This window comes from Bos taurus, chromosome 11 (genome assembly GCF_002263795.3).
Source record: "Bos taurus isolate L1 Dominette 01449 registration number 42190680 breed Hereford chromosome 11, ARS-UCD2.0, whole genome shotgun sequence".
Lineage (NCBI taxonomy): Eukaryota > Metazoa > Chordata > Mammalia > Artiodactyla > Bovidae > Bos > Bos taurus.
Window position 1 is genome coordinate 8,621,654 of NC_037338.1, and position 121,896 is coordinate 8,743,549.

The following is a 121,896-nucleotide window of genomic DNA, read 5'->3' on the forward strand; positions in this document are numbered from 1 at the left end:
CTGACCAGCTCCCTTACCAGACCAGCCATCTCACAGGCAGGGCCACCCTCTTACGTCAATACTTCCTTGCTTTTGTTTGTCTCTAATTAAGGGCTTGGTGAAGTTGCTCAGTTGTGTCCGACTCTTTGCTACCCTGTGGAGTATAGCTCACCAGGCTCCTCTCCGTGGGATTTTCCAGGCAAGAATACTGGAGTAGGTTGCCATTTCCTTCATCCAGGGGATCTTCCCAACCCAGGGGAAGAAGTCTTAACCACTGGACTGCATTGCAGGCAGATGCTTTAACCTCTGAGCTACCAGGGAAGCCCATATATTAGACAGGGCTTTCCAGGTAGCTCAGTGGTAAAGAATCCACCTGCCAATGCAGGAGATGCCAGAGATGCAGGTTTGATCCCTGGGTCGGAAAGATCCCCTGGAGAAGGAAATGGCACACTACTCCAGTATTCTTGCCTGGGAAATCCCAAGGACAGAGAAGCCTGGCAGCTACAGTCCATGGGGTCTCAAATAGTCGGACATGACTGAGAGATTCAGTGCATGAGTGAACTGAATTAAATATTAAATATTAGACATTTAATACATGTTCTTATCCTCAGTGCATAAGAGTTCTAGGTGGTCCACATTTTTACCAGATCTTAGTATTTTAAGGCACTCTAAATTTCAACCATATTAATAGATTTACCATAGTATTTCATTGTTATTTTAATTTGCATTTCCTTGGAAATGAATGGTGTAATATCTTTTCACATACCTATTAACCACTTACATATTTTCTTTTATTGGGTTTCCCAGATGGCAGTGGTAAAGAACCCACCTGCCAATGCAGGAGCCACAGGAGATGCAGATTCAATCCCTGGGTTGGGAAGATGCCCTAGAGTAAGAAATAGCAACCCACTCCAGTATTCTTGCCAGAATAATCCTATGTACAGAGGAGCCTGGTGGGCTACAGTCCATGGGGTCACAAAAAGTTGGACACGAGTAAGCAACTGAGCACACGCTCATTTTCTTTTATCAAGGATTCAGTCAGGTCTTTTGCCCATTTTAATTTATTTTTAAATTTTTGTTATTGATTTGTAAGAGTGTAACACTTTTGATAATTTGAGAAATATAATTCATAGGTTGGCATTCCATTAAATTTGATAGAGCTTCATCAGGACTTTCATCACTATGACTCTGAAATTCATTGATTTTAAACTTTTAAGTGAGATGTGCCAGTATTTTGAGTTATGTAAATCTCCGACTTGAAAATAATCCTACATTTTACAGAAAGGGGAAGGGCTTCCCAGACGGTCCAGTGGTTAAGACTTCACCTTCTAATGCAGCAGATGCAGGTTTGATCCCTGTTGGCTGAGCTAAGAGTCCACAATGCCTGGCACCCAAAATGTCAAAACAGAAAACAGAAAATGTAACAAAATTCAGTAACGACTTTAAAAAAATGATCCACATCCAAAAAAATCTTCAAAAAGGGGGAAATTCCAAATAATGTTTCATTACAAATTACTCTTACATTTAACATACATTTTACCTATACACCTGACAAAATTTGGGGGCTTTTCTAGGAAGGCTCAAAACAGAAGTGATAAGCACAGAATATTGCACTTCTTCATAAAACAGAATCATAAAACAGCTTCATAAAACAGCTTTAACTAGCAATGTTCCTCTCACATTTCAGCAACATGTACAGTGGGAAAACATGAGACTGACCGTTTTCATTTGTTATAGTAAACACATACATCTATGAAAGGAATCTGGATCTAAATTATTTTTTATAAGGAATGGCTATGTTTATCACAGATTCTGAATGCACCACACAGATAACAGAATCAGTTCTTAATGTTTTGATCATTGCCAGAGCAAGCATATTTCCGGATTTATTTATTTTTTTTCCCCCAAAGGTTGAGTAAGACATAACAAACACTTCCTGCCACAGGCACAGCGTGGCGGTAGGTCGGATACCTGGGTTATATAAATCTTTATGCTGAGCATTTATGACATTTCAACCTAGAAGTTCATTCAGTTTGATGACTGAGGCAGCAGGCAATTATGACATTAAACAGTTCACAGACCTTTACCCCAGCCCCGAATGGTTTAATTTTTTTAATGGCTGACTTTGCCTCTCCCGGTGTGCACAGACCAACGTAGGGTGTAGAACCCTTACCCATCTTAATTGCCCCTGCTTTGTTGCAAGCACCACTGACTGCCTTCTGGTTCCAAATGTCTTCCATTATTAAAACCTATCAATAGAAAGTAATAGAAAGTCATCCAGACTTACACTGGCGATACAATTGGCCACATATGCCCTAGTGGAGCATAAAATAAGAAAGATCGTTACTATTACTACCCAAGTGTCATGGTGAAGAACATTCTTTAAAAGGGAATTACATTATGCCTGTTCAGTCAATTATTTCTACTTGCAAAGGCAAGGCTCCTTCCTGAAGATGACTTTCCTTTCTCAAGGAAAGACACGGTCTTAGATTCGAATACATATTTGAGTCTGAAGATGCTACTCAATGAAATAACCAGATTGGGGGAAAATATTGCATTTAAATAAAAATCACATAAAATTTTATTGTCATAAATATATTTGCACCCAATGTTTCCTTTGCTCCTGAGCTCACTGCAATTAATAATTCGGTGTCAGGCTGTGTATGTGTTAGTGACTCAGTCTTGTCTGACTGTTTGTGACCACATGGACTGTAGCCTGCCAGGCTCCTCTGTCCTTGGAATTCTCCAGGGAAGAATACTGGAGTGGTTTGCCATTTCCTATTCCAAAGGATCTTCCTGACCCAGGGATCAAACCCAGATCTCCTGCATTGCAAGCAGATTCTTTACCATCTGAGCCACCAGGGAAGTCCCTGGTGTCATGCTCAACTTCTACAATTTTCTAATATGGAGTTGATTTTTCAGAACTGGTTAGTAAATAAGATCATTGCTGTTTGTGAAATCTAAGCAACAGCCATAGGCTTCTAGAAAGAAGGTTGAAGAATTAGAGAAATGCTTATTGAGGTAGGTAGGACTAGAAAGTATTTAACATCTTAAGAAATGTCTCTTACAACTATGAAAAACCCCTGAGTGGAAATGCTCACACTGAATTGCCACATTTGATTCTCAGTCAGCGTCAGACTATTTTGATGCTCCTCTCAAAACTGAGGCATCTGAATTCCAAAAGGTTCAGAGTCACACATCCTATGCATTCTCCTGGAGTGACCTTGGTGGCTTTTCCTACAGGAAGCCTCTCTGACCTGGCAGACTCAGGTAGGCTGCCCTCCTGCCTTTGGTAGGTTACACATGTCACTATTTGTCATCTATGTGACTCAGGACTCTGACTCAACATTCCACATTCCTGAGGATGAGACCATGTTTTCTGAATGCTTGTAGCCCTGGGGCTGCTAACTGTATCTGATACTTGGCAGGGGATCAGTAATTGTTTGTTTTCATTTGATTTGGGGTTTGATTAATGTTGTTGTTGTTTAGTCTCTAAGTTGTGTCCTACTCTTTGGACTACTCATGGACTGCAGCACACCAGGCTTCACTATCCTTCACTATCTCCCAGAGTTTGCTCAAACTCACGTCCAGTGAGTCAGTGATGCCATCCAGCCATCTCATCCTCTGTCATCCCCTTCTCCTGCCTTCAACCTTTGCCAGCATCAGGGTCTTTTCCAATGAGTCGGCTCTTTGCACCAAGTGGCCAAAGTTTGGGAGCTTCAGCTTCAGCATCAGTCCTTCCAATGAATATTCAGGACTGATTTCTTTTAGAACTGACTCGTTTGATCTCCTTGCAGTCCAAGCAACTCTCAAGAGTCTTCTCTGGCACCACAGTTTGAAAGCATCAATTCTTCCGTGCTCAGCCTTCTTTATGGTCCAACTCTCAAATCTGTACATGACTACTAGAAAAACCATAGCTTTGACTATAGGGACCTTTGTCAGCAGAGTGATATCTCTGCTTTTTAGTACACTGTCTAGGTTTTTCATAGCTTGATTGTTTAAATGACAACTAACTCTTGGCTTTTGACTCATGATCTTCCTCTACACTCTACATCTTTTGAACCAGTCATTTAACACTAATATCTCACCCAAGAAGCTCATCACCTTTGCTCACACCATCAATCCATTTGCCTTTTCTCCTTGTACTACTAGATGGCAAATGGTGCTAAAGAAACACCTTACTCATGTCCCTTTCTAGTCCAGACCCATACACAGACAGACACATGGCAGACCCTACAGCCACGTGGCATGAGTTCATATTCCAGCCTTGCTACTTACAGGTCAGTGATGCTAGGTCACTCAGCACCTCTAAGAGGGAAGGTGATGAAGGATGCTTAGTACATATTTTTTCAGTGAATAAATTAAATGTAAAAACTAGACAATAAAATAAAACATTCCCTGAATCTTAGGGAAAAAAACACCTGTGTTTAAAAGCTGTGACCTTTGGGGGAAAAAATACAAGCAGGGAAAACGTAAGCAAAAGCAAGTGTTCTAAAGTAAAACAGTGTTTGAGTGAATTAGGTATTAAGTTGCTATGGGGAAAAAATTAATTCATTTGAGGAAAGATGAGAAGGGTATAACAGAGATTAATTAAAATTTAGTTTATCAGATTTTTCTCAGGAGATTGGCAATTTAGTCAGAGGAAAATCTTATTTAAGTGCATAAGTATATTTCAACGTCTAAGTGCGTTGCATGAGAAAATGAAAACAGAGAATGGTAGTGAATGTTCAGTAATTACTGCTTTGGAAATTTGATACTCCCTAAAATTCTAAATCTAGAGAAATCCCATGGACAGAGGAGCCTGGAGGGCTATAGTCCATGGGTTCACAAACAGTTAGACATGACTGAGTGAGGGAACACTCAATAAAAGACAGAAAGATAGATATATATATATGCAAAAAAGAGGAGTTTCTCTATGAAGAGCAGCAACTACAGTGAATGAGCTCTAGGTCCTCTCCATTTTTTTTGGTTGAATTCCTTGGTCACCCTAGAGGTTTTCCCTTGGCTAGTCATCTTCTCTTTCTGAGGAATTTTTTTTTTAACTGGAAATTCAAGTTCTTGAAAGCTGTGATTACCCAGTTTCACCCTCCTCAGCAATGGGAAGTTTTTCTAACTCCTACAAATCACCTAGACAATTAGATGAATAGACACACCGCCTTGCAACATTCCCTTCATCAATCTGTCAGTCAGAAAGCCTTCACTGAACACAAAACTGCATATATTACATCAACAACCTCCAACACACCCAAGCCCTGGAAGATGTGAGAGGACATGTATATTCAATGGGGAACTACTTTCTGCAGCTTGAAGCTGAAAAGGAGGTGGCAATTTGAATTTTATAGTTCAGATATTTTCCTTAGCCTCTCTAAAATGTACCCCAAAATGGTATTTTTAGCACTTCACAGAAAGGATGCCAAGTACATGAATGCAGTGGGGAAGAATATTATTTCCTCATTAACTAAACCTGGAGAACACATTACAAAGATGCCCAACTATCTCATGATCACTACGCAAATCTTGAAAACTGATAACAACAATGGACTCTTCATGTTAATTAAGGGCTAAATTGCGATGATTTGTGTTTGATTCTGGGTTACCTTTTTAAATGTCTTCCATTGTACTCAGTTTTAAGGGAAAGATAAGATATCTGTTTACATTCCTACATTAATAAACTCCACAAATATTTATGGAGCACTGGTTACATGAGGGACCCTGAGTTGAGCATGGAATGAGCTGTAAGACTGTGTCTCACATGCGCCCCTCTCCCTGATACGATTCAGAAATAGTCACTTGTTTAACCATCTCATCTCTTTATTTCTCAAGAAGATGGTTCTACACAGTAACTCTTAATGCAATGTGTGTCAGGATAAAAAGCAGCGTGCGATTATCCAATTTTCATCTACTTAAATTTTAATGACTGTCCTTCCTTGCCCATTCCATTTTGCAACTTTTAGCCCATGGGCACTTAAGTAGCAGTTTGAGACCTGAGATTCTCCCAGATTTAGTTCTACGGGGTCAGGACTCATCAGACCCTAATTATTGTGTTGTAAGTAGTTTTTACTCAAAGCCACCTTCCATTGAAACTGCCAGTATTCAGAATATTTCACAAGTATGTGATTCACAATTTTACATCTAGAGTGTAACACCCATGTTAAAAAATCTAGAAAGTTTTACTGCATGTTTCCTCTTAGGAGTTTGACAAAATGAAAGAGTGGATGGTTTCCACCAGACATTTGGCTCAACTCTCAGGTAAGTTGAGCAATACTCTTAGACCTTAGGTATGAACCGCCTGACCTGGTGCCCATCAAACCCCATAGACCCTACCTGAGAGTGTAGAACACAGGTGAGCAGAGTACACCTTCGTTCTCTCCAGTGGGCTTTGAAAGATATAGCCATGCAATGGTTTTCATCACTTTTTAAAGGGGAGGAGATTGTGACTTAAGGCAATTCCCCACATAAGCGACCAGAGCTCTACTGATTGCCCCACATATGAACCTTCAAGTCACAAACTTCCAGAGATGAGAATGTGTGTTCACATGTCTGATCACGTAAGTTAGTTCACATGTCTGGTGTACACTGTCACATGTGTGCTTATATACATGCTTATATAAGTATATACATGCTTATATACAGGTGGTTATATAACCTGGCTGAAATTGGCAGAGAAAATGTCAGAGCTGGTATCTACAACTGGTCTGGTAGTTTTGGGATGGGAGGGGACGGGAGAGGACTGTTGGGGGAGCCTGTAGCAGCAAAGTAGACCTGACATAAATACTTCCCCAGCTCCCTGGCCTCTCACATTGTAGGCAGACGCTTTACCATCTGAGCCACCAGGGAAGCCCCCCTTGGCCCCCAGAGGAAGGAAAAGAGGACATGGATCCCTAGAAGGCACTCAGAGATGAAGAGGGGACTCCCTTCCCAGAGATAGAGCTGGGGCCGTGGACCACTGGAGGGACCGCCGGGACTGACTATCTTTGGAGGAGTCCTCAGCTGAGTGCAGACTTCACATCATCTATGCAGGGGGCTCAGCAGTAAAGGATCTGCTTGCCACGGCAGAAGACACAAGAGATGTGGGTTCGGTTCCTGAGTTGGGAAGACAACCTGGAGGAGAAAAGGGCAAGCCACTCCGGTACTCTTTCCTGGGAAATCCCATGGACTGAGGAGTCTGACAGATTACAGTCCATGGGGTCAGAAAGGAGTCAGATTCGACTGAGAAAGCACACATGCACAGCATCTATTCAGGGGCCAGCACATGGGCAGAAGAAACCATTAACATCAGAAATAACACCAAGTGTGGAAGACCAAGCTAACTCCTCAAGCCTAGTGGACAGCATGTATATAGGAATACACTCTCATTCCCTGTTATTGTTGTTAGTTACCAGGTCATGTTCAACTCCTTGCAACCCCATGCACTGTAGCCCACCAGGCTCCTCTGTCTATGATATTCTCCAGGCAAGAATACTAGAGTAGGTTGTCATTTCCTTCTCTAGGGGATCTTCCTGACCCAGGGATCGAACATTGCATTCGTCTCCAATCGAACATCCAATCGTCTCCTGCATTGGCAAACGGACTGTTTACCACTAAGTCACCCGGGAAGCCCTCTCATTCCCTGACTCCATCCCAAATTTATATGGTCCAACCAAACCAGAGAAGTGAGGGAGGGGAGCATGGATAGCAGATCAGCAACCACTCCAAGAACTGCAATGCTGGGGAGTGAAAAAACAACGGGTTTCTCTAAACTACTTACCCCTTTTATTTTTTCACAATTCTTAATAAAATGTGATCATTCTGGGAGTATCAAATGTTACAGTAAAACACCCAGTCACATCCACTTATCTTTCACATCTACTAAGAGGCAAGATCTTTCTAGTTCAAAACCATTCCCTTGGCAAGTCTTTCAGCACCAGCCCTGGCACTAAGAAGCCTGTGAATGTGTTCTGCTTTTGTGGACTATGCATGCTTTAATTTTGTTTTAATCAAATTAACTCCTATCACATTACGTGAGCTCAAAATTATAGAGACAGCCTTCAACTGATTGTAAATGCAGATTTTGATTAATCTTTAAAAGGGCAAGTTCAACAGCGTTGCACAGAGCAAAGAGGTGAAGCAGAAAAATAATTGTAGCATTTCTGTTTATCACACACACAAAAAATGCTTCACCAGAATTTCATATTCCTAGGAAGTAAAGACAAACGTTAATGTTTATTTACAGTATAGAGTAAGTGGTGGATATTTCTACGTTTTCTCCACTTTAAAATTTGGAAAGACTGTGGAATTCTGGCTCACAAATACAGACTGAATTTTTAAATTGTGAGTCATACAATCACACATATGCTATTCAATTATTCCTCCATGAATTTTCAGTAGACGAACCAATACTAAAACGGTGCAACATTTTCAGTAAATGTCCAGGTGGTATCATCCTACTTGGTACACTTTGCAATTTGTCTTTTACACTGAAGATTTCTTGATGTGTCAGAAGCAAAAAATACATCCAGATGTAAATCTTTAACCTGGTTACAGGCTTTAAAAATATTTCAAAGTAACAATCGTCTTCTCTTAATGAATGAAATTGTGTTCGCAACATTTGTTTTCCAAGTGTCTTACATATTCCATCCTTGTTAGCTCTGCTTTATCCCATTTAGTAGAGAAAATATATATATATTTTAAAATATGTATTGTTGTTTTTCAGTCATTAAGTCATTTCTGACTCTTTGCAACCCCATGAACTGCAGCATGCCAGGCTTCCCTATTCTTCACTATCTCCTAGAGTTTGCTCAGACTCATGTTCTTTGAGTTAGTGATGCCATCCAACCATCTCATCTTCTCTCTACCCCCGTCTCCTCTTGCTCTCAATCTTTTCTAGCATCAGGATCTTTCCCAGAGTCAGCTCTTTGCATCAGGTGGCCAAAGTATTGGAGATTCAGCCTCAGCCTCAGTCCTTCCAATGATTATTCAGAGTTGGGTTCTTTTAGTATTGACCGGCTTGATCACTTTGCAGTCCAAAGGACTCTCAGGAGTCTTCTCCAGCACCACAGTTCGAAAGCATCAAATCCTCAGTGCTCAACCTTCTTTATGGTCCAATTCTCACATCCATGCATGACTACTGGAGAAATCATAGCTTTGACTACACAGACCTTTGTTAGCAAATTGATGTCTCTGCTTTTTAATATGCTGTCTGGGTTTGTCATAGCTTTTCTTCCAAGGAGCAAGCATCTTTTAATTCCGTGGCTGCAGTCACTGTCCACAGTGATTTTGGAGACCAAGAAAATAAAGTCTCTCCCTGCTTCCATTATTTTCCCATCTATTTGCCATGAAGTGATGGAACCAGATGCATGATCTTCATTTTTTGAATGTTGAGTTTTAGGACAGCTTTTACTCTCTCCTCTTTCACCCTCTTTATATATGTATATTTAAAGTATATCGTGCAGGACAAAACCTCCCAGAACACAGAGATAAAGGATGGGAGGACTGGAACAAAAAAGGAAAGGGTTTAGCTGAGTTGCATTTCCTTTTAGGCTTTTATTGGGTTGACCAAAAATTTCATTCAGGTTTTCCCATAACAATCAAAACACATTTTTTGTCCAATCCAATAACTTGGATCCCTAGAGAAGCTCTGTCTGATATTAACATAATACTAGCACAGATGGGAGCCACCACTAAAATTTTCAATTTTCTGGCAACTACGTTCAAAATGAGTCAAAAAACACAGGTAAAAATAATCTTAATCATATATTTTATTGTTAGATGTTTTCAAATTATTATCATTTCAACTTGTAATGATACAAACATTTAATCCATGAGGTGCTTTAAATCCTCATTTTCATACTAAGTCTTCAAAATCTAGTGTGTATTGTACAGCCACAGCACGTCACATTTGTAGGGCTCAGTGGTCACCTGAGGTTACTGACCAGCACAGCTTTAAAGAGTTCAAGAAACTTTCCTAAGACCCTGATCAATAAGCCTGCATACCTGTGCTGGTGCGGTGCTAGTGCTCATAATGATGACTCTAATGAGGGTGCTACTGGAGGACCTCTAAGAAAATAATCCCTGCCATGACTGAAGCTCTATGACAGCTTGTTACAACCCTGTTAACCAAGTAACTCTTATCCACAGTTTACAGAAGAGGAAACAAGTTTGGAACCCACCCCACCCAAGGGTGCTTGAACCCAGATCTGGCCCCACAGTGATGTTCATCTCAACACCCAAGCCTGGTGCTCATCCCACAATGGGGTCCAAACCATGACCAGGAGGTGGCCAGGCTGGGCGGCCAGGCTGGGCATCCAGGCATTTGAAGCTCCCAGTGCTCAGTTGCTCAGGACTCTTTGCAACCCCACAAACTGTAGCCCACCAGGATTCTCCGTCCATGGAAATCTCCAGGCAAGAATCCTGGAGTGGGTTGCCATTTCCTTCTCCAGGGGATCTTCCCAACCCAAGGATCAAACCCAAGTTCCCTGTGTCTCCTGCATTGACAGCCAGAATCTTTACCACTAGCGCCACCTGGGACATTTCCAGTGAGCCTGAGTTTAGTTTTTGCACTGTGTACCCGGGGATTTCTCATGATGATTGCAAAATAAGTGATGGCTACGGCCTCTCTCAGGAATGTAATCATTTCTGTAGAAGTGCTGAAAGTTTGGATCAAATCAAGAATGTCTTTTTTCCCCCAAAACTCTCAGAAATAACTAGAGATCCCTACCCGTTGGGAGACCTGTAGGGCATTCAGTGATTTAACTTGTCCGATGTCACCCTGATGATAACTGATAGACGAGAGCTGGATGTGGGATTTCTAGGTGGCGCTCATGGTAGAGAACTTGCTTGCCAGTGCAGAAGACATAAGAGTTGCCAGTTTGATCCCTGGTTCAGAATTGAAGAATTCCCAAAGACAGAAGAGCCGGGCGGGCTACAGTCCACAGGGTTGCAAAGAGTCAGACTCAACTGAGCGCATGTGCACTTTTTGAATGAATTAATAAGTGCTCAGTAAGTGGAAGATATAATTATTTTAGAAAGTGTTCTTGTTTTAAAATATCAAACATAATCAATAATGCCATATTGAATTTCTGTGAGACCATGTTAATCATCTTTGAATCTTGGTAATTTTTTTAAAATAAAACTGGGAACATTTTTTTAAAGATAAGTTTAGATCGTACAAGCTCTTATACTGTATACTTTAACATTTTTAGAAAACCTATCAAATAACTTAGAAATAAAGGAGATGGCATGTCTATTTTTAATATTAAAATAAAAATATATCACTGAAGTGTATAAACAAAAAAATTATTGTAATATTTAAAAGAAAGTCATACAATGCAAATACTAAACTGTAGAAAACACTTTTTTAGCATTTTTAAAGCACACCAACTGCTCACTAAATTCTAGACACATCTATAGTGCGTTAGTGTTCAGACAAGTTCAGTTACTGATATAATCATTTATAAATTAGACCAAAACATAAGTCACCCCTGGTGTCTGAGAACACACACACAAAGAAATACAAACGACACATACATAGACAAATGCACTTTTTTTTTTAAGCCGCAGAGAATCGCAGGATTTGAAAGGGAGAAGATGTGCCACTGTTTGACAGCAACACTTGGCAATAGCTCTGACAGTTTGAGGAGAAGCCAATCTCAGTGGTAAAACCCTTTTATGGGTCCTTGGCTGGGACATTCAGATAGGAATGTGCCGTGAGAGAGAACAGGCTTGGCGAGATCGCAAGCAGGCTTCACTCTGTTTATTTCTGCCATCGCTGTAAACTGTGCTTGGGGTTGCAGATACACCGTCCCAGGCTTGCCTTGCAGCCTAGACCATGGCCCCAGGTATGAGCTGAGGAAGATGGGCGAGAGGAGCTTGGAAGCTGGTCCTCTCCTCTCCTTTCAGCTCTCGGTACACTTTGAATTCATCACATGGCTTCAATGTCACCATTAAGCCCCCACCATACATCAAGAGCCATGTCAACCACTTGACCTTACTCATGTGTAAAATGGGAATAATAGCTGTATCTGTTTCCTAGGGGTGCCATGGCAATGCTGATGAAGTGCTTGTCACCGTGGCTGGCACAGAGTAAACATTCAGTAACTGTTGAGCCTAAAACTGGAAAATTTAGAGTGTTATAATTATTGAGCAGTTAGTCTGTACAGAGCCAGGATTCAAACCAAGCATCCTGGCTCCAGAGCCAGCCCTCTTAATCACTATCTTGGGCTATGGCCACTCAGTATCTATTAATTTTCACAGAACGTTTGAAAATGGATCCTTGTGGTTTGTTCTTAATATTGATCAAGTGGGGCACAGAGAATGGTCAATGCCTGGCCAAGGTTTCCACGAAATGGAAGCTTCAGCTAACAACTACTTTTCCTCACAGTCATTCAGTAAATAAACCTGTTTGTTGTTGTTCAGTCATTCAGTCGTGTCCAACTCTTTGCGTGTCAAAATAAACCTTAATAAATGCTTTTAGCTCACGAAGTATGAGAAAAAGTATGGTAGAAGAAAGAAATGAAGAATTGGAAGATACGGTTCCCACACTGGGAGGGCTTCTATTCTGATCAAGAAGATAAAGCAGACACCAAGGCCTCAAAAAGAAATGGAGGCGTCAAAATAGATGCCACATGGACACACTGATGTAAGCTGTGCGTGCAAAGTACGGAATGGAGACATCGGAAGGGAGTCGTCCCAGAGGATTCCAGGAGAAGAGAGCTTTGGGGCCAAGTCTAGAAAGAAGAGCAGGCTCCAGGTTGGCAGGGTCTTCCCTTTCCAGCCATCTTGCCAATCAACAAACCCTCTGCATCCAAGGGCTGTTCTGAAGGAAATCGTTCCAGCCTGTGAGCAGCGCCCCAGCCTGAGGCCAGGTCAGCAAGGACAGCCTGACAGGTCAGTGCCACTTGGGAAAGGGCCATTGACAAGCAGCCAAAGAGATGCCCCAGGATGGGGAAGGTGGCCTACGTAAGGGGAAGCGAGAAAAAAAAAAAAAATTATGAAGACCAAGTCCTGTAAATAAATCTCAAACTTTTTTTTTTTTTTTGCCATTTTGAATTTGTTCCTTGCTAGTCTGAGAACCACACTGGCTTTTCCTCCTTCAGTGTCTGGATTAACACACAAGGCACAGTGGTCCTCATTTCATATCCTCCCCCATCTCTGCTCTTATTTCCACCCTCTCTTCATCCCACCACCACTAAAGACAAACTAAAATAAAACAAACAAACAAATATGTGAAACTTACTTGGAATGATGCTAGAGTCTCAGCACTATTAAGACACTGAGTAATGATTGGCTGCTCTCCAGGTAGCTCTGCAGTCTGTTAAATAGCTCAATTAGTGAGCAGGGCTCTCTCTCTCTCTCTCTCTTCCTCTTTCCCTCTCTCTCTCTCCGCTCCTCATTGAATTTGGCCAAATGCAAGTTGCATTCTTGCAAAAGGCTGTGCCAAATGAACCCCAGCAGCATCCTCTTGTAGCCCCCATGCCTGGGACCACGGAGAGCAGAAGAGAAGTCAGCATCTCAGGGCCTTGGGGACCGCGAGGCAGCAGAGAGCATTGTGGCAGGATGGTTTTTCCTTCTGAAGGGGGGCTAATGAGCAATGTAGGTGAAGCCCCTTGGGAGGCACCTGGGCACCCTGCCCACCCAAACAGAAGAAAGAGCAAGGTGCCAGCCACAGCCAGAGACGGGGGTGGGAGGGAGTGGGTGAGGAGAGGAGATGAGGGGGAAGGAGTGTGGGCCAGAAAGCAGACGCTCTGCTCAGTTGTTCACATTTGAATGATCCAAAGGGAGCCTGCATCCCTTAAGAAAATACAATTCTCAAAAACACGACATAAGCCCACAATGTTGGCGCCGTGTTCATCAGTGATGTACCTTTCCCATCATTCCTTTGAGCGCTGGACCACTGAGACGTTATTCCCTCTTCTTGGAAGGGATGTTTTAGGTACACACACTCTCCACCTGCCAGACACACACATAGAGTGAGCCCTCAAATCTACACTCGTTTTGTGGCTGTTCTGTGGCCCAGCCAGCCTTAAACAGCGATAGAAGGACAGACAAGAAGGCTATGCCTTATGTAGAGTCCACAAGCCCCATGTAACACACAATTCCTTATTGAAATCTGCTGCCCTGCCCTGCAAACTTGTACAGAAAGCAGGACATTCATGTTGTAAGGTAAATACATTTAGTCTGTTGTCTGTTTCTGTAACACTTTTGTTGGTCTGGGCTACGTGATCCCAATGTATCCATAACATCTTGGCATGTACAATATACAGTTTCTCAATTTGACTCATTACAGCCTTCATACTAATTAGGTGAAAGAAAATATTGTTTGCAAAAATACTTTTAGGGGGATTACATTTATCCTAGAATATTATGTATCACAATTTTAGAAACATTAGTTCCCAGCATTTACATATACTTATTACGGTTATACCCTAGAGAAGATATTTAAATGTCTTTACCCTATCTGTTGGGTATATGTTCCCTCAGAAAGAGTACCCTGTCAAACAATTAGAACGCTGAAATAAGAGAAAATATTCTTGGTTTCTAAATTGAAGAAAAAGTTGCCCCAAGATAAAAATTCTTAATGTAAAATTGTCCTCTGATTTGGGTGGTTTATTTTTGTTATGACATTATGGGAATATATATATTTTTTTAATTTTAAGTGTAAAATCATGCAACTCAATTATCAAGATATTTGCATCTGAGAAAATCAAGTAGTGAAATTAGACTCATAGATTTTTATGTGGACTTGAATCTGTTTCTTTGTCATTTCAGTGGGTACTTGGTAGTGCTTTGCCATGAATGTTAATAGGCTTTGTGTTATAGGTAGTGATTCTATACATGTTGAGACGGACAAATTTGAACTAGACACACAGACCAACCATTTTACGGAAAGCTGCCGAAGAGAATCGTAAAGGTCCTTCAAAAATGAGATCTCCAAATATACCCTTCTCCAAAACACAGTGTACCTATCAGTGTCTGCTTTCTTTTGGTTGGATGTATATCTTAATAAAGGGTGGGGGGAAAGTTAATTTTAATAGCAGATCCTCCCTACCTTATCACACACCTCTGTTTTTTTAAAGGACAGATCAAAGGTGATCACGGATATCTGTATAAGTCACATGTAAATTTCTTTATTAGGATAATCTGTCATCCATTTCCATTTTTTTCCCCTTGGGGGAGAAAAAAAAAGAAAACGAAAGAAAGAAAGCATAATCAAAAGCCTAAATGACAAAGAGTTGACAGTCAGATTCCGCGGTAAATGATTCCAGAGTTGCTGGCCTGTGGAGACGCAGAGGAAGTCCCCAGCAGATCTGATTAATTCCAGTCTCTCCAGCTGCCGGGGAGCAGAGGGTAAGCAGTTTCTCAGAGAGGAGCCTATTACCACTACTAGGCTGAAATAGATCTAATCAACTCACAGCCGCTCCAAAGAAAACTTTACAGGTTTAGCTCACTAAGGCAGTGCTTTAAAATGATGACTACAAAGGATCATGGGAGTCTGAAAGCATTTAGTCTTTATTGCAGCTCAAGGAAATTTTCTGCTGTGGTTAGGTCGTGCTAATTTACTGAACATGACAAAGCCCTCCCAGACTGGGTGACATCATTTGTTTAAAGGCCCCAGTGCTCATACGGGAATATTTTGAAGATGACTTTTTTTTTTCTTCGAAAACAGTTAATTTGTTGATATTTCTTCGGTGTTGGGGCTAATTACATGCACCATTATAAATGTCTGAACTAACCTACTTTAACGTTTAATTTAAACAACAATGCTCTGTAATTTGTCATGGTACTTACAAAGTGATGAACATTGCAACTTGGTTTCTAAGCAATCACTGTTTTATCTGTGCATCTTTAAAAAGAGGAAATTCCTGATGGGGAGGGAGAGTCTTTGAAACGAATGTGGGGTTCACACCACCAGCTTTGGAATGACATTCAGTGACACAGCAATTTGTGTGATAGAAAACACTCAGAGCTGAATGGATTGAAAAATGCTATGAAATAACATACTCTATCAAACAAAGTTCTGAGTTTTTATAAATACTCACACTGGATTGTATAACCACCTCCTCTTTAATGGAAAATAAACAGAGGGAAATTATTAAGTCCAGATAGATGCACATGTTAGATTGAAACCAAATAACCATTTGTTTTTTTTTTTTCTTTTGGTTGTTGGAAATCTTTGTAAAGATTTGCAGAGGTAAATCTGCTTTTGTTTAAATAATCAAGATTTGGAAACTCTGCAGGAGTTACATGATATGTTGTTTAGAATGCTGTGTGTGATAGCCAATAGGCACACCACACACTTATTAAATATATTGATTACTAATGAATTCCCTGATCATACCCCCAAAAGAAATTAAAGGAGTGTATTTGAATCTTTGAATTTAAGTTAATTACAGATGATAATCTGCAAACTGTTTCCTTCAGAAGATTTCTGTTGAAGGAAGATATGGAAGACCCAAAAGATGAAGACTGAGGAAGCAGAAAGACAAATGATGGATAGTTTAGGATTTTACTAAGCCCTGAATCTGTTAGTCATTATTTGGTTAAGCATGTGTGATCAGGGAAGGACTGGACACACCACAATTTCATAAAAAGCAAAATATAGTCATGGGTGATATTCTGAAGAAAATCTCCAAGATTTCACTGGAACTTGACTTCTAGTTTTGGGAAAAAAAGCAAAAAACAAAATCCTAGGCTGAAGGAAGTGACAACCCACTCCAGTACTCTTGCCTGGAGAATCCCATGGAGGGAGGAGCCTGGTAGGCTACAGTCCATGGGGTCGAAAAGAGTCAGACCTGACTGAGTGACTTCACTTCACTTCACTTCACTTCAGGCTGCAGAGCATTTAAAGAACTTATCATAACAATACCTAGTTGCTACTATAACCTGACATTCATTACTGTCTGAATTACAGTTAAGCCATTCATATATTCAGAGCTTGTGCTGATCAAATTTCTTCCTTGAAATAGAGTTTTGCATTATTTGTCACTTATCCAGAGCTTAAAACAGCGCCTGTGCTTTCCTTCACATCAAGGATCCCAGATGTACCTTGAGAATCCATATCTGAATAGGATTTGTAAATTTCTGACTTTCATCAGAATATAATTTTTGGTTACATTATAATGGACTTGATCTACATTCCTGGAGTTCAAGCAGGATTTGTATTTAGATCAAAGAAAAATGTTCCTTTCTGAGGTTTTTCAATCTTGTTTCATTCAGGTAATATTAAGCTACTTAAATTTTTAACACTGAGAATCCAGCATTCCCCCTAAAGTAGATATAAACGTCTCTGGAACTGTAAGATTGAAGAGGTCCATCCTCATCAGCTACAAGTTCATGGCAGCCACAGGACACCAAAGGTCTACTTCTGTCTCTTTAAGTGACAGTTCCTAGTGGCCTCAAAGGTGCAAGCCATTAGGTAGATATATTTTAATTGGTTTGACATGACTGTTCTGTTCCTCCACACTGAGAAACTACCTTCAAAAATTTCACGGATAGATTTTGGACCACACAGATAACTTTTAAACATATGATGTTGCATAATTCTGCAGTGTCTAATAGGGAGCCAAATGAAATTAAAAATACTTCTGGAGAGTACCAGAAGCACACGGCTTCTGTGCTTGGCTTGATGTTTGAACAGAGCACTGGACAGTGGAGGCCCAAGACATGAATATTTTTATCAAACTATGTCTGTGAGGGGCTTCCCAGGTGTCTCGGTGGGTAAAGAATCTCCTGCAATGCAGGAGACATGGGTTCAATCCCTGGGTAGGGAAGATCCCCAGGAGGAGGACATGGCAACCCACTCTAGTATTTTTGCCTAGAGAATACCCTGGACAGAAGAGCCTGATTGGCTACAGTTCATGGGGTCGCAAAGAGTGGACACTACTGAAGTAACTGAGCACACACACAGGTCTGTAAGTTTCAGACTGTTACAAAGACTAATGACAACACAATATATGCCCATTGTTCTTGGAAAAAAGCAATAGTGGAGGAGAAGAAATGGAGGACCAGGGAAAAGAAAAATGAAACTATCGGTATAAATCCATCTGGAAAAACACCTCAAAGCCTACTAATATCCAATGGTGGCATCATTTTCACCTACAAAGCTGGAGCTCTTAGAAACTCCTCTTGATTATGTGACAAAGACAACCAAAATCACTGATCATCAAAATCTGAAAGCTGGATAGCTTTAAGAGTTGTCACATCATAGTAACACATTCATAAAGTTAGAATATTGAAAAAACAGAAATGAGATGAATGATGATAGACAGAAAACACCCTGAATGTAGCAAACTTTTACTGGGTACGTGAGCATATAATTTTAGGAAAGATTGAGCTACTGGCCATCTTACCTATGGATATGTTATTGGTGTGTTCTCAGTTGCTCAGTCATGTGCAACTCTTTGTGACCCCATGGACTATAGCCCTGCCAAGTGACTCTGTCCATGGAGTTTTCAAGGCAAGAATCCTGGAGTGGGTTGCCGTATCCTTCTCCAGGGGATCTTCCCAACCCAGAGATCAAACCCATGTCTCCTGCATGGGCAGGTGGATTCTTCTACCACTAAGCCATCTGGGAAGCCCTTAGGTTACTGGAGGATTTATCTCTTATAGATTTTACAGCTTGAATGCCATGCTGAAGTGAATGTAATGTGTGTCTAATCAACGTCATCCCAGAAAGTCCTGAAGATACAGCCGTGTCACTGGAGCCTTCAGGTCACAGGCAGTGGAGCAAGGGGAACCTGAGTGCATACGCATGGTGTCCTTTTGCAGGGAGTTCAAGTTTGGGGCCAGAGAACCCCGTCCCTGTCAGGAAATAGCACCAACAACCAAAGGAATACATTTTAAACTTGTTTTTGAGGGAAATCGGGATGGTTCTGAAATCACCTGGATTTGCTTTATTGTTTTATTTCTTCTGCAGAGATCACAGTGATGTCATATGGGATTTGGCAGTAGAGACAGAGCACTACGGCAGATTTTTAGACTCAGTTCCAGGGGCTGTACTTTTTGACTGGCTACCTCCATGTGGTTTGGCTTCTTAGTGGCATTCAATAGGCTTTGTGTTTCTTATTATTTATTTTTAAATCTCTGCGTACTAGTGTTTGTGCTACTGAATGCTGCTCTAGTTTTCTTTACATGCCAAATACTCAACACGGAATCATAAAGATGTGCTAATTAAACTCAAAGCATTTCACATCTATTAATTCAGACTGCGATCTCTCATCAGATTTCATATGTGAAGTAGGACTCCGGGCTGGTCAACAGATGTACACTGTTCACCAATGTGGTAAGCAACCAACTGCAATGACCATTCCCAAGGCAGAGTTTGTTTTTTTGTTTTTTCTTTTCCTTGTTCAGCTGTCAAAGGTTTACATTTCAGTTCAGATAGACGTTTGGCACCAGCAGAGAAAACTACATCTTATGGCTCCCCAGGGTGTATACCAGTTGTAGTTATTTTAATGATTTCCAACATGTAGCTTTTCTCTTGAATGGCTACTCTTTCTTTGATTCTGCCACTGAGGTAAGCCATGACCAGTAACCCACACTGGACAGACTGAGGCCAGCACAGGATGATCTGATATCCCTTCAGGGCACGCGGCATGTCCCTTCTTTCAAAAAAACTGCTTACCCCAAGCAAAACCACAAGTAAGGATCCATCATGAATGAAAAGAACAAAACCCTCTAAGGAGGACAGAAGGACAAAGAACTTGATGTTTTCAGAGACCAGATTCAGTGCAAAATGCTGTATAAAGTGGCACACATTGAAATTATTAATTCAATCATTTCTATCTGTGTTCTTGCAAAAGACACGGAGAGGAAATATATCTTGTGCCTCCAAAAACAAACCTACCAGAAGATGAAGACCACCCAACAGAGCACCAACACTTCCATCAATCTCTTTAGTGCAAAGAAAGATAGTTTGTACCCAAAGTGAAGCTCAGAGCGTAACACTGAAGGATGGGGTTTCTTAGAGATGCCTCTGTGGATCCATCCCCAGTGAGTGATATCTGACAGTGAAAAGGCTATGCAAATTGCCACTGCTCAAAAATCAAAGTTGTTGTAAAACAATTATCCTTCAATCAAAAAATAAATTAAAAAAAAAAAAAAAAACCAAAGTTGAAGTCCAAGACCTCTGTCCAATCAAAGGGTTCCTTTCTGCCCCCTGGTAGATGGAGACACATTTCTACAGGCCCATTGGAAGTGAAAGTGAAAGTCACTCAGTCGAGTCCCTCTCTTTGAGACCCCATGGACTACACAGTTCATGGAATTCTCCAGGCCAGAATACTGGAGTGGGTAGCCTTTCCCTTCTCCAGGGGGTCTTCCCAACCCAGGGATCGAACCCAGGTCTCCCGCATTGCAGGCAGACTCTTTACCAGCTCAGCCACATTATGTTCTTTGTAAAACTGGGCACTTCACTGAATTTCTGAAAGTAGATTTCTGAAAAACACAAACTATGAGGTGGTCAGGTTTAACCAATTTTCTTCCTAGTGAATGCTTTGTAACAAAGCAACCATTTAATATGGGCGATTCTGTGCTTCCTCTCTTTCAATATGTGAAGAGACATTTTGGGGGAACGTGGCTGTGTGCACTGTGGTCTTGGGGTCTTCTCCACCATGGCTTTCTCCCTCCCCATCGTTTTCTTTTTCCCTTCTCTTCTTCAGCTCATAGCCAAACCAGATGCTAAAAAGAGAAAATATATTTTGATTTCTGCTTCTTCCCTCCCTGAATTTGTTTCTGGCATCCCTCCTTGATGATTTTCCTCCTTTATCTCATCATTTCCTCTCCAATCCTGGGGTAGTATTGGCTACACTAGTACTATCAACAGATGAATCTATCAACTATCAACAGATGAATGACTTTGAAGAACTAGCGACTTAAAAGTGAAAGTTCAAGTTCTAGTCATTCAGTCACGTCCAACTCTGTGTAACCCCACGGACTGTAGCCCGACAGGCACCTCTGTCCATGGGATTTTCCAGGCAAGAATACTGGAGTGGGTTGCCATGCCCTCCTCCAGGGGATCTTCCCAACCCAGGGATCAAACCCGGATCTCTCTCATTGCAGGCAGATTCTTTACCATCTGAGCCAGGAAGGAAGCCCCAGCCTAAAGTGTTCATGTATTTTCCAAGCCAAATAAAAACAATATTAGAACAAATGAATAAATGGACGATGGTAGTGCACCCAGGGAGACTTCATTTCCATTTGGGTCACCCTTAGAGAAGCACGTTTGAGTGTGCTGTGCTCTCAAATGTTATAAAATTCTCGCCAAAGGTAAAAATAATATGTTGGGGTGATATTGCCTTGTCACAGAAGCACATCTTGTTGAACGTGGTGCCTAGCCACAGGATTTCACAATCTTTGGGGATTGGCAATTCACACAGTTCAAAATCCCATTTGCAACCCAGCTTTCCCCAATCCCATGAGATGCACTGTGAGAGCATTTTAATATAATAGTCTTCTCAGAGTTGAGAACTCTAGGTTGATATACCCTCATCTAAGACAGAGGGGCAGGAAGCAGGGTTGAGTTAATGAATTGATGGAGTAAAAAATGCTTTGTCTTTTATGTTTTCCGTCCTGCATGTGCTTTTTCTGCCTGCTTTTCACTACGATTTTACAACTGATTCTTTTTTCCTTACAATTGCTTCTATGAGAAGAACACAGGCACACAAACTTTGAATTGCTATCACCTTCACTTAGTTCTTTACAGAGACAATGCTGTTTCAAGAATACTCGTTTCAAGAATAAAATGCCAGTCCCCCCAACCCCCAGCCCCACCTCTGATCCCACATCCTAAAAAAACCACTTCATTTCCTCTGATCTGTGAGACAACAGTGCTTTATGAATAGTATTGTTTTCTCTGTACACGCCTTTTTTCCATGGAAAGTGTTGTTTGAAGACCGATCAATGTTCTATTTTAATCAAAACTTCCCCTGTGGGCTAGCTGGTAAAGAATCCGCCTACAATGAGGGAGACCTGGGTTCGATCCCTGGGTTAGAAAGATCCCCTGGAGCAGGGAAAGGCTACCCACTCCTGTATTCTGACCTGGAGAATCCCATGGACTGTATAGTCCGTGGGGTCACCAAGAGTTGAACACGACTGAGCGACTTTCACTTCACTTCACTTCCCCTCCACAGTATTTTTCGTTTGTATTTTCTGAAGTCTCAAGTTCACATGAAAATAATTCTCTCAAAAAAAAATGGCTCCTGGAATTTCCTGGGGTCCAGGGGTTAAGACTCAGAGCTTCTAACCAAGAGTTCGATCCCTGGTCAGGAAACTAAGATTCCACACGCCGAGTGGCATGGTCAAAAAAAAAAAAAAAAAAAGAAGAAGAAGAAGAATTTACTTTAAAAAATGGCTTCTAAGTTTCCGGAAACAAATGCCAGACGGAGTTCCTTATGTTTGCCTTCTCCAGAGAGTTCACATCCAGGGAACTTGGAAAATTGAGCAGGACAGGCAGCTTAATCGCTGGCTGAATACCGATGACTCTGCTAGGCAGTGTGATGCACACGTGTGAAAAGTAAGAAGCAAAAAAGGCGTGAGGATAATATGGAGCCCTGGTCAACGCAGAATTAGACTACTTTCCAACTGTTAACACTGGGCTGTGGAACCACATATCATTCTCAGTGTAAATCATCACTTTGAAAGTCAAGCTTCTGAGTCAAAGGGGGAAAATATCTCCACTCTGTGTGTTCGTGGTGATTCCCAGCTTAGATGGGAGCTCTTTCTAGGATCTCCCTTTCATAAGCCTCAAGATTTGTGGTCAGCCCAGACTCCTTCAAGGCTTATCATCACGACACATATGTCAGCATTTAGATCTCTCCCTAGCTGTCAATCATAAACAAAAACAACACAACCTTTTTCCCTGAAAAATATTTATACCTAAAAATGTGCATGTATGTCAAATGAAAGTAATGGATGGAAACGAAAAGATTTGGTTGAGATAGAAAAGATAAAAACCAACCAGGTGACATTTGTCTTGATCTATATCTTTGAGTAAACGGATAACTTGACCTTAAAACCTTTTATCTGAATGGTTTTAATTCAGCCATTGTCACTAGGATTAGAAAAAGAGGAGGAGGAGGAGGAGGAGGAGGAGGAGGAGGAAGAAGAGAAAGAAGAGAAGAGGAATAAACCAGAGCCCATTACAAATCAGGACAAAAAGTAACTCAATGTAGTAATTCCAAGAACAGTTCTAACTTTTTTGGAGCACGTGAATTGTCATCACAACATTTAAGAATGAAACTGAAATTAGCTCCTTAAAGTGGTCCTGTGACTTTAATTATTCAAAAAGTACACCAATTTAATGAGTTTTTAAATATTAAAACTCTTCCCTATTGTCACCACCTACACTATCTATTGTGAGCTCTTAATTTACAGAGCAATTAAGTCAGGACCCTCATTTATCAGGACATGTGCATTTGTTAGAAACGTAGTCAGTTTTTATTAATTGATGCTATAGAAATACAGAGGTGAAATTAATGTGTGCCTTCAGAGGTCGTGCCCGTGGTGGTGGGGGGCTCGCAAGGAGTAAGACGTGAGATAAATAAGTCACTGCTATTTCCTGATTACTCTAGAGATCACTGAAATATTAAGTGGCACAATGGGTACCGTTCTCAGCCAAAATGCTTGCAAGAAAATGCCCCCTGAGTTTTTCTCTGGCAAACATCTGTCATGGGTAGTAGCTGAGAAATAGGGAAACTTCAAAGCAGTACTTTCTGATTATTAGCAGAGTGTGGAGTGTAATGTTCTTACATTTTAATGCAAACCAAGTGTTGATGAGCTGAGAGGGTAGAATTAAAAAGTAGCCCAAATTTCCTTTGTTCTTCGGGATGGGGCTGACAAGAACATTCACAGCCAGCAGTGTTCCCCAGTCCTTAGCAAGTTGCAAAGCACAAGAAATTCCGGCTCAGAGGTAGATGGTGGAAGTAGAGCAGGACTAGGTAGGACTTGCCCTGCTGACCAATTACAGCCACCATGGCTCTGTCCAGTCACCTGGTGTCCACTGCTCAGCATACATGGTTCAGAGACAATCTTATTCAAAGCGGTCACAAAGGAGCATGAGTAAGTTTAAGTGGTGTGTCTTCTGCAAATGGACTTATCTATGAAACAGAAATTGACTCACAGACACAGAGAACAGACTTAGAGTTCCAAGAGGGATGGGGGCAGGGTGGGATGGATTTGGAGTCTGCAATTAGCAGGTGCAAACTATTATATGTAGGATGGATAAAGAGCAAGGTCCTACTGTAGAGCAGAGGGAACTATAGTCAATATCCCATGATAAACCACGATGAGGAAAAAAAAAAAAAAAACCGAAGCAGATTCACAGACATAGAAAACAAGCTTATGGTTACCAAAGGGGAAAGAGGGGCATGGATAAATTGGGAATATAGATTAACAGATACAAACTACCATACATAAAATAAACAAAGACCTACTGTATAGCACAGGGAAGTACATTCAATATATGTAATAACCTATAATAAAAATAATCTTTAAATGCATGTGTATATCACTGAATCACTTTACCATACATTTGAAACTAACACAATATTTTAAATCAACTATATTTCAATTACAAAGAGAGAAAAAGTGCTATGTCCTTGCGTCAGGAGGTTACTACCACCTCACAAAATTGTGCTGTAAAGGTTAAAGTAGGAAGACACTCTCTATTGTGAAATATAAACTCAGAGTATGAAAAATATCTGAGTAACTGTGTCAACATTTCTGCCAGTTGTTGGAAAGATTTGAACATAAAGGGACTGAGTATTTCCTTGGACAGATAGACCCACAGAGTGTTAGTATTTAGCTAATTTTTTTAAGAATTTAAAAAAGAATAGATATATATGTATAACTGCGAGACTTTGCTGTACACCTGGAAAGAGCACAATATTGTTAATCAACTATACTATACTCAATCACTAAGTCATGTCCGACTCTTTGTGGCCCCATGGACTGTAGCCCTCCAGGCTCTCCTGTCCATGGGATTTCCCAGGCAATAATACTGGAGTGGGTTGCCATTTCCTTCTTCAAGGGATCTTCCCCACCCAAGGATTAAAACCCGAGTTTCTTGCGTCTCCTGCATCGGCAGGCAAATTCTTTACCAGTGGCACCAATATACTCCAATACAAAAAGTTAAAAAAAAAAATAATAGATTGGATAGCGCAACAATCTCCAAGCATTTTTAATTCCTCAGAATTTCCACAGTCCACACTGGAAAAGAAAACTACACCAGGAAATCATACCACCCCCAGAAGATACATCCCAAGGTCTGCAAAATAAGTCACCTGCCTCCTCTGGGCACTTGTCATTCTACCAAATCCTAAGGTCAAGTGCACAAGCTATCAGGTCCAGCTCCCCACCCCTGGAATCTGAGGGTAAAGGGAGAAGACAGCATTTCACTCCTAATTCCTGGTGGCTTGGATCATGGTCTCTTGTTGTTCAGTGGCTGTCGTGGCCGACTCTTTACGACCCCATGGACTGCAGCACACCTGGCTTCCCTGTCCTTCACTCATGGTCTCTAGAGTACTAGAAAGTTTGATGGGACATGCCACATGGTCCCCTGTCACCAGGACTTGCTAAATATTCCTTCATTTCTCATCCAGACAGGCAGCCGAGGATAAAAAAAAAAAGAAAGAAAGCAAACAGCAGGGCAACCAACGCTGTCTTCCACAAATGCTCTGTAATAAATTGTTCTTTCAGCAGTGCAAAAGACAGATTTTTCTTTCCTCTGCTTCTTTCCTCCTTCACTGGGGAACCACCAATGGGAGGCTGGCTTTCCCACCTGGCCCTGGCTGCCTGTGCCCATAAATTTGCCTATGCGAAGCCTGTTTACGGGTCGCTGATGGAACACGGAGCCTGTGCATTTTGTAAGCACCGGGTAGATAATCATGGTAATTGATGTTTGGAGCTGCGAGCTCCTAGGAGCACGGGGTCTCTTTCTCCCAGTGAGGCCCTGCTCTCTGTTATCAGTCCGGCCCATAATTAAATATCACTCTTTTACAATATGTTTCAGGCTCCTTAATGAGTCTAAAGCAGAGAGAGTCACCTCTTTCCCCTCTGAGCTTTATTTGCTTGTTATTAAACAATGTTATTGAGCTTCCTTCGTTCCCTGCGTTGCCAAACCTGCATCATTTCCGTTTTATAATTGCACAATTAGAGCCGGGGCTCTGCTTTCATACATCAGCAGGCCCTGCGTGTGTGTGCGTGTGTGTGCGTGTGTGCTCGGGGAGAGAGAGAGAAGGAAAAATCAGGTGTTCACAGAGACTACTCAAATGCATCTTATTTTCATTAGCTGCCAGATTTTGCAAAATGGGAACCGATTTATCATGAGCCACTTTCTCCTATCAACCACCTCCACCAACAACACCGTGACTTTCCCTGTGACCTTGCGCTGTGTGGCGGAGGGCCCAATTTGCTCACTGTGACTCGCTTCATAATCCTGTGCCCCTCCCCCGCGGCCCTTTTTTTTTCTCCCTCCCCCAAGCAAAATCCGGTCATTTATATTCTGAGGCTAAACGGTCCTCTTTTTGCCCCCAAAGCTGGCGAGCTGTAGAACACTGGTAATTCCTTCTAACGAATTTCCAGAGAGCTCCTCCTCTTACACAGGCTTTCTCTCTCTCTCTCTCACACACACACACACACAGAGACACACACACACACACACACACACACACACACCCTTACAGGCACCCCCTTAAGCTGCTCTAAGCAGTGTATTAAGTAGCTGAAGAAAATCCATTCACATTCTGCTGCGTCGCTTTCTTCCCAAGTCATGAACCCATCACAGACTTTTTCGAGCTGTGGGTTGCCACGGTGAAGATTTACAATGCCAGTTATTCATACATCTGCCTTCTCTTTTCTCCCCCCCTTATTCTTAAATCCCTTGGGCTAGGGCAACCTTGATACTGAGACTCGTAAAATTCATGCAGGCTTATCATCCTTGGTGAAGGCTCCAGGCTGCACCCCGCACCCCTCAGCCTGCTCAGCTCCGTGACGGCTGGGCCCCCGGCTTTTCTTTCCATCATGGGGGTGGGGCGAAGGGGTTGGGGGGAGGGGGGACCGAGGTGTCACAGTGGGAGACATGATAGAAAACTTATATTTAAAAAAAATAAAAGCAGTATCGGTTTCACTGATCGTTTACTCATTTTTTTTAAAATGACTTTTGGGTCTCTCTCAGGAGGTCAGGACGTATTTGATGCTGTGATATTGTGAAATATACAGTGGCCTCAGTTTGAATAACCCGAAATGAGAAAGCTCACCCATTAGTGTACAAGAGCGAAGGGAGCTGCTGGAATATAGACCTCCTCATTTCTCATCAAAAATCCTGCAAGAGGACGCCTCAGTGCTTTCTTAAGAGATGCATTTGATGGCCGGTGTTTGCTTTGTGATTTTTTTCACTTAATTCTCCTTCTCCTAACTGTTATTAAATTCATTGTTCTTCAAGAACGTGGAAAAAAGAGAAAAATAAATATTTTCAAAAGCAAAAAAGTGAATATTTTAATGAAGCCATTGAAATTTTCACCAATCTGAAAATGAAATGAATACTGTGATAACATAATAGAGAACTATGGTCAAAGACTTGTAACCTCTTTGTAATATTTTGATGGGAAATGATGATAATTGTAGCAGGTGGTAATCTGGAACTCTTTCTAAAAAGTTGATCAAGTGATTTTTAGCCAAATTGAAATAGAATTCTGTCTCAGAACTGTTGTTTTTATAACCTTCTATTTTCATTCACTACTTTCATGAATACAAACTATATCTTCCCTGGCCTCCTTCATTCCCCTGGTTTGGGCTGTGGTTGGTATGTCCACAGGGGCACATTCCCCTTCATGGCACCTCCTCCCATTCTCTGACCTTGGCCATGAGCATCCCTGGAGGCGGGCAGGTGTGAGGTCCTTGAGCTGCATGGGCTCTGCTGGGGGCAGGGCTGCTCAGGGGCCACATTCTGACCCACTCTGAAGCATCAGTGAGTACTCCACAGGCTACCTTTCAGACACTGCTCAGCTCTGAGAGAGGCTGGAGATGTCTACCGTAATCCAGGAATCCAGGAAGGCATTTGAGAGGAAGTCATGCCAAGGAGGGGCCTTGATTGTCCTCACAGGTGTGTGTCTCGGACCTCAGCTTCCCCGACACAACAAGGAGACTGCTTGGTGTGACCCGCAGGTCCTATCTACTGTTCCATGACCTAGCTGCAATCCCATTCACTCTAAGCAAGAACTTGGTTAACCTGAAAGTTTTCTTCCAGTTCAAGGTTGCCTGCAGAGCCCAGCCTCCTCAGGGTAGCTCAGGCATGATTTGGGGTTTACCTTCTCTCTTGAGGTCATGACTGCACTGTTTAGGAAACAGCCTCAGAACATAACACGACATAGTGTGTTGATGCAAAATACCCAGAAATCCAAGGTGTTGATTTATTGTTGTTGTTCAGTCTCTAAGTCACGTCCAACTCTGCGACCCCATGGATTGCAGCTTGACAGGCTTCCCTGTCCTTCACTATCTCCTAGAGCTTGCTCAAACTCATGTCCATCAAGTCTATGATGCCATCCAATCATATCATCCTCTGTCGCCCCCTTCTCTTCCTGCCCTCAATCTTTTCCAGCATCAGGGTCTTTTCTAATGAGTCGGCTCTTCACATCAGGTGGCCAAAGTATTGGAGCTTCAGTTTCAGCATCAATCCTTCCAATGAATATTCAGGGTTGATTTTCTTTAGGATTGAGCCCACAGAAAAGTGGGGAAGAACCATGTGAAATAGCTGTGGCTATGTTTTCTGAGACTACATCCTTGAAGCAAGGATAAGACAAGAGCAACAAAAGGAAAGAAATTCTGTTGTATTATATTATATTATTTATTTGATTTTTAATTTAGTCTTTTTTCTTTCTGGCGTAACCCCTTTCCTTCTAGGTAGAACTTTGCTCTTCCAAACCATGCCCTAGCCCACTCCTGTCCCCATGGCTCCTGGGTACCACCAGGCTCTGTTTCAGAGATCTGAGCAGGTGGATCTGACCACCTTCATTGGCCCTGAATACACCTCTGAATAGTGTCATCTATAGCATCTCACTACCATGTGGCCTCACATCTTCTTAGGAAACCATCTGGCCTGTATATCCTGGGATTATTAAGTTGACATTCAGTTAAACTTTCAAAACAATCTATCAGTTCAGTTCAGCCACTCAGTTATGTCCAACTCTTTGCAACCCCGTGGATTGCAGCACGGTAGGCTTCCCTGTTCATCACCAACTCCTGGAGCTTGCTCAAACTCATGTCCATTGAGTCGGTGATGCCATCCAACCATCTCATCCTCTGTCGTCCCCTTCTCCTCCTGCCTTTAATCTTTCCCAGCTTCAGGGTCTTTTCCAATGAGTCAGTCTATGGCCACTCACAAATAGGGCTTCCCAGGTGGCTCAGTGGTAAAGAATCCACCTGCCAATGCACAATACACAGGAGATTCAGGTTTGATCCATGGGTGGGGAAGAGTCCCTGGAGAAGGAAATGGCAACCCACCCTAGTATTCTTGCCTGGAGAATCCCATGGACAGAGGAGCCTGGCAGTCTACAGTCCATGGGGTCACAAATGAGTCAGACAGGACTGAGCAACTAAACAACGGCAACATGAACAATATGGGCAGATAGAACAAAGTAACAAAGAATCAAGTGTTTTCCTGTTTCTTTCTACTATCTCTTCCTTCACAGCATACAAACACACACACACATATGTGTGTGCCTATGTATGCACCACACAGCAATTACCACTTTTAGAATTACTGTTGAATTTGAACAAGAAGAAGCATTTGTATGTACATAGTGTACTACAGTAATTCATTAGTCTCTTTTTCTCCTTTTTAATAGCTGTTTTTCCAGTTTTATTGAAATACAATTGACATAACATTGTATAAGTTTAAGTTTCACAACATAATGACTTGATATGTAAATAGGTCATGAAATGATTACCACAAGTGTAGAGAATGTTCTTCAACATACACAGTTACAATTTTTTCCTTTATGTTGAGGACTTTTAAGCCCTAATCTCTTAGCAACTTTCAAATATAGGAAACAGTATTGTTAAAACAGTCAGCATGCTGGACTCATCCCCCTAGAAATTGTTTATTATATAAGTGAAAGTTTATACCTTTTGACCTTGTGGCTTTTCATAGCTGCTTTTAAGTTTTAGAGCAAGTATTCTTCTCTAAAAACGGTGACTATTTTGAAACGTCTTACAATTTCAAGGAATTAGCAGGATCACTGCAATAATTTTTTTGTGTTCTTCACAAAAGATGCCTTTCTGTAGATGTGACTTGGTTCCATCACCAGCTGAAGATAATTATCAATAGCACAAGAGGCTTACTCTATGTTGGACATGCTCATACATGGGAATGGCACCCTCCTCTCTGACTTGTGTGGGGAAAACAATAGCCTCAATGCCACCAAATTATCTAAAGGAGAGGAAAGCTTCGGTCCTTGGAAAATCCATCTTATTATTTGCTTTACTTCTTTTGAGCTGTATTGTTACCTTAAAACCATTATGCTGTCAAAAACGTCTTTTCTGTCCTGTTCCAAATCTTTTAACACTCTTAAGACAGTAGGTGGTGTAGGAAGGAAGGAAGTGACTCCCTTATTCAGACAAAGCCTACCAACAGCACTTACTAAATTTGGGCCATCAAGGACCTTGGCCAATCAACAAAGAGCTGTGAGCTCTACTTAGCCTTATTAGATATTTACCTGTTCTTTTCAGATTTTTATGCAGAATAGTTTCTCAGGGCCAGAGTTTTCTCACAATCATTACTGGGTGGAAATAACCATCACTGTCTTCTTTCTCTGTCACACACAGCCATCTACACTGCCTCCCATGTTTGTCTGTATGCTTCTTATACAATCGCCAAGTCTATTAATCTTCAGAGAATCTTTCTTCCCTGTTTTCAGTGCTAATGGTAAAGAAGCCACTTCCCAATATAGGAGACACAAGAGTCTCAGGTTTGATCCCAGGGTTGGGAAGATCCCCTGCAGTAGGAAATGGCAACCTGCTCCAGTATTATTGCCTGGAAAATCCCATGGACAGAGGAGCCTGGTGGACTACAGCCCATAGAGTTGCAAAGAGTTGGACATGACTAAGCACACACACCACCATCCTTCATGAGCCTTTAGGGAGAGTACAGGTAGCAGATTTGATGGGCTCACAAAGGATATTGATCCATCTGTAAAGATGTGGATGGGTGGGTATCCAAATGTTAATATCAGAGAGGCTTCAAGAACTTAGGTCTGACTGTAGGGGTTTTCCTGGGCAATAATTCCACTTGCAGTGGGGTTGGAGAGGAGAGACCACCCAGTTCCTAGGAGTTACATCTGTGTTGAATTGAGACCCATGTGAGTCAGCATCATCCCTCTGGCCCAGGTTACTACCACCGCCCTAGAAGAAGGGGTTCTCTAGGTAGACAATTCCCATCAAACATGTTCAGACAGAGGCCCTAGCAGGAAGCTCCTAAAAGGATGGAACAGCTCAGGAAGTTCTCCAGTGCACGGTTACCAAGTTGCACGCTCTCATCCACCACCCAGTCTTCCCACTGAGATTTCATCTCCTTGCCTGGACCTTCCTGAGTTCATTTCTCTTCCTTTGATGCCAAAAATTTCCCTGAACCCAGCCCTTTTTGGATGCCAATTTCCTAACCAGATCATGATTTGCAGAGACATCCTAGACTTTGGGTGGCTTTCCTAGGTCTAAGATACCTGGCTCCTTCTCTCTTCGATGGCTAACCTCTCTGGACTTGACTTCGCTCCAGTTGCTGACTTTCCCCTGGCCCACCAGGACACCATCTTTTTCTGACTTCAGAGCTCACAACCCTTCTCTCTGTTCTTGAAACAACAGAGATATACCTTTATTTTGATTTTTATTGCATTATATTGTAAAGACTTGTTGGTGTCTGGCTCACAAGCCATGAGCAACAGGAAAAAAGGAAAAATTAGAAATGCCACTCTAGTCCCAGAAGTATACAAGAGGCTGTTAATTATAGATGTTCAGTATATGTTTGTTGAGCCTGCCTGACTTATGGACCTTATGTAACCAGCTCCCCTAAAATATTCATATTTCCATATCTCATTGGCCAAATTCATAGACAAAAATTTATTTAAGTTGGATCTATCATTTTGGCTAATTTTAGATAATATTGTTTAAATCAGACTTTTGAGGATATTACAAATATAAATTCTATAACGTCAGCTTACTATCAATGGATAGTCAACATGTACATTTTAAATATGTGGAAATCCTACTACTTATTTAACACTTGTGAGATGGTTATCCAGATACCACTTATATGTGGAATCTAAAAACATATACTGGTGAACTTATTTACAAAACAAAAGTAGGCTCATAGACATAGAAAACAAACTTATGGTTACCAAAGGGGAAAGAAGGGAAATAAATTGGGAGTTTGAGATTAACAGATACACTTTGCTATATACAAAATACGTGACCAACAAGGACCTACCGTATAACACAGGGACCTATACTCAGTGTTTTTATAATTACCTATAAGGGAAAGGAATCTGAAAAAGAATAAATTATGTATATATATACATGAGTGTATAACTGAATCACTGTGCTGGACACCTGAAATGAACACAATGTTATAAATTAGCTATGTTTCAATTTAAAAATATAATTATCTAGATGAGCTAATACATTAATGGAAGACATAAGCTTGATAATAAAATGCACAGATTTAAAATTTTCTATAATGGTTGATCTGCATAAGTTTCATTTTTCAAATAAGTGGACTCTTTCTAATGCTTGAGGGTGCTATTAATTTCCTAGGGAGGACCTGAGGAAACTTGTTTCACAGTTGAAGAAAGAACATTGAGATAAAACTTTGCACCAATTTTATGACCCCTTTGGTTTCAATAATTGAAAATGTTTACATGTCTTCATTCATCCCTGTTACCACCATAGTGGTGCCGTTGGCAGCTGACAGTCTTACTGTGGGCTCCCTACCACAAGGAATGTGCATTGAATTCTGGCTTTGAAGGATCCCAGTGTCTTCCTTGGAGAAGGAAATGGCAACCCACTCCAGTGTTCTTGCCTGGAGAATCCCAGGGACGGGAGAGCCTGGTGGGCTGCCGTCTATGGGGTCGCGCAGAGTCGGACACGACTGAAGCAACTTAGCAGCAGCAGTGTCTTCCTTGGTTGGGGAAGATTCCCTAGGGGAGGGAATGGCAACCTATTCCAGTGTTCTTCCCTGGGAAACCCCATGGACAGAGGAGTCTGGCAGGCTACAGTCCATGAGATTGCAAAGAATCAGATACAACTTGGCAACTAAACCACCACTGCCTCTACTAGGGTCTCCCTGGGTACTTTTCCCTGGTATCCCAAAGACCGATGCTAGTGGGACCAAGACTGTGGGGTCATAGCCATGGCCCCAAGTTTGCCAGGTTTGGTGTCTGGAAGAGGGTCCGAGGTGAAATTCTGCCTTTCTTACTTTGCACTGTGCCCAGAAGGCCTCCTCCGGCCACAAATTTGAAATGGATATTTCAAAGTACTCTTAGTAGACTCTGTAAGAATCACAGCTATTCTGTGTTTCTTGTACATTCCACATCCTTGATTTGGGCTACACAAATATTCTTCCTGTGGTCTTACTCAGAAAGGCTAAAACAATAATATTCTAACCAATTGAATTTGAGGGGAAAAAAGGCCATCATTTCTGCCTCTTTGTCACCTTAGGTTTGGCTTCTCACTGAAGCTCAGATACTATGAACATCTTTCCTGAAGCAGCATGTACAGTGGGGGAGTGGGCTTCCCAGAAGGGTAGTGCCCTTCCAAGGGCAAGGCCAGCTGGATGGTTTCAGAGCAGAAGACCTGGGCTTCTGTCAGCTCAGAATTCTGCCCCTAAATCATCTTGTGTCCACGTCATGTCCAATTCAAACCCTATATGTTCTCTTTCTTCTTCCTACCTCCCTCTCTCTTTCTCTCTCTCTCTTCCTTCTTTTATTTCTTTCTTTAATTCATGGATGGTCTGGGCAGAATCTCTAAGATGTTTAAATAAGCCCATTCAAAAGACAGATAAAATCCAGTTCTTTCTTTCCTTCTATGTAATTTTTTTCCCAATTCTTGTGTTCTAAAATACCAAGCTTTAGTAATACATATTATCTTTTTTCCAAGCCATATTACTATTTCATGAGTGTGAGCTTTAAAAACGGCCTTGCTAAGAAAGGTGGGTCACTTGTAAATGGAAAGACTGAGGCAGAGAGTGATGCGGCCCTTCTCTCAGGGCCCCTCGTGGCTAAGCCCAGGCTCCCGTGGACTTTGGAAGCTTAATTTATTCCAGAGAAGGGCCAAGTTCCAGACTATGCAACTTACACATGAAAAGGCAACCCAAACAAGACTACTTTCCTGAATTTTAAATAGAAGTCTCAAATTGCCTGCAAGTAAGCATAAAATTCCAAGTTTTACTGTGCAAAAATCCTATAGTATAGGCACACAGATGAACAAATAAGCTGGAAAATGATGAGAATGAGAATGAAAAACACCTTCTTTACAATATTTAAATATATTGTAAGATACATTGTGCTTGTTAGGAGATTAAAAAAAATTTTTTTACTTGTATGTAGGTTTCATGCCTTCACTACTAATATACACCCAAGACATCACTAAGTATCAATATTCACCTTGTACGTGTTTCATGTTCAGTTATCAACTTAAAACAATTTACAGAGCTCTTCTTTTTTTAGCTGTTTATTTTATACTGGAATATAACCAGTTAACAATGTTGTGATATTTTCAAATGCACAACAAAGGGACTCAGCCATACAGATACATGTATCCATTCCCCCTAAACTATTCTCCTGCCCAGGCTGCCACATAACATTGAGCAGTAGGACCTTGTTGGTTATACATTTTAAATATAGTAGTGTATACAGTACTCTTGCCTGGAAAATCCCATGGATGGAGGAGCCTGGTGGGCTGCAGTCCATGGGGTCACTAAGAGTCGGACACGACTGAGCGACTTCACTTTCACTTTTCACTTTCATGCATTGGAGAAGGAAATGGCAACCCACTCCAGTGTTCTTGCCTGGAGAATCCCAGGGACAGGGGAGCCTGGTGGGCTGCCGTCTATGGGGTCGCACAGAGTCGGACACGACTGAAGCGGCTTAGTAGCAGTAGCAGCAGCAGCAGTGTATACATGTCCATCTCAAACTCCCTATCCCTTCCCCTGGTAACCATAAATAAACTTTAAAATTTCAACAGAGTTCACCCTTACTCTTAGCAAAGTGTTACCTAAGTGACATACATCTGAACAAACCACCATAACAGGAGCTTGCGTTTGCATCTCACATTGCAGTTTTCCTAATGTTTTGCTGTACGGTATATTTGATCATGATGTCTACTCTAGAGTATATTTTACACTTCACCGTTCTGTCCCAGCCTAAAGATGGGGAACACTGTAGCAAGATAAGACACCTGGGTGAGACCCCAAGAAGTGGCCCCCCAGGTTAAAACCACAGTGATGACTACAAAGCTGATGCAGATAAGCATCAAGAAGTTCTGGTCAGAAACAACAGAAGCAGACAAAGTCACAGACCCGGTGAGGAGGAATGAAAGAGACACAGGAGGAAAGAGGAAGGCCTTTGACCCCAAACAATTCTGACCTTAGGTCAAATACTGTTTGCCTGTGGTCTCCTCATCTAGTCCCTGGTAGGGGAGGTTCCGGGGGATCGCGGTGGGATGTCCTAGTCCTGAAGGTTTGTACAGGGTTTGAAGTGCATTTAGACAGCATTCTAACTACAGCTGCGGGTGGAAGTAGACCCAGAGAAGTGACATTGTTAGTAAAACACTTACTGAATGCATGTTCAGTCTTGTCCTAGTCTTTGCGACCCTGCGAAATGTAGCCCACGAGCTCCTCTGTCTATGGGATTCTCCAGGCAAGAATACTGCAAAGGGTAGCCGTTTCCTTCTCCAGGAGATCTTCCCGATACAGGGATCAAATCCAAGTCCTTGTGCTTCCTGCATTGGCCAGCAGACTCTTTACCATTAGCACAAAGTGGGAAACCCAGTAAAACACTTACCTCCAGTAAATAGAATCAGTGATAATTAATTTCTCTTTCTAGTTTCCAATTGATATTGGTCATGGTTTCTTGATTTTTATGTTGAACTCTATGTATATGTAAGTATGCTTGTGTGTAAATATACATATATATATACATACATAAAGGTAAATATTCCTGTTTAATTATATCTTGATTGTATTCTGGTGAAGAAGGCCATGAAACATACACACAAGTAAAACTTTTGTCAATGTATTTTACAATATAATTTTAAATGTATATGTATATATACATATATATGTGTTACAAATGCAACTTTGAATGTTTTAAGTTTATACAGTAAAAAGGTGAAAATTTTCAAGGCAGATAAAATTAGCTCTAACTATTCAGTGTTGTTATTTACATTCAAAAATAATCTTTATATTTAAAATGCTAACCTTGCTAGGCTTGACCTTACACAAGCTTGCATTCTCAGCATTGATTTATAAAACTTATATACTCAGAGGAAAAAAAATTTTTGAAATAGAAAATAAGCAATGCTAAAAAAGAAATTATTCCACAAAGCATCATATAGATAGGAACATAACTTGAAACAGTATGAAAATTCTGAGTTTGTGTGTTTAGTTGGGGTTCTATTTATGCAGCCACTCTCAAAGTAAAGGAAGAAATACAAGATATTTTTAACAATAATCTATCCATACATTCAAAATAGTCTTGGAGTTTAACGGAATTTCATACTATGTTATGGCTTGGAATGCACTAAATAGATTTATAGGTAAATTTCCCAAAACAAATCAGTTGAGGCAGTATCATAAATGGAAAGATTCTGTACCAAGATTTTTTTCCCCCAGAAAGATATGGATGAATTAACACCATAAACTTGAAATGGTAATTTTATGTTAATCATCTTCTGTGTTTCAGAATGCATAGATACTTCTGTGTAATGCACTAGTGTGCTTGTGTGTGTGTGTGTGTGTGTGTGTGTGCGCGCGCGCATGCACATAGGCATAGGTGTGTGTCTGCAGCTCTAGATGTTAATGCTTTTCCTTAAACAGGCTGGGCTCATCATAGCAAATACCCAATGAAGAAATAAATGTCCTTGACGTTCCATTTACTAGACAGTGGGTGGCACCATCTTAAGAAGCAGATGATGCAAGTTCGTACTTGGCACTATTCTCTTTATTTGGGCTACAAACTCTATCCAAATTGTGAAGGACTTTCCACATTAGTAATTAATAGAGCCCCATTATGCTAACTATCACCCAACTTAGGACATCTTAGAGGAAAGATAAGAGATGAATAATTTGAAGTAATTTTCTTGTAATCATGCCAATCACTTGAGCAAAGTAGTTATTAAAGGAAACAGTATTACGATGAATTATAGGACTTCTTGCACTGAATACCTTTTCTTATCAGCTGCTTATAGTTTCTGATGCTTAAAAAAAAAAGACAAACAAGCAAAAGTCTATTCCGAAGAACACTCATCCGACTGTAAATACTAGTTTGTTTAGCAAACCCTGCATTTTAATGAGGCTTGAAAGACAGACTTTATCGTAGTTTCTGCTCATCTCCTTGAAAAGCGCTGAAGTTTGTCTGTCTCACCTTCCCTTAAAAGGTACATGTGACGAGCTTGAGTCACCTCTGATGACAAGGATTCTTCCAGTTCAGATTTGCTGAAGTGATTAGACATTATTTATCTAATTAAATGTTCCAAACACATCGTTATTGAAAGGAATAAATTTAATACATTTGTTGAGCAGTGTTAACTGAAATGTAACTGCACATCATTTGACTTTTTAACATTTTATTATATCTATTAAGTCTTTCTGTGCTTAATTAAATCAACTTATTTTTTACAGTTAATTTAACGTGATTTCATTTTCGTTCCAGAGTCTGAATCGGATATTATGGAGAAAGCCAACTGTATACACAAATTAAGTTCTGACTCCTCAGGTGCCCCCTTGCATTTCATTCAAATCTGGAAGCTTCTGGGAATTATCATGTTTTAAATGGATGTTATTTTTCACAGAGTGGAAAGCTATCTCTTCGTCGTCGTCTTTTTTTTTTTCCTAACTTAACAATTTTTAAGCCTACCGAACCATCAGAGTTGTACTATTTGCATCATTGATCATGGCCAACTTTTGGAAGAAATATTATTTTTAATGCTTGGGGAAAAAATTAATCAGATCAAAAATGTGAAAGGATCAGTCTTAGTTGCCACTCCCTGGGGGTTAGACTTTTTATTTGTCTCTGTAGAAACAAGGGTGTCTAAATAATAACACTACAGTTTCCAAGATGACACGAGCATTTGAGTAGCAATACCTGGGCGGGAGTGTAATGTGGAGGAAGTTGTTTTATTATTATTACTATACTCAAATTAGTGCTTCTCACTGATGATTGTTTAGCAGCATTCTTTTCTTCTCAGGAAACCCAAACTCTGAAATGGGAGGAGGAGCAGAAATAAAGCCACAAATGTTTGATGCTGATCACAGCCGTGAATCGTGTGACTGGGCCGTGAAGGGGGAGACTGGTACATTCAGACCCCCCCACCCCAGAAGTGCTAAGATGGAGTGCATGGCTGGAAACAAACGGGAAAGAAGATTCGAAGGTTGCAAGTGGTGGTGGAAAATTCTAATGAGACATTTACGTCAGCTTACAAAGCTCCTTGTTTTCCCAAATGCTGGAGTGTTTCAGGTTGTGTCAGTCTTCGACTGAAAAGTCCTAACAGGGAAAGCTTCTGAAATGCTTGTGGAACCATCAGGATGGTGAATTTAAAAGGTGACCACAAATGCATTTGGTGGAGATTAACTACCCCATATCAGAGAACAAAATGAAAAAAAAAAAAAAAGAAGACAGTGAGTGTGTGTGTGCTGACGGATGGTTCCTCCAGGGGCCCCCGACGTTTATCAGAAATTCTTGCCCCCCTTGGCTCTGGGGGCCCACTCCTGGCTACTCGGTGGCCACTTGCACTGGCTTCGATTCCCCTCTGGGGGAGGTGTTCATGATGGCAAATTTGGCCAAAAGATTTTTTTCACTACCCTCCAACATCTCCTTTCACCTCCAACCTCAAGGCAGGGCCCTGGCTTTCACTTTAGAGTCGGGAGGATAAAGACGTGGGGCCATCCGGGCTGACCCCCAGGGCCTGGCTGTCAATCACAGCCTCCCCATCTCTGCTCCCTTTCACACCAGGCAGCTGGACCCATGGCTGTCAACCAGGTAACAACCTCCAGACAATAGAGGCCTGAAAGCCTGGTCTAGACACTCTTTTAGCCACTTATTTGCTGCTCTTGGCAGCTGTTGAAGCATAAATAAGCAGTTTGTAATCAGAAAGCTGACATCATCGCCGCTCGGCTGAGAGGGGAGATTGTTCCTGAGGTCTGAACGGCTTTTTTTTTTTTTTTTTTTTTTGTGAGTGTGACAACAGATTCTGGGGTGGAGAATGCAGATTTGTGCCATGCTAAGCTGGTCTTTCTTTGATTTACAGAAGACAATTGGATCAGGTCCCCGGCTCCAGGACACACCAGAATTTTTTTTTTAACATGTTCAGTTCCTGATGACCAGTAAAATTGGATAATAAATTGGGTGGCCACGGGCCATGGGCCAGTCCTGAGAAAGAAGAAAGCAGGGTACATGGAAGTTTGGGCTTGGGACCTTCTCTGGGCCACCGGACATACATCTCATCCTCCCCTTGAACGTGGGCCTGGGGCACAGTTTGGGCGGGACGCATAGAATGGAGGGTTGGTGTTGAAGTGTGTCTGTACGTTTCATTTCTCAGGAGGCAGCAGAGAGACGGGGGTGTTTATTGCCACTTCCCAAGGGTGGTTCCTTGTTTTTGTTGTTTTTTTCCCCAAGATCAAGTTTGCCATTCAAAGTGACTGGCAGTTATCCTGGTGAAAGAGAACAGACTTGAGCCATTCTCCTGAACTGTGGACTTTCCAGCATCTCTACAACTGAGAAAACTGCCCTCTCTCTGAGGTTCTTTCCCCCAAAACTGAGGTCGTTATCAGAAGGAGCCTAGCTAGCAAGATGGCAGACTGTTATTTATTTATAATAATTGATTTCTTATAATTCTTTTGAGGATGTTCCCCAAAGGAGGGAGAGCTTCTCTAGTTTCTTTTAGCAATGAGGTCTTGATGGCTCTTGTGTCTGCCTAGAAATCCGCTCAGGGTCTGTTGGTAGATGCCCGGCCCAGATGAATTCCAAGGTGCCAGGGAGCCTGTTACCTGAAAGCCGTTCAGGTGATGCTGCCCATCTCCAGTTTCACTGACCGAAAAAGACAGTTTCGCAAAAATATTGACTTCCTATCTCCCGGAGGGTCCCTGGTATTAGTTTGCTATAAGTAGCTCATGATTTAGAATACAAAGGCATTTCCAGAATGCATGTTGAACAAAATGACATAGCAGATAATTGAAATTTATTTGCAATTTTCAAACTACAATAAACACAATTCTCCTTTTCTTTCATTAATAATCGCACGGCTAATGCATAGCAATTCCTTCTGCAGCTTTACAAGCAAACTTGAGCTGCTGTGTTGTAATAGCTGGAAAAGTTAATGTAGCTTGAACAAGGTTCCTAATTGTCCCTGTCTCTGTCATATTTGTCTACTTGAATGGTCCTAAATACCACAGCGATTAATTACTCCAGAGCAGGTATTACAAGATGTTATCATCTTTCCCCGACTGTCTGGGTGAATGGAGAGAAGCGGGAGACTGTGCCAGTGTTTCATCTCTGCTCTTCCTGTAAGGCACTTTAACCAGAAGATTTAACGTGTCAAAGTTAACTGCGTTCTCTAGCAGATATTCACATTCTAATTAAAGATTAAGAACGCAGTACATTACACTGTGATTTGTCATACATGGCTTGTTAAATAGGAAACCTACCGGGATTCCCTAACATTTTATAAACATTATTCAGGGCTTTTAATGTGGGCAAAGAAAAAAATGATTTGACTATACTGCAGTCTGGAAAGCGGGTCGCCCTCCGCCCAGCCCCCTGCCAGCCCCCAGTAAATCACAAAATCAGACGACAACTCGGGCAGTTGAGAAACTGTCTTGCTGCAGATATTTTGTTCAAACCCTGAATCAACTCTGGTTTGTCTTGGGTGGTGCAGGGGATATCTTGGTTATTATGCCTCGGTAATTTTTTTTTCTTTTTCTTTTTTTTTTGACTTTTGCTTTTTGCTGTCTCCCAAGTAGAGGACGAGTCTTTGTTTGAATATGAGTACCAAAGGACGGCAGGAACATGAAACAGTGTTTTTACCGCAGCCTCTCATCCCCTTGGCCCAAGGAGCACTAGTGGCCCAGGCCTGGTTCATGTTCTCTGATTGCCTGAGGAGTAAATTAATGAGGTTACTGAGACGCTGCACATTTGCATATCCACAGATGCTTATTAGGTATGAATGCCAGGTGCACTGAATTTGGGGGATGCAGGATTTGTTAAGCATTAACCATCTTTCCGCTCCTTGGAAAAGAGGTGTTTTGTCACTAAAAATAAGATGCAGGCAAAACTCCTGCTTAATAACTCTCTGAATAATCACGATCAGATAGAAAGCCAAGGAAAAGGAAGGTCTTTCCTAAAAGCAGCAGAGAACCCACCGGGCTTGCCCTCGTTGCGGGGAGACCTAGATGTGGTGGTCCCAGAGCATAAAGGAAGTTGGATGCGATGTTCTGCTTGGAATATGGACTTTAATGATGCTGGTGGCAGGTGCAGCAGACCATGATGCCGTCATCCCGAATGCAAAATTATCAATTGAAGGAGACCTTACATCTGTAAATATTATTGACTGGTCGCCAGTCCAAGCTGGAGCAGGGGAGACCTTTGCTAAGAAAATGATGCTCAAGCCTGAATCACAGAATCAGTCCTACCTGTGTCTCTGAGGGGTGTGGGCGCATGTTTCCACTTGGGTGATCTCTGCTGTGTGCAAGCACATTGTGTATATCTTATTGGGACAAGGTCCGTGGTGCCTTAGTGGTGGCTTGGAGACTCCGTCCTCAGAGCTTCAAGGGTCAGGTTTCATATTCCTCCTATTCTTAGGAACACTTGGCAAAACAACAGGGTGGGAAAGCCTGCCTGGCCTTTTTGCTCTCATTTTATACAGGTAGGTTTTCTTACTTTCAATTTCTTTTTTCTCTCTCTTTTTTTTCCCTCTTTAAGGAAAATGATTGGCAGCACTCAACCTCAAGGAACTGATCTATCAAAATCAAGCTGGGATAAGTATTTCCTTGAGAAATAATATATATTTACCAACAGACTCTGTTCTGCCCCCTTGTAACCCTGTACCTGGCACACCACTCCCGCCCACCATCAGACCAGTGATAACCCTGTATTAAGAATATAGTCACCGTGTCTGTATGCAAATAAATATATATTTTTTCAAAGATTCCATGATACATATTCTCTATTTTGCAATGTCTTTTCTTGATTGTAAAAATATTTCCGAGATCTAAAGAGCGTTTTGAAAGATCCTCCCCCCCATTTTAAAAAATAGCTATCTAAATATGAATGACTTAAGCATCTTCCCAGAGAAAAGTCAGAGCCTTTATTTCAATCTCGCATCAGACTTAAGCTTTTCATTTATTCTGTTGAGATTCAGAGGTAGAGTAATTGTCAGAACGCTACCCCCTCACCCCGCCTCCAATGATCTGCACATGTTTTAAAATTTGATTTATTTTCTCACACAAATTTCTGAAGCATTCATAAACATACTGAGAAATCACAATTATTTCAACGTGGCAGAGTTGTAACGACGCCCCTATATATTTTCATAAACTGGAGTATTACAGATTTACCACTATTTGTTAATAACATTATATAAGACATTAAAAAAAAAAACCTGCATTTCACCCCAAAAGGGCCTGCCTGCAAACATACACTGCAGTACAATCACTGGAGTCCAGGGTTTTTGTCACACAGGCAGAGCACAGATTTTTTTGATTATGTAGATTTCTTTTCCTGCCGTAGTTTCATATGCAAAGCATGCAGAGCCCCATCCGTGCTATCTCCTAAAGCAGTCATTCTGAAACCCAATCTGGGGACAGTGCAGACTAAATAAAATTTCATTTTGATTTGGCCTCCTGCTGCGAATGGGACTGCTTTGTCTCAGCCGACAGAACGAGCGAGCCAGAAAGGTATGTCCTGTTTTGCATGGCTGATGGTGTGTCTTGCGGCTCCCAGGCAGGCCCTCCTGCAGCCCGCTCCTGCTCAGGCGGGCTCCCAGCTCCTAGACTCTGCTTGTCTTTCTCTTCCCCCTTCCATTGCTTCCGGGACTGCCTGCCTTTACCTGCAAGGCAGAGCCGGGACAAACCCACACCGATGGTTTACTTTGGCAGATGCTTAATAGCTTGTGTGGCTGTGTTCGTTTTTTTTTCTCCCTGTCTTTGTTGCCGGTTTTTTTCTTCTTCTTCTTCTCATTTGGTTTTTGTTTTGTTCTGCTTCCCTGCCCCACACTGGCTGTCCCTGTTTCTCAAGGTGTTGAATGCCAAAATCTGAACTTAAAGAAAAATTGTGTATTGCGGCTAGGATGCTCCTGAGATTTTCCTGGGAGATTTTTGTCATGCTGAATTTTATTGTAAATTGGAAGCTGCGGTGGACAGCTTTGAAAGACTTTCGTTTGCACAGCCCTTTTGAGCCTCCTTGGCAGAAAAGCAATCGCCCATTTTAAAGAAAGGGGGAAAACAGAAAATAACAACTCTTCCAATAGGACTGAACTGTTTTGCCATCTTGGTATGTTTTTTGTAAAATGTATTGTGGTATCTGCCTGAAGAGCTGCAAAAAGTGACTCTTTTTTAAATGGTGACCTTCATCACAAGAGGCTGGATGGTGTCAGAGACTGTCGTCCCCCCTTTTGGAGAATGGATAGTGATCAGGGAACGACCTGCTCTGATGTTCTCAGAAGAGGCTACAGATAACCATGGCGATGTGCCAGGGAGGTTGCCAGTGGGGGAAGTCAGTTTTTAAGCCCAAATTTCTCCTTGGATTTGTCATTGCCCTTGATCAATTCTTATGGCTCCATAAGGGAAAGAAGTTCTTCCCTGGTTAATATGCTGAGAAACTATTAATATAAACTAGATAATAGCAAATTGGTAAAGGTGGGTATTAAACAAAAAATAAATTAAGAGAAGAGCAGGGAGGGGCTGCTCTCTGACTCTGGGTTTGACGTAAGTAATTCCAAAGAGGAGACAGAGGAGTAGAAAAAAATGCTAATTAGTTGCATAGGGATCTCATCCACCCCCACCATCGGAAGTAGAAACAAAATGTCACAGAACTTTGCAAAGGGTCGGAAATTAACTTTATAGCTCCATACTATTGCACTGTTGCAGTCACCCCCGTGTGCTGTGATAAGTGCACCTCTAGGGGTCATTCTTGATGCCATGTCTCAAATTCAGTGGGTGAGGTCTTTGCTATTACAATGAATTGTCCTTTTGTAACTAAATCTCCAAATTCACTCTGTTGCATCATTTGGCCAAGAGCCATCAAAAATTTTCCTAATGTGTTGACAGACCCCTGCTTGTCATGTACAATAGGTTAAAGAACAAAGTTAAAGCTAAAGAAGACATCGAAGAAACTATACCCTGAAAACAGCACAACATGTCTGATAAAGATGGCACCATCTTTATAAGGAAAAGGAAGACGGTGGTGTCAGATGGGCCTGGCAGTGTTCCATTGGACAGGGGCATAGTTTCTCCATCAGCATGTCTTTTTGCTCTAGCCTCAGTGGCAGAGTCAACTCAGTTATTTTACAGCTGCTAGTTGATTATATTAAAAAGCCCAAGTTTGTGTTTTGTCTAATTTGTAAATGTTTTCACAGAACCATTTATTGGCATTATAGGGACTTTTTTGCTGACTAAGTGAACACATCAAAAAGTAAAATCCACTACATTACCTCATTGGCTTTTTTAAAATTATGATTATTTGGCAACTATAAAATACCTTTTTAAAAAATCTATAATATGGACACTGGTTTTGAATAACAAGATTTTATTTGTCCATAAAAGTATACGGGAATTTATGTGTATGTTATGTGTATATATACATATTTGTATACATGTATATGCATGGTTTCCCAGGTGACTCAGTAGTAAAGAATTGGCTCGCCAAGCAGGAGATGAGGGTTCCATCCCTGGGTTGGGAAGATCCCCTGGAGGAGAAAATGGCAATCCACTCCAGTATTCTTGCCTGGAAAATCCCATGAACAGAGGAGCCTGGCAGGCCTACAGTCCATAGGGTCGCAAAGAGTTGGACATGACTTAGCCACTAAACCACCACCACCATATATGCAGAGAGAGAGAGAGAATGAACCAATGATACTGTTTTTAGAGCCACAAAGTTTATCTTGAGGAAAAAAAACAACAAATACATCTAGCAGAGAAAATTCTATGCTATGATTTGATATATCATATACATGTAATTATCACCAAAGTTTAGCGTTAAAGCATGGGATATTTTTATTAGTTCATGTCTTCATCTCAAAGTCTGCCTGTAGGAATCAGATTACTATAGGAAGATTTAACCTCTTTTGTAGTTTAGGGAAATGACCTCAAAGAAGAATGGGTGCTGCCTTAGCATCAGCCTCTTCATTCCAGTCTTCTGGCATCTGCCATGCCTGTTGGCCTTCATGTTTCAATCCATGTGCTCCATAAATATGACAGTTGAGTGTGCCTGCAAGCCCTGACTGTAACTGGTAGAAGTATTGAAGGTATAATGACTGTAATGCTGGCTTTTGGCATGTGAACTTAGTTTGTTGTTGTTGTTCAATCACTAAGTGGTATCCAACTCTTTGTGACTCCATAGACTGCAGCACAACAGATTCCTCTGTCCTTCACTCTCTCTCCAAGTTTGCTCAAATTCATATCCATTGAGTTGGTGGTGTTATCTAACCATCTCAACCTCTGGCACCCTCTTCTCCTCCTGCCTCCAATCTTTCCCAGCATCAGGGTCTTTTCCAATGAGTCAGCTCTTAGCATCGGGTGGCCAAATTATTGGAGCTTCAGCTGGGACAAATACTCTGAATATTCAATATTCATCCCTGAATATTCAGGGTTGATTTCCTTTAGGATTGACTGGCTTGACCTCCTTGCAGCCCAAGTGACTCTCAAGAGTCTTCTCCAGTATTTTATTTGCCAATGTTTGTGATAAGCAGTCTGACCTTCTATAATTCATTATCTGGATTTCTTTACAAGTAAGAGAAAGATGGAACAGTGGCTGGAGTTAAGGCAAATTGTAGCCAAAGACACAATTTTTTCTTTTGACCCTTCCTAATGGCAACCCACTCCAGTGTTCTTGCTTGGAGAATCCCAGGGACAGGAGCCTGGTGGGCTGCCGTCTGTGGGGTCACACAGAGCCAGACACGACTGAAGTGACTTAGCAGCAGCAGCAGCAGCAGCAACTCTTGGGAAACAGTAGATACACAAGAAATCCTCCTTGAGAGAATAAATGAGTGAATGAGTGACCCTGGTTGAGGGCAGGAGGAGAGGAACAGGAGAGCTTTCCATCCTTGGAGCCCATCTCCTGTACATCCAGCGGTCATCACACATGAGGAAGGAAGAAAACTTGAAAGCCATGGATTCTCCACCTGGGGCCCACAGTTTTCTTAGGCATGAGAATCCATTGAAAATACATGCACATCTTTTTCCCCCCAAATATTAAACTGCATGACAACCTCAAAAAGATTTAACTAGAAACCTCTGAATGTTAGGGCTCTAGGATTTTAAGAATATCCAGCCAGAAAACAGTCACAAGTGGCAGGCAACGGGAAAGCTTAACATTCTCTGAAAAGCTTGGAAAGAGAAGTACAATTTATTTACTCTCTGCAACTATTTCCTGGCTACAAAGAGGAAATAGTTACTCCATGAAACGTAGAGAGGCTAAAAAAGAGCAATACTAAAAAACAAAATTATAGGGAAATTTTGTTCTACATTTCAGCAGGTGTGCTAATAGACAACAGAAACCAAAACAATAATGAGAATGCAAGTTAGAATCCAGACTTTGGTCTCTGGGGAGGTACCATTAAAAAACACCTTTGGCATTATTTTTCAGAGACTCACACTGGACTTGGAAATAAACTGCTAATGTTGTTTTAATAAAAATAGCTATATTTAACAGAAAGGCCATTCACTTTAGCAGTCTTAATAGGCAAAACACTCTCTACTCTTTTGACGTATGTGATAATAAAGAAAATTTCTGATCTAGAAAGTACAGGAAGAACTGTAAACAATTAGGTTTTCTGTGATAAGTTAGGTAACCTTGGAAAACCCCCACAAAGCAGCAGATCAGGGAGGCGATTCCAGCAAGATTAGTCCTTGGACAATGGGACATCCAACTGTCCTGTTGGAGAGAAGACTTCTACTTGACCTATGACATCAAAAGTTGTATGGTCAGAGAACGTCTGTAAACTGTGGCTTTCATGCACATGGAAATAATCCTAGACTTCAATATTTTCGCCTTATGAAACTTCAGTAGATTTTAGCATCCAGATTAAAGAACTTGAATGTTAAATGTAGAGCAATACATGTTCTCCATACAATGGTCATCCTCAGAAAAAAATGACATAATGTTTCTTAGAAAGCCCACATTGCACTGATCACTGACTTGTCAAGTGATTAACCAGAGGGGAGTCCTGTGGTTGGGCTTCCGTGGCTGCTCATGATTACTCAATGGGTGGGAGCTGCTGTCACAGCAAAGACTGGAAAGTCACCACTGGCCACTGAGCTGGACTGAGTACAGGGCAGGGGCATGGGGTTCTCTGGATGGAGAAGTAAACTGAGGTCATACCCACAGGAGGAGTCCTATGCACTTCCCTTGTCGTTCTGCTCAAGACAAAATAAAACATCATGAGTTCCTCAGCTCCAGACTGCTCGCAGGAAAGCAAGTAGCCATCTAAAGACCACAGAGACAATGATCTCAGTCAGGAGAGGACCAGAAGACAATGTGATTCCTGCCCTATCCCCAAGGCCACCCGGATGCATGAACTGTACCCACCTTTCCCCACACACTAGCATGTCATCTTAGGGGAAGAAGCAGAGAAGGGGGTAAACACCCAAGAAACTGGGGGTTTTATTCAAATGAAAGAATGAACACCAACTGAGAAAGGCAGCTTAGATGGTCAGGCCTGACCTGACAGCTCCAAACTTGATTGGACTTTTAATTAATTTCTTTCCTGTACCCTCCTTCGCTACTGTTTGAGGGCTCAGGAAGAAGCTGAGATGAGCTGCAACCAAAGTAAACTGAACTTTCACTTCATATACAAGTCAAATTGTCACAGAAATTTTGCAACAGCTACGCTCAAAAGATTCTAGGTTTTTACATAAAACTTCCCGTCGATGACCTAAGGAAATACTAGAAAGTCTATATCCCGGTCTCAAAATAGAGGGGGAATAACATTGAACAAGTATTGGTTGCAATATGTCAGATTAATCTTCTTCCATACCTGCTATTGGAAGGACTGATGCTGAAGCTGAAGCTCCAATACTCTGGCCACCTGTTGGGAAGAACCAACTCATTGGAAAAGACCCTGATTCCAGGAAAGATTGAAGGCAAAGAAAAAGGGAGCAACAGAGGATGAGAAGGTTGGATGGGATCACTAACTCAATGCACATGGATTTGAGCAAACTCCAGGAAATGGTGAAGGACAGGAGAGCCTGATGTGCTGCAGTCCATGGGATTACAAAGAGCTGGACATGATTTAGTGACTGAATAATAACAAATATTTACCATGCTTTAACAGCAGAGGGCTAGACCTCACCTCTACATGGATTTCTCAGAGCAATTTCTCCATTTGTGGGAGGAATCCTTGATGTAGAAGGGTGAGCCCTTAACTCATCTGCAAATTTCCTGAGTCCTGACCTAGTTCATGGGCCAGACTCCATAGGAGCTCAAATAAAGCCACATTATTCCTCCCAAGAATTTAATGTTTGAAACAGAAATGCCCACTTTTCAGGAGATGTTGGAACTTGATGACATCAATGTGGACGTGGAAAAAGACAAATGATTTGATACGTCCTCCCAAAGACCTAAGTGTCGTCATCTTTCTGCTCCTTCTGCAGACTGGATTCATCAACTCCTTATGTCTGATGCCATGAAATGCCACAGCATTATCTCTATCAGTCCCCCTGTTCTGCCTAAGTTTTCTAGAATTTATTTCTCTTGTTTCCAACTTAAAGGAATCTCATTTGGTGCCAACAAATATGTGAACAGGAAATTCTTAGAAATCAGTGAAACGTCCTAGGCATTCAACCATGCGGCCTCACAGAGGAAGTGTAGCAACCGAGAACACAGTCTTGGACTCAGATCCACATAGTGAAACTGAAGTATGTTGTTGAATCTGATAATACAAATGTTGAAAATGCTCATGATGTCAACCAGAAGTGTTCTAGAAAGGTACATAAATGTCTTCAGGAATGCCAATACTTCACATCAGGGAGATGCCATCTTTGAGAATTAAATGTTCCAGGGTACAGCATGTAGAATAACTTTCCAAAAGTTATGCCATCTTCCTTCTGTTCCATTGGCTTGTTTATTCATGTAAAACATGCACCAGGCATGGTGAATGTAAGCAGAAAACTATCTTAAAATTCAAGAGGAAAGTCAAAAGACTCGAGAAGTATCATAGCATTCAAGGACAGAGGCAGAACCAAGCTGCTACTATAGGGATGGAGATACAATAGGGATCTAATTATTTCTCTAAACAGAGACCAGGGGGGCTGGAGTTTTCAAACAGTGCAGGAAAATAAATGGAAATCTCAATTTTAAAAAACATGCATTATTTTGAAGGTTTGCTACTAAAACACCATCTTTGACTTCACCAGTACATCAAACTAGTGAAGTAATCTAGATATAAAAAAAGAACAGCTGTGTTATGAATAAGGCATAAATTAAGGCTTGGTTTTCACCTGTAGAATTTCTCCCTTACAATATTTTATATAAGCATTCAGTAACTCAGATTACTAGTATTAATGTCAATGGTTTTATTAATGACTATTGATGGGTAATTTCCTGGTGGTTCAGACAGTAAAGAATCTGCCTGCAATGCAGGAGACCTCAGTTCGATCCCTGGGTCAGGAAGATCCCCTGAAGAAGGAAATTGCTACCCACACCAGTACTCTTGCCTGGAGAGTTCCCTGAATAGAAGAGTCTGGTGAGCTATCATCCATGGAGTCGTAAAGAATCTGACACAATTGAGTGACTAACAATGTATTATCAGGTGATGTTTTTGTCACCCAAGAAAACACTCTTTCAGTTCATAATATGCAAGGATCCTATTATAAAAGAACTAGTGTAGAAATAGATAACCTTGGGGAAAAGTCTTCACCCGATCATTTTAGTGGTGTTCTGTGTCTGTGTAAAGGGCAAAAGAAGGTGAATTTAGTTATACCATTATCACCCACCCACATTAAGAATGCATTTATTCCCCTCTAGTCCATTACAGACTGCTGTGCTTTTCACTTACAGACTCTTTTTTATTTTCTTTGCTTATTAAAAGAATACTTGAATCTTTTACCACTAAAGAATGCTTTTGAGGAGAACCGTATATATGGAAACTGACATGCTTCTCAAAAAAGAAGTGACTATCCATGGTCTAGCTAAATGGTAACCAAGAGTGTTTTTATTTTTTTTACCAGCAATCTATGAGTATTTGAAAAGCATAAACATTAATGAGGGTGAAGGGCTCCGTGGAACGAGCGGATAGGGTTTGGAGTAATGGGATGAAATTAAGAAAAGGGAAAATTAGGTTGATTACCAATTACCAATTGAAAATCTTGTTAATGTTGAGGTCTATTAGACTGTAGGGTAATCTTCCAAGGGAAGTGGTGGGACTCCCATTGCTTCGATGTTTAAAATTAGAGTGGACAGAGCACTATCAAGAGCACCCCGTGGGGAAGGATCCACCCTGTTGTGTGGAATGAGCCTGTTCACCTTGGTTGCCTTTATAGGCTCAAGCTTCCACATGCCATAGGGAGAGACAGGGAAATCATTTTTAAATATTTCATCTGCTTTTCATCTAGAACCGTCTTTCTGACCCTTTGATAGAAACCCCCCAAAAGGCAGTGTCTTTTTGGTTTTTTTTTGTCCACAAAGACCTTCCCAAGGTATCCTTTCTACCTAGGAAGCTGACATCTTTCTGAGATCCAGAAAACCAGCATCTTATGTCTCATGGTACTTTGGTTTTCAGGAAAGTAAAAATTAGGGTGACCAGGTAAACAATACTTTAATAATATGGCTATCACAAGAAAGTTCCCTGTCTTGAAAGATAAAGAGATGGACTGAATGAGAGGGAATGCTACAGACGGAGAAAGAACAGAGCTAATTAGCAATCAGTGAGCATTGCACTGTGTTCCGGCATCATATAAAATTAGGTGGCACCAATCACATGAAAAAAATGGATATTTTCTTCTATTCCCTGGGAGTCCATCATGGTATGAAGTTCATTTCAGAAAAAAAAACAAAAACAAAAAACAGTCTTTATCTTAATGAGAACATTTCTGGAAATTAATGTTAGAAAAGATAGTTACAGCTTCTAATTTTAATGAAGTAGTACTTTATACTTTTTGGAGGTTCTGTAAATCATTATAAAAAAAGAAAGAATACCATACCCACATGGCATCCATATCTTTGCACAATATCTCTTTATTCTGGTTTAAATAAACATGCCTAGCCTCATAAATCCCCAAAAGAAAACAGGCATGAGGTTATAAGCATGTCTGTGTAAATTGCTGGGCTGAGTGGACAGTGGGATTCAGAGTGTCCATTAGAACAATGACAATCAGACACCCAAATCCCAATATCCCCTCATTACTGGAGGTGGCCCAGAGGAGGCTAAAGGTTGTAGGATGGTGAAGGCGGAGAGAGCGTGTGCCCTGAAAGTCTGCATTAGGCAAAACCAGTGTGTCAAACCAAGTAGGTCAACAGATCCCACACTGCCTCTTTTGAAGATTTTGTTTGTTTGTTTTTGGCTGCGCTGAGTCTTTTCTGCTGCACAGGCTTTGCTCTAGTTGTGTGAGTGGGGCTGCTCTCTAGCGCTGGTGCTCAGGCTTCTCATTGCAGTGGCTTCTCTTGTGGAGCATGGGCTCTAGGCGGCTGGGCTTCAGTACTTGTGGCTCATGGGCTCAGTATTTGCAGCTCCCGGGCTGTAAAGCCCAGACTCAATAGTTGCAGCACATGGACTTTGTTGCTCCAGGGCACGTGGGATCTTCGCAGACCAGAGACTGAACCGGTGCTCCCTGTGTTGGGAGGTGGATTCTTTACCACTGAGCCACCAAGGAGGCCATCGCTCTTCCTCCTCTTCACTCTTTAACTTTCTAGTGACTAATAGTTAAAAAGTCATCCTTGGTCTTCAGTAAAGAAAATTTGGGATGGTAGAAGATACGTATAATGCAGGATTTCAATTTGTCTTCTAAAAACGATGCCGGGAAAAAGTGAGAGAGTCCAGAGAAAAAGATTAAAATGGTACCTTTCATATTAAATGCTCTGTCTTCGTTTCCCATCCCTTCCGTCTGGTAAATTCCTTCCCTGTTTATGAGTTTAATGTTTTAACTGATTGCAAAATTGCTGTAGTTGAAGATGTTCAATAGAAATCTCTCACTCCTACCAGTTGGTTTCACACATGAAATGAACATTTTCCAGAAAAAAAAAAAAATCTTTTTTTTTGGTCTACCATGGGAAACAGCTTCTTTAGAAACTTGTGATTGTACAAGATGAAAACTACGTTTCTGAATTCAGACACTTCCATGCAATCCATTGCTGTGATTGTTCTTGAAATCACATCCATGCAATGCTTATTTCACAGGAATGGCATTCGGAGAGAATCTAAGTCCAGTGCTGTGAGTGCAAGTGTTGGGTACTTGGCAGATGTGTGCTGAGCCCTAGGCTGAGGCCAAGGTCAGAGAGCCGGGCTGATGACAGTGGCTCCCTCCGGAGAGCCGAGCTGGCAGGACCATCTTTACACCATAAGCCAAGGAAAGGTGATACCAGCTTAAGAGCGGAGGTACAGAGACACCACGTCCCTTTTCTTTTCTCACTTTGTGGCCAAGCTGACAAGAGAGGTTGATAGGTGACACACTAAGTTTTCTAGATAAGGAAACAAGTGAAGTGCTTTTATGAAAGCAGTTGTTTTCCCTGTCTAGAGACTAGCCAGGAAAGGGACAAGGGTGCTCGTGTTCTGTTGTTGAGTTGCTAAGTCATGTCTGACTCTTTGCAACCCCATAGACTACAGCACACCAGGCTTCCCTACCCTTCACCATTTCCCAGAGTTTGCTCAGACTCATGCCCATTGAGTCAGTGATGCCATCCAACCATCTCATCCTCTCTTGCCCCCTTTTCCTCCTGTTCTCAATCTTTCCTGGCATCAGGGTCTTCTCCAATGAGTTAGCTGTTCACATCAGGTGGCCAAAGTATTGGAGCTTTATCATCAGTCCTTTCAAGGAGTATTCAGGGTTGATTTTCTTCAGAACTGACTGGCTTGATCTCCTTCCAGTCCAAGGGACTCTAAAGAGTCTTCTCCAGCACCACAGTTCGAAAGCACCAATTCTTCAGTGCTCAGCCTTCTTTATGGTCCTATTCTCACATCCATACATGACTACTGGAAAAACCATAGCTCTGACCATATGAAGCTTTGTCAACAAAGTGATGTCTCTGTTTTTTAATATGCTATATATATTTGTCATAGCCTTTTTTCCAAGGAGCAAGCATTTAGAAATCCCCAAATCACCAGTTGTTCTTGTTCAGTCATGCCCAACTCTTTACACCCCTGGACTCCAGCATTAATCCTGCAGTCCATGGACTGCAGCCTCCCTGTCCTTCACTATCTCCCAGAGTTTACCAGTTAGGGTACCTTAAATTCAAAATATGGTGTTATTCATCAGAAATAAATACCCAAATTTTTCCTTATAGACAACTCCTACTGAGAAATGTACAAAGTCATTTACATTTACTGTCAAAATTGAGTGTATATATTATTTAAATATCCACATACTCACTTCTTATGTTCAATTAGGAGATACTTTTTTCTGTAGACCCCAACATTGCAATTTATTTTTAGAACGATACTACTTTACATATAAATAAAATTTCAGAACACTTTCAAGCATATTATTTCATTTTATCTTTTAAGAAATGTTCAATTTTTATTGTCAATAGCAATTTAATTATAGCTTTATTTTATTTAACCAACTGGTAGAAGAAATGTAGACTTGAAGTTATGCATCAACAAAATTCATATCCAATAACAAATGTAGTCATAATAACAGACTCTAGCAAATTACCAAATTATAATCACATAACACATTTTCCAGGCAGCTTCCCTGGTGGCTCAACAGTAAAGAACCTGCTTGCCAATGCAGGAGACGTGGATCTGATCCCTGAGTCAGGAAGATCCCCTGGAGAAGGAAATGGCAACCCACTCCAGTATTCTTGCCTGAAGCATTCCACAGAGAGAGGAGCCTCGCGGGCTACAGACCATAAGGTCACAAAAGAATCAGACGCAACTGAGCGACTAAACAAAAACAATCAACTGGTCATTTGTAGGACCAGGTAAAATGAACCTGTGGGGGCCCTTGTTAAAAATAGTTGAGAGACTTGCCTGGTGGTCCAGTAGTTAAGACTTCATCTTCCTACATAGGGGATGTGGGTTCAAGCCCTGATTCTTCCAACATAGGGGATGTGGGTTCAACCCCTGATCCAGAAGCTAACGTTCCACATGCCTCACAGTCAAAGAACCAAAACATAAAACAGAAACATTGTTACAAATTCAATAACTTTTTTTTTTAATTGCTGTTGTCAGTAATTAAACTCAGTAATTAAAGCTCAGTCATGTCTGACTCTTTGCGACCCCATGGACTGCAGCATGCCGGGGCTTCCCTGTCTATCACCAACTCTCAGAGCTTACTCGAACTCATGTCCATCGAGTCTGTGATGCTATCAAACCATCTCGGCCTCTGTTGTCCCCTTCTTCTCCTGACTTCAATCTTTCCCAGCATCAGAATCTTTTCTAATGAATCAGTTCTTCTCATCAGGTGGCCAAAGTATTGCAGCTTCAGTTTCAACATCAGTCCTTCTAATGAATATTCAGGACTGATTTCCTTTAGGATTGATTGGTTTGATCTCCTTGTCCAAGGGACTCCCAAGAGTCTGCTCAAAACCACAATTCAAAAGCATCTGTTCTTCGGCACTCAGCATTCTTTCTGGTCCAACTCTTACATCCATATCTGAGTACTGGAAAAACCATAGTTTTGACTAGACAGACCTTTGTTGGCAAAGTAATGTCTCTGCTTTTTAAATGGTCCACATTAAAAAAAAAAAAAAAAAAAAAACTGGCTTAAAATTTTGAAAGGATGATGGCAGAGTGTTAAACCCTACACACATGAAGGGGGCCTCTGTCACCACTGACTTTTCTGAGTGTCATTTGATTCTGCTTCCAAAGGCCCAGATTTCAGTTCAAGGCAAGAGGAAGCTATATAACAATTAGCTGTTGCTCAGTTGCTCAGTGTATCCAACTCTTTGCAACCCCATGAACAGAAGCACAGTAAGCTTCCCTGTCCTTCACCATCTCCTGGAGCTCCCTCAAACTCATGTTCATTGAATTGATTATGTAACAATTAGGGCTGTTTACAAATAGAGCAGCCAACTTTGTTACACAGCCTTTACCCTTCCATGGAAAGTTCACACAGAACCTGGAAGATGACCTGCCAGAGACGCTGAAGGAGAAATTAATTCCCATTTTGGGACAGAGACAGACATAGCTTTAGAGGTCCCGTTTCATGCTACAATTCTATGAGTCTGCCAATTTTCATCATCTTCAAATTTCTTAAAGGAGTCACTTTATACGATTCGTTAATACGACGTAGGAGGCACACCAACATTCTCGACATTGTCACTTTAAAGGGATCATCTCCCTGTCAAAAAATCTTGGCATTGCCATTGTTTGACATAAATAAAGGTGGCCAAAGATACATGGGCTTCATGAGCACTTATATGACTCCACTCAGCATGGAAGAAGCTTGTTAACAAACATGCAAGACAGTCAAGGGGGGTTAGGTATTTCACTACTTGAAAATCCACGTGTCCGTCAGTGCTATGCAAAGCTTACAGTCCCCTAACCCACAGCTATCACAACCAACCCTTTGTGGTCACTGTAAGTCTTCATATAATTGCGGCATCATTATACAGAGAGGCTAAGGTAAGAAGCTACTGAGGATGAATTTGAAATGTTGAAGCCATAATATTGAAATGCACATTACGAAGAGGCTACAGAGATAAAAAGCAGCCAAGAATCCCATGCGTCCCTGAGTTGATCAACAAAGAAACCAGCCCACAGGTAGAGTCAGAGCAGAAAAACTATTGAGATTCTCACAAGGACAAAAACAAGGGAACCATGGAACTACCCGGGTCTTATTGTTTTGCCTGAGTAACATAATCATTAATGATATTAATATAGTGTATTTTTATTGAGTCCCTTCAGGCTGTTCAACTACTTTGAATCTACTTAATGTTGGTTAAATGGCGTCTGGCTGGTAGTCAGATGGACGGGCTCTTGTTTTCTTCCAGAGCTCACATTCAGGAGCATTCACCATGGCCATTATGCTAATAAAATAAGGATGGGGCTGGTTCTAGCATCCTGGATTTTTGTTGAGCACAGCAGCGTGGTGCATCAAAGGCGAGTCGAGAGATGTGACGTAAATGGAAATCGCGGAATATCATAGTGCCGCACAACAGGTGCACAAAATAGATGTTCAAAATGGTTTCTATTATTTGGCTTTTTTGGAATCAAATCAGAATCAAGAACAATAGTGGCCATTTCAGATAAATTACTTCAGCACATTCTTGCAGACTGAGCAGCTGTAAAGGAGGGGAGGAGGGAAGCTGGGGGTGCTTGCTGTTTGGAAGGTGGATGCAAATACATTTCTAGGGTGTATATAGTAGATGCGGGATATTATATTTGTTTTTGCCTTTCATGCGTGATGATAAAAGTAGTTTCCTTTCCAGGGTTGCATGTTTCATTAGTCCCGGCATTTTAATAATTAAGTAGCACAACTCTAGAGCCAATAGCTAACATAAAAGTTTGCAGACAATCCATTATTTTTCTCAGACAGCCTGTTTGAAGAGCCCATGGAGATGCAGGTTAATGATTTAAGTTCTAAAACAGGTTGTTTCATAAAATCTTGGGTGTTTATGTAGTTTTGTTCTAGCGGGTACTGTCTTTTGTCAGGTGTGGTGTTATTAATGACAGGAGATGGGGTGAGGGGCCGGTGGTCCCCTCTGTACATCATTATCCACTTCAGCCCACTCTCTGGCTATTTCTGCTGTATTACAGTTACTATTTGTAATTTTTAATGTTGGGAAGGGAGAGGTTTGTTGTCTTTATAATACTCTCTGTTAGCATATTCTATTTTATTAGACATAATTCAGAGGAAGAGAGAAAGAAGGCGGCAGACACTGGTTAAGGGGGATATATAATTGGGTGTAGTGGGATTAAACTGTTATTAGTGTACACTCTTAATGGATGCCCCATAAAGAAGCCATGGCAAAGGCATTAATGAGCGATAAAGGAAGAGAAGGCAAGTTGAACAGTGTTTCCAATACTGAGATGCTATTTAACAAACAAATTGTTTAGTAACCACTCGAAAAGCACACCAGATTCCTGATATATTTAAGCAGGAAGATTTTCCTCCAGAATTGTCTGTTGTTTTTAAATCTGTAACTTCCCATTGGCAGGATCTTTCTCACACCCCGATCCTAATATTGAGTTTTGCTCCAACATCGAGCCTTGAATATAAAAAAAAAAATAAAAATAAAAATCCTGAAAATTTTCAATCGAATGGAGAAATACATAAATGTATCTAAAAATACGGCTCTTCTTTGATTAAAAAAAAAAGAGCAAAATATGTGAGCACTAATGCCCCCAGGTGATGGGAGTGGGAAATGGGGACATGATTTTTTAGATATAAATATTCAAATGTTGAAAAAGGTTAAAAGTGAAAATTGCAATGTACTTTTCTGTTAAACTTTTTATTAAAAAGTCAGGGCCAGCGTCCTTTTGCTGTGGTCGTTGATGTTGCAGGTAAAAATCAAAGAGAAAGCGCAAGTGTAGATGGTTTCACAGATGATTTAGATAACGTGCTGTAATCTAGTGGATGAATTACTCTTTGGGTTAAGTGTGTATCTGATGGATCACTTTCCACTTACACTGTGTAAATGTAGACAGTAACTTTTTCTGCTTTATATTCTTTTCATTCTTTCCCTCTCTCACAATAAAGTAGGATTTTTTTCCCTCTCTTAAAATAAACATATTATAGATTTAATGACCACAGCAGAGAAGCCAGAATACACTATTAACAGCATGATGTTTGTGTGATATTTTTCAAACCTCAGAGATTTTTGATAAAACTTTTATTTAAGAATTACTACTTCACTTAGATTGCACACTCATAACCACGAATATTTGTAAATTGTATTCCCCACAAAAAATCATCACCCCACTTGTTGAGGACTTTTTTGGAGGCTTCTTTATTTTTAACTTTTGTAAGAATTAATCCTTGAGGTCCTGTTCAATTGTGAAGTTCTGAATAATATTCTTTTCCATTTGAATATATTTTTAAAAACAATCTAAATTCCATGGCTGCCTGTGTTTTCTAGAAATCCTCTCTACCTCTCTTCTGTGAAAGACTGTCTAGCATTTGTGACTTGGAATGTGTTTGTAAAATATGAAGGAACCGCGGATGGTGTCTAAGGAAAACTCAGCTACCTCCCGAAATGGAATGTTTATGTGAGCAATTTCACAAGATAAGGTTGACAGTCAAGGTGGCCCACCTCAAAGATCTAGGACTTAACCTTACAAAGATGCACAGTTTCTTTCTTTTTTTTTTTTTTCCTTGATGTATCTTTTCGCTTTTATAAAAATGGGTTTCAATTCTCATACATAAACGACTCAGGCAGAGAAATGAAAAGTTCTTTGCATGAGAAATAGGATCTTAGGTATATGAAAACTTGGTGTTGGAAGTAGTTTTCGCTTTTTTCCATTCGTTTTTATTGCTTTCCAAAGTGAAAACTCCACAGAGTCAGAAGCCAAAAGGCCTTTTGAAAAATGCCACTTTCAGATTTCAGCCAACAGCCTCAGCTGACTCGACAAGAGAGGTTCTAACAAGACAGTTGCTCGCTGCCGGCTACAGTTCCCGCTTTTGTCTCCTATGGAAACTAACACGGGGCAAATTGAAAGAGTGATTATTTTAAGGCTCCACTGTCTTTCCTGATCCAGTGTCTACAGTATTTTCATAGAAAATGGGAGCAGGAAAAGCAGGGGGAGATGTCAGACCTTGTCAGTTTCAGCTGTGGTTGTTGGCAGAGAGCTGAAAGTTCTAGCTTTTCAAACAAGCTGCAGAAATCTCTGCTCCTTTTGCTTTTAAAACAAAAATGTTAGTTGAACACCAACTTTACCCTTACCTGTCCCTTCTATGCTTTCCCTTTGCATTGTGATTTTTAGGGAGGAAAAAAAAAAGGCACAATAGTTCATTTGGGCAGTTCTGAGGGAAACTTGTGCTGCCAAAACTTTGTTCCAATAAATAAGCCATGAATAATGGATGCTCTCAAACCATGGGACACTGTATCTGTGAATGTAAGTAACTGGTTTATCCAATCGGCGATTTATTCAGACCCTTTGGTTTGCTCTGTTGTTCTCTCCCCAGCGAACCTTTATTCACTTTGTAAATCTCACCTTTTATGGAGTAAGACAAAAAAGGCAGGAGGTACTATAAACAGTTGCTCAAAAAAGCATATATTATTACAGATCAAATTAAGGATTAGTCTGTCTTTACAATCTAAACCTGTCCTGTCCTATTAGCTACTTCTGTCCTATAAAATGCTACTAATACTTATTAATTAGCTATTTCTTTAGTATGCTTTAATGATTTTAAAAATCATTACCTTTAAATTTTACAAATTCAACGTATTTAACCCATTTTTGATCTCCCAATTCTTTTTTTAAAATCACATAGTTTAATAACATTCTATTTTAAGACCTCAGAATATAGGAATGTTTTTTAGTGCTTCAGACTATCATGACAGGCAGGTTCTTATGACGATGCTGTGTGATTGCATCTATTATTATTGGGTACTTACTGTGTACCAGGCACTTCACACGCATTGTCCCAATTAATTCTTCGAGAAACACTTTGAGGCAGCTGCTATTATCCTTATTTCACAGATGAGAAAGCTAAAGGCGAGCTTAAATAACTTTCCAACATGACACAGGAAGAGCTGGGAGGTGTGCAAACCCAGGCCTCTCTGACTCAGAACACATATTCTTAACAAATGGCGCTGCGTCACAGTTTTTACCTCTGCCTGCTCACACAGGAGAGGGGAGGTAGGGAGTGCTATATGATGACAGTCCGTGCATAGCTTGCTGGTGTAGATAGCAGGTCCCAGACTGTTAGGCTGACATGTTGGAGGGCACAGTGTGGCTACCCAGGATGATGCTGTAGGATAATTAGTAAGAAGGAAAGCTGTTCACAGGCATAGCTATACATAGAGGCTTGGACTGTCCTCCCAGTTGGAAGCCCCCAGTGAGTCCAGCCAGCCTCGGTGTCAGTAGGTACCTAAGCTCCTACCATAAGCACATAGAAGGAAGTGGTTCCAGTCCCCACCGCTCTTTCCTGAAGCTGCCTGAGCACAGAGACTCATCTCAAAGCTGAGATGATAGAGAAATGCAGGAGGCATGTGACCTCAGAAATACATGCTCCCAGCCCCTGGCATCTGGGCATTTTGGACACAAAGGAGAAAGACGGTGTTTACATCAGCCAGAGGGCTGATGAAGACATTCCCTCTCTTTCCCAAGGACACCACTCTCACCTGCCTCCACACACATACACCTTGAAACAAACCATGTTTACCTATAATTTCAAAGTTAGGAGCAGACCCCGTACTTAGGCTCCAGTTCAAAACTGACTTTCTTTGATGAGAGGAAGGAAAAGATATTCATTCTACAAATCAGGGTTACTGCCATAAGGATTCAAATATCTGTGAGATTTAACAATTGATGTGCATGTTGAATTTAGAGTGTAGACGAAGACCTCAAATTATTTCCCAGGTGTAAAGCGATGGGGAGGCCCTCAGGTGTCGCTAAGACCCTCGTGGTCCAGAGCCTTGGGAGCCAGCGAGATGCAGCTGCCCCCGGGGCGGCGAGGGGCAGAGCTGGGGAGTCAGGCCTGCTCCCCGGAATCCGGCTGTTACGTGTACTGTTAATTGTGCACCAGCGGTTTTGTCTACTTTAGTTCATTTATAAAGTTGGAAAGGAAAGGTCTCAAAAGTATGCTCTCTGCTTGTTATTGAAGCAAGAGGGCTTTTTCCAACTTAATTACTGAGGTAAATTGCCAACTTTCTTTTCTTCAGTAACAAGAATCTTCTTTTTAAGGACTGACTTCTCATGGATTCCTATTAGATAACAGCATTTTTGAAAGAATTTGTGTATATTTTTCGATAGAATCATTTTCAACTCCTAGAGGAAAACCCCAGAAGTACTTTGAGTTATCCTACAAATTAAAAATACGTAGCATTTTCCAAGGGCAAATATCCAAAATCTTCTAATTTAAAAAATCCTAATTATTCTATAAATTTGTACTAATCTTGCTGGCATATATTTGATGGTATATACTACACACACACACATACATAAACACATACACATACATATATACAATATACATACACCAATGCATATACATATATATAATATGCATCCACATATACATATGCATAATATACATGTGTACATGTGCATACACTTATGGATATATACATACACACATGTGCACACAGGATATACATACACACAATATACACATATATATACAGACACATATATACATATATATACATGATACATGCACATATATACATATATACAATATACATACATATATATACATATATATATATATATATATACATATATACATATACATATATACAATATACATACATATACATACACAGTCACCTATACCACACACATTTATGCACACATATACACAATATAAATGCACATACACATATACACAAACATACATATATACTTATATACACATGCACATACACAATCTGCACACTGTATACATATACACACACCTACACATATACATACACATATATACCCACATACATATACATGCACAGACACCTATGCACATATATACATTCACGTATTCATTTATATACATACATATACGCCATATACATACACATACACATATATACAATATGTATGCACTTATACCTACATGTTTGTGCTCAGTCATGTCTGAATCTTTGCGACGCTATGGACCATAGCCCTCCAGACTCCTCTGTTCTTGGGATTCTCCAGGCAAGAATACTGGAGTGGGGTATCATGCCCTTCTCCAGGGGATCTTCCTGACCCAAGTATCGAACCTACATCTCTTACGTCTCCTGTATTGGCAGGCAGGTTCTTTACCACTAGGGCCACCTGGGAAGCCCCACCTCTATTCTAATTCGAGCTTATTCTATCCCAGTGAGGTGGTATAGTTAATATGACATTGCAAGTCAACCGGACCCTAAAACCTTTATTCTTTCTGCTAAATCACATCACCGTCTTTTCCTAATTTACTCTTATCAATAGATTTTCTTCTTATATCTACTTATTTTAAGGCTTATATTTTCTTACTTGAACTTATTCTTTATATATTATGGATGCTTATTCTTTAATGATTATGTAGCCATCTGTTTAAATTTTTTTTTACCTTTTTATGTAGAAAAGCCTTGTAGTGTGTTCTTTTTTGCTATCATTTAAGAAATACTTAAACTCTGTATCAAAAGTATATTCTCATATTTTCTTCTGAAATGTTTTGTTTTTCATTTTGAATACACTTTCCCATCTGGAATATATTTTTGTGAAAAGAGTGTGAGGTAGAGATCTAATTTTATCTTTTCAGTCCCTTCTTCCAGTTTTTTTATATTTATTTTTATTTATGCATGTATGTATGTATTAATATCTGGCCGCACTGGATGTTAGCTGCAGCATGAGAGATCTAGTTCCCTGACTAGGGATCAAATCCAGGCCCCCTGCATTCGGTGTGCAGGGCCTTAGCCACTAGACCGCCAGGGAAGTCCCTCCTTCTCTTTTTTTCTTTACCCTCTATTGACAAACCCATTATGCCTTTCTATATTTGCAGTCCCAACTCAATATAGGGGTTCCTATGTGTATATACACATGTGTATAGATGGCTGTTCATGAGCTCCTGATTCTGTTCTGATGGTCAATTTGTTTACCCTTCCACAAGCATCACAATGATTTAGTCGCTATGGCTTTAGCATAAGCCTGAGTACCTGTTTTCCTCCTTTCTATTAATGTTCTTTTATGAATGTATTTCTTTGGTCTACACGATTTTTAAGTTCCTCTTGTACTTTTCTGCTGACTTGAGGGTTAATTTTTGTTTAATGTTTGTTTTAGAGATTTATTTTGTGTTGGCAAAACTCAGAGTATGCATTCTGAGTATATATCTAAATGAGGATATATTGTCATTACGGTTTTTATTGAAGTATAGTTGATTTACAATGCTGCACAAGTTTCACGTGTTCAGCAAAGTGATTCTGTTATATATACCTATGTATCTAATTTTTTTCAGATTCTTTTCCCTTATAAGTAATTATAAAATATTGGGCAGAGTTCCCTGTGGTATACAGTAGGCCCTTGTTGCTTGTCTATTTTATATACAGTAAAGTGTATATGTTAATCCCAATCTCCTAATTTATCCTTCCCCCCTACATCCCCTTCGGTAACCATCAGTTAGTTTTCTGTGTCTGAGGGTCTGTTTCCATTTTGTATATAAACTCACTGTATCATTTTTTCAGATTCCACCTGTAACCAGTATCACATTCTGTTTGTCTCTGTTGGATTTACTTCACTTAGTATGTTAATCTCTAGGTGCGTCCATGTCGCTGCAAATGGCATTATTTCATTCTTTTCTATGGCTGAATAATATTCCCTTGTATACATCTTTAATTCCTTGAGTAACCCTTTTTCGATGATGCCTGTGAATGGTAGACTCTGAATCTCTGTCTGAAAACGTTTGAATTTCAGGTCTAGTTTCAGTGGTTATTTATCTGTACTCAGCAGTCTCTGCCGACTGTTTGGTTCCATTCTTCCAGTTCCCCTCAGATACCATCCCTCCTTCTGCCAGCTGAGGAGTTTCCACGTCAACACCTAAAGAATCTTCAGTAAATTACATCTCGCTTTCTGGTATTCATACCCAGAGGACATCCATGGTATCACACTACTAGAACCAGAACTCTTAGGATCCCCTCATCAGATCTTAGCCGGGTACCATGTAGCAAAGGTGTGCAGTGAAAACAACGGTGAGATTTTCAAAGACTAAAGCAGTCTTCTTAATCTTATCTTTGTATACTCTGAATGAATATAGAACATATATTTCTATACTCAGTGATACATTTCAGATATGTGTTTTTATTTCCATGTGGGTAATATTCCAGTTAGGGAACAATATCTGAATAGTTAGTCAATAGCATCTGTTAGCTAGCCACAAAATTTCAAGTTTAGAAACTGGAACACTTCAGGACATGAACCCCACCACCTTCGTTCTGGACCCTCTGTGCATATCTTCTTTGTAGCTCTCTGGGCCTCGGTGTTATCCTTGCTTCTTGTCCCTTATTCCAAGTGGACCATTTTATCTTCAGAAATAGCAACATGTTCTACCCCACCTTGTGTCTTTACAACCCAAAACAGTGATTGGCATATAAGGAGGATATTATGAATGCTTGCTGAATAAAGGAATTATATAGAGGCAGGTAGAAGTAACAGGGATAAATCAACACAAATCAAGCAAGATTTAAAAAGCAGTGCCCTGGGACTTCCCTGATAGTCCAGTGGCTAAGACTCCGTGATCCCAATACAGGGGGCATGGGTTTGATCCCTGGCCAGGAAACTAGATCCCACATGCTGTAACTAAGGGTTCGCATGACACAGCTAAAGATCCCACATGCCACAAGACTCAGTGCAGCCAAATAACTAATTTTTTTAAAGCAGTGCACTTATTTTTATATATAAAAAGTTACTTCAGATGGGGAATTTGGGGGCGGGGAGAAGGCTAGTGAAATGAAGATATTTATTTTGCTAAGAAAGAAAATGTAGAATTGTCCATGGACAGAGAAATACATTTGGGGAGTGACCTGCCATGGAAAAGACAGTCTAGTTCAAAGAGAAGGAGCAGAATCAGAAAAAAGAACGTGGGAAGAAGCACAGCTTTTCCCAGCTGTGGAGGATCACGAAACAGATTCCTACTTAGGAATTCTGATTCGATTCACCTAGAAATTCGAATCTGAGACACACTATCAGCATAACAATTATGGAATGGTTTAAATATTGCACACGCAATATCAATACACATTATTTAAGAACCATCTATAACATGAATGCTAAATCACTCAGTAGTGTCTGACTCTTTGCGACCCCATGGACTGTAGCCCACCAGGCTCCTCTGTCCATGGGATTCCCCAGGCAAGAAAACTGGAGTGGGTTGTCATTCCCTTCTCCAGGGGATCTCCCCTACCCAGGGACTAAAGCCATATCTCTTGCATTTCCTATATTGGCAGGCAGATTATTTACCACTAGCAGGCTGACTACTAGTTCACTCTATAAATATATTACATTTTGCTTACCCACAAAACACTTTACAGATATTTGGGTTATTTCTAGTTTTGAATAGTATCAATAAACATTCAATTATTTATTGTGTACATATTTTTTATGGATTTATATTTCCAGTGTCATTTTATTTCATAACTACCTAGCAGTGAGATGGTTAGATCATATGGCAGGGGATTGTCTACCATTTTAAGAAAAATATCACACAATTTTTCAAAGATTGACACCATTTTATTTCTCCAACAGCAGGGTATCAGTGCTCTAATTCATCCACACCCTCATCACATCATATGAGGACAAGTGCTTTCAATCCTAGCCAGATGCCATTCTAATATGTATGTTGTAGTATCTCACTGTGGTTTTAATTTGCATTCCCTAACCATTAATGCGGAGAAGGCAATGGCACCCCACTCCAGTACTCTTGCCTGGAAAATCCCATGGACGGAGGAGCCTGGGAGGCTGCAGTCCGTGGGGTCACGAAGAGTTGGACACGACTGAACGACTTCACCTTCACTTTTCACTTTCATGCATTGGAGAAGGAAATGGGAACCCTCTCCAGTGTTCTTGCCTGGAGAATCCCAGGGACGGGGGACCCTGGTGGGCTGCCGTCTATGGGGTCGCACAGAGTCGGACACAACTGAAGCGACTTAGCAGCAGCAGCAGCAGCAACCAATAATGATGTTGAGCATCTCTTCATGTGCTCATTTGTCACCTGTATGTCTTCCCTCCTGAAGTGTCTGTTCAAATATCTGACCCATTTGTAATTGATTTGTTTTTGTTTTCTTATCACTGAGTTTTGAAAGTTCTTTATGTTCCAAACACGTCTCTTTTTTCAGATATTTGCTTTGAAAATGTTTTCTTTCGTGTGTGGCTTGTCCTTGTTTCTTAATAACAGTGTCTTTTGGAGAGAGGAAATTTTCACTTTTGATGAAGCTCAATTTAAATGTATTACTTTTTTTTCCTTTATGGATAGTGATTTTGCTGTTGTATCTAAGAAATCTGTAGGCTAGCAAAGTCACAAAGATTTTTCTCTTGTGTTTTCTTCCAAGTGTTGTATAGTTTTATGTTTCACATTTAAGTCGATGATATGCTTTAAGTTAATTTTCTTCATATATTAGATTATACGGCTCAAAGTTCATTTGTTGGTTATACATATCTAATTGTTTTTTCACCATGTGTTGAAATATGTACAGTGCTTTGATATATACAGTTTTTCTTTTAGCTTTTTGGTTCAGTTAAACGTATCAATCTTTACATGTTTCCCTTTTGCTTTTATGCTTAGAAAAGGCTTCTCCAAACAGAGATCAAATAAATTACATTTTCTCCAGGAAGTTTTAGATATATAAAATATTTAATTAATTATAAAATTACAAAATTCCTTAAACCAAAGGGGTTCCCATTGATTTTAAAGGTTGCATGGAAAAATTAAAACTGAAAGAACAAGAACACTTAAATTTTTGTTAGGGTAAGCTGGAACTGAAATGTGAACTATTACCACATAAACAAGATGTAAAAATTGTAATATAATACCAAATATATATTCAATACTAATACATTTGGAAACATTAAAGAATCTAAGAAAATATAAAATGACAACATTGGCTGGGAGAGTTGACAAACTTAATATAACAATAAACATGGAAGGAACTTGAATTGTTCTCAAAGAATTGTCTCAAATGAAATGTAGATCCAAATAGCGTTATGGGTGAATTCTTTCAAAAAATTCAAAGAAGTTCCATGGTATATAAACTGCATCAGAGCATAGAAAAAGATGGCAAGTTTTCTGGCTACATTTGCAAACCTTGTACCACACTCAAAAACAAAACTACAGTCTAATGTCAAATGTGCACGTGAATGTAAAAATTCCCAAACGATGTTAGAAGACCAAATCAATCAAATCTAGAAATACAGAGAAAAAATTGACATCCCACACCCAGTTGAGTTTCAATCGAGGTTCTCACAAATGGTTCCTTATGGGAAATCTAGGTATTAAATCAGTAGAGAATTTATGTGATTAGCGTAAACCATTACCAAAGATCTGTTTTTTAAAAACATTTTTTATTGAGTTAATTGTAGTCCACACACAGTTATAAGAAATAAAGCAAAATAATAATGTGGAAATAATACACCCAGTTTTCCCAGTTAACATCTTACACAGCTATAGTACAGCATCACAATCAAGAAATTTATATTGATGAAATCTATCAGTCTTATTTAAATTCGGCCAGTTTTACATGCACCCATTTACATGTGTTTAGTTCTATGCAATTTTACCACTAGCATGACCACCACCAGTCAAGATGCAGATACCTTTCATCATAAGGACCTCTTATGCTGACTTTTATAGCCGCAGACACAGCCTATGACTACCTGTGACCTGTTCACTATTTCTAGGATTCTGTCATTTTATTTCCAAGAATGTTGTGTAAATGAATCATGCAATATATATTCTTTCCTCACTCAGCTTAATGCCATTGAGATTCATCCAAGTCGTTGCACACACCAATAGTTGATTCCCTTCGTTGCTGAACTTTATTTCACAGTATGGATGAACCACAGTTGTTTTTGCTTTGTTTGTTTGTTTTTAACATTCACCTGTTGAAGGACTTAGATGAGTTGTTCGGTGTAGTTCGGTTACTACGTACAAAGCTGCTATGAAAATTTATCTGCAGGTTTTTCTGTGAACATAAGTTTTTATTTCTCTTGAATAAATGGCTCGATTCCTCCCAAAATGTTTTTTTAAGTGCAATGGCTGGGTCATATGGTATGCATATGCTTAGTTTTGTCATCCACTGCATACTCATTTTCATTTTACATCCCCACTAGCAATATACAAGTTTTCCAGTTTCTCTGTATCCTCACTGGCATTTGGTGATATCACTATTTTTTTATTTTAGCCATTCTTCTAGGTGTGTAGTAATATCTCCTTGTGGTTTTAATTTGCATTTCCCTAATGGCTAATGATATTGAACATCTTTTCATGTGCTTATTTGCCATCTGTGTATCTTCTTCAGTAAAATGTCTCTTCATGTCTTTTGCCCATTTTCTAATTGGTTTGTTTGTTTGCAAATATTTTCTACCAGTATGTAGCTTGTCTTTTCATTATCTTAACAGAGTTTGGGCAGAACAAAAGTTTTCTTTTTGACAAAGTCCAATTTATCAATTTGTCCTTTTATGATTTGTGCTTTTGGTGCTGTGTTCAGGAACTCCTGGGCAAGCCCTAGATCCTGAAGGCTTTCTCGTAAGGTATTTTTTCTGAAAGTCTTACAGGTTTACTACATTTAAGTTTGTGATTCGTTAAATTAATTTTTTGTTGAAGACTTAGATAAAGATTTGTCCTTTTTGCATATGGATACCCAGTTTCTCCAGCATCATTTATTGAAAAAGCTATCCTTCCTCTATCAAATTATTTTTATACCTTTGTCAGACATAAATTGGACTTATTTGTGTAGGACTCTCTTAGGGGTCTTTATTCGGTTCCACTCTTAGTGGACTTATTATTGGGCTTCGCTGGTGACTCAGATAGTAAAGAATCTGCCTGCAATGCACGAGACCTGGGTTTGATCTTTGGGTTGGGAAGATTACTGGAGAAGGAAACGGCGACCCACTTCAGTATTCTTGCCTGGGAAATCCCGTGGACAGAGGATCTTGGTGGGCTACAGTCCATAGCGTCTTAAAGAGTAGGACACGACTGAGTGACTAAACATACACAGACTTATTATTGTAGAGTGAGATCTTTCACTTTATTTTTCTTCAATTTTTTAAATTATTTTAAAGCCTGTGCTTTTCCACATAAATTTAACTTGTCTAAGTCTACAAAAAATGTTGCTGGGAATTTGAATTGCACTAAACTCGTAGATCAATTTGGGAAGAATTAATATCTTTACTATGTTGAGTCTTCCAATCAGTGAATGAGGTATGTCTCTTCATTTAGTTAGATTTTCTTTGATTTCATTTATTAGCAGTGTGTAACTTCCAGCACAGAGATCATCTATCTATTTATGAAATAGTTATAAATCTAATATTATTCATCTATCAACTGATAGATCATTAAATCAAACTTTAGATTTGTAACTATTTCCTTTGCTTTGGCACAATTATAGATTATATTTTGTCTTTAGTTTTGGTTTCTGCTGGTCTGTTGCTAGTTTATAGAAATACTGTTGATTTTTCTGTGTTGATCTTGTATCTTGAAACTACCGAAGTCACTTATCAGTTCTAGGAGATAGCTGAGATATCTTGAGGGTTTTCTATATAGACAATACAGTTATAATGTGACCTACAAATAGGAACACAGTTTTTTGTTTCCTTTTAAACATGCATGCTCTTTATCTCCCACCACCCAGTAAAACTTCCAGCACTATGTTAAATATGAGTGATGAAGACAGACATTCCTTCTTGTGTCTGATCTTAAGGAGAAGGATTCAGTCTTTCAGCATTAAGTATTATGATAGATAATATTGTCTCTATCATATGAGTATATTTTTTGTATAGCTATCTTCATGGTTGCTCTATCAAAACCTAATTTTTTTAAATGTCATAGTAAAGTAAAATTGAATGGTTAACTTCCTAACATAATAAAAATATCTTAAAATAATTCAAAATCAGGCATCAGAGCAAAACACAAAGTGTTTCGTTAAAGTCATGGCAGTGCAAAAATGCATGTTATTATCATTAATAGCAGACTTTTTAATGAAACTTATACCTCATGCAATAAAGATAAGAAAATAAACAAAAGAATCAAACCTGGAATTGAAGAGTCAGATTTATCTTTTTCTTCTTATATTCCGATCCTTTGATTGACTTCCTAGAAAACCAAGGAAAGAAATTCAAATTTGTGAATTGATAAGATATTTCAGTTATGTGACTAGCTATAAAATAAAGATACGGAAGTAAACACATTCCTATAGTGAAAAATCTAGTAGAAAACATAAAATTCACAATAGAAAAAAATCCTAAGAATAAACACTTTTTTTTTAATTCTCAAAACTAAACTTTCTTGGCAGTCCAGTGATTAAGACTGCGCTTCCAGTGCAGGAAGCATGGGTTCAATCCCTGGTCAAGGAACTAAGATCCCACATGTTGCACGGCTTCATCAAATGAAAGAAAAGAAACAAGGAAATAAAAATCTTCAAAACTTCAATGGCTTGAAATAAAAATCCATAAAAACATTGGGACATACTATGATTTTAACTAAAAAAATAGATATTTGAAAATATTATAATACTTTTAAAGTCAAATAACATATTTACTGTAATTTTAATAAAATTTGTAACCAAAGTTATTTTAGAGTAAGAAGGGCTAAGAAAATTTAGAAACAGCAGAATGATGAAAGACTTGCCCTACTTATCATTTAATTGTCTTTAAAAGTTGCAGTAACTAAAACAGTGTGATGATGATCTTAGAAAAGTCAGGCAGATTAAAAGCATGGGATAAAACTCCAGAAATAAAACACTTAAGTATTTGGTATATCACAAAAATTATGTTGTAAAACAGGGGAGAGCTGAGTGTTTAATCAGTATTTCTTCTAAAGAAAATAAAATAGTGCATTGTAATTTTTGTAAATTTAATTTCCTTTGAATCTAGAAATATATGTGTTTTCTCATTTTTTTCTTCTTAAAAAGACGTTGAAAATAACATTTTTCTTAAAAAGGAAAACTCAGGTTTCTTTATCTAACCTGCTTTTATAGTAATGGATCCGTTCTCTTTTACTCCTGGTTTGTTTTCTTTTACTCCTGGTTTGTTTTTGTTTCATGCTTATTTTTCTAACCTTTATATGAATAATTAACTTGTGTTATTCTTTCTTGTTTAGTATCAAAATTATTTTATCCTATAAACTTATGTGTAATTAAAACTGTGACAACATCCCATAGATTTTTTATATGTGCATTTTGATTGTAATTGTTTATTAAATAATCCAAAGCCATTTTTTTTGCCCCTCTGTTAAGCATTATTTATGTTCTTTTTATTTTTTAAAAAAGATAATATTTTATGAGTATTTATTTATATTTTTGTTATCAACTTCTAGATTTTTGCACTGATGTCAGATATTGTGTGAGAAAATTTGTTTTGTTGACTATATTGAGAGTGGCTCTATAAACAATATAATCATATTTAAGTGGTCCATGTGTGTTTTAGTTGCTCAGTCATGTCTGACCCTTTGCGACCCTTTCAACTATAGCCCTCCAGGTTCCTCTGTCCATGGGGATTCCCTAGACAAGAATACTGGAATGGGTTGCCATGCCCTCCTCCAGGGGATCTTCCCAACCCAGGGATCGAACCCGCATCTCCTATGTCTCTTACATTGCAGGCAGATTCTTTACCTGTCGAGCCATCAGAGAAGCCCTAAGTGATCCATAGACATTTGAAATGTATAGCATAATTGCATATTTATTTCCTCATATCAAATTGGTTTCATGATTTAAATCTTAAGCATTCAATTTTTTTTTTTTGCCTATTATCTGTTAAGCACTCAAAAAACATGTCAAAATCTCTCACTTCTATTGTTTCTCTGTCAACAGACTTTCCTGTTTTTAACCATAGTTATTTACATAGTTTGTTGCTATGTAATTCTGTATGTAAACTTTCATGAGCATTATTTTATCTGGTGATTATACTCTGAGTTTTTAAAAGAGAGAAAATGCCCCTGTAGGTTTTGTCATAGCTTTTTTTTTTTTTTTTTTGCCTTAAAATATGTGTTGCCAGATATTAATAGGGACCATTATCTCATTTTTATTTGTTGTCATTAAGTGATATATTTAGTCCCTTTTGGTTATTATACATTTTTGTGTGTATGTGCCTGCATGCTCAGTCACTTCAATTGTGTCCGGCTCTGTGATCCCATCGACTGTAGCCCGCCAGGCTCCTCTGTCCATGGGAGTTCCCAGGCAAGAATATTGGAGTGAGATGCCATTTCCTTCTCCAGGGTATCTTCCCAACCCAGGGATTGAAACCGCATCTCCTGCGTCTCCTGCATTGCAGGCGGATTCTTTACCCACTGAGCCACCTTGCAAACCCATGTTTTTTCCTTCTTTCTATTATTTTATTTTAGTCTTTTTAGCAGTATGAACTGTGATCTATTTGATCAGTTTTCTCTAGTAATTTTGAAGTGATAAATCTTATTTTAATATTACTACCAGATGCCTTGAAAACACAGGCCGTGCCATCCTGCTATTGGCTCCATCTGCTGCTCTGCTGCTCAGTGTAGCCATGCCTGATCTCCATTTTCGATACTGTTATTAAAAGCTAGAAAAACAGATTTGGAGTGGCACTCCCTTTCTCGTTTGTGACCTGCTCTTGCCCCTCCAAACTGGTGCAATTGGGTTTCTCACAGACTCTCTGTTTATATCTTGTTGAAACACACTTCTTTCTGTGGAAGGAAAACTAAGAGTTTTCTCTTGGGGGTCTTCGTCACATCTAGTCTGGCTGCATGTCTGACCTGAATTTCTAAATGTTTCTGTAACACAACCTTAATTTTCAGCACTCGTGTCCTCCCTTGCTAGCTCAGATGGTAAAGAATCTGCCTGCAATGCAGGAGACCCAAGTTCAATCCCTGGGTGGGGAAGATTCCCTGGAGAAGAGAATGACAACCCAGTCCAATAAACTTGCCTGGAGAATTCCAGGGACAGAGGAGCCTGACAGGCTACATAGTCCGTGGGGTCCAAAAAGAGTCAGACACGACTGAGCAACTAACACTTGCACTTTCTTCCCTACCACACTTCCTGTTTTTCTATTGCTTTGCTCATCTGAATTGGAATCTGCAGAGGGAAAGTTCACTGAAGCTTGAAGCCATGTGTGGGATATATTGAGCAAGAAGTCAAACTATAGAAGGTTGTATAAAACAATAAATCCCATTTGAGCTTTCAAAACCATTAATTTCTCATATCTGGAACTCCCTATACTAAAGTAAGTCAGACAGAGAAAGACGATATCATATGATGTCATTTGATACTGCTTATATGTGGCATTTAAAGAAATGGTACACATGAACCCATTTACAAAACAGAAATGGACTCACAGATGTAGAAAACAAAGTTGTGGTTACCAGGAGGGAAGGGGGAGGGATAAGTTGGGAGACTGGGATTGACATATACACACTGCCACATATAGAGTAGATAATAAGGGCCTACTGTACAGCATAGGGAACTCAGCTCAATACTCTGTAATGACCTATGTGGGAAAAGAATCTTTAAAAAATGGTTATATGTATGTATACGTATATAACTGATTCACTTTGCTATACAGCAGAAACTAACACAACATTGTTAATCAGCTATACTCCAACAAAAATTTTAAATTAAAATCTTAAGTTAAAAAGTATATCTCCATATATAATTAATATAAGAACAACTTAAGAATATGAATTCTGTATCCCAAATGGAGATAGGGTTGTTTGATCTTCACACTTTCAAGCTTAATGTTAAAATCCGTGGAAAAATCCTTCTTTACTTGATATCCCTCCACAGGAGGATTCTTTAAAGGTAAAATAAACTACCATAAACATATTGTTTCATAGTAGGATCAAGAATCATATTCTTAAATCAACACAATTACAATGTAATCTATGTAATTTTATATATTCTCTTGGATTTCTCTAGAATAATTTAAATGATCAAATCTCATAACCCTATTTGTTAGTGACTTTCAGGTTTCTTTTAAAGGGGATAAACATACCTTAGACTGAGAACTTTTCTAACTCAGAATCTGTGTATTTTACAAAGGCCATGCATTTTGTATCTCTAAAAAATTCTGCTAAAGTTAAATGTCTTCAACATAATAACTCTTTAGTAAAGAGCTTTATCATTCTGACAGCTTCTTTCATGCAGGTCAAAATGAAGCACACAACTTTTTCTCTGGTCTGCAAACAAAGCTGTTTGAACTCTTTTTTTTTTAAGGCAACTCGCACCTCTTCACATACCTTGCACTGTTTTCAAGTCCAAAGTAACAAACATCAAAACAGCACCTAAACAAAGTAGTTTGTGTTCCTATCTTTATCCCTCTAATTGAAGTCTTATTTACAGTTTTACTATAATGTTTTTGAATTGTAATGGTTAGGAGTTTGTTTGAAATCTTCAGTACAAGTGAAAGTTTATTTTCCTATGATTAATTCACTCTAAAAGGCATGCACAAAATAATACAATCATAGTAAGCTTTGGAAAGAAACTTAGAGATCATTTGTCAAACTATCTTATTTATAGAGGAGAAAGTTTGGCCCAGAGAAGTTCTTTGATTTGTGTAATGAAAGAGTCATAATGTCAGTAGCATTTGTGTTTTCCAAGCAAAACAGGACTGAGGCAGAAAGTTGAGTTTGTTCCCTGAATAACTCAGATCAAAAGAAGCTGAGGTATCTGAACTCAAAAGCCAGATGATAGGTTTGCCCTCAAACATCAGGACACATTTTGTTTGTAATTTTGCTTATCCACAGTATTCATGTGCTTTCTAATTAAACATTTAATCAGTGATGATTAAGATGGACACAATAAAGGACAGAAATGGTATGGACCTAAAAGAAGCAAAAGGTATTAAGAAGAGGTGGCAAGAATACACGGAAGAACTATACAAAAAGATCTTCATGACCCAGAGAATCACAATGGTGTGATCACTCACCTAGAGCCGACATCTGGAATATGAAGTCAAGTGGGCCTTAGGAAGCATCACTACAAACAAAGCTAGTGGAAGTCATGGAATTCCAGTTGAGCTATTTCAAATCCTAAAAGGTAATGCTGTGAAAGTGCTGCCCTCAATACGCAAATTTAGAAAAGGTCAGTTTTCATCCCAACCCCAAAGAAAGGCAATGCCAAAAAATGCTCATGGTGATGGACAAGGAAGCCTGGCGTGCTGCAGTCTATGGGGTTGCAAAAAGTCAGACACGATTGAGAGACTGAACTGTATATTCTGCTTTTTTGGCCAGGAGGCATGTGGGATCCTAACTCCCTGACCAGGGATCGAACCCACATCCCCTGCATCCTAACCTAGACAAACAGGGAAGTCCCCAGCACATGTCTTAACTCTGAGCTATGCTTCCCTTAGCCCTGTCTCTGTGCGTTCACCCTCATCTCCTCCACTCCCTGCCTTGTGTTCAATCTTCCTTCCTGTCCGTCACTCCCTCAACTCATCATGACATCACCCTGGCTTCCAGGGAATCCAGGTACAACTGTCATCACATAGGTTGAGTCTTTTTTCCAAAATTCCACAGGAGACACATCTCCCCTCCTGACAGAATTGAGGCAGGAGTCCTTACAGTCATTGTAGCCACGTGGCTGAGCGTCATTTAAAACTGGCCAGTCTGTTGGGTGACAATCAAGGAAACCTGGGTGGCTAATGCCTTTTAAAATAAGCATCTTTGATCAGTAACCTCAGGACCTGTTGCCATGAAGCCACACTTTTCCCTTCTAGGGAGGAAATGTGTCACTCCACCAAGAGAATTACATTCACCAGTTAGAATATGTGTGTTTGTAGGCTCCATGGCTGCAGAGATGCACTGCTATGGTCAGAAAGGCACTTACACAGTCATCGCCGGGTCCAGACCCCGGCTTCACAGAGGAGCCAACAGACTCAGGGAAGTGAAGGGACCCCCTCCCCCACCCCCACACAGCTACTTACATCTTATAATAACACACTGAGCTGAGACACTGAGACAAGAAACTGCCACAGCGCAGAAGACACTTCCATAGCTTTTCTTCACTGTGGTGGTCAGTCCGAGGCAAGAGGTAGATGTACCCACTCCCCCACTGTAAAGCAATGGGAGACTCATTCTGTTTGGACAGAAACTCCAAGATGAGAGCAGCAGGGCAATCAAGGGAGGAGGCTGGGCCCTGTCCAGACCACATATCTCTCATTCCTGAAGTCAGGGGACCTCCCCAATCACACATGCGCAGAAAAGGCTCCTTGAAGGTCAAAGGGGAGTTATGTCAAGGGATGCTCTACCCATAGTCTGCTTTGGTAGAATCCATCTTGGCTAAGAGGTGAGCATGCACACACATGGAGGGTCCTGAGGTACACCAAAAACGGACTGTGAACCAGGCAAATCCAGATGATTGGCCAGAGGAAACTGGAAGACACGCCCCATATATGTAATTCAACTCTCATACGAGTGCAGATCAGCAACTCTCCCTCTGAGTCTTCCTGTGTCTATCCACATGCACTGCGCTCTTTTTCCTCCTAATATATATTTTATTTGCTTCTCTACTTTCCATCTTTGTTGAAATTCTTTTCTGCAAAGCCAAAATGCCAGGGCCCTTGGTCTAGTGGCTAGGATCTGGTGCTTTCACTGCCCGACAGCCTGTCTCTGGTTGGGAACCCAAGCCCTGCTTGAAGCTGCTGCAAACCTAGGCCACCCAAGACCAACTCACACAAGGGGATCAGTACAGCTGTGTCAAAGGGCTAACTGGTCAGATTCTGAGTCACAAGACAGAATATCTTCCTGCATGGTTGTGTTACATGAGTTTCAGCAGAAGTTACTTAATCATGTCTCATATAGAAGCTCAATTTAAGTACCAATTCTCCTGTCTTACCTGGTGGCTCAGATGGTAAAGTATCTGTCTGCAGTTTTGGAGACCCAGGTTTCATCCCTGAGTCAGGAAGATACCTTGGAGAAGGGATTGGCCACCCACTCCAGTATTCTTGCCTGGGGAATTCCATGGACAGAGGAGCCTGGAGGGCTAAGGGGTCAGAAAGTGTCAGACATGACTGAGGGACTAACACACCCTTTCTCCTGACTTAACAATTTTATGGGAAAGAGGATTTATACCCAAGACCACTTTGTCACTCAGTCAGTACTTCACAAAAAAATAGTAAATGGATAATTCAAGTCTACCACTCAGATAATTAGACTTAAAAATCCGTAAATGTATTTTCTCCTGGAGAGAGAGGACAGCCAGCTACTAACAGCGACCCTGGAATGTAATGGTTAAGCGGGAGGTGACCTGTGGAGCCACAGAGCCAGAAGGGCTCAGGGGAGAGAGGAATGACTGGGTCAGTAGGATCAAGACCTTCCTTGTCCAGGTCAAGACTTCACTGGATGTGTCAAATCAGGGATGCTCTGCAGATTCTAAACCAGGGTTATTTGGCCCCAGTCTTTTGTAAAAAACAGTTGCAGCTGCCAGGTGTTAAGTATCTTTTATTTTGCTAGGATGATAATCTGTTGATAATCTAGGACATGTCTGAAACTCAGTCTGTGTAAAGATTTGTAGATTCTAGAATGGTATATGCCATTCAGCAAATCCACTGGTTAAGAATCTGCTAGGTGGACACCATCCTGATGCGGAGACAGACTGGTCAGTAAGATACACAAGATGCTTTTCTCTGCCCAAGACTGCAGCCTTGCAGGGAGACAGGTCCATGAACAATCTCTGTGTAACTGGACACACAGGGGCAAGCAACGCAAGGCCAGGGAGGGGTCTTGGCTGCAGAGGCCAGGAGGGGAGAAGCTGGGAAAGAAGGAGAATACTCTGCCTGGGGAATCAGCCAGGCTTTGAGAGCAGGTGTTTTAATCACCTCTTCAGCATCCACGGAGGAAGTGCTGATTCAAAAGGAGAGTTCATACAAAGACCCAGATGAAAATATGTAAAATGGCCAGTGCCAGTACCCTGGCCCTATGACCATAAAACCTGCTTCTTTTTTGATTTACAGTGTCATATTAGTTTCAAATGTACAGCACAGTGGTTTTCATATATACATATATATAATTTTTCAGATTCTTTTCCCTTATTTGTTGTTGTTACTGTTTAGTGGCTAAGTCATGTCTGACTCTTTGTGATCCCATGGACTGTAGCCCACCAGGTTCCTCTGTCCATGGGATTCTCCAGGCAAGAATACTGGAGTGGTTTTCCATGCCCTCCTCCAAGGGACCTTCCCCACCCAGGGATTGAACCCATGTCTCCTGCATTGGCAGGTGGGTTCTTTACCACTGAGCCACCTGGGAAGCCCCCTTTTCCCTGATAGATTATTCCAAAATATTTTAATGTTTTGTCAAACTTACTTCTTGAGGCTACACATGCACCCCAGCATGTGAACAAAATAATTTCATGTCAGGGGAGCATGTTCAGTTCAGTTCAGTCACTCAGTCGTGTCTGAATCTTTGCAACCCCAGGGACTGCAGCACTCCAGGCTTCCCTGTCCATCACCAACTCCCGGAGCTTACTCAAACTAATGTCCATCGAGTTGGTGATCCATCCAACCATCTCATCCTCTGTTATCCCCTTCTCCTCCCACCTTCAATCTTGCCCAGCATCAGGGTCTTTTCTAATGAGCCAGTTCTTCTCATCAGGTGGCCAAAGTATTGGAGTTTCAGCTTCAGCATCAGTCCTTCCAATGAACACTCAAGACTGATTCTTTTAGGATTGTCTGGTTTGATCTCCTTGCTGTTCAAGGGACTCTCAAGAGTCTTCTCCAACACCACAGTTCAAAAGCATCAATTCTTTGCTGCTCAGCTTTCTTTATAGTCTAATTCTCACATCCATACATGACTACTGGAAAAACCATAGCTTTGACAGATGGACCTTTGTTGGAAAAGTAATGTCTCTGCTTTTAAATATGTTGTCTAGGTTGGTCATAGCTTTTCTTCCAAGGAGCAAGTATCTTTTAATTTCATGGCTGCAGTCACCATCTGCAGTGATTTTGGAGCCCCCAAAAATAAAGTCTCTCATTGTTTCCATTGTTTCCCCATCTATTTGCCATGAAGTAATGGGACTGAATGCCATGATCTTAGTTTTCTGAATGTCGAGTTTTAAGCCGGCTTTTTCATGCTCCTCTTTCACTTTCATCAAGAGGTTCTTTAGTTCTTCTTAACTTTCTGCCATAAGGGTGGTATCATCTGCATATCTAAGGTTATTGATATTTCTCCCGGCCATCTTGATTCCAGTTTGTGCCTCATCCAGCCTGGCACTTTGAATGATATACTCTGCATATAAGCTAAATAAGCTGGGTGACAATATACAGCCTTGATGTACTCCTTTCCCAAGTTGGAACCAATCTGTTGCTCCATGTCTGGTTTTAACTGTTGCTTCTTGACCTGCATATTTCTCAGGAAGCAGGTAAAGTGGTCTGGTATTCCCATTTCTTTAAGAATTTTCCATAGTTTGTTGTGATCCAGAGTCAAAGGCTTTGGCATAGTCAATAAAGCAGAAGTAGATGTTTTTCTGGAACACTCTTGCTTTTTTGATGATCCAGTGGATGTTGGATATTTGATCTCTGTTTCCTCTGCCTTTTCTAAATCCAGCCTGAACATCTGGAAGTTCATGGTTCACATATTGTTGAACCTTGACTTGGAGAGTTTTGCTAGCATGTGAGATAAGTGCAATTGTGTAGTAGTTTGAACATTCTTTGGCATTGCGTTTCTTTGTGATTGGAATGAAAACTGACCTTTTTCAGTCCTGTGGCCACTGCTGAGTTTTCCAAATTTGCTGGTATATTGAGTGCAGTACTTTCACATTGACATCTTTTAGGATTTGAAATAGCTCAACTGGAATTCCATCACCTCCACTAGCTTTGTTCACAGTGATGCTTCCCTAAGGCCCACTTGACTTCACATTCAAGGATATCTGGCTCTAGGTGAGTGATCCATCACCTAGGGGAGCACGGATCTTTAGTAATTCTTGGCCTTACACATTTAGAGGCTTCCCTGACAGCTCAATTGATAAAGAATCTGCCTGCAATGCAGGAGACCCAGTTCAATTCCTGGGTCGGGAAGATCCACTGGAGAAGGGAAAGCCTACCCACTCCAGTAATCTGGCCTGGAGAATTCCATGGACTACAGTCCATGGTGTTGCAAAGAGTCGGACACGACTGAGCACCTTTCACTTTCATTTTACACATTTAGGTATGTGACTATGCCTTCTAATCCATTCGATTGCATCACTGAATAAGGCATATTGATTTACCAAAGTATACATTGTGAGTTTTAGATTCATTAGCCTGTAGACTTTAAGGAAATCATTAAGCATGGGACTGCTTAGGCTCAATTCATTTCAGCTTGGTAGGAAAATAGAAAATGCCTATCTCCAACAATTAAATAAAGGGAGCGTCTTCTTGGTAGGCACCATGTCAACCTGTCAAACAGGGACCCACACAGAACCTCCCTCCTGAAGGTCTGGAACTCACATGTCCTTGGTGAATACAAACGAGGGACACAAACCCCTTTGTGTCAGGGCTCCACAAATGTGGAATCAGTCACCAGTCAATTTAAGAACAATTGGAAGCTTTTCCTGTTTTAAAACGGAGCTGAAACAATACCTCGTGATGAGTGGAAGTTGTCGTAATTGTTTTAATTGATGTTATTCTTGTGTTATCTCAGTTTATTGTGTATTTATATGCGTTGGCTTATCGCAGGTCATGCTTGAAAATGGGCTTTCAGCTTCATTTACAGACACAGTTAACAAATCAATCAAGACATGTATGTATGTTTCTCAACCCCACTTGTTTATATCAGATGGGGTTGCCATATGTACGCTCCATACATTTCATGCCCTCATGTTTATATCACACAGATAATCCATCTGAGATTGATTTCAACTTCACTTTTAAGTCCTTAGAACCAACACAGCAAACATGCATCTTGAAATACAAGTTGAAGTTATTTTACCACAGAAGAACAAAAAGACCTAATGTTTTTTAACTCTTTCTTGTGGATCTATTTAAAGTAATGTGCCTGTGGCTCGTGACAAGAATTTGCTGGAGAAGAAAGTGGCCATTAGAATGCTGTAACTCTCTAATTTCATCCCCCACACACACGAGCACTGAAAGCAAAAAAGACGGTGTAAACAAAGCCACAGAGAAGATCACTTGGGGAGGAGTGCATTCTAACACCAAGCACTGGTGTCACAGCTGATGGAGAAATGGCATGTATAATGCACACTCTGCTTATAAATGATAAACATCTACACACACATCCCTACCTGTCTGTCATTTTCTGGTATCCAAAACACAGCAAATGAACCAGCAAATACACAAGGAGAAAGGAGAGGAACAGGGTGTCATTGTTTCATCTACTCCATTTATAATCTTACAAGCCACAAAAGCAGCTCATCTGGGAAATGTGTTTTTCTCCAAACTTCATAACATGGCTGTGTTAATTCAGACATCGTCACAGCCATGTGGTCACCCTTGCCCCCCAAACCCTCACCTTTGTAGCTGAAGCGACTTAGTAGCAGCAGCAGCAGGATGTATGCCCAGCAGGGAACAGAAGTGGGGGACAAATACAGACTTGAGTGACCTAATACCTGTGCATCATAAACCCCACCACCATCCAAAATGGAAAATAATCTCACATGGAGGCAGCATGTGGACTTGCCAAGGAAGAAACTGAAGAGCAAAATATCTTCCTTAAGGGGATGGGTCTTCAGAGCTACTGGGCTCTTGTATTTCGCTCAGTAAATATCCAAATCTGAACCCTGCCCAGGGTAGTGGTTTGTAAGCAAATATTCTGAGGGAAGAGGAGGGATGGGGTGTTCAAAGAGGATGAAAAACCTGAAATGGCTATTAGAATCCATTGTATCATTCCAGCTGCTACGCAGACATATTGCGTCCATGTGTCGAAAACGCTTACTAAGTTTTTCTCTTGGAGGAAAATAAGCCATAAGCACACAATAGCCTTTGTCTCTTTCAAAGGCTGGATAACACAGGGCCTCTGCACATCTCAGTTGAAGGTACACTGGCTTGGCACCTAAAGCTCTAACCCACGCTTCCTGTGTTTCCCTCCACTCTCCAGGGGCCATGCAATTGGCTGACAAGGACCACAGAAAGCTCTGTGCTGGGACCCAGGGGACGCAGAGCATCAAGGGCCTGGAGAATGAATGCCCCTTATTGATTCCACAGACGTGTGCTCTCAGGGCTCTCCGGAGGCCTATCATGCATTTCCATGAACAGATTAACTGAACCGTAAGGGCTTCCCTGGGGCTCCCCTGGTGGCTCAGTGGTAAAGAATCCTCCTGTCAATGCAGGAGACGTGGGTTCAATCCCTGGTCCGGGAAGATGTCCTAGGAGAAGGAAATGGCAACCTACTACTGTATTCTTGCCTGGAAAATTTCATGGACAGAGGAGCCTGGTGGGCTACAGTCCATGGGGTTTCAAAGAGTTGGACACGACTTAGCCACTAAACAATAACAACAAGGACTCAAAAATCTCCAATGCAGTCCAGATGTTTACATCAAAGTTGTAGGCACCACTTAGATGATTCTCTGCCAACACTCAGGACAGGAACCCAATTTATAGAAAGATGTGAAATTATCTTAAGAACAATAACTATCCCTATAGGAGAACCATAAAAACCTCACAGGAAATAGATGCAGGCAGTGGTAAAGCTGGAAGAGACCTCGAAGACAATATAGGATAAGTAGGAGCTAAGAAGAACAGAAGAGTCAAGGTATTTGTAGAAAATTGTGGGACCCACAGCACGGCTTTCTCTGTGCTGCACTTCACTGCACACATGTACACAAGGCCTTTCAAGAAACAAAAAGATGAGGTCCCCAAATGAGAACAGCACACTGATTAAACTGTACGTTAACATGACTACATACATTAAAACTCTTACAACACATCTATCAGTGGAAAAGCACAGAAATGATTACACATGACTTAAGCCTCCTTTTCATTCTGAGCTTAACCCATGGTAATATTTCAAGACAGAGTTGAAACAACCAATCTATTGCCACAAGTGGTTTTGCAAGATTCTCAAATGATTTCCTCCCTTCCTTAATTCTGAACCTACTGGACCACATCACAATAATATTTCTCTAGATAACTGTTCTATTCAAATATCAAAGCCTTCTACTACAGACCTATGGTTGTCATCTAAAATTATGTATTTCTAATCATTCGTTTGCTGGAATTCTTTGAATTTGGAGAACCAATCTTGTCATGGAACACAAGTATAGCATTGCAAATGAGAAATGCCAACTTCAAACTTTTTCATGTGAGAATTTATTGCTGGCACCTAAGTGGGTGCTGACCATGCCTGACTCCATAGAGAATGAACACAATGGCACTCCTCATGGAGTTTACAACAGATAAGCTCATCAAACTTAGTGAAAACTAGAATCAGTGCTTAGTAAAAATTTACGGTGGGCAGGATGGTTTCATCATTGTTGTCTAATCGCTGAGTCATGTCTGACTCTTGGCGACCGCATGGACTGCAGCATGCCAGGCTTCCCTGTCCTTTACTGTCTCCCAGAGCTTGCTCAAACTCACGTCCATGAAGTCCTTGATGCCATCCAACCATCTCATCCTCTGTCACCCCCTTCTCCTCCTGCCCCCAATCTTTCCCAGCATCAGCGTCTTTTCCAATGAATCGGCTCTTCTCATCAGGTGGCCAAAGTATTGGAGTTTCAGCTTCAGCATCAGTCCTTCCAATGAATATTCAGGGTTGATTTCCTTTAGGACTGACTGGTTTGATCTCCTAGCTATCCAAAGGGCTCTCAAGAGTCTTCTCCAGCACCACAGTTTGAAAGCATCAATTCTTCAGCGCTCAGACCTCTCTTAACCAAAAGTAAAAAGAGCTAATCCTCAAAACAGCAAAGAAGGATTGACAAGAGAGAGATCCAGCATAGTCTGGGCTTTTTTCTGGAGACAATGCAGAGTCAGTAAGGTGTTTTTGTTTGTTTTTTGTTTGGGGGAGATTTTTAAAGTATAGTAGATTTTCGATGTTGTCCCAATCTATGCTGGATAAAAAAGTGACTCAGTTTTACATATATGCATATTCTTTTTTAATATTCTTTTCCATTATGGTTTATCCCAGGAGACTGGATATAGTTTCTGGATACAGTAGGACCTTGTTGCTTATCCATATAAATGTAATAATGTACAATCAGGATTTTTAAACAGAAAACTTGGGTTGTCAGTTTGCAATTTAGAAGATGAACTTGGCAGCAACGAGAACAAGAGGTTAGAGGTGGTGGTAACTCCAAAAAAGTATAAAGGACTTGGAATTGGATAATCTTATGATCAGAAATTTAGAAACATTTTATTTGTTTTTTAATGCCCATAGTAACTTCCATAAGACTGCCTAACAAAAATTTTTTAATTCAAATATCTGCTTATGTTGGTCTCAGAATTCCAAATATAGTTAAAAGGTTGAAATGTATTTTGATGCAAAATTTTAGCAAAATTTTGGAGTAAATACGAGTCTAGTGAAATCTGACTCCAATTTTTCTTACGAACTTTCTTTAAGAACAAAGCTCATTACTCTTACTGGATATTGGAAACATATTCAAAGCCCAGAAACAGAACATTGAATTGTTTCAGGTGTATCTCCTGGATACATTTCTGTACCTGGTGAACTCGTGCTCAGTGCTGCTGAGATGATCTTCATCTTCAGGGCCTGGGTGGAAATTTAGGTTCAATTTACCAGGAAAGGCAGGCCTGGTACCTATAGTATCAACAGCTACGAATGAATGAAAGCTTGTCTTTAAACAATCCATTTAGAAGTTCAGAATTATTTTGCTGTATGCTATTTTCACAAAGACATCCTGGTAAGGTAGACATAGTATAGTATTAAAGTGCTTTGATTTCTTATAAATGACTCCAGTGTAGTCGATTTAAACGAACAATTGGCAGCTGAAAGAGTCTGAGGTAAATATAAACCTAGGAAAACCGCGGGAATCTCGAAAATTGTTTCACTGCTTTCACAATAAATGAGATAGCACATATTTTAAAAGTCAAGATGACGGGACGTTAAAGGAACATTTTGTAGCACCGGTGATTTTCAAGAGAAGTTAAGTTTGTAGTGGCAACTAACCAGGGCTGCTCGTCTCTTGAATGGGATAGGTGAGCTGTTGCGGAAATAATATGCATCTTTTCCAATGGAATGAACTAAATGAGTCATTATGGAGACACTCATTACTGGCTGTTTCACTTAATGGCTCCATGAAAAGATGTATCAAGGGCTACAAACTTTGTGACCAATAAGAGAGTGAAGAAATAATGAGGTAAACTGGTCCAATCTGTACGCAGATAAAATCCCAATAAGCCACAGTAGGGGGGCGGTGCTGGCAGCCTTACGGCCCTCGGTTCAGGTGCCAAGGGTTTTCTACAGCCTGATTGAAACCAGAAAGTGACAGAGAGGGAGGGAAAGAGAGACAAAGAGAAAGATAAAGAGAGACAGAGGGGCAGAGAAAAGAGAGAGAGGGAGAGAGAAAACGAGAGATTGAGAGAGGGAGAGACAGAGAGAAAGATAGATAGAGAGGCAGGGAGAGACAGAGAAAAGAGACAGAAAGAGGGAGAGAGAGAGTGAGATGGGCAAAGAGGAAGAAAGAGAAAAACAGAGGAAGAGAGAGAGGCAGAGAGGGACAGAGAAAAGGAGACAGAGAGAGAAAGAGAACTTACCCGTAATAAGATTTTCTTCCTTATAGAAAGCACATTTCAATGTTCTTGTCACACACTTGTTTAGACATTATTGAGTGTTATGTTTCTGTAAAACATTTCAAAGGTTGATGGAAGTTGTACATTTCCCGAATTAGGAAATAGTACACTGTGCACTCTCTAATAACAGATGTAATAAATGTATTTTGACGCTCATTTAAGAATAGTGTTCCTTCTCTCCACACTATCACATACAGATGTAGGATGGGAAATCCTTAGACATAGATATCCATCCACATTCACACAGGTTCCAAGATCTATTATGCAAATGGAGGGATAGGATTAAATGCTGCACCTACCAAAGAGGATTTGATTCAAAAACATCCAAACCCATCCCAGTGAATCACACTGTCAATTCATCCCCAGCCATCTCAAAGGAAGACGAAACTACACAGACCTTCCTTCGTCTTCTCTAACTTCTGACTCTGTTAAAACCCATCCTGATATTTAACCTCGATCTGCCCTGCCACCAGTATAAGCCTATTACTTCTTATTTTGTTCCATTGACTAATGAGAATAACTGGCCCCATCCTCTTCATAATATCCTTTGATGGAGGAGTACAATAGTTATTATGGCTCCCTTGGGAAACTGAATGTGTCCAGTTCTCTTAACCTTTTCTCCTGGGTCATATTTTCTAACCTCTTTATCATTTTGGATGCTCCCCTCAGAACCCAAAGCCCAGATTCCAAATGAAGCCTGTCCAAGTCAAGTCAAACAAATAATTGCCTAGCTGGCTTTAAGTGTGAGCACCTCTTCACACAAACTGCCACCATCTGACTTTTCCTGGCAGATGGTTGTATCTGTCAGCTCTTTACAATATTCTCTGAACAGTTCACCTGGGGAGAGGGAATCAGTTTGCCTTTTCTCTGATGAATCCTCAGTCTTCCAAACAAGGATGTGCTTGCTGGAATTTTTTCACTAACTGGACCCTTACTTTGCTAGCATGCTTCTTGAAATAAAGCTCTTGTGCCGAGTACTAAACTTCTCCAAATTATGTGAAAGTAAATTCACCTGATGGGACTTTTTACTATTTTAACTTAAATTCTATTTTATATCAGAGCAGATATTGGTTTACAGTGTTGCATTAGCTTCAGGTGTACACCAAAGTGAGTAAGTTATGCATATACACATCGCCACTCTTTTTTCAGATTCTTCTCTCATAGATTCTTCTCCCATATACTCCCATACATAGTATCAAGTCCCCTGTGCTATACAGTAGCTTCTTCTTGGTTACCTAGTTTATCCATAATAGTGTGTTAATCCAAAGCTCCTAATTTTTCTAAATTATATGAAAGCAAATTTGCCTGATGCACCGCTTGTTTTTCTATTAATTTGTATTGAAGTATAGTTGCTTTATAATGTGGTGTTAGTTTCTGCTGTACAGCAAAGTGAATCAGCCACATGTGTACGTATATTCCCTCTTCCTTGGATTTCCTCCCCATTTAGGTCACCACAGAGTACTGAGTAGAGTTCAAAGCAAACCATAATTCACAAAGACACATGCACCCCAGTATTCTCTGCAGCACTATTTACCATAGCCAGGACGTGGAAGCAACCTGGATGAGAGCAAGTGATGCTTTCTGATTCTCAAAAACAATAAATAAATAAGTGCTCTCAATAGTATTGTCAATAGCTAGGGAAATGGGAAATAGGTTCAAATACAGAACATGGCAGGTTTCTTCCCAGATTCTACCTCTGATGTTCCCAGTTCCATATTCCAGGCAGGAATCCTGCTCAGTCTCCCCACCTAGAATGCCAATGAGTGTCCCCAGGACAAGGTCCTTTCATTGAATGTTTAACAAATTCCCTTCGAAGTCTTGGTGAAGATGGCAAATCCTCCATCATCAACCTTGTTGTTTTATCATCTTTTCAATTTTATCATCTTTCAATAGTTGTGCTTGAATGTTAAAACAGAAGAGTCAAAATATACCTTACCTTCCTTTTCTGTAAAATAAAAGGTGAAATATCCTTTAAAACTACAGGGAATTAGAACCACAAGGAAAAGCTTAAGATCACCCAGCTGAGGCCCAGACAAATGGAAGCAAGGCAAGCGCATTCCCCACCCGGCTTTGAATCCATTCTCAGTTTCTGACCCATAGAAACTCTGAGCATAATAAAGTGCCTATTTTTAAGGACTGGGTTTGGGAATAAATAACTTGCTGTATGTGCGTGTGTGTTCAGTCTGACTCTTCGCAATCCCATGGACTGTAGCCCAACAGGCTCCTCTGCCCATGGAATTTTCCAAGCAAGAATGCTGGAGTGGGTTGCCATTTCCTTCTCCAGCAAAACTTCCTGCAGGGATTGAACCTGCATCTCCTGTATTGGGCAGGCAGATTCTTTATCACTGTGTCACCTGGGAAGCCCAGTCGTAGATAAATGGAAAATTTACCTAACAGTTTTGAAGGGCGTCCATCTAGGGAAGATGATAAGACCCTGAAATCGGGATTTTGAGAGTGCTGGCAGGCTGGGACAACGTTGTCTAACAACACAGTACTAGCCAGAAGGGCAGGATAAGACCAATCTAAGTGTATAGCTACCGGACTCCCTGGTACACCTGCCAATCTATTCCAAAGATCTGAAAGGAAACCAAAACCCCAAGCATCTGGCAGGACCCCTAAATACTGTTTCTCGTGGCATTTTTTGTTCTTTTCAACCATCGATACTTCAGGATGATTTAAGCACATTTTTTCTAATGGCACATCCTTCCATGAGTTTAAACGTTAGCAATTTGTTATAGCATTTCTCACTCTTCAAAGACATGTCGATTCAGATCATCATCGATAAATCACCATTATGGTGTTTTTGTAGCAGAAATGGCTTCTGTTGACACAATGTAATTAGCAAGCAAGCAAAGCACTAAGTTCACATGTAAATACAATACTGATTCCGCAGCTGCCAGACTCTGCCTCTGAAAACAGCCTATGTTGTGTTTCTACCTTGTTCCATGTCTTGTAGGACACGGCAAAGCTGGCAAATTGTAGGCTAAGGTAGTATCATTGGTTACTTTTCTTTCTTTTTTTTTAATTTATTTTTGACTGTGCTAGCTCACTGTTGCAGCATGGGCTTTCCTCTAGTTGCGGCAAGCAGGGGCCACTCTCTACTTGCCCCGCGTGAGCTTCTCTTTGCAGTGGCATCTCTTGCTGCAGAGCATGGGCTCTAGGGCATGCAGGCTTTAGTAGTTGTGGCTTCTGGCTCTAGAGCACAGGTGCAGTAGCTGTGGGCCTGTGGGCTTAGTTGCTCCTCGGCACGTGGGATCTTCCCAGACCAGGGATCAAATCCATGCCTCTTGCGTTGGCAGGCAGATTCTTTACCACTGAGCCACTAGGGAAGCCCCACCAGTCTTTCTGAGTCCCTTCCTCCTTCCTTCCTAGAGACGCTGCAAACACAGGTGATTGCCTCTCCTCAGCAGAGATTCTCAGAGAGGCTCCTGTTTCACTCTCTTGTCACATCAGATAACTCACCAGAATATTTCCTCTTTTCTTTCCTTTCTTTAAAGATGAAAACATGATTCAAACCAAGGCAAAGTGTACAAAGGACCCATCCGTCTCTCTGTCTGATTTGGGTGTAGTGAGGCTTTGGTTTCCTAAGCGATGGAATCCCTCTGCCCCTCTCCTTGTCTTTTTTCCCTTTTCAGATGTTTATGTTCAGCGCATCCGTGGAATTGAGCTAAATGCCAGGCAAGTTCCCTGCTGGGCAGTGAGGGTCCACCCGCCACCCAGCCCCTGGCCGCAGAGCTTCAAGCTATTTAATTTTGGAAATGACATTTCTTTACAGTTCTTCCAAGATAGCAATTTATGTCAATCATCTGAAAACTCCCTTTGCCAATCACAATGTCAATGGACTTGAATTTCCTATTGACTTTGGGGTGAGAGGGCTATCGCTTTGACTCTTCTGAGTAGTACTTTTCACTACCATACAGAAACGTTTCCCTCCCAGGGAATTTTCCTTGTGGTTGCAGACCTAATCTAACCTTCCTTTTATAGTGCCAGGAAATAGAAAAAGAGGAAAATTTTGTAGAGTGTTTTATTGCCAGGAAGCATGGCTCTAGTTGACTCTCTCTATCATGAACTCCTGTGATCTTATCCCCAAAAAAACTCAGTTATAATTCAGGGGGAGATGAAAGCCCTGGAGCACCCAGACTTAGCCATGGCAGTGCATTGCTGCATCCTAGGAGCTGATGTGAAAGTAACCTATAAAATCGTCTTGCATGCATGGGTTCTAAAAACCAGTGTTTGTACAAACTAAACAATGTCTCTGTTTATTAGGATTATTAATGTTAATCTTAATAATTAAGTAACTAATTGGGTAGGATTAGATTTAATTCATATTTACCTTTATAAATGCATAAAGGAGGGTTTTATGTGTGTCATTCACAGAAATCAAACATTCTTATCCAAAGGACACAGGTAAGATGAACAATTTTGCTATTGTTCAGTCACTAAGTCGTATTTGACTCTTTTCGACCCCATGGACACCATCTGTCCTTCACCATCTCCCAGAGTTTGCTCCGCTTCATGTCCATGGAGTCGGTGATGCTATCTAACCATCTCATCATCTGCTACCCTCTAGGTATAATTAAAAAAAAATTCTTACAGTATTTCTTTTCCTCCACTTCCTTGAAATAGGTGAAAGACCTGAATATTTTTATTTTACTAAAAGTTCAAGATTCGATTTTGAAAAGGTGAGAAAAGCTATTGTCATGCAGATAGAGGTGATGGTCTAGGATAAGTGGAAGTGAGATTCAGGTGAGAAGGAAAATGATAGGATTCTGTTTAAAAAACTCACATTTTGCTTCCTAACAAAAAGGATGTATGTCTTAGATGCAATGTGTGTGTGTGTGTGAACATGCATGCATGCTCAGTCGCTTAGTCATGATTGACTCTTTGTGACTCTGTGGACCGTAGTCTCCTCTACGGTCCACATCAGGCCCCTCTGTCCATGGGATTTCCCAGGCAAGAATACTGGAGTGGGTTGCCATGCCCTCTTCCAGGGGATCTTCCTAACTCAGGGATGGAACCTTTGTCTCTTGAGTCTCCTGCATTGGCAGGCCGATTCTTTACCACTAGCACGACCAAAGCTTAAATTCATGTAAGTCTTGTGTAAGATTCTTTGGAGTTGATTGGCACCTGATAACACCAAGTAATGAAACCCTGGGATATTTGGAGAATAATAATGCACTTAGAGCAAACTGAGACAGTAAATCTGAGAAACCTGTTTTTGGAAGATGGTCACTTTATCCCTGTAGAATGACTCTGATTTATTTAGGAACTCCTGATGCCAGTTTTGTGAATCTGAATTTGAATCTGATAGTTCACTACTGGCTGTCCTTTACGGCATCAGAAAGCAGAAGTTTTATAGCTTTAGTCTACTACCCAGAATGTTGTGGGGACCTTCAATAGCCAGGAAGGGATATAACCTATTTGCAAGTGGGGTGTGGGCATTTTCTGGGCATCATGGTTCTTTCGTAAAAGTGATTTGGGCAAGGAAAATCCCAGGCAAATTCTGTTTCACATTCCCTTGGTGTCCACAGAAGCCATCAATTTAAGCTTCCTTCTGTCTGGATTTCCCCAGCCAACAATTTGCTGCTTGATTATTGTTTTCTATTGCTAAAGTGACCCTTAACTATGGTTGCTGGAAAATTCCCTGGTCCCCTCAAAGCAATGGAGAAATCCTAGACCAGTGGGTTGGTTTTTTTTTTTTTTTTCCTATTAGTCTTGTGCCCTGTGCAAATACTTAGGTAGCTACACTTCCTCTCAGCTGAGTGCCTGAATAGGCACTCTTCAAAACACTGATGATGTGCGTGACATCAAAGGCCTGATGTGGCTGTAAAGACAAGAGACTTCGAGAAGGACATACTTGTCCCACTACTGGCTGTCCTTTAAGGCATCAGAAAGCAGGAATTTTATAGCTTTAGTCTACTACCCAGAATGTTGTGGAGTCCTTCAATAGCCAGAAAGGGATGTAACCTCTTTGCATGTGTATTAGTTTGGGTCTGGTGGTTTAGTCGCCAAGTCATGTCCGATTCTTGCGACCCTATAGACTTTAGCCTGCCAGGTTTCTCTGTCCATAGGATTCTCTAGGCAAGAATACTGGAGTAGGTTGCCATTTCCTTCTCCAAGTTTGGGTCTAGTCCCTGAAAAACTAAACACATTTTGTCATAGAATCAGCACCTCCAAGTTGAAGCTAAGCAGGAAAACTTTGACTCCTGTAGCAAGAAGGAAAAAGAGATTCTGAGAAGGGACCACAAGGTTTGCTCATTTTTACTCCTGGGCTTTGGTGACTTTGACCTGTTCTCTTCTTTGAGTTTCCTGGGCTTCTTAGCAAGCCATGGAGGAATACCACAAGTACTTCCCCTCGCAAATCTGGGATTCTGCTTCAGTGAAGGACAGGGGAGAAGCTGCTTTGGGGCTGTCATTGTTTTAACTTCTCAAGGTGAGAATTCAGACACAGCCTTTAAATATGTTACAGCCTATGGAAGAACACACTTTGGCCACCTGATGCGAAGAGCTGACTCATTTGAAAAGGCTCTGATGCTGGGAAAGATTGACGGCCTGGGGAGAAGGGGACGACAGAGGATGAGATAGTTGGATGGCGTCACCGATTCAATGGACATGAGTTTGGGTAAACTCCAGGAGTTGGCGATGGACAGGGATTGCGTGCCGCAGTCCATGGGGTCACAAAACGTCAGACACGACTGAACTGAACTGATGGAAGAACTTATTCATTCATGGACATCTTCATTCATTCAACATCTGCTGAATGTCTTTCATACTCCAGGAATCAGTCAGTCTCTAGGAAGTAGGAAGTGGACAGACCGTGACTCTCTGCTCTCAGAAGCACCTGATAGCCCCAAGGGGACAGATGGGCGAGCTCACAATCCAATATGATGTGATGATGTGATGGTGCTTATAAATGAGGTGTGAACCAACCACTACGACGGGGCCCCCCAGTAAGCCACCCCCCAGGGGAATCAGGTCATGGAGTGTGATAGTCAAGCTGGAGGTTTCTCATCCAGAGAAATCACTTTAGTAGAAAAAAGAAAAGGCATTAAAAATCGGTTTTTCTTTTGGTTGATAAATACATGGATATACAACCGGGGTTAATACACATTATTAACCCACTACAGAACCATAAGTTGTAAGTGAAAAATGTCACAGACAAGATCTTTCCTGTTATCTAAATTTCATATTTCCTAGAGAACTATATAATCTGGATATTTAAAAGGCTTATTTAACTTTGCCAACCAAAGATTTTTACTGTTTAAGAGTGTTGGTCATTCATAAACAAGGGTCACTTATGCACAGTAGATCCCTTTTTATTCAAAATCCAAATTGAGGAGCTCAAAACAGTCATTTAAATCATGTTTTAAGGACTTCCCTGGCTGTCCAGTGGCTAAGACTTCACCTTCCCGTGCAGCGGGTGTGGGTTCAACCCCTGGTCAGGGAACTAAGATCCCCAGTACCTCACAGGCAAAAAACTAAAAACGTAAAACAGAAGGACTATTGTAATAAATTCAATAAAGACTTTAAAAACACGTGTTCTACAATTTCTTTAATAGAAAACCCTTACTAGCTCAAGTCAAGGATTTATTATTAAAATTAAGATCCTCATCGTCTGTCAGAGGATCAGGACAATACCACATTAACATCTAAAACCATGAAATTTTGAAAGACCTTAAACATTAAACCAAGGTTAAGTTTAGTAGATTATTATTGCCAAACATATTTGACTAAATGTTAATTCCCTGAAAACTTACTACTTTAGTATTTGACAAACAGTAAGCAAACAAAATTATTAAGCAAAGCGTCCCTCCCCACATTGGTTTCAGCCATCTCTCCCCATCTTAGATAGGAGACTCCATTGCTGTAGTTTTTCAGGTTAAAAATGCACACACTTAGTTGTTGCCTAAGGTTAAGAGGGATAGGAGAACTGAGAATGAAAGCTAAAGAGGATAGATCTTTTGTTGTGGTGAAAATTTCCCAAACTGATTTTAACGATGGTTGCACAATTCTGTGAATATCGAAATACCTATGTTGCTTAGTTTCTGCTTTTATTGTCTGCCTTCTTCTGAATGTGAGCTTCATGGGAGTGGGTCTTAAAACTTTGTCCCATTCACTGTTAATCCCAGAGAGCATAGAATATATAGAATACGTACTAGACCCTCAGAAACAGATGTTAGATACACTCTCGTGCAGGCTCAGTCATTTCGTGTCTGACTCTTTGTGACCCCATGGACTATAGCCCACCAGGTTCTTCCGTCCATGAGATTTTCCAGGCAAGAATACTGGAGTGGGTTGCCGTTTCCTCCTCCAGGGGATCTTTCGAACCAAGGATCGAACCTACGTCTTCTGCACTGGCAGGCAGGTTCTTTACCACTGCACCAGCTGAGAAGCCCTGACTCTCGTGACCACACTACTACAAACACTGGAAAGCATTGATTGGAAGCAGAGCATCCAACAAGTGCCCAAGCTACGTGTCCGTGGCAGAGGGGCAGTATTTGGAGTTTTCCTGAACAACACAAATATTTTAGATTGAATAATTATATTCATTGGAAAGAATCGTTTTAAGAGATTCCTTAGATAACTGAGAGTTTACTGCATTGTTAAATGTTTTAATGAAGTGTGCTCTCATAGAAACTGTTTCATCTAAACATACTGGAGTCTCGTCTTAATTTTAACTTTGCTAACTAAGTTATGCAAAGGAAAGGCAGAAGGGATTTCAGTGAAGACCAGACGCAGGTCCTGCTTCGTATACAACATACATTTGATTCTTCTGACACATTTTAATGACTTTGTAGATAACCAGCCAGATCATCCTGATTATATCATCCAGTGTTAATAATTATCTTTCTGAATTTATAGTCCGTTTTCTAAGGAATCCAACTATCAGAGAAGCATCTGTTTGTCCCTCATCTATGATTTCTTTCTTGCTTTTAATTTCACTACTGAAACCAAAATGCCATTTACACTAGTTAATTCAAAATACAAAATTCCACATTGCTCATGCAATTGAATATTGGATTCTTACCTGATGTAATGCTACAAAGTTATTTATAGAAGCTCCAGTGTCCAAAAGATATAAAAAGATTTACTCCCAGGTGGCTGCCTCTGGGGGAAAAAAAAAAAACTAAAATAGCTGGTAAAGTTTGGGTAAGGATCACAAGGTCAAATACAAATATATATTTACCACCTAACATATCCCACATAGGATATTAAGCTCAGGATTTTTTTTCTTAAAAATACGAATTTCTCAGTAATCCCAAAACTCAAATCACTTGAATAACATTTATTTCCTTTACAGCAAAGATTTGCACTCGCCCCCATTTTGTTCAAAGCAGGAGTAGATTTCTCCCTATTCCTCTACAAGGGTACTTTAAAAATACATACGTAAAATTATCATACAAAAGAGAAGCTACATTACACTATATTGAATGGCTATTAACCAAATGGGTCATTATAAATTGGAAATAATCAGGAATTGGATGCAAAAATACTTTGCCAAGTAGCAAGGCTTTTTAAAACACAGGCAGTCAAGTAGAGACTAAGACACAGAGAACAAATGTATTGACAGCAAGGGAGAGGAAAGCATTGGGAGATTGGGGTTGATAGATATACAACTGATACTGTATATAAAATAGATAACTAATAAGAACACACTGTAGCGCACAGGGAATGCTACTCAGTGCTCTGTCATGACCTAAATGGGAAGAAAGTCCAAAAAAAGGGGATATATATATATATTTATATATGTAAACCTGTGGCTGATTCACTTTGCTGCACAGCAGAAATTGACACCACATTGTAAAACAACTCTACTCCAGTAAAAATTAATTTAGAAATAAACAAACGAATAAATAAAAAGCGGGTGACCAAAACCACTTTCATGGCTTAGCAATAATATAAAATTGACAATTTCAAATAAAATGGTATGTGAAAAACAAGTCGCGTTTGGTTCCCTCCTCCCTCTCCAGGGCTGTCATGGGAAAGAAAAGGCATTTATCTGGGCTTTGGGGAGTGGGAGTCTGGCCCGAGGTCCAGGCGTGCCTTCAGACAAGAATAGTGTTCAGAGGTTGGTTACAGCACCTCCTTTATCTCCAGGGCATAAACCCCTCACAATCCACCCCCTCCGCGATGGCTGTGGTTCTTCTGGAAAGAGGTGGAAAAGAAACTTGAGGAAGGAGGAAGCATAAAACAGAGCTGAGTATTAATCTGCGTCAAAGTACTTAGAGTAATCAATATTTCAAAAATTAATGCAAAATAATGTGAGAATTCAAGGTCCTTTGAGGATTTTCTCGCAGTCAGTTTACTCTGTCATTTAAGCAAGATTCAAACGAGAGCTTGGGACACTCCAATGCAAAGCAGTGGGTCTCTGTAAATTCCAGGGCTGGGAGAGAGAGAATCCAGAGAACCACTCGTCTTCCTCCTCAACTTTACCAAAACCACGTGTTCTACGTGGCTAAAACGGAAGTGTATTCTAGATTTTAAGCTTTTGCAAGGAAGTATCTCTTTAAAATATTAAGAATCATTTCCCGTCTAATGCATGTTTGTGCTTCAGATTGAATTTGGCTCTTACTTTAATTTGACAGTGTATGTTAAGTCACCCCAAAGCATTTTTCCTTTACATTTAATAATATTTTACAACCAAACCATGTCTCTTTCCCTTGAAGCCCAGAATCTTCTAAAGTCTCAGGAAGGACTTCAGTTGACATCTTTCTGGCAACAGTGGAAAGAGTCCTTCAACTGTTTTCTACGAGGTTTACACCCACATTTCACATTTTAAAATGAAGGCAGGGACTTCCCTGGCGGTCTCGAGTAGTGAAGACTTTACCTTTCAATGCAGGAGATGCAGGTTGGATCCTTTGTTGGGGAGCTACATCCCACATGCCTCATGGCCAAAAAAAAAACAAAACATGAAACAGAAGCAGTATTGTAACAAATTCAATAAAGACTTAAAAAAAAAAAAAAATCGTCCACATCAAAAAAAAAAAAAATCTTAAAAACAAAAAAAATGAAGACATTTTTAACCCTGTATCTGATTTTCTTTTCCATCCTGGGCACGTTAAGGAGGAATGAGTCTTTTGTCTCAGGGGTCCTGCAAGGAGGATAGTGACAGGCTGGCAGCTCTCACTACACATGGCCTGTGACTTTCTGAGTCAATTCCCGGCCTCTAAACCCAGGACTGCTCCGGCACCTAAGCTGCCTGCTCTTCTGCAGACCGTGCACTCTGTCCAGTGAGTTGCCTTAGAGTTGCCTTATCGTCCAACACGACGACTCCTCTCTTGCACCTCAGGAAATCCTTTCATGTGTCTCGTTCATTTTTCAATTCCATTGTACATGTTTTTCCCTGATTTCTCTGCCATGCCTGCAATGAAGTGGAAAGAGTTAAACTATAACAATAAAAAACAAAATTGGAAAAAGAATTACTTCCTCCTTCAACTCATAGAAATTGAACATCAAAATAGCCAGGATTTCAGAAGGAAAAGAATTTAATCTCATAAAATGCCTTGGTGTAAGGGATGTGTGGTGGGGAGAGGAAGGGCGGAGACTCAGCCACCTTCTGATGTCAAGGTCATAGTTATTCCAAATTCTACAGCTGCAGGTATGCTCTGCTCACCTAGATAGCTCGCCTCTTCAATCATCACAAGCAGACAATCTCCCTCTTTAACTATAATCATGACTTTTGCCATAAACTCTATTTTGTCCCCAATTAATGGTGCTTACCAACATTTGGAAATTATTCGATCTGTTTCTGTTCTTTTATTTTTAATATTTCTAGGATTTTGCTTCATATGAGCAGGATATAGTAACTTTAAAAAAAACCCACTGAGCTGGTGTCAATCTTGAAATACATGCGTTTAATCTATTAACATTTATTGCAACTACCAATACATTTGGAATTTGTTTTACTGCAATTCATTTTCATTGCCCCTCTTTTTTCTTTCTATTTTTGTGATTTCTGTGTGTTTGACACAAAGTTTTCAGTATTCTTTTCATTCATTTGTCCCAGAAAATTGACTATAAATGTTTTCTAAGCAAGATCTATGGGCTTCCCTAGTAGTTCAGGCGGTATAGCATCTTCCTGCAATGCAGGAGACCCAAGTTAGATACCTGGGTTCAGAAGACCCCCTGGAGAAGGAAATGGAAACCCACTCCAGTATTCTTGCCTGGAGAATTCCATGGACAGAGGAGCCTGGCAGGCTACAGTCCACTGGGTCACAAAGATTCTGACACGACTGAGCAACTAACACATACACAAGCAAGATCTATGGTGACTTCCAAGATCTATGGAAGACTCTCATCTTCTGAAAAACAAGGGTCCCAGCTCACACTGTCTCCTGATTAGGCCCCCTCCTCCCCCTCCAACCCCCTCGGCCACCGCCGTCTCTCTCAGTCTCTCTCACTGTATGTCTCCCATCATTCCTTCTGTCCTACTATTGCAGTTTAATACACTTTTGCTGCTAGTCTCTCAGTCGTGTCCCACTGTTCGAGACCCCATGGACTGTAGCCCACCAGGCTTCTCTGTCCATGGGATTCTCCAGGCAAGAATGCTGGAGTGGGTTGCCATTTCTTCCTCCAGGGGATCTTCCTGACCCAGGGATTGAACCTGTGTCTCCTGCATTGCAGGCAAATTCTTTACCATCTGAGCCAGCAGAGAAGCCCTTCATCACTTATAAGTTCCATCTTGAAAAACAAAAGAAAAAATGATTTGTTTTTACAACTGCACTGTCAGTTTTACTGTTATTTTTCGGTCCTACTCCTCTCCACGTTTATTTTTCTTCTTTGTAAAGTACATCATAAGGAATTATTTCAATAAGTTCTGCAAATAGTTAACTCTATCTTTGCACTTCTGAATTAAAAAAAAAATTTCCTTAATGAATAATAAGTTTCTGAATTCTACTGGGTGTAGAATTCAAGTTCAATGGAACCCAAGGTATTGGTCCATTGTCTACCAGCGTTATCGTCAATGAGGAGTCTGGTGTCCAAGACTTTAACCTGTAAACTGTTTTTTTGTTGGTGCTGATTTGATTTCTTTTTTTTTTAATTAACGCTTTATATAATATACCATGCTTTTGAAATGTGAGGTTTTTTTACAGTCCAGTACATGAACAACCTTGGTGAGCATTCTGTGTGCACTTGAAAAGACTGTGTATTCTATAGTTGTTGAGTCTTTTATTCTGTAAATGTCGGTTAGGTCAAGATGGTGCCATTCACATCTTCTATATCTTTACTGACTTATGCTCTAGAAACAACTGATTTTTCTAGTTGTTCTGTCATTTACTGATGAAGTAGTAATGAATTTTCCATTGCAACTTCGATTATCTATTTCTCCTTTTAGTTCTGAGAGTTTTTGTTTTGAACCTCTCTTACAGGTTGCATCATAATTATTATGTATACATTACAAGCAGACCTCAGAGATTTTACAAGCTCCATTTCAGACCACTATAATAAAACGAATATCTCGATAAAGTAAGTCACAGAAAGTTTTTGGTTTCCCAGTGCATGGAAGAGCTAGGTTTACATTGTTCTGTAGTCTGTTAAGTGTACAAAAGCACTGTGTCTTTTAAAGAATGTACATGCCTCGATTAAAAATGCTTTATTACTAAAAAGCACTATCACCTGAGCCTCCAGTGAGTCCTAAATTTTTTTGCAAAAGTAACACCAAAGATCAGTGCTCACAGAGACTTCCCTGGCGTTTCAGTGGTTATGACTGCCTTCCAGTGCAGGGGGTACAGATTTGATACCTGGTCAGAGAACTAGAGTTCACATGTCTTAGAGCCAAAAACCAAAACATAAAACAGAAGCAGCAAGGTAGCAAATTCATTAATGACTTGAAAAAACAGATCAGTGATCACAGTTCACCATGTATATAAGGAAATATAAGTGTAATACAATATGTAATATAAATATAACAATGTAAATATAATATAAATATAATAATGTAAATATACTATTGATATAACAACTATAAAAATAATAATAATGTTTGAAACATTGAGAGAATTACCAAAATGTGACACAGAGGTACGAAGTGAGAAAATGTTGTTATTGTTGTTCAGTCACTCAGGTGTGTCCAACTCTTTGCGACCCCATGGACTGTAGCCCACCAGGCTTCCTATCCATGGATTCTCCAGGCAAGAATACCGGATGAGTTGCCATTTCCTTCTCCAGGGGATCCAATTTCTGACAATTTAACTAACCTCCCAGAATCAGTTTAACCAGAGACTTGCTGTAAGGATTAAAGGAGATGGTGTTTATGACGTGCCCAAGCTAAGAGCTTGCTAAATGAGTATCGCTCCTGCAGAGCCTGCTGATAACAATACTGTTGCAGCTACTACAGAAGCGAAAGGATCCATGGACCAGGACCCAGAAGCTGGGAAGTGCAGAATGACAATGGGTTTTTTTACAGCTTGTCACAAGTCAGCAGCATTTGGTGTCTACCGTGCTGGGTAGAGAGCTAAATTATGAAACTTGGCTGGGAACCAGAAGGTGAGGCTGGAGGTGGAGCAGGAGCTCAGGGCAGATCTGAGCAAGGGGAGCATCAGCTGGGCTGCGGTGAGCAGTGGCAGCAGACTTCCTTAGATAGAGCAGCATCACTGCTGCCAGGTGATAGCTCTGTGACCTCCTGCTCCCCTGGAGTTTGTACCAGTGCACGAGTTCCAGGCCTTGAATCTGCCTGGTAGTCAGTGGAGCTCAGGCCCTGCCCCTTCACCACTTCGGCCGAACGCAGAGAGTGCTTGCATGCATGCTAAATCACGTCAGTTGTGTCCATGTCTTTGCAACCCTATGGACTGTAACTCGCCAAGCTCCTCTGTCCATGGGATTCTCTAGGCAGGAATACTGGAGTGTGTTGCTATGCCCTCCTTCAAGGGATCTTCCCTACCCAGGGATCAAACTTGCATTTCTTATGTCTCCTGCATTGACAGGTGGGTTCTTTACCACGAGTGCCACCTGGGAACTCACAAATGCAGAGAGATGGACCTTTATTAGAGGTGAGACTCCAGTGATAGAGACGAACAGGACTGGAGATGTTTCCCACCCAGGTACAAAGACCATACAAATACACAGGGGTGGTGGTTACACACCACACATTAAAGGTGGGTAAGTGATTCTAGGTCTTTCCATAGCTCCCATGTTGAGAGTCTCTCCGGTTCCCCGTGGCTGTTGGGTGTCTCTATAACCTTCCCCAAGCACAGACCTGCAGTCCATAACATTGTGGGCAAACAGGAGACAGGCAGCAGAAGAGCTCTGTAAACCCGTTCACCTCTGGTCTTACCATCTGCCCTCCACAGAGCTGATCTGTCCAAGGTCACCATGAGCTCATCTTTCGAAACTTCCCATGACAAGTCTTTTCATAAAAGCTTGAATTTCTAACTTTAATAGGCTGATGATAATAAAAGCAATTGTTCAGAAGCCAGAAAAACTAAATAAGTCAAGAGGATGATAAAGATTTAAACATAAGTCATATTTAGATATTTTTAACCAAGTAATATGCTAGAAAAATATTTCTTATTATTCTTTAATTAGGCAAAGATGCATAAAGGCCATAAAACACTGTATCTCTATCGCAGTCTGCTTTGACTTCGGTAAACAAAAAGCTCTTCTTTGCCAAGTTCCCCAACTCAAGAAGTAGAAGTGTCATGTCAATGAAGTTAACAGTTAAGAACAAAGTATTTTAACTTCAAATTGTTATTCAGGAAAGAATTTTGAGGACTCCTTTAAAAAAAATTGGCAGTTGTCATTTAATATATGATGTGATCTAAAAGCGTATTATTTTTTAATGTTACCTAGGAGATTTCATCAGCTTCCTGACATTCTTAATCTTTGGTATAATTGTCTAAATTGATAGAACATCTTTTATTAAACGGATCAAGTCACACCCTGCCCTTTCATAAGTCAAGTAAACAGGTGTGATTATTCAGGGCTCGGAGTTCTTACTTCCTTTGTCTCGCTTTTTTCTTTCCCCCCTCCAACCCTCTTAAAACTCTCTGATAATGATAAAAGTGACATTGTCTTAAATGATAAGAAGCACCAAAATTATTTTCTCCCTGACCTTTATCGCTTGCTGAACAAGTAGCTTCTGTTAGCAAAAGAGTTCAAGCTTTTTCTTACAAAGGATTCCTGGCATCGTGCCGCAAGAAAAACATTTATTGTTTCTGATAAGGAAAGTTATTAAGCCCTCATCTTTTCTCAGAAAACCATTTAAGCAAAATAAAATTGAAGAGTATTTTAGGAACTACAGAAGAAGCAATTGAAGGGAAGGGCTTCCCTGGTGGCTCAGATGGTAAAGAATCTGCCTGCAAGGCAGGAGACTCTGCAAGGCAGGTTCAAACCCTGAGTCAGGAAGATCCCCTGGAGAAGGAAATGGCAACCCACTCCAGTGTTCTTGCCTGGAGAATCCCATGGACAGAGGAGCCTGGCAGGCTACAGTCCAGAGTGTTGCAAAGACTCAGACATGACCAGAGACTAACACACACAGGGGCAAAAAAAAAAAATTCATAGGTTACATTTTCTGCAGATTCTCATGGAGTTTTAGAACTTGGACTGTGTTTCTTGAATCGCATAAAATACATATCCAGGATAATTGTTGGCATCATTTTGATACCCTGTGGCACATTTAAATCACTAAACTTGAAAGTAGAAAAAGTAAGTTTTGTAAAAAGAAGTTGGGGAGAGCAAATAACAGGAAAAAAATCACATGAAATTCACATAATGGGCTGAATACGCTTGAACCTCTGCAATTGGCTATTTCTTGGATTGAGGGGTTCAGAACCAATTTTCATCTCCTTTTAAACCTAAATGTGTGTGTGTTTGCATCAAAAGTGTTGCCACCATTTGTTAAAAAGGCAGTGCATGTGCAAAGTTTCATCACTTGGTAGTTAGCTGCCTTTACTGTTTTTTTTTTTTTTTTTTTTCTGGGGCTTTGAAACAAACCAGTGTGATCTATGTATCCTGTAGGCTGCAGAGTCCATGAGAACGGAAAGACACTTTTGTCATTAATTCTTAAAAAACTATGGACTAAATGGCTGCCAAGTCAAAGTTATAACAAAATCCCTTCCTTTTGTTCCCAAAAAGTGTGGGTTGCTTTTACACTGTGCTCCATTCAACTGTAGGTATAGCATATAGTCAGAGAAAAGACACCTAGTATATTAAAGCCACATAAAAGGAAGCATGCATTTACAAATAATAAGATTCATTAAGGAAAATAATAGAAGTGGCAGTAATACTCATTAAGTCGAGAATTCATAACTTGAGATTTCTCATTCACAATGAGCTTCATGGTATGCCACAGTCTTTAATAGTCTAGCTGCTTTTTGTAATCCTTTCCTTAAAAGGCTTTGCATGTTAGAATATGCAAAATACACATAAAAGACCGGCTTCTCTGACCATCTCTTTGTGTTTGGGTATAGATTTCTGTATGGCATAATATTTCCACTTGTGCTGGCTTCCTGGCATGAGAATGTTTATTGCGCTCATTAGCTAAGAGGGTATCGGCACTGGTCCAATGCACACAGATCTGCCTTCTGATTTCAGCCATTAAATTGCAATGGGGATTCACGGGCTTTAACATCGTGGGTGTGAGAATAATAAAGCGGAGCTCCATCTTTAGCCCAGTTACCATGGATGCAGTTAAAGGTCAGAGTGCCAGCTGCTAACTAGTTGCCTTTTGAGCTATGTCTCCCCACCTGCTCTGGGTTTTCAAGCACTCTGTCCCTCTAGGTCTGTCCCGAAATACCTTCACCCACTTTAGTGACACACTCACCTCTCCCCTCTAAGACAGAGGACTCCCCCTTTCAAGACAATGGTTGCCATAGGTCTCGTCTTCTATTTATGTTTTATAGATGGGTACAGAATTGGAAGAAAGAGGCTATAATAAAAATACACACTGCTGTTGCTTCAGCATCCTCAATTCTCTGCTCATTTTCTGCACATCACTCTACATGCCTAACGAAAAAAAAAGAAGTATAGTAAATTCCCATCTCTGTTAAAACTGGTAATGGGTTCAGGCGCTGATGCATTCACAACATGAAACATCAACTTCTTCATTCGGCCCAAAGTCCTAGGAGTTAATTCCCTGTACTGCATGAAGTGTCAAGGTAATTACAGAAGACCAGCCCTATTTCTCCGTGCGCCGCCTGGCTTCCCGAGCCCCTCTGTTTACAGATGCACCAACGCAGAACCACAGTGCTTTCATTCAGCTGAGCTTCTTAATCGAAAAGGTTTGGACAATGTTGGATTTTCAAAAAGAAGAACTGTGTCTGTGGCGGGGGGTAAGGGGTGCAGAATTAAAAGTAGCCAAGCAAAATCAAGTGCATGGTAAGAAAGCTGAAAGCGCTATAAAATATCCCCTGATGTCAACACCTCATTTCAATAGATTTTAAAACTCCTGTTCATTTCCAAAAGACGGTACTATGAGCCTTTCCCCAGGTAACCTAACTGGGGATCTAACCTAACACGATCACATTTTGAGATATTCGGGGAACATGTAGCTAAAAAAAAAAAAATTCCTTGGGGAAAGTTTATTGTTTTTCTTTCTGTGTAGATATAACTCCTAACTATGTGTAGCTATATAAGCCAGAATACAAAGAAACTTAGAAAAAAAAATGTTGTGCCCCTCTGTTTTAAACATACATTTATATAACTTGTCATTTCATAAAAATAAATTAAGTATTATATGAGCCAAATGTTTCAATTCCACACAAGAGTGGTTTCTGGGACTCTTGGCAGAATGCCACTATATTCATTTTTATTTCAAACACAATGTGAAGTCTTTAATTTTAATATACTTTGTAACTATAATGGTTATAAGGCATATACTGTATTAATTCATCCTCATCCTTTTCTGGTCCTGGGCAGATTCCACTGAGGAACAGAAAGATGCCCTGATTTCATGTGTCTTACATACTTGAAAATATTGCTGAAGAGTCGAGCAGAATGTAGACCGGAGAGCACAAGAGTCTGAAGCTGAGCCTTCAGGGCTCTGTGCCCTAAATGCTGACACTAGCTTTGACATCTTGTCCTTCCGCATCCCTGGTCCCCAAGTTTAATGGCCAGGTGGAAAGGTGAGGGGCACCCCCTGGGGCTCTTCCCCAGCTCCTGAGTCCCGACGCATCTCCCCAGGGAGCCGTCTCTCAGCCTGTCCTCAGTCTGGAACTGGGCATCAGTTGGTTAGCTGATGGGAGCCTGTGTGTGGCAGCCTGTGTGATGGCAGTGTGTCCAAGGGCCCCTTTCTTCTCTGGAATGCCACCAGCCAGCAGTCAGAGAAACAGCAGAGAGAGAACACTAGGATAGCCCAGTCCCAGCTCTGCCAGGAAAAGGAAAGGCCGATCCCAGGAAGAGGGAACAGAGTGGCAAGGATGGATACATATGTAACTCTACTAATCCCCAGTGACAGTCCTGGGGTTTCAGAACGACCTTCGTAGCACAGTGGAATTTCTTCATTAAAGAGCTGCTGAAGGGGGCGGAAGGGAGAAGTCATCTCCCTAAGCCGTGTGGCAGTATCTTGGGGACACCAAGCTAACACATTTCCAGCGATCACGAAGACTTCAGCTCCACTCTTCCTCTGCCACACTTCTAATCAGAGAATTTCTTCCTGTGCCTTGTTTACTGTTGATATTTTCAGGCTGATTGGAGAGGAATGACATTTTGACAATTTACTATAGCAGTAAGCACTGTGCAAACAAAAGGTGCTGATGAAAACGGGAACCCATTATTATGTAAATGACAGCTGAGTAACACAGACTCCATCTCCCAGTCACCATCATTGAGACCAGTTTTACTCAATGATAATAATTTTCATGATTGCAGACTTCAGAGTGATCAGAAATATGCTTTCGCTGTTGCATTTATCTACCGCTGGTACTTGACCCTTAATTAAATTCTGAAACTTTTTTATATAATAAAGTAAAATACAGCTGACACTTCTGCTCAAACAAAGAGGCTCCAACACAGAGCTACCAAATAAGATAAAGGTATTCCAGACTTACCTCGCCGTATTTATAGTAAACATGGATGGTACAGTGTATTTTGAAAGCTAGCTTAAAGTTTAAAATGCAGATGTGTGCTATCAAGCGATTTCAATTCTGTGCTTCAGAGCTGCTCCTCTTAAATGGTGCTAAATATCTTGGACACGTCATAATAAAAAAAAAATCTGTTTAAAAGACATGTAAATGTGCTCTGAAAATAAGTTCTGTGGATTCTTTAAATCTTCCATCTTAATATCTAGACTATTCAAATCGAGTCTTCAAAACTATGCCATTTATTAAGATACACACAGCATGGTAAGCTGGCGTTGAGTTTTGTAAGGGAATATTTTCTTCATAAATTCATTCTTGTCTTAAAAGGAGAAAAGCCGAGGCAAATCTGAAGACAGCATTTTGGCTTTAATGAAAAATTGATTGGCTAAAACAGATGTCAAAGTGAAAATACAAAGAAGTCAGGCATTATGCGTGTATCAGCTTTTCTTTTTAAGCGTTCCTGATGGAAGAATACACTTTGGCTAATGTGTTCTCATTCTCTTGAAATCTTTCTAGTGCTTCAGAGTGTTTATTTACCTTGAAGTTTTCAGAGTCTCAGGATAGGTAAAAAGGTCTTCATTGAATATGTTAATAAGGAAAAGTCAGCTTGAAGGGGCAATTGAATGAGCCCATTTTTTAATTTTTTTTTTTTATATAACCCTTTGTAACCAGGCAGCTCATGGAACCAATGAGCTCCGAAGGTAATTACTTAAGTGGGTTTCATGAAGAGTAGAGAGATGATTGGGCCACATTAAATAACAATTGTGTCCTTAATGATGTGTTGGGCTATAATGCAAACATCCCTCCACCATCACTCGCAGGATCTCCACTGTACCTTTCTAACGACCCCCAGGCCCTCCATCTCCCTGCCTCAACTGGGGGCTTTCAGAGACTGTATAAACACTAAGTGAGCTGGTATATTTTTTTAGACTGCAGGGCCTGCAGCTGCGTGGTCATTGATAAATTGGCTATGAATTGCTGAAATACTTCATATGAATATAAACATTGTTGTAGCTTTGTAACTGAAAAAACATGGAAGAAAGAAATGTGCTTGACTTGAGAGAGAAGACTACAGTTCAGAATGCAGCCTTCTAGAGATTTCCTTCTTGGTGCAGTGTAAAGGTCTCGTTTACAGGGAAACCAGCATAAAAAGTCCAAAAAGTATGGGGATGTAGTGGAAATTTTCTTTACTAAAAAGGGATGTTTTAAAGAAAGTAATTCAAGTGTGGTTTTGAGTTTAGGTATCAGTGGTTAAAAAAAAAAAAAAAAAACACCTGCCAATACAGGAGACTTAGGTTAAATCCCAGGGTCAGGAAGATTCCCTGGAGAAGGAAATCACAACCCACTCCAGTATTCTTGCCTGGAGAATCCTATGGAGAGAGGAGCCCTGTGGGCTACAGTCCATGGGGTTGCAAAGAGTCAGACACAACAGCGATTAAACAACAACAATGTGTATAGAGGCAGAAAATACTACTGCAGCATGTTATATTCTTTTCAAACATGTAGTAATCTGAGTGTTTGTGTCCACTCCATTTGTGTAGAGATATCATAATAAATATACCTGATGTCTGAGTTAGGAGTTACATGAGATGCTACCTAACCCTGAAAGAATTTTCACAGTGGTGTAAACTTGTAGGAGAAAAATAAAATGGAAAGGGTAATGCGCCCAGGGCCATAAATTTTCTGGTAACCCCTAATAGTATCTTTTTGTGGACATGGCTGTTGAATCTTTTAGATGATCATGAAATCTCTAATGCTAAAATCAATAAATATATTTCTGAGTTAATTCCAATAGAATGGACAAAATTCAATCAGCTGTCCAAATACTTTTCACTAAATTCTAACTCTTGGGATTAACTCTGTACCCATTTCAGAGAATGGGAAAATGAGGTACCTAAAATGAGAAAACTCCTCTGAAATTTCACTGTAAGTTAAATATATGGTGGGAATGGAAATGAACCAATCTCTCACCTCTTCTCTTTTTTTTTTTTTTTTGTCTGTCTGCTTGTTTTAGTTGAGTAATGAAGACATTGAGATAAGAAGTGATACAGAAACAGACATATGCGCCACAGAAAAACCACAATCCAAGCTCATGTTGAAACATGTGTTCCCAGATTGGACTTTGAAAATAAGTACCACCAAACCTCTCCATGTTAATTCTTCAAATTAAATGAGGGTAGTGTAACTATGGGGCTTCCCAAGTGGCTCAGCAGTAAAGAATCCGCCTGTAATGCAGGAGACAAGTTCAATGCAGTTCAATCCCTGAGACGGGAAGACTCCCTAAAGTAGTAAATGGTAACCCACTTCAGTATGCTTGCTTGGAGAATTCCTTGGACAGTGGAACCTGGTAGGCTACAGTCCACAGAGTCGCAGAGAGTCAGGCACAACTGAGCATGCGTGCATCGCACCTGTATATCACAATCTCCAATTCTGCCTTCTTGGATGAAGCACCTATGGTACACCAAGTGTGGAGCTTTGCAGATGTAAGAACAGCAGCCTTGAACAGAGGAAAGAAGAGGAGGAGGCCACCAAGGCTGGGTCCTGCGTCTTGTTTGATGCTTCCTTTTTGTTCACAGCCATCGGTGAGCTGGGGTATCAGACCCCATAGGAGGTTGCCTGTCTCTCTGCTTTCTCAGAGCTTGAATTGAACCCTGGTCTGATTGACTCCAAAGCAAGACTCATTCACAGCCTGAGCTGGCCAGTGGGGAAAGGGATAATCAAGGCTCAAGTCCAGATGCCCCAGTAGCATGCTGCAGGCACTGGCAAAGAAGCAATGCCACTGTACTGACTAAAGGAGACCACCCCTCATCCCGAATATTCTTTTAAAACCAAGGATGAGCTGCCATATGAGATATTACCTGACCAGCTCCTATTGAGTCCTGAGCGATCTGACTTTTCATCAAGTATTTTGTCCTGAACTCTAGAGAGTTAAGTATTTTGTGCCCATTTCACAGATTTGAGAAATGAAATTCATAAAGTAAAATATTTCTCCAAGGCTAGGATGAATGAATTGCACAGCTGGAAATGAGAGAAAAGCCAGGGGCACTTCCCCTGGTGGTGGTGGTGGGCCTCAGTCTTCCCTGGTCGCCGTGTTTGATTCCCAAAGAGCCTTTGTAAGTTTGTGTGCTATGATCCTCTCAGTGACATTTGAAAGTGAGAAGAACCAACTGTGATACACACACACAAACTCCTTCAAAATATCTTGGGCGCACTCTTTTTTAAAGCAGAACTCCATGTGAGTGATAGCCAATTATTTGGAGGAACTCAAGAGCCTCTTGATGAAAGTGAAAGTGGAGAGTGAAAAAGTTGGCCTAAAGCTCAACATTCAGAAAATGAAGATCATGGCACCTGGTCCCACCACTTCATGGGAAATAGATGGGGAAACAGTGGAAACAGTGGCAGACTTTATTTTTCTGGGCTCCAAAATCACTACAGATGGTGACTGCAGCCATGAAATTAAAAGACGCTTACTCCTTGGAAGGAAAGGTATGACCAACCTAGATAGCATATTCAAAAGCAGAGACATTAGTTTGCCAACAAAGGTCCGTCTAGTCAAGGCTATGGTTTTTCCTGTGGTCATGTATGGATGTGAGAGTTGGACTGTGAAGAAGGCTGAGCGCCAAAGAATTGATGCTTTTGAACTGTGATGTTGGAGAAGACTCTTGAGAGTCCCTTGGACTGCAAGGAGATCCAACCAGTCCATTCTGAAGGAGATCAGCCCTGGGATTTCTTTGGAATGAATGATGCTAAAGCTGAAACTCCAGTACTTTGGCCACCTCATGCGAAGAGTTGACTCATTGGAAAAGACTCTGATGCTGGGAGGGATTGGGGGCAGGAGGAGAAGGGGACGACAGAGGATGAGATGGCTGGATGGCATCACTGACTCAATGGACGTGAGTCTCAGTGAACTCCGGGAGTTGGTGATGGACAGGGAGGCCTGGCGTGCTGACACAACTGAGTGACTGATCTGATCTGATCTGATTGGGTGCCAGGCAATGTTTTGCACTTGATGTATATGAACTGCTCAAAACCACCTTATAAAGTATGCATTATTGTTTTCAGGGCTTCCCAGATGGCTTAGTGGGTAAAGAATCTACCTGCAATAAAGGAGACACAGGCTCAACCTCTGGGTTGGAAAGATCCCCTGAAGGAGGGAAGGGCAACCCACTCCAGTATTCTTGCCTGGAGAACCCCATGGACAGAGGAGTCTTCCACGATACAGTCCATGGGGTTGCAAAGAATCAGACACAACTGAGTGACTGAGCACACAGGCATACACACAGCATTGCTTTCATCCCCATTTTATGAATGAGGAATCTGAACCACGAGGACTAGGTGACTCACTCCAGGCCATGCAGCTGGAGAATGGAGCCAGGATCTGAACCCAGGATGGGCTTCATGAGCCTGGACCACTGAGCCACTCTGCTTCCTGCGAAAGCAATGGTGGTTGGTTAGAGTGAGACCCATCCCAGACCATGGCAGCAAGAAACTAGGAAATACTGATTAAAACCCTATGGTAAATGGACTCAACTAGTTATCCCTTTCTTCAAAATACTTTTGCTGGGGACCATTCTTTCCTCTTTATTGAATTTGTTACAATGCTGTTTCAGCTCTATGTTTTGGTTTTTTGGGCCACAAGGCATGTGAGATCTTAGCTCCCCGACCAGGGATCGAACCAGCATCCCCTGCAATGGAAGGGGGAGTCTTATCCTCTAGACCACCAGGGAAGACTCTATTTATTCTTTTTAATACAACCTATTTGGATGCTTTTGTTTTCTCTTGATTTTCATTTCATTTCATTTCATTATTTCATACACAGATTTCAAATTAACAACAAATTTTGTTGCCTACCCTCAGACTGAAATACAATAACGTATAGACTTAGATTCAGCAACATCCATGCTTATATATATTGATACTTAATACTTCTTTATTGTAGCTAAATTAATAATGTAACTTTTTTATGTCAATATGCCAATTCATATGAAAGATACTTGCAAAAAAATTATTCTTGAAGCACTTTAGGAAGAGATATGAAAGGAATAATAAAATAGAGGAATAAATAAAATTATTTGGGATGAAGTTATAAATTATAGTAAGGGCTTCCCTGGTGGCTCAGACGGTAAAGAATCTGCCTGCAGTGCAGGAGACCAAGGTTCAATCCCTGAGTTAAGAAGATCCCTTAAAGAGGGGAATGGCAACGTACTTCAGTATTCTTGCCTGGGAAATCCCATGGACAGAGGAGCCTGGTGGGCTACAGTGCATGGGGTCGCAGAGTTGGACAAGACTGAGCAACTAACACTTAACTATAAACTTTAGTACTGGCTCAAAATCCTTGAGAAAGGAACTTCTCCATGTCTAGGTGATCTCTGAATTTCCCTTGCTGCTCTGTCTCATTTCTCTGTGCTGTTCTGTTTTCTCACTTGACTCTGGGAGATGGTCCAGGTCTCTGGCAGTTTGCACAGCATGTCACACCATTCTTCCTCCTTGACCCCAAGGAGGAACCACAGTCCTGACCTCTTTCTCACCTGGCCCCTCATAAATGGGTGTAGAAAACTCCACCCTTGCCCTCAGGAGCTGCAAGTCATTCCAGATCCAGTGCCAGCTGCTCCTTGGGAACCTTCCAAACCCAGAGCACAGGGTTAGTTCACATGTGACTGGGATAAAGGTTTGTGATGGGAGCTTATGCCTTTTAATACATGCTAACTGAGTCACCACTGTGGACCCAGCCCTGCATTCCCTGACTAACCCTGGAGCGAGGGTAGAAACCCCACGTTCTTGCTGAACACTGCTTGAGAGACCCTAGTCAGCCGAAGGCGCCCCGAAGGTCCTTGTGAAGATTCACATTCTCAAAATGCTCCCAGGAGCCCTGAGCTGCCTCAAAGGCACTTTGCTTTCTCACACAATGATGCTCTCCCAAGAAGTAGAGACAGAGTTGAAGCGTGGGCTGCAGGAGTGTCAGTAGGGAGATGCATCGGGACCAAGTGGGACTGGTCCATGTCCAGAGTGGGACTGGACAGAGGGGAACACCAGGCTTCAGTGCCAACAATGTCCCAGCAGACTCAAGGGGCTCTAGGGCCAGCATGGCCCTTCCAAGTCACCCCAGTGTGGAGCAAGGAGGTCAGGCCCTTAAAACCCCACATCAGGGGTGTGCTCGTGTATGCGTGCTCAGCTGTGTCAGACTCTTTGCAACCCCATGGACTATAGCCTGTCAAGCTCTTCTGTCCATGGGATTCTCCAGGCAAGAATACTGGAGTAGTCTGCCATTTTCTCCTCCAGTGGATCTTCCTGACCCAGGAATAGAACCTGCATCTCCTTCCCTGGCAGGTGGATTCTTTACCATCTAAGCCCCCTTTATTTTTTGTTAACTTATTCTATAGGCTCTTCTCCACAGAGGAGTCAAAGTGATCTTCCTTTTTTAAAAATTTGAAGTACAGTTGATATACAGTATTACATAAGTTCAGCTTCCCTGGTGGCTCAGGGGTAAAGAATCCACCTGGGATGCAAGAGATTTGAGTTCAATCCCTAGGTTGGGAAGATCCCTTGGAAAAGAAAATGGCAACCCACTCCAGTATTCTTGCTTGGAAAATTCCATGGACCGAGGAGCCTAGCGAGCTACAGTCAGAGGGGTCTCAAAAGAGTCAGATATGACTTAGTGACTAAACAACAGCAGCAGCATTATGTAAGTTACAGGTGTACAATACAGTGATTCACAATTTTAAGGAAGATCAGGTTGAGCTTCTTCTAAGCTGAACCTCCTCCGCTTGGGATGTGGCCCCTCGGCCTTGATTCCTGGCCAACAAGCCCCTCACATCTGAAGACTGATCATGGCTCAGCCCTCACCTTCTACCCACTCCTCTCATCTCGGCTGCTTTGCCCTTTTCATTGTCATGCAGACCCTCTTCCTATGCTGTGGTTCAGGCCTCTGCTTTTGCTGGGACTTCTGTTTCCTTTGCTTGCCCCCTAGAATTGTCACATCTCCATTAAGATGCCAGATTCTTGGGGAGTCCCCTGCAACACCCTGATTCAGAAGGGCTCCTCACCTTTCCAGACTCTTTCTGTCTCTCTGAAGCCAGTATTCATTCCCGGTAAGGAGTGTGTGTGTGTGTGTGTGAGCACATGTTGTTTTGCTCACCACTATATCTAAGCTCCTAGAACAGTTCCTGGCCTAGAGGAGCATTGAATAAATATTTGTTGAGTGAGGACGTAAATGAAGAGATCAATGAGCAAATAGAAGCACGCCAAAAAGTTATGGATAATGGAGTTTGTAAGTTACCGAAATTTTCAAGGAGAGGATCAGAGTCAATCTCAGCTAAAAGAAAACCCTCCAATAAATGGAAATAAAAATGTTTATTCTACTGAGTTATGATCAGAAGGAGAGGATTTATATCTCAGTTCATTTACAAGCACCATATTATAAATTCCTTGAGGCCACAAACCAGGTTTCATTTCAGTTTTATTCCCCCAAAGCCCCTAGCATAGGTGCATGGTACTGTAAATGAATGAGTTGCCCCCTAAATGAATGTTGAACTCAATTAATTTAGCATATCAGTATACTCTGTCATTAAAACAAAGCCTTCGGTCACCTGAAGCCTTCATGAATGCAGAAGGTTGGCCCATTTCAAGTATCGTTATGTTTTTTCTTGATCATCTTTAATAGTGTTAGACTAGCACACCAATTTTCCTCAAAAATGCCTGTAGATGTCGAGTTAGGGAAAAACATTAAATATTGCATTGCTATTTGAGAGAATTTGCTAACTTTCATAGGAATGAAAGGCTCATTCACTGGGGCTCAGAAGGACTAGCCCATGAACAGCGTTTATGGGGTGGGCTCTGTGCTTGGCCCCGCCATGGGCAAAGGTGCTGTCTTAATGATCCAGAGGAATGCTCGGGACACACGTGGCTGTTGGAGGGAGCTGGTGTGGGGGCTTTGGCTGGGTTCCTTTATTTTAGCTTGGTAAACCAAGCCTGGAGTAGGAAACAGCAACCCACTCCAATATTCTTGCCTGGGAAATCCCAAGGACAGAGGATCCTGGTGGGTGTGACAGAGGAGCCAGTGACAGTCCATTAGGTCACAAAGAGTCTGACCCTACTGAGCAACTGAGCACAGCAAACCAGCTACTCTGCCTGCTAATGAAAAATTGGTACGATGTATTTTGAAGCAAGTAAGGGACTGACCGTGACGCTCCCCTTGCAGCAAACATACATCCCTATGAACACTGGGAGAAGCAAGGCTGAGCATCCCTTCACCACAACTTTCGAGAACCTCAGCAACAACAACCAGCCAATCAACAATAGGTCCAGCTGAAAAGCCATGAGAAACCCAGATATGGCATTACAAAGCAGAGACATTACTCTGCCGGTTTTCCCAGTAGTCATGTATGGATGTGAGAGTTGGACCATAAAGAAAGCTGAGTACCGAAGAATTGATGCTTTTGAACTGTGGTGTTGGAGAAGACTCTTGAGAGTCTCTTGGACTGCAAGGAGATCAAACTAGTCAATCCTAAAGGAAGTCAGCCCTGAACATTCACCTGAAGGACTGGTGCTGAAGCTGAAACTCTAATACTTTGGCGACCTGATGTGGAGAGCTGACTTATTGGAAAAGACCTCGATGCTGGGAAAGACTGAGGGCAGGAAGAGAATGGGGCAGCAGAGGATGAGATAGTTGGACGGCATCACTGATTCAATGGACATGCTTCTGCTGCTGCTAAGTCACTTCAGTCATGTCCAACTCTTTGTGACCCCATAGACGGCAGCCCACCAGGCTCCCCCTGTCCCTGGGATTCTCCAGGCAAGAACACTGGAGTGGGTTGCCATTTCCTTCTCCAATGCGTGAAAGTAAAAAGTGAAAGTGAAGTTGCTCAGTCGTGTCCAACTCTTAGTGACCCCATGCACTGCAGCCTACCAGGCTCCTTCATCCATGGGATTTGCCAAGCAAGAGTACTGGAGTGGGGTGCCATTGCCTTCCCTGAAATGTCCATGAGTTTGAGCAAACTCTAGGAGATAGTGAAGGACAGAGAAGCTTGGCATGCTGCAGTCCCTGGGGTCGAAAATAGCGGGACACAACTTAGCAACTAAACAATAAAACAACAGCTCAGTAGAGAAATGCCAGCATGGACCATCATACTGATATTGGAAGCAGTCCAGCCACATTCAAACCTGAGCCCAGTCTTCCCGGTCAAGGCCAAATCTCCAATCACAGACACCATGGAGGAAATAAGAAGCTGAGGGAGACAGACGGGAAGAAGAGCCCAAGAGACCAGAGACCCAAGGGACACACAGGAGGCAGCAGTGGGCCCTGTGTGCCCTGTCTCTTTGCAGTCATGAACCATGTTTAAGCAGACACTGCATTTTTCCCATTATCTCTGTTTTTCTCATAATGAAAATAACCCAAGCTTTTCAAAAAAAAAAAAAAAAATTTAACCAAGACACTCATACCTGCAAAAGTCAAATAAAACCACTCATAATCCTACCACAAGCAGACCAGCATTATTCATCTTTTATGTGAATGTTACACATATATTTTTCTCCATATAATGTAGTTCACATCTACTAACTAATAACTGACTGTCAACCGTCTGAGAATTCTGCAGCTCTACGGCATGCCTGAAAGACGTGCTATCAACTGTATTTAGCATTTCTGTCTACTCCTTGGTCCATTCATCCAGTGAATATTTTTTAAGTACCTACTATGTTCCAAGAAGTAGTCTGCAAGCTCCTGATGCAAACTAAGAGACACCATCATTGTTTTCAAGCAGGTCAAAAGGAGAAAAGAAAGTCATTACAGTTCCATGAATTATAATTTAGTGAGTAGGAGCATCTTACCTAGTTAGAGACTGAGAAGTTTCCAGAGATGTGATAAATGAACTCCGTATTGGTGAGTAGGAGGCAGCTAATAGGGAAGGAGTGAGGGGGAGGGGACCAGGAGAGGAAGCATTTGAGGAGTAGTCAGGAGGTCAGAAGAGCTGACACCCAGGAGGGGAGACGAGAAGAGAGGATGGGTGGTGCTCACTGGGTGTGGGATTCAGGAGGGTTCTGCTGAGGCTGAGCTGGCATTTATTAAAGCTACTCCAAGAATAGCAAAAGCATGAACGGGGGCAAGTAGAAGCATGGACAGGAGGGAAAGTTAACTTGAGCCCAGATGATAGGATCCGAAACAGAGGAAGCAACTGGGAGCCTTGGCGAGAGGAGGAGGTGGCGGTGGGGCTGGAGAAGGGTCCATGTTGGGAGGAAGGCAGCGTGTGGGACAGAGAAGACAGGGGCCAGCCTCCTTGGGGAAAGGGCTAATGAGGGCTGAGGTGTCTGGGTAGCAACTGCTCCGTGGAGAGCTAGACAGCAAAGCGGGAAAGAGGAGCTAGACCTCAGTCACAGCAAGCAAACTCTACAGCAGGGATCTCTGTAAAAGTTGGAGCTGGGTGGCTTGGAGGTATTTGCAGCAGAATTGGAGACAAGCTGGACACCAGGCACATGGTGGCCAGACTTTTCTCCCCACCCTTGACCCCTTCTCCTCTTCTTCCACCTGCAGAAAAATGACCGCACATGTGCTGTTCCCAAGATGACCTGTATGTCACTCTTCACATTTCACCTAAATCCATCAAAGGAACTCTGTTTCTTCTCTCTGTGTGTATGTGTGTGTGTGAGAGAGAAAAAAAGCTAGCTTCTCCGTTCCTTATTGCTGCCAGTTCTTACCTAGATTTCCTAAGGAACAATCTTTTTTCTACTTTCTCATTATCTGTTTCTCTTATTGTCTGTACAGGACTCCAACTCCGTTTCCTGGAAAGAGACTTGCTGTGAGGTGTCTATAACGGGGCACTGGGGTTGGAGAGGATGTTTAAAAGAATAATTAGAAATAATGCAATTAGATAGTCACATCAGAAGCTACACACACACACTCACATACACTCACACATACACTCACATTCACACAAACATTCACACACACACACATATTTGAGTCTACGACCTCATCTTTTAAAACTAAACCTATATTTCCTCAAGCATTAGCATTTTAGGTCAAACCTTTACAAGGATTTCTTCGTTAATTTCGTCACCTTATGATTTTTCTACTTGGTTTAATTAACCAGCATGGCAACTGTACTGATATTTGGCTTATTACCGTATGGAGCTTTTCAGCCATGCAGGTGCAGTGGATTAAACAGATTTTATAGGTTAGATCTGAAACATAAACACGATTTGTAATACATTTCTTTTCAAAAGTGTATACTAAGCTCCCCAGCAGCATACTTCAAATTAGCCTGTAGAAGTTACCTGCTCATAATTTGAAGTTTCCTGAATAGACATAGATACTGATGTATGTAAATATGTCTAGATAGAACTCTGGATGCACGATATAATTGTGTTGTAGCTAAGATAATGTTCCACAGCAGGGTAAATTAGCACATTCGTGAATTATCCATATGTTTAACATCAGTTGCAAAGATCTAATCATTAGTTGAAGAAAAACTTACACTCCATCAGAAAAAAAATTTCTCTATAAACACTGACGCAGTTAGATTCCTGGAGTGAATGGCAACGTCAGTCGAAGTATAACAGGCTTGTGAATTCCAAACACACTTGCATTTGAGGATGGCCACTTGTCAACAACAGGCTTCCCTGGTGGTTAAGACAGTAAATAATCTGCCTGCAATGCAGGAAACCCGGGTTCAATTCCTGGATTGGGAAGATTCCTTGGAGAAGGAAACAGCCACCCACTCCAGTATTCTTGCCTGGAGAATTCCATGGACAGAGGAGCCTGGCGGGTTGCAGTTGATACATTTGCAAAAGAGTCAGACACAACTGAGCAACTAACACACACACTCGTCCAGAGCGGAGTATCTTTAAGTTCAACCAAATCTTACAAACGAAAGTTAGAAGAAAGAATAATTAATCAAGTCACAGACTGGTTCTTTCCTATCACAGATTAATCTTGAGGCAATAATATTACAAGCTTGGATTTAGAAAAAAAATTGTCCCCAAAATATAGACTATAAAAGATGGATGCCCTGTGAGATGGGAACAGTTATTCCACAGATGGAAAAATCTACCGGATAGGCTGCTGAGTTAATCACAGTCGAAACAGGTTTCTTTTTTCTAGAACTTCTCGGAGACTTTGCTATGCTGACGGGCGCTGTGAATTTCTACGATGGGACACTACTTCTCAAGCTGATCTGTGCCTCGTCAGTTGGCAGTGGCAGGGAGCGAGGTCTCAGGATGGGAAGACCTTTCAACGTGGATGAAAGCTCAACTGGTCCAAACTGTACCTGGGGCCTGATACTGACCTCAGGATGTCAAATGGAGATTTGGAGATTTCATCACAAGTGCAAGAACTTGGACTTCCTATTGGTCCAGTGGATAAGAATCCACCAGCCAATGCAGGATACACAGGTTCGATCCCTGGTCTGGGGAGAATCCACAGGCTGTGGACCAACTAAACCCGGGCACCACAACTACTGAAGCCCGAGCACTCTAGAGACTGTGTTTGACAGCAAGAGAAGCCATCACAGTTAGAAGCCTGTGTACTGCAACAAAGAGAAGCTCCCGCTTGCCACACCTAGAGAAAAGCCCTTGCAGCAACAAAGACCCAGTACAGCCAAAAATAAATAAAAAATATTGTTTTTTAAAGTGCAGTTCTTTTTCTGGGTCACAAATGCAAGTCTGAGAAATAAGAGAACAAGCAGTCACTATATCCATGGCTTTCAAACAAATTTAAGGGAAGTGAGAAAAAAATAAGGGAAGTTCTTCAGCACTGCCGTTTTGTAAAAAGTGTGGTGTTCTAGGAGGGGGTAGATGGGGATACGGCAGTGGGGATGGAGGGCACCAGAAGTCACCAAGGTGCCAAAGAGATGTGTTGAGTCACCTCCACCCAGCCCAGCTACTCTCTGTAGACGAACAGCAAGCACGAACAATCTCAAGTTCACGGGTGTCTTGGAGGGACGGGCTGACTTAACCACAGAGTTGAAATCCCCCAAGACGGTCAGTGTAAACCGCCACGGGGATTGGTCTCTGCCTCTGGAAGCTAAACCCTTATCGCTCTACAATGAGGGTGCTTTACATTTGGAATCAATATTTAATTCATCAACACTCAGCCTGAAAACTGAATGTACTGTCGGAGTTGGCAAGGGGATGCGAAATTTATGTTTTAATTAGTTGGCCCTTTCATCAAACGGTAGACACGATGTCTGTGGTTTAGGACTTTGAAACAAACCCTATGTGAGGGGGAAATCACCAGGCACATAGAACCCATTCATGTGCATGTTTATGGTTTCTCTACCTGCGAAACGGAAAGAGTTTGTGAAGGTATATTTTGGGGAAAATTTACACAGGTTTCTTGTTCATCAAATTAAGCCAGTGCGTATTTTACTCAGCAGAACATGAACTTGGGTGTGGCTTCTTAGATTGGGGTGGGGTTTTGCCCGGGATTTTTCTGAATTGTTCAGTGAAGATACCACACACATGGCAAAGAAAACATCCAGGTTAAATTGGGTAGAGATCATTTTTTAAAGTTTTATGCATGTGTGTGTGTGCACGCACACATGTGATTATATATATATTTTTTTTGTCTGCCTCGGGCTTCATTGCTCTATGGGACGTGGAATCTTAGTTCCCTTACCAGGGATCGAACCCATGTCCCCAGCATTGCAAGGAGGATTCTTAATCACTGGACTACCAGTGAAGTCTCTAGAGATCATTTAAGTATGTGAACTCAAGTACTATGAATTAAACCTTCACAGACAACGGCGTGTGGAAAGGAAGTCAGAAACCGTTGCTGAGGATGAGACACAAGCAGAGCGCTTTCGTCCATCTTTGCGGTAACAGTTCTGTGAAATCAATGAGATTATTTGTATAACCAGAGTCTTGACTTCCTGTTACCAATGCTGAGAAATAGAAGTCAACCAAAGCACTGGTTCTTCTCAGTCAGACCCTTGGAAGGGTCAGCACCCAGGAAACAGCTCTGTCTAAACTGGTCACACGCCCAGCCTACAACACAACAACCCTCCAGACGGATGCTCCAGAGAAGAGCGGAAGGTACTTAACGGCTTCTCCCATCCTTGTAGACCCCAAGCCCATCCTCATGATGCACTCTGCTCTAAGAGGACTGGAAAACCAGTATCTTTCATAGTAATGACTTCCAGTTTACAGCCTTCATTGGTTATATTTCCTCAATAGCTGTTGTGTTGAGATTAACTGCATAAATGGTCTGCAGCTGTCTGTTATGAATTAAGGGAGTTTAATCAAAGTATTTCTAATGTACAGCATAATGATAATACATGGGGGAAGTACTATTTAAGAGATAATGATGGCTTCAGAAGATCACTGTTGTAATGTTTAGTGCATATGCCTTCAGCATTGAATTTGTTGTTGTTCTGAATATGCTTAATGGATCGCTGAAAGGCGGCCTAATGCAGGATTGTTTGATGGGGCTGACAGAGCTGGAATTAGCCCATTGCTGTTTACTGCATACAGCCATTAAGATTAATTGCTGCCAGATAATTTTGACTGTTTTTATCTTCTGGAAAAAGTGTCACTAATGGGTTTATAAATTGGTTCACTATTACTAATAGTCAGGCCAGTGTAACAGGATAGAATGTCAGCTAATTCTAAAGATAAAGGTAAAAAAAAAGTCTAAAGTACTATATGGCTTGCTAGTTTTCAGGAATACTGTCATTTAATAACAGACACGCTGATATACGATGCTCATTAATGTGATTTCCTGAGCTTTGCGTTGAACCTAATAGATGCTAATAAAGTCTTATTGAATGTCCCATTAAAAAAGCGCAATCTGTTTTCTACATTAGTGGCCAGTGTTGCTTATCCTCAATGAGTAAAACCCAAATTCCAATCTGTTCCCAAACCAAGCTTTTCAGAGCATCTTTACACCTATTTTTGTTTTTATGAATGTGAACTGACTTCCTAGGTGGCTTAGATGGTAAAGAATCCACCTGCAATGCAGGAGATCCAGATTCGATCCCTAGGTTGGCTTCAATCCCTGGATTGTGAAGATCCCCTGGAGAAAGGAGTGGCAACCCACTCCAGTATTCTTGCCTGGAGAATTCCATGGACAGAGGAGCCTGGCAAGCTACAGTCCATGGGATCGCAAAATGTTGGACATGACCGAGTGGCTAACACTTTCACACTTTCAAATGCGAACTGTATAGAGACAAACTCAAGAAAAATTAACAAAGTTCATGAATTTGCAGTCATAAGTGGTATGTAAGTTACCTGTGAAGTTCACAATTTGGGCTTTTTTATATAATGTTCAGGCAAGCTTCTAGGAACTATTGTTTGAGGATTGTTTGCAATTGAATACTATTTTAAACATTAAAGTAACTTAGTAGTACTGATTTAAAAGAAAAACAAAAAGCTTCAGGGACTTCCCCAGTGGTCCAGTGGTTGAGGGTCTGCCTTCCAGTGCTGGGGATGCCGGTTCAATCCCTGCTCTGGGAACTAACATCCCACATGCCAAAGAGCAACTGGGCCTGCTCCCCACAGCTGCTGAACCCAGGAATCGGAACTGGAGAAACCCGAGAGCCACAGTGAAAGGGCCAAATAAATAAATGTTTTTTTTTTTTTTTTAATTCACACACGTAAATTTTAACACCTAAATCTTAAGACTAAAATGTTCTAAGTATATTTTTCCGAGGAAAATTAAATGAATTTAATTCTTTTTAAGTGCTGTGATTCTAGTAGATTATCCATGGAGCAGTCAGTCATCTCCTCGAACTAACCAACCAAACTTCCCACACTGGTTGGCAGAAGTTAACATGAGTTTTGCCAGCTTACCACAATTTATAATAAAATCCCTTGTGCACAGAATTTCAAATGGACTCTTTATTTCTGAGTTCTAAAAACTCAATGGAAAAAATATGAACCAGACAGATAGAGAGTGAATATTTAGCCA

The 121,896-nt window shown here is 40.9% G+C and overlaps 1 long non-coding RNA gene across 1 annotated transcript; it reads left to right on the plus strand.

The window, feature by feature from the left end:
* Positions 1-42,719: 42,719 nt before the first annotated feature.
* LOC132346543 (uncharacterized) lies at positions 42,720-120,785 on the plus strand. Its single transcript, XR_009496369.1, has 2 exons — positions 42,720-43,102; positions 108,013-120,785. It is a non-coding gene; the product is annotated as an uncharacterized lncRNA (long non-coding RNA).
* The last annotated feature ends 1,111 nt before the right edge of the window (positions 120,786-121,896 follow it).